Below are 128,776 nucleotides of genomic sequence, written 5' to 3'. Positions count from 1 at the left end.
ATCTTTATGTATAAGTTTTCTTACTAACATGCTTTTATTAGAAAAATAACTGTCTGGAAATGCTCTTTATCGAAAAGCTTTCTGAAAATCTTTTTTATGAAAAATGTTTCAAATTAAAAGTTTTTATTAAAAAGTTTTCTGACTGAAAAGCTTTTAATGAGAGAGCTAACTAAATCTGCATTTCACTTAAAACTTTTCTATAAAAAAGCTCTATTATAAAAAAGCTTTATATATTATATATAAAATATATTTTTAAAAAGTTTTCTATTTGAAGAATATTTAAAAATGATCATGTTATATTTTTAAAAACTTCTTTGTAAAAGCTTTCTATAATAAAGCTTTCTTAGTATCAAATATCTACTTCCATATCTATAATATCATTTGCCTTATTTTGAATTTTTGTCCCTTTTTCTAAAGTTATTGTTACCAAATCTTAAATTCTTATCTTTTAAACAAATCTAAACTTTATTTTAATTGATATCTTTTCTTTAGACAATTTATGCACGTCTAAATAGCAAAAGACTTTAACATGATTGTAATGAATTTGTTTCATAATCTAAATGTCTACTCATAAACTGAGAAAAAAAAGAATGACATTAACATTTCAATGTTTAAAATTATCACACAGGTAGAAAGACGGACAGACTGAAGAATACATTTACTCTAATAAAATTTATTTTACATAATAAAATATGCAAGATGTCTATCATTGAAAATAAAGACTTAAGACTAAAAAATTGAAAAGATTTTTGTTATTTTTTTTTGCTTTTGAAATCTAAGATGTTAAATGTGGCATGCTACATATTGTTTGTAACTATGTTGGTTGTGTAAATAGAGAGGCAGGAAAATACTAACAGATTGTGTGTGTGGCACTTGTTTTTTTGTGTGTATAGATTTTTGCATATTTTTTTCTACTTTTAAGCTAGATAACTAAATTATTCATGTTGTAAAGAAATATAGAGACACAAAAAAAAAAATCTTTAAAAAATTATGATTATGATAAAGTTGTCACAATCTGTTAGCACACCATAGATATTTAATGACACAATTTTTCATAAGTTTGTTCAGTTTTTTTGCGGGTCTTTTAAAGAATGAAATATATGACAGAAATGAATGTTGATTATTTTTTAGTGCAGACTTTGTAGTTTTTTTTTTTTCAAAATTCTATTATTAAAAATTGGTTTTAGTTTGTAATTAGTTTGTAGTTTAATTAAGGAAAAGGGTGAGGTTGCAAAGGGTAATCGACTGGGGTGGTCGGGACTTAGGTATTTTTAAACTAAATGTCAAAATAGAAGCGATGAGAAGCATGTTCAAAATGTCTCAATAAAGCCAAATGTTAAGATTACTTTCAAATCGATTAAAAGCTTTCTTAAACTTAGTTTGTTGCTTCATTCTTGAAATGGGTTTGATTTTACTGGTTTGTGATTTTTTCAAGTTTTTAGAAGCTTTTCCATAAAAAGCTTTTAGAAGCTTTTCCATAAAAAGCTTTTAAGAAGCTTTTCTATAAAAAGCGTTTTAGAAGCTTTTCTATAAAAAGCTTTTTAGAAGCTCTTCTATAAACAGCTTTTTAGAAGCTTTTCTATAAACAGCTTTTTAGTAGCTTTTCTATTAAAGCTTTTTAGAAGCTTTTCTATAAACAGCTTTTTAGTAGCTTTTCTATTAAAGCTTTTTAGAAGCTTTTCTATAAAAAACTTTAAAGAAGCTTTTCTATAAAAGCTATAAAGAGCTTCTTATAAAAGTGAACTTTTCAAGCTTTTTAGAAGCTTTTCTATTAAAATCTCTTAAGAAGCTTTTCTATAAAAAGAAAAATCTTTTAAGAAGCTTCTAATAATTAAAGTGACTTTTTCAAGCTATTCTATTAAAAGCGTTTAAGAAGCTTTTCTATATAAAAAACTTTTTCTATAGAAAGTTTTTAAATTTTTAGAAGCTTTTTTATAAACAGCATTTTCAGTTTTAAAAGGTTTTAAGAAGCAAAGCTTCAAGCTTTTCTATAAAAATGCTTTTTAAAGTATTTCACAAAAAATTAGAGCTTTAAAGCTCTCTTTAAAATCTTTTTTTTTAAGTTTTTTATAAAAGCTTTTTCTACCAAAAAGCTTTTCTACCAAAAAGCTTTTTAAAGCTTTTCTACCAAAAAAGCTTTTTAAAGCTTTTCTACAAAAAACTTTTTAACACTATTTTCTATGTTTTTTTGAAGCTTTTTTATTAAAACAATTTAAAGCTTTTCTATAAAAAGATTTTTCAAGCTTTTGTATAAAAAGCTTATTAAAACTTTTTAACAAAACAACTATTCTTTGGAAAACTTTCTAACTTTTAAGACAAACACGTGATACAAACTAAATAAAATACTAAAAAATGCAAAAGCTTTCTCTTGGATTTAATCAAAAATGTTTGATTTATTTGGAAAATGTAAAATTGGGTTATTGTTCGTTCCCATTTAGTTTAATTTCAGCTATAAATCATTTTCTGCAATATTTTTACTTTATTTTTAAACACACATCCATCTAATTTTTGTAACAAATTTAACACAAGCACACCCCTTATCAATTGATTTCTGCCGCCTCTAAACATTTAACATTTCTTATTATAAAATTTGTTTTTTTGTTCATTTGTTAATTTTCATTTAAATTAGTGTTTAACCAAATGTTTATAGTTTTGTTTTAAATTATAAACATTTTTATTTATTTATTACGTTAATATATAACGATTAACACTTATGTTAATCAATAAAACAATTTTGAATAAAAAATCTGCATAAATTTTATAAATTAATTTGAGACACAAAAAAAAATTTCAAAATTTTTGTTTAGTTGACAAGTTTGTTGTTTTTTTTTTCTTTAATTACAAGTTTTACATAAACATTTAAATACGTAAATCTGCATTATTTTTTTTTTTTTTACTGCAGGAATTTTTTATGAACTTGACTTTGTGTGCTGAGTTTAGGCATTTTTTTCTTACTTTTCTTTTATGTTTAAAAAATTATGTTAATTTTTTTAAAATTATACTTAAGACTGGTAGTCATTGGGTTAAGAGTTATTGAAATATTTTATTAAATAAATTTTAATTAACTATTTTTTCAAATTTATGTTTCTTTACAGGAAATGTATAAAAATCAAGTGGAATTAAAATAAGTGGTGAGTTATTTTTTTAGATTTTTATAATTTATATTTTTTAGATTTTTATAATTTACTTTTTACAAACTATACATAAACTTTTGGAGTTCATTATCTCGGGTTTTTAAAGCTTTTAAGCTAATTGTTGGGATCTAAGCACTATTAAGAGAATTTTTAAAATTTGTATAGTGATGTAAGATTTTGGCTGCTTTTTAATAACTTTTTAACTTGCAAAAGAGCTTTTGAGCTTTTTTATTTTCAAAAGAGCTTTAAGATTTTTATTTTTAAAACAGCTTTTGAGCTTTTTTTATTTTCAAGACAGCTTTTTTATTTTCAAAAAAGCTTTTGAGCTGTTTTTTATTTTATGTAAAGTTTATTAGGATTCTAAGTAATTTCAGTATTTTGAGGAGAAATTTTAAAGTTTTTTTAGATTTTTAGAAATTTCAAGGGATTGTTAGAAGTTTTAACTTTTCTACATTTATACAAGTAAAGCGTTACGACGAAAATATAGTATGTAATGCAAACCATTTGAAGAGCTTAAATAAATATTTTGAAAAAAGGTAGATTCTGTAAATTTGAAAACTTAAAAATAATTTTTGAGAGCTTTTAAAGCTAATTTAAGCTTTTGAAGAGCTTTTTTCAAAGCTTTCTAAAGATTCTAAAATGTTAAACAAATTAATGAAAAACATAGGATTTCCAAATGTTTTTGTTCAAAAAGCATTAAAAGACTGAAGCAAAAAGCTGTCTTAAAAGTTGTTCCTAGTAACTTAAAGCTAAGTAGTCAAGTGAAATTTTTTTCTGCTTTAAATTGTACAAGATTTTTTGAATAAATCTTATAGTTTTTTATTGTTAATTGTATAGTTACAGTTATAGCTTAAGACTCACTCTTTTAAGCTTTTGGAAGAAAGAGCTTTTAAGTGTTTTCTTTATAGATGTCAAACAGTTTATTGAACTTTTTAAATTGTATAATTTTTTAAGATTCAACATAAAATTTTTAGGCGGTAACTTTGTAAAGCGATTTGAAGGAGCTATTGTATATTTCTTAAGCTTTCAAAGCTTTCTTTGAAAATTGGAACCATTTTTTTTAATGAATTGCATAGTTTTGCTTTTAAACTTAAGTTTTGGTGATGTAAACCTGTTGAGAGTTTCCTAATAGTACGGAATATAAAAGAGCTTTAAAAGCTTTTCTTTAGATTTTTAATTTTTAAGGCGTTTGTATAGTAAAATCGAATGTTTTCTAAACAATTTTTATATGTTAGCCATTGATTTACTGATTCTACGATAAATTATGAAAATTTAAGATGATTTTTTTTTTTTTATTCCCAAACAAAGGACTTAAGACACGAACTAAGAATTTGAAAGACTGAAGAAACAAACATGATTCGAGAAAGCTTTTATGTTTCACTAGTATTTTCGGAAAATATTAGATATTTACTTGTGTTTTAGGAAAAATTTCAAAATTTTGCTGAAATTGTCATGTTTTTAAAACAAAAAGACTGAGGAAACAAGCATCATGTGTGAAAGCTCTTTAAAGATTTATTAACACTTGATTTTTTTTTTTGATAATTTTAAAGTTTTATTAGTATTTTTAAGAATTTTTTTTGAAATTTAAATGAATTTGATATTTTCTTATGTAAAAGACTTAAGACACAAACTTTGTGTTTTAGAACTAACAAAAGATTTAAGAAACGAACTTGCCTTATGAAAGCTTTTGCAACATATTGTTTATACTTGAATTTTGTATAAAGTTTTAAAGAAATTTTTTATAAATTAAAAGAATTTAAATTTTCACATACTAAAGACTTAAGACACAGACTTTACAAATTCTAAACAATTAAAAGACTTAAGAAACAAACACGATTTCAAAGATTAAGAGATTTTGTTAACACTTTTAATGTTTTCAAGAGATTTTAATGAGTTTAAAAGATTTTAAAGAAATTTTTTGATAATTTGTGAAAGATTGCAAAGATTTACTTTAGATTATAAACATTTAAAACTTTTCAAACAATTTTAAACTGTACAATGTCTCATTTAGAGTCACCAATTTTAAAACAATACTTTTCTTTATAACAAATCCTTAATTTGTTTATAATTTTAACACTTTTTTTACACCAAACACTTTTTCTGCAATTACTTTAGTTTCTTAGCTTAAATGTCCTTTTTATATAAATTATGTTTTATAAACTTTAATTTAATACCTTCATTGTTGTATATTCAATATTTAATGTTAAAAGGATCACACTGTATTTAACTAAATACAAATACTAAATTGTTCTTCTTGTGAAGATGGTTGAATGGGATTTGATACTGTAACAATTTTGTAGGCCAGTATTTATATTTGAACGTCAAACACTAAAAACAAAAACACAACACATCAACAAAAATACCCCCAAAACATTAAACTTAAACATCACAAGAGCAAACTATAGAAAAATGCTCTAAGAAAAAAACAACAACAACAATAAAAGCAAAACACCACGCAGCCACTAAGCATTAATAAGATGAAACCGTCAAACAAAATAAGCGCGCCAAATTCAAAATAGAGTTAGTTACCGAGAAAAAAAAAGAGAATCATTATTAAAACTGCAAACCTTCTCTTCCCTTGAACAACAACAAACAACAGCAGCAGCCACAAATAAATACAAGAATCTATTAAAAACCAAACTATAGCAAAAGTATCTTCAAACAAACCTCCTAAACATACTAACAAACTAACGTCAAAAAAAACCCTATTAAAAACAAATGCATCAACAGCAACGTTAAACTAAGATTTACTCCATCAAACTCCAAAACAAAAATCTCAATATACTTTTGATTTTTTTTACTTCTTCTTAAATGAGCATTAGTTGTATTCTTTTTTTATTGTTTTTTTTTTTCTTCTTATAAACACAAAATTTTTACTTTCATTAAGAAACCCAATCTGTTTAACAACAAAACACTACAAAGATTTTTGTAACAAAAAAACCAACAAAAAAAAAATCCAAATCAAATGAGCACTGAGGGAGTAATTTAAACATCACTGTAACATAAAACATGTGTATAAACATTAAATTCCTTTACTACCGTCTAAGCACTATGGGTCTTTTCAATTTTCTTTACATTAAGCTGACTAAACTGGAATTTTAATTTAATAAACATTCCATCACTATTTCATTACAAGTTGTCCCATTCGAAAAATTATCATTTATATAGTTATTACATGCTGAAGACCGGCTCTAAAGGGGGAGTGTTAAAATTATCATTGAAAAATTAAAAATTCATAGAAATTTCACACATATTTTATACTTGATCGACACTATTAGATAAACGTTAAAAAAAAAACTTTACTAAAAAATTTGTATTAAGCAATAAACTTTTATACGAATTAATCAACACAATAAACTGATCTATGCTTACGACTATAAAGTGATGTATAGTCAAGACTATAATCAGTTCTATAGTCCTAACTAGAGACTGATCTATAGTCAAGACTACAGACTAATCTTAGTCAAGACTATAGAATGATCTATAGTCAAGACTATAGACTGATCTGTAGTCCAGATAATAGACTGATCTTAGTCCAGACTATAGAATGATCTATGGCCCAGACTATAGACTGATTTGTTGTCAGACAGATCTGTAGTCCAGACTATAGACTGATCTGCAGTCCAGGCTATAAACTAATCAATAGTCCAGACTATAGATTGATCTTAGTCCAGACCAAAGATTGATCTTAGTCCAACCTATAGAATGATCTATAGTCCAGACTATAGAGTGATCTGTAGTCCAGACTATAGACTGATCTGTAATCCAGACTAAAGACAGATCTATAGTCCAGACTAAAGACAGATCTATAGTCCAGACTATTGACCGATCTATAGTCCAGATTATTGACAGGTCTATAGTCCAGATTATTGACTGATCTATAGCCCAGACTATAGGTTGATCTATAGTCTAGACTATAGTACACACTATAGACTCATCTATAGTACACACTAAAGACTCATCTATAGTACACACTAAAGACTCATCTATAGTCCAGACTATAGACTGATCTATAGTCGAGACTATAGACTGATCTATAGTCAAGACTATAGACTGATCTATAGTCAAGACTATAGACTGATCTGCAGTCAAGACTTTAGACTGATCGATAGTCAAGACTATAGACCGATCTATAGTCAAGATTTTAGACTGATCTATAGTCAAGACTATAGACCGATCTATAGTTAAGACTATAGACTGATCTATAGTCAAGATTATAGACTGATCTATAGTCAAGACTATAGACTGATCTATAGTCAAAACTATAGACTGATCTATAGTCAAGACTATGGACTGATCTATAGTCAAGACTATAGACTGATCTATAGTCGAGACTATAGACTGATCTATAGGCCAGACTATAGACTGATCTATAGGCCAGACTATAGACTGATCTATAGGCCAGACTATAGACTGATCTATAGGCCAGACTATAGACTGATCTATAGGCCAGACTATAGACTGATCTATAGGCCAGACTATAGACTGATCTATAGGCCAGACTAAAGACTGATCTATAATCCAAACTATAGACTGATCTATAGTCCAGACTATAGACTGATCTATAGTCAAGACTACAGACTGATCTATAGTTAGATTGATCTGTAGCTAGTGAAGTCTATAGACTGATCTATAGTCAAGACTATAGACTGATTTCAGTGAAAAACTTTCTGTCAAGACAGTTCTTCTATAGAAAAATTTCTGTTAACACAGTTTATTTATAGAAAAATTTCTGTCAACACAGTTTTTCTATGAAAAATTTCTGTCAAGATAGTCTTTATTTAGAAGAAAACAAATTGTCATATAATTTTCTTTCCTTATCATTATGTCTCTCGACCCATTGTTTTATTTACTTGTTACTATTGTTGTTAAACATTACATTACACTTCACAAACAACAAAACAATTACAATACCCCCAGTGTGCATAATATTATAATCAACTCTTTAGTTTTTTTGTAATTTTTTTCTTTGTACCTTTCAAAAAAAAAGCTGCAAAACCAAGAGTTCTTCAGTATCTTTACACATACAAATATTTTGTTGTTTAATGAAATTAATCATCGCCACTTGAGTTGATTTCATTTTAAACTCTTCTCTAAAACATTTAAGAAGAAACAAAAAAAACTCTGCTGCTTCTCGCTTGAGGAGCGGAATTGGTTCACAAACATTTTTGTTTTGAAAGAAACAAAAAAATTGTTTTTCTACATCCATTCACACTTTTAGTGATTGGCGTAGTAGTTGTCATGGCATCTTCTTCTCTTTTTGCAATTTACCGGAGATGTTTAGTACAAACGATGACGTAAAATTCACACAAATACAAATTTTCAACTTTAAATTGCTCTTGAAGTTAGGTTTTTTCGTTGTGAGATTGTTGTTTTTTTTACGATAAATTACTTTGGTTGTTATTGTTGTAGTTTTTATTTTCTGTGGCTTCTAACATGCTCTATTGTGGCAAGCATCTTCATTCATTTGTTAAATTTTAAACAACCAAAATCAAGCGGTTTATTTGCATTTTGTTTTTTTTTTTTTTTTTTGAGAAAAAGGGCTTTTAAAATAGTTTTTTTATTAAAAGGATTTTAAGGAATTTGTTTAAATTATCATAATGTGTTTTTTTTTGTTTGTTTTTTCTCTTCACGCCAACAAAATATAATAAATGTAAAGTTCGTGTCTTAAATCTTTTGTTTTCTTTAATGTTTTTTAATAAAATTTAACTGTGTTTTTGTTAAACATTTAACTTTTTTACGATTTTATAAAATTTAAATAATTTGTGAAAGACAACGTAAAATACAAAATTTATCAAAAGATTTTAAAAGTTATAGAAAAAATTTCTTGACAGAAATTTTTCTACAGAAAAACTACAGGGAAAGTGTCTTGACAAAAATTTTTCTATATAAAACTACCTTGACAGAAATTTTTCTATAGAAAAACTATTTTGACAGAAATGTTTCTATAGAAAAACTATTTGGGCAGAAATTGATCTATAGTCAAGACTCAAGAGTGATCTATAGTCAAGACAATATAGTGATCTATAATCAAGACTATGATCTATAATCAAGATGATTATAGTCTATAAACAAGACTATAGTCAAGACTCTAGACTGAACTATAGTCAAGACTATAGACTGATTTATAGTCAAGACGTATCGACTGATCTATAGTCAAGACTATAGACTCATCTGTAGTCAAGACTATAGACTCATCTGTAAAGACTATAGGCTCATCTGTAGTCAAGCCTATAGACTGATCTATAGTCAAGACTATAGACTGATCTATAGTCAAGACTATAGACTCATCTGTAGTCAAGACTATAGACTCATCTGTAAAGACTATAGACTCATCTGTAGTCAAGCCTATAGACTGATCTATAGTCAAGACTATAGACTGATCTATAGTCAAGACTATAGACTGATCTATAATCAAGACTATAGACTGATCTATAGTCAGGACTATAGACTAATCTATAGTCGAGACTATAGACTAATCTATAGTCGAGACTATAGACTAATCTATAGTCGAGACTATAGACTAATCTATAGTCGAGACTATAGACTTATCTATAGTCAAGCCTATAGACTGACTATAGACTCATCTATAGTCTATAGACTGATCTATAGTCAAGACTATAGACTGATCTATATTCAAGACTATAGACTGATCTATGATCAAGACTGACTGATCTATAGTCAAGATTATAGACTGATCTATAGTCAAGATTATAGATTGATCTATAGTCAATACTATAGACTGATCTATAGTCAAGACTATAGACTGATCTATAGTCTAAACTATAGACTGATCTATAGTCAAGACTATAGACTGATCTATAGTCAAGACTATAGACTGATCTATAATCAAGACTATAGACTGATCTATGATCAAGACTGACTGATCTATAGTCAAGACTATAGACTGATCTATAGTCAAGACTATAGACAGATCTATAGTCAAGGCTATAGACTGATCTATAGTCAAGGCTATAGACTGATCTATAGTCAAGACTATAGACTGATCTATAGTCTAAACTATAGACTGATCTATAGTCAAGACTATAGACTGATCTATAGTCAAAATTATAGACTGATCTATAGTCAAGATTATAGACTGATCTGATCTGACTATAGATCAGTCTATAGTTTTGACTATAGATCAGTCTATAATAGTCTTGACTATAGATCAGTCTATAGTCTTGACTATAGATCAGTCTATAGTCTTGGCTATAGATCAATCTATAGTCTTGGCTATAGATCAATCTATAGTCTTGGCTATAGATCAATCTATAGCCTTGGCTATAGATCAATCTATAGTCTTGGCTATAGATCAATCTATAGTCTTGATTCTTTTCAGATAGCTTTTAGAGCAGTCTATGGTCTTGACTATAGATTAGTCTATAGTCTTGACTATAGATCAATTTCTGCCCACGTAGTTTTTCAATAGAAAATTTTCTGTCCAGATTGTTTTTCTAAAAAAAATATCTTGACAAAAATTGTTTCTAAAAAAATCTTGACAGAAAATTTTTCAAAAAAAAAATTTTTTCTAAGAAAAAATCTTGACAGAAAATTTTTTCCTAAAAATATATTTTGACAGAAACTTTTTTTAAAAAAATATTTTGACAAAATTTTTTTTCTAAAAAAATATCTTGACAGATATTTTTTCAAAAAAATTATATTTTGACAGAAATTTTTTTCTAAAAATATATCTAGCAGCAAAAATGTTTTGACAAAAATTTTTTTCTGAAAAAATATCTTGACAGAAATTTTTATAGAAAAAATGTTTTGATAGAAATTTTTATAGAAAAAATGTTTTGATAGAAAATTTTCACTAAAAAAATGTCTTGACATAAATGTTTTAATTTATGTTTTTGGAAAAATATGTTTTTGCTAGAAAATTTAGTTTTTAAGTTTAAGTCCCAAATTAATTGAAGTTTATTTTTATTTGATTTTTGCGGAACTTCAAGCTTTAAACAATGATAAATGACCATCAGAAATATGCTGCACACAGAAATGTGATTAATTTCTTTCAGCTTTTTTTTTGCAATTAATTAATAACTTAAAAAATATGTTTGTGATTAATTAATCCCTTCCCTCCTTTTTAAATTTGTTTCTTTAACATTTTATTCAATTGTTAAAAAGTTTATTTATTAATATCTTCTGCAAAGCTTAGTCTGCATTCGTTAATGTATTAGCTTCCTCCCAGACCACCAACTGCTTCTAATTAGCTTACCTAGAAGTCGTTTTTAGTTGACACCTTATCATATTATTTAGAATCTTGTACTTTTTGCAACTCAAATTATCCTAAATTTATGACATTATTATAATAAATTGCTTTAATTAACAAAAAATTATTTCATAACGCTATTTTATGCTGCTTAATTGATTTATACTTTAATGTTTTACAATTACCACTAGAATAAATTAAATATTTTTAATATGCTAACAAATATTTTTAATGAATACATTTTAATTTATTTGTTTAAAAACAACAGTAGCACTACTTAAAAAAGCTACTAAATATTCCACAATCAAAAGAAATCAATTCAAATCAAATAGTTTTTAGAATTAATTATAATTCTGCCATAATTCATATGATGATTTGTTCAAATTTATTTAATCTGATTAAAATTTTGTTAAATTTTAAATTATTGCTTATGAGCTTCTTTGGTTTGAAATTAAAACAGCACATTAAAAATACAATAACACAATTTGACAAGTATTTATAAATGTCAAACTTTTTAAGCATAAAATTTAAATATTTTGTTAATAAAAATTGTATAATTATTTTAAATTATTTGAGAGCATTTGTTATTATAAAGTAGTAAAATTTAATGGAATCTTTTTAATTGAATAACTAGAACTTTTAAATTTTATTTAATTATGATTTTTGTATGCAGTTAATTATTACATTCTATTGATAATTAATTGTCAAATTAGACATTAGACTGTATAATAATCTTTAAAAGTTTAATAAAAGTTACGTAGTAACTTTGTATTAACCCTCGTACTACCAAACTTAAACAGCAAGATTTTCGTTTTTGTCTATTCTATAGCCTATAGAATAGATATAGTCTAGTCTATAGTCTGTACTATAGCCTAGTCTACAGTCTAGTCTATAGCCTAGTCTAGTCTAGTCTAGTCTAGTCTATAGTCTAGTCTATAGTCTAGTCTATAGTCTAGTCTATAGTCTAGTCTATAGTCTAGTCTATAGTCTAGTCTATAGTCTAGTCTATAGTCTAGTCTATAGTCTAGTCTATAGTCTAGTCTATAGTCTAGTCTATAGTCTAGTCTATAGTCTAGTCTATAGTCTAGTCTATAGTCTAGTCTATAGTCTAGTCTATAGTCTAGTCTATAGTCTAGTCTATAGTCTAGTCTATAGTCTAGTCTATAGTCTAGTCTATAGTCTAGTCTATAGTCTAGTCTATAGTCTAGTCTATAGTCTAGTCTATAGTCTGGTCTATAGTCTAGTCTATAGTCTAGTCTATAGTCTAGTCTATAGTCTAGTCTATAGTCTAGTCTATAGTCTAGTCTATAGTCTAGTCTATAGTCTAGTCTATAGTCTAGTCTATAGTCTAGTCTATAGTCTAGTCTATAGTCTAGTCTATAGTCTAGTCTATAGTCTAGTCTATAGTCTAGTCTATAGTCTAGTCTATAGTCTAGTCTATAGTCTAGTCTATAGTCTAGTCTATAGTCTAGTCTATAGTCTAGTCTATAGTCTAGTCTATAGTTAGTCTAGTTAGTCTATAGTCTAGTCTATAGTTCTAGTTTATAGTCTAGTCTATAGTCTAGTCTATAGTCTAGTCTTATAGTCTAGTCTATAGTCTAGTCTATAGTCTAGTCTATAGTCTAGTCTATAGTCTAGTCTATAGTCTAGTCTATAGTCTAGTCTATAGTCTAGGTCTATAGTCTAGTTATAGTCTCGTCTATAGCTCTAGTCTATAGTCTAGTCTATAGTCTAATCTATAGTCTAGTCTATAGTCTAGTCTATAGTCTAGTCTATAAGTCTAGTCTATAGTCTAGTCTATAGTCTAGTCTATAGTCTAGTCTATAGTCTAGTCTATAGTTAGTCTATAGTCTAGTTATAGTCTAGTCTATAGTCTAGTCTATAGTCTAGTCTATAGTCTAGTCTATAGTCTATCTATAGTCTAGTCTATAGTCTAATCTATAGTCTAGTCTATAGTCTAGTCTATAGTCTAGTCTATAGTCTAGTCTATAGTCTAGTCTATAGTCTATTCTATAGTCTAGTCTATAGTCAGTCTATAGTCTAGTCTATAGTCTAGTCTATAGTCTAGTCTATAGTTTAGTCTATAGTCTAGTCTATAGTCTAGTCTATAGTCTAGTCTATAGTCTAGTCTATAGTCTAGTCTATAGTCTAGTCTATAGTCTAGTCTATAGTCTAGTCTATAGTCTAGTCTATAGTCTAGTCTATAGTCTAGTCTATAGTCTAGTCTTTGGTTTAGTCTATAATCTAGTCTATAGTCTAGTCTATAGTCTAGTCTATAGTCTAGTCTATAGTCTAGTCTATAGTCTAGTCTATAGTCTAGTCTATAGTCTAGTCTATAGTCTAGTCTATAGTCTAGTCTATAGTCTAGTCTATAGTCTATTCTATAGTCTAGTCCATAGTCTAGTCTATAGTCTACCCTATAGTTTAGCCTATAGTCTAGCTTATAGTCTAGCCTATAGTCTAGTCTATAGTCTTAACCTATAGTCTATCCTATAGTCTAGTCTATACTCTAGTCTATAGTCTAACCTACAGTCTAACCTACATAGTCTATAGTCTAGTATATAGTCTAGCCTTCAGTCTAGTCTATAGTCTAGTCAATATCTTGACAGAATGAGGTGACAACATTTTTCTGTAGAAATTTTATTTCCAAATTAATTTGTTCCTTGTTGTTTTAAACTTTTAAAAAGTATTTCCAAAACTATTAAAAGTTTAAAGTTCTTTTTCTTTATTTATCAATATAAAATTTTGCAATTGTTTTCAATATATTCATTATAATAATGGTGAATGTTGTTTGAATGTTTTTATGTGATTTTAACAACCAAAAACTATTTAATTCAAATTGATTGCATATAGTAATTCGTCATAAGTTTGATGTATTTTTTTTTTCAATAATTTGAAAGTATTTGAATCTATAGTTAAAATTACATAAATATAAATATTTTATTTATGACATTTGTTTGTTAAGATAACTCACAAAATTCAAATATAAGTCAACACTAAGTCGTGCGGAAATTTATAAATGGGAATATAAACCAAAAGGTGTTTTGGGGTTTTAAAATTTTATCTAAAAAGAAAAAAATGGAAAGAAATCATTGGATTCACTGACCCACTGTGCAAATTAAGTCATGCAGGGTTCTATAATTATACAGTGGACGTCCAATAGTACGTATACTCTTTATTACGAATATCCAATAATACGAATGGCAAAATTGTTGCATTGTCTACTCTATAGTACGAATAAAGTCAAAATTTTTCTGTTCGATAGTACGAATAACGCATTTTTTATGGAAATTTTGGTTTTATTTACGTATGAATGAAGTTTTTATTATGTTTTTATTTTATTATTTCGGTATCATTCCTTAAGCTCAGTAATTTTGAAGTTTTTTTGTATTTATTACAAGTGTTTTGTATTTTTAAAAATCCTATACACACAATTTACTGCATTTATATTTACAAATCAACAATTATTTAGTGTTATTAATTTATTTTATTAGAGAAGAAGAAATTAAATTGGATGATAACGCCAATGAGGAAAGTATTTTATTAGTTCCCGACAATAACTCTGCTGAGAACAATAAATGATGGATTTTTTAATAAGTAAAATGATATTTATATACATATGTATGTATGAACTGTTAATTTTGAAAGTAGTGTGACTCCACATCCAAACAATGGGTTTAAGGATAACTATTCTAATTTTTAAGAGAAAATTATAAATTAAAGAATTGTGGTATATTCCACTCAAGTTTCTAATAAAAGTTTTATGTAATCTGAAGATTTTAATACATTTTAGAACACATATGTAAATTGCAAATTGTGGTACACATCTTTTTAAAAACATTAAAATTTAAAACCTCCTACATATATCTCATTTCAACTATTGGACTCACGATACTTTCAAAATTAACAATTCATATACGTAAATATGTCCCTTTTATGCCTGTTTATGTACAAGAAATTTATTTAAAATAATACACATTTATTATATTTTGTTCCGTTATGTAAGTTTTCATGAAAAATAAAAGAAAAATAAATAAAATCCAATATTTTATGTGTATTATTTGAATTTAAACATACAAAATGTGTTGTTCAATAATACGAATTTTTCGGTATTACGAAAGGGCCTGACACTATATAATTCGTACTAGTGGACGTCCACTGTAATTTGTTCCAGTTTTATGTATCATACTTCGAAACTATACTATTTTTTAATCGTTTAAGTACCTACGTGTGGTCCAGTAATTTTAATTTTTGAGAAAAAATATTAAATCTTCATAAAAGCAATAAAAACTTAATTACAAATCATTAGATCATGAGATTTTATAAAATAAAAATACTTCCTGAAATAAACAAAATTTATTGTTCAAAAATCATCTTTTAACTTCTAGCAACAATCATAACTTTTACTTTCAATTGATATCAATAATATTTTACAAACTTTAATCGAATTTTAACTTTTTTTCTTGAAGATTTTTTTTATAAATAATTTGTTACGGTAGCCTATTTATTTGTTTGTTAACATTAAAATTCGTTTAAATTATAAAATCTCTTTGAAATCAAAATTGCTCTAAAATATTTGATGTTATTAAATGATTTTTTAATTTCTACCCGCAATAACCACAATATTATTTTAAATGAATGGATCCATGTTTGTCGGTTAGCTAATAATAAATACAATAAATTTTTAATAGTAAAAAATATTTTCATTTATAACTGGAATGAATTTGTAGAAGTTATTGATGTTACCTTCATATTGAAACATTTAATAGAAGGTAAATCGAATTGTTAAAGTTTTAAAATAATGAGTTTTGATATTTTTATAATAGAAACTGTGTCAATGTGAGAGAAATATACATTTAAGAAAAAATGGGTTAGTAAATAATAAACTAGAAAAAAAATTTTAAATAATTGAAAGGAATATAACAATATGTGGCCTAATAACTAAAATATGTTAAGTCCAAAGGTTAAAACATTTTATTTTATTTACTAGACTATATACTAGGCTATAGACTAGATTATAGAATAGACTAGACTATAGACTAGACTATAGACTAGACTATAGACTAGACTATAGACTAGACTATAGACTAGACTATAGACTAGACTATAGACTAGACTATAGACTAGACTATAGACTAGACTATAGACTAGACTATAGACTAGACTATAGACTAGACTATAGACTAGACTATAGACTAGACTATAGACTAGACTATAGACTAGACTATAGACTAGACTATAGACTAGACTATAGACTAGACTATAGACTAGACTATAGACTAGACTATAGACTAGACTATAGACTAGACTATAGACTAGACTATAGACTAGACTATAGACTAGACTATAGACTAGACTATAGACTAGACTATAGACTAGACTATAGACTAGACTATAGACTAGACTATAGACTAGACTATAGACTAGACTATAGACTAGACTATAGACTAGACTATAGACTAGACTATAGACTAGACTATAGACTAGACTATAGACTAGACTATAGACTAGACTATAGACTAGACTATAGACTAGACTATAGACTAGACTATAGACTAGACTATAGACTAGACTATAGACTAGACTATAGACTAGACTATAGACTCTATAGACTAGACTATAGACTAGACTATAGACTAGACTATAGACTAGACTATAGACTAGACTATAGACTAGACTATAGACTAGACTATAGACTAGACTATAGACTAGACTATAGACTAGACTATAGACTAGACTATAGACTAGACTATAGACTAGACTATAGACTAGACTATATCTTAGACTATACACTAGACTATACACTAGACTATAGACTAGACTATAGACTAGACTATAGACTAGACTATACCTTAGACTATACACTAGACTATACACTAGACTATAGGTTAGACTACAGACTATAGACTAGACTATAGACAACACTTTGGACTACACTATAGGCTAGACTTAACAATACATTTCAAAATTTTTATTAAAACTCAACCATTTCATTAGTTACTAATATAAAATATTCATGATTTGAAATATGAGACTAAATGAAAACAAAAGACTTCAATAAAAACCTTTTTATTAGCAAAAAAGTCTAACTTAAGTATTGAATTTAAATTTGCTATTGTTTAAAAACAAAAATACACAAAAATTATCGAACAACATTAAACAAATTCTCATAATATTTAAAAAACAAAAAAAAAAAAATATCCCAAACTTAGGCCACCTGTTAGCTTCGACAATATGCGTGCAGCAAGTTGCAAAGTTTGGTTTCAGTTGTCTTCTAATTAAACGCAATAACAAATAAGCTTTTTGTAAAATTCTGCCAAAAAAACTATGGTGCGGCATTACATATATACAGTATAAATATAAAATTATGTTGCACAAGTTTTGTTTTTTTTTTTTGTTAAAAAAATAACAAAATTCAATTAAATTTTTTGTTGTTTATAGACTTTTAGAGAGCAACGTTTTGTTAGACATATTTACTATAAAATGACATTCTTTTGGCTGCTTTGTAGTTTTGAGTTATTTGTAAAGATTCTTCTTCATATGATATTCAAAAATCTCTGTTGTTGTGGTTGTATTTTGCTAGTCAGAATGTCTATTTAGAAATGATTGTTTTAAAAAATTTTAATTTTTATTTTTGCTTTTGCTTTTATTAACCTCCGGCTTTATGAAGCTTATAAACATTTTATACGCCTTTAAGGCCTTTACATATTTGTACTCTCAACTTGTATGTATTGCAGCAGCAGCAAAAGTAATTGTAATATTTTTGTTGTTGTTTTCGTATAGTTTTTTTTTTCTATTCTAAAAATGCATTTATGGCTACTGTTGTAAGTTACTTTTAAAAAACATAAATTATTTAGAAAATGAACCTAATTGGCAATTTTAAGGACAGATCTTGCACGTGACCAAATAATGGACTGAGTATGAACTATAGCGTAAACTAAAGCTTGGACTATTATGTGAAATACTGTCTGTTTAATTTTTTGTCGGGATAATAGTATGATCTATAGGCTGGACTATGGTCTGAAATGTAGTCTCACCTATAGTTTGTCTAGACTATAGTCAGCCCTATAGTTTACACAATAGTCTGGACTGCAGTATTGAATATAGTCTGGACTACGGTGTACTGTCTGCATTATAGCCTGAACTATAGTCTGCACTATAGTCTAGACTATAGTTCGCACTATAGTCTGGGATATAGTCTGAACTATAGTTTGCACTATAGTCTAGACTATAGTCTGCACTATAGTCTGGGATATAGTCTGTACTATAGTCTGGACTATAGTCTGTACTTTAGTCTGGACTATAGTCTGTACTATAGTCTGGAGTATAGTCTGGACTATAGTTTGGACTATAGTCTGGACTATAGTCTGGACTATAGTCTGGACTATAGTCTGGACTATAGTCTGGACTATAGTCTGGACTATAGTCTGGACTATAGTCTGGACTATAGTCTGGACTATAGTCTGGACTATAGTCTGGACTATAGTCTGGACTATAGTCTGGACTATATTCTGGACTATAGTCTGGACTATAGTCTGGACTATAGTCTGGACTATAGTCTGGACTATAGTTTGCACTATGGTCTGCACTATGGTCTGCACTATGGACTGCACTATATTCTGGACTATAGACTGCACTATATTCTGGACTATAGTCTGCACTATAGTCTGTACTATAGTCTGCACTATAGTCTGCACTATAGTCTGCACTATAGTTTTCACTATAGTCTGCAATTTCCACTTGGGATACATTCAAAAAATCACATGAATGAACAGTCATGTATGTATAGATTGGATTTTATATTCGTCTGAGTGACTTCTAGCATCCATCTTCATACAAATATATAAAAAGAGCATATTTTTGTTGTTAAGTTTATATATAAATAAATGTAAAACATTGTGCAATATTTTGTTTAGAAAAAAATAACAAAAAAATAATTTTATAAAGATGACTACTACTGCAGTAAACACTTCTTTGTTCGAGTGTGTAAATGTGCAATATTAAAATATATGCAGTATTATTTCTATAACAAAAGTGAAGACCAGCGAATAATTTTATAGAAAAAGTAGAGAGTTTAAAATCAAAGCTTTAGGAACCAAACACTAAACTTTTTTAACTTTTGATTTCTGCTTATGATTTTTTATACTAAACTTAATTTACCTTACTGTAGTTATTCTGAAAACTATTGATATGATAAAAAAAACATTTTAAATTTGTTGCTGGTATAACTATTATCTCTTCAAACATTCATACTACTTACACATATTTGTGGTGAATTGTAAGTTACTTTATTAAAAAATATTCATGTTTATGCGATGTTACTCCATTACATGTCATGGCTTGAATCATATTAAAATAAAAACTATGATAAAAATATTCGTGTTTCTGTGATGAGGCAGAACACACAATTTCCTGAAAAAACTATATTTGATTGTCGACAAATAGTATCTTCTTGCATTTTCTATTCTTCTGTGCACAATATCTATTTTAAAAATCACATGTGGCATGTAGGTCGATGCATGTTGGAATTAGTTTTGTTTTATTATCATTAAAGCGTTAAAGTAAACAATTTGTGAGGGCAAAATATAACTTAATTAAAATGCATTTTATGTGCAACATAACTAATACGAAAGGTTTAAAAAAAAAATAAGCTAAACTTAATAGAATGGGGGAGCATAATTTATTTGTCATTTTTATGATGAGCTATGAGTATGTGTAATGGATTATATTTTACACATGTTACAACAAATGACAATATAGTTTTGTTATAATTATGTTTATTAGCATTTTGATTGAAATTTTTAGGCAAGAACATGATAAAAAAAACTTTTAGCTTGAGAAATTTTACAAAAAATCAACAAATTTCTAACATTATATACTTTAGATCTCAAACTATAGTCTACGCTACAACTTTGACTATAATATAGAAAATAGTCTCATGTAGAATATAATATATGTAGATTGCAGTCTGGTCTCTTTAGTATATAGTATAATGTAGACTTTAGTTTGAACTATAGTTTGAACTACATTATAGGCTTAAGTCTGTACTGTAGTTTAGACTATAGCAGCACTATAATCCGGACTATAGAGTATAAACTGAAATATATTGTGGACTATAGATAGGCCTGTAGATTTTACTATAATTTATACTATAGTCTGAATTATAGTTTGGATTTTATGATGATTGGTTTATGGTTTGGCCTATAGTCCGAACTATAGCATAGATATAAAAGGACTATAATTTGGACTGTAGTGTGTAGTACTTATAGGCGTGAAGATATTATGATAGTTTATACTATTGTCGATACGTTAGTCTATAGTGTAGTCGATGGTTTAGACTAAAGAATGAACTATAGTCTGTTCTGTAGCCTAGTCTGTAGTCTAATCTGTATTCTGGTCTATTGTGCGGACTATAGTCAAGATTAATATCTAGTCTATAGTCTAGTCTATAGTCAAGTCTATAGACTAGTCTAGTCTATGGTCTAGTCTATAGTATAGTCTATAGTCTAGTCTATAGTCTAGTCTATAGTCTAGTCTAGTCTATAGTCTAGTCTATAGTCTAGCCTATAGTCTAGTCTATAGTGTAGTCTATAGTCTAGTCTATAGTCTAGTCTATAGTCTAGTCTATGTAGTCTATAGTCTAGTCTATAGTCTAGTCTATAGTCTAGTCTATTGTCTAGTCTATAGTCTAGTCTATAGTCTAGTCTATAGTCTAGTCTATAGTCTAGTCTATAGTCTAGTCTATAGTCTAGTCTATAGTCTAGTCTATAGTCTAGTCTATAGTCTAGTCTATAGTCTAGTCTATAGTCTAGTCTATAGTCTAGTCTATAGTCTAGTCTATAGTCTAGTCTATAGTCTAGTCTATAGTCTAGTCTATAGTCTAGTCTATAGTCTAGTCTATAGTCTAGTCTATAGTCTAGTCTATAGTCTAGTCTATAGTCTAGTCTATAGTCTAGTCTATAGTCTAGTCTATAGTCTAGTCTATAGTCTTAGTCTAGTCTATAGTCTAGTCTATAGTCTAGTCTATAGTCTAGTCTATAGTCTAGTCTATAGTCTAGTCTATAGTCTAGTCTATAGTCTAGTCTATAGTCTAGTCTATAGTCTAGTCTATAGTCTAGTCTATAGTCTAGTCTATAGTCTAGTCTATAGTCTAGTCTATAGTCTAGTCTATAGTCTAGTCTATAGTCTAGTCTATAGTCTAGTCTATAGTCTAGTCTATAGTCTAGTCTATAGTCTAGTCTATAGTCTAGTCTATAGTCTAGTCTATAGTCTAGTCTATAGTCTAGTCTATAGTCTAGTCTATAGTCTAGTCTATAGTCTAGTCTATAGTCTAGTCTATAGTCTAGTCTATAGTCTAGTCTATAGTCTAGTCTATAGTCTAGTCTATAGTCTAGTCTATAGTCTAGTCTATAGTCTAGTCTATAGTTTAGTCTATAGTCTAGTCTATAGTCTAGTCTATAGTCTAGTCTATAGTCTAGTCTATAGTCTAGTCTATAGTCTAGTCTATAGTCTAGTCTATAGTCTAGTCATAGTCTAGTCTATAGTCTAGTCTATAGTCTAGTCTATAGTCTAGTCTATAGTCTAGTCTATAGTCTAGTCTATAGTCTAGTCTATAGTCTAGTCTATCTAGTCTATAGTCTAGTCTATAGTCTAGTCTATAGTCTAGTCTATAGTCTAGTCTATAGTCTAGTCTATAGTCTAGTCTATAGTCTAGTCTATAGTCTAGTCTATAGTCTAGTCTATAGTCTAGTCTATAGTCTAGTCTATAGTCTAGTCTATAGTCTAGTCTATAGTCTAGTCTATAGTCTAGTCTATAGTCTAGTCTAGTCTAGTCTATAGTCTAGTCTATAGTCTAGTCTATAGTCTAGTCTATAGTCTAGTCTATAGTCTAGTCTATAGTCTAGTCTATAGTCTAGTCTGTAGTCTAGTCTGTAGTCTAGTCTATAGTCTAGTCTATAGTCTAGTCTATAGTCTAGTCTATAGTCTAGTCTATAGTCTAGTCTATAGTCTAGTCTATAGTCTATAGTCTAGTCTATAGTCTAGTCTATAGTCTATATGCTAGTCTATAGTAGTCTATAGTCTAGTCTATAGTCTAGTCTATAGTCTAGTCTATAGTCTAGTCGTCTAGTCTATAGTCTATCTTAGTCTAGTCTATTAGTCTAGTCTATAGTCTAGTCTATAGTCTAGTCTATAGTCTAGTCTATAGTCTAGTCTATAGTCTAGTCTATAGTCTAGTCTATAGTCTAGTCTATAGTCTAGTCTATAGTCTAGACTATAGTCTAGTCTATAGTCTAGTCTATAGTCTAGTCTATAGTCTAGTCTATAGTCTAGTCTATAGTCTAGTCTATAGTCTAGTCTATAGTCTAGTCTATAGTCTAGTCTATCGTCTAGTCTATAGTCTAGTCTATAGTCTAGTCTATAGTCTAGTCTGTAGTCTAGTCTAGTCATAGTCTAGTCTATAGTCTGGTTTATTGTCTAGTCTGTAGTATAGTCAAATAACAATTTTTATTTATTTTTTATTTCTTTCTAAAACCTCAAAAATATCATCATTTTTTAAATGTTAAGTATTTTGGTTTATTTCACATCTTCTGGCGTATTTCTTCTTTAATAACTCATCTAAAAGTTAACTTTAATTACTTAATTTCAAAAGCGCCAAACTACAAAACATATTTCCAAAATTGTGCCTTTTTTTTCTTAAAAGAATTCCTAACATATAAATCATACAACAACTACAAGAAATAAAATATGTATGTTACAACAACTTAAAAATGTAATCTTAAAGATAAAAATGTAATCTCTTTAGACATCAAACAAACTTGTCAATTGCAGAAACGCATCTTAGATTTTGGCTTTTTAAAACAACAAACGCAGTCAAAATTCCAATCAATTGTGTAAAATAAAGGCTTTTTAAAGAAAATGTGTTTTTTTTTTGCTGAAAATAAATGCCTTTAAACACTTTAACATTAAGTGAAGGTTAAGAAACACGAAAAAATTTTATTCATTATTCAAAAAGAGTGTATACTTTGGGAAATGTGTACAAAATACTTGTACTCGAACTATAAAAATAGTTCTATAATTTTAGTTTATTTCTTTAGCTGCCTGCTGCTGTCTTTAGCTAAATGATGATGTTGTAGTTTGCTATTTTAATGTTTAATATTTTTTATAGTTAACTGAATGAGTGAATAGTTGGTAATATGGATGAATTACAATTGATGTGTTGTGTACATTTTTTGCTAAACTAATAAAATTGTTTAAACATTTTTTAAACTTTAAGCCTTAATCTGTGTAAATCTATTTTTTTAAGATTTGTTTCATTTGCTATTCAACTAAGCCAACTTGTGCTTATAATATTTATGACATTTTTAATGTTTTTCAGTTTATAGAAATGATGATTTTTTTATAATTAGTCTAAAACGGATGATGTTAAAAAGCAAAAAAAAAAATGAAGCCACACTCGAGCCATTTTAACGAAACAAATTTTTAAGATTGCAATTAGAGATTGTCTGTTGAAATTATGAGCAAAAACTTAAAAAAATACGATCACCTTGCTCTTCATCTAAATTAGTTGTTCAATTTTTTTCTCAGTTATGTAAATAATGATCATATTTATTTATGTGTGGTACATTTTAATGATTGTTCTTGATGTAATCGTTAAAATTGAATGCAAGGTTACAACAGCAGAAATATAAAATTATGGCTATAAAATTAAAAACGTTTTTAAAATTTATGTTTAAAAAGTTTATGTCTTAGAAATCAACCTCATATTTTAAAAGTTTTGAGTTTAGAATTATATTAAGATTGAAATTCTATATTTTATTTTTAATAATTTAATTTTTTTTTTTGTTAAATCTTTGTCAAATTTATGAAATAATGAGATATCTTTTAAATTAACTTTTCTCTAGAATGTAAAGTTTTCAGATTAGAGCATAGATTAGTAAAAACTGGATTGTAGACAAGATCATAGACTAAATAATAGACTAAATATAAAGTAGGCTATAGATTAGACAATAGACTAGAATACTGACTATGATCTAGACTATAGATTAAACTATAAACTTGACTATAGGCTAGACTATAAGCTAAGTTATAGACTAAACTATAGACTATAGATTAGACTGTATACTATACACTAGACTATAGACTAGACAATAGACTAGACTATACTATAAACTAGACTATACTATAGACTAGACTATACTATAGACTACACTATATACAGGACTATAGACTAGACTATAAACTAGACTATAGACTAGACTATAGACTAGACTATAGACTAGACTATAAACTAGACTATAGACTAGACTATAGACTATAATATAGACTAGACTAGACTACAGACTAGAATATAGACTAGACTATAGACTAGACTATAGACTATAATATAGACTAGACTATAGACTAGACTATAGACTAGACTATAGACTAGACTATAGACTAGACTATAGACTAGACTATAGACTAGACTATAGACTAGACTATAGACTAGACTATAGACTAGACTATAGACTAGACTATAGACTAGACTATAGACTAGACTATAGACTAGACTATAGACTAGACTATAGACTAGACTATAGACTAGACTATAGACTAGACTATAGACTAGACTATAGACTAGACTATAGACTAGACTATAGACTAGACTATAGACTAGACTATAGACTAGACTATAGACTAGACTATAGACTAGACTATAGACTAGACTATAGACTAGACTATAGACTAGACTATAGACTAGACTATAGACTAGACTATAGACTAGACTATAGACTAGACTATAGACTAGACTATAGACTAGACTATAGACTAGACTATAGACTAGACTATAGACTAGACTATAGAATAGACTATAGACTAGACTATAGACTAGACTATAGACTAGACTATAGACTAGACTATAGACTAGACTATAGACTAGACTATAGACTAGACTATAGACTAGACTATAGACTAGACTATAGACTAGACTATAGACTAGACTATAGACTAGACTATAGACTAGACTATAGACTAGACTATAGACTAGACTATAGACTAGACTCTATAGACTAGACTATAGACTAGACTAGCTACTATAGACTAGACTATAGACTAGACTATAGACTAGACTATGATAGACTATAGACTAGACTATAGACTAGACTATAGACTAGACTATAGACTAGACTATAGACTAGACTAGACTATAGACTAGACTATAGAGACTAGACTATAGACTAGACTATAGACTAGACTAGACTATAGACTAGACTATAGACTAGACTATAGACTAGACTATAGACTAGACTATAGACTAGACTATAGACTAGACTAATAGAATAGACTATAGACTAGACTATAGACTAGACTATAGACTAGACTATAGACTAGACTATAGACTAGACTATGACTAGACTATAGAATAGACTCTATAGACTAGACTATAGACTAGACTATAGACTAGACTATAGACTAGACTATAGACTAGACTATAGACTAGGCTTAGCTAGACTATAGACCTAGACTAGAGACTAGACTAGAGACTAGACTAGAGACTAGACTATAAACTAGACTATGGACTAGGCTATATTTACCACTATTACCTTTATTTTGACACTCATTACTAAACTACTCCTAAGTAATGCACAATTTTTTTATAAGTCATTATTAATAACGTTATTAGCTTTTATTACCAAGCTAGTCTGCTGGTTTTTCTTAGAGCAAACTTTTTCGCAAAACAATTAAACTTTTAATTAAGTTTTAGCTTAATTTGTTTATTAATTTACAATATTTTAAAATGCATTTACGTTTTCAAAACTTAATGTTTTGTTTTACAAAATATATTATTTAAGTAGGTAATTTGTTTAACAACTTTAAAACCTAGATTTATTTTTCGTTAAAGTGTTAAACTTTCATAAATTTAGTTAATGATTATAGTTATTTGTAGTTTGTGTTGTATTTTTACAATAATTCAAAATCTACAAATATAAAAAAAACAAATAGCTGCAAAAATTAGTTTATAAATTTTATAATTATTTTTAATTATCGACAAACATAACAAAATTACCAATTAAAACTCACATAAATGCACTCTTTAAAAACCTTTAACTAAAAAACAATATTATTTTACATTCCTAAAATAAATAGCTAAAACATTATTATAAATATTTTTTGAAAATTTTTAAAAAATAACTTTGACATTAAAATGATTAATTGGAAATATAACAAAAATGTTATAATTAACAAGCTTTAATTTTGGCAAATCATCTGTGAAAGGTTTTTTTAATTTGACCAAAAAGAAAAACTAATTAAACAATTTTATTAAAATTTAATTTTTAATAAATTTAATCAGCCTTGAAATGTTTTGTTTAGATAGCAAAATATTTATTTGTTGCTTTTAAGAAGAATGTCGAGCATAAGCAAATGTTAAAAATTCGTGCGTCATAAAATAAAGTTCTTATGGTATGATTGACAGCTACTGAAACACAATTTTGGTCTAGTCTATGATCTATAGGCTTTTTAGTCTTTGGTCTAGTCTATAGTCTAGTCTATAGTCTAGTCTATAGTCTAGTCTATAGTCTAGTCTATAGTCTAGTCTATAGTCTAGTCTATAGTCTAGTCTATAGTCTAGTCTATAGTCTAGTCTATAGTCTAGTCTATAGTCTAGTCTACAGTCTAGTCTATAGTCTAGTCTATAGTCTAGTCTATAGTCTAGTCTACAGTCTAGTCTATAGTCTAGTCTATAGTCTAGTCTACAGTCTAGTCTATAGTCTAGTCTATAGTCTAGTCTATAGTCTAGTCTATAGTCTAGTCTATAGTCTAGTCTATAGTCTAGTCTATAGTCTAGTCTATAGTCTAGTCTATAGTCTAGTCTATAGTCTAGTCTATAGTCTAGTCTATAGTCTAGTCTATAGTCTAGTCTATAGTCCTAGTCTATAGTCTAGTCTATAGTCTAGTCTATATTCTAGTCTATAGTCTAGTCTATAGTCTAGTCTATAGTCTAGTCTATAGTCTAGTCTATAGTCTAGTCTATAGTCTAGTCTATAGTCTAGTCTATAGTCTAGTCTATAGTCTAGTCTATAGTCTAGTCTATAGTCTAGTCTATAGTCTAGTCTATAGTCTAGTCTATAGTCTAGTCTATAGTCTAATCTATAGTCTAATCTATAGTCTAGTCTATAGTCTAGTCTATAGTCTAGTCTATAGTCTAGTCTATAGTCTAGTCTATAGTCTAGTCTATAGTCTAGTCTAGTCTAGTCTATAGTCTAGTCTATAGTAGTCTAGTCGTCTATAGACTAGTCTATAGTCTAGTCTATAGTCTAGTCTATAGTCTAGTCTACAGTCTAGTCTATAGTCTAGTCTATAGCCTAGTCTATAGTCTAGTCTATAGTCTAGTCTATAGTCTAGTCTATAGTCTAGTCTATAGTCTAGTCTATAGTCTAGTCTATTGTCTAGTCTATAGTCTAGTCTATAGTCTAGTCTATAGTCTAGTCTATAGTCTAGTCTATAGCTAGTCTATAGTCTAGTCTATAGTCTAGTCTATAGTCTAGTCTATAGTCTAGTCTATAGTCTCTATAGTCTAGTCTATAGTCTAGTCTATAGTCTAGTCTATAGTCTAGTCTATAGTCTAGTCTAGTCTAGTCTATAGTCTAGTCTATAGTCTAGTCTATAGTCTAGTCTATAGTCTAGTCTATAGTCTAGTCTATAGTCTAGTCTATAGTCTAGTCTATAGTCTAGTCTATAGTCTAGTCTATAGTCTAGTCTATAGTCTAGTCTATAGTCTAGTCTATAGTCTAGTCTATAGTCTAGTCTATAGTCTAGTCTATATCTAGTCTATAGTCTAGTCTATAGTCTAGTCTATAGTCTAGTCTATAGTCTAGTCTATAGTCTAGTCTATAGTCTAGTCTATAGTCTAGTCTATAGTCTAGTCTATAGTCTAGTCTATAGTCTAGTCTATAGTCTAGTCTATAGTCTAGTCTATAGTCTAGTCTATAGTCTAGTCTATAGTCTAGTCTATAGTCTAGTCTATAGTCTAGTCTATAGTCTAGTCTAGTCTAGTCTATAGTCTAGTCTATAGTCTAGTCTATAGTCTAGTCTATAGTCTAGTCTATAGTCTAGTCTATAGTCTAGTCTACAGTCTAGTCTATAGTCTAGTTCAGTCTAGTCTATAGTCTAGTCTATAGTCTAGTCTTATAAGTCTAGTCTATCTATAGTCTAGTCTATAGTCTAGTCTATAGTCTAGTCTATAGTCTAGTCTATAGTCTAGTCTATAGTCTAGTCTAGTCTATAGTCTAGTTTAGTCTATAGTCTAGTTTAGTCTATCTAGTTTAGTCTATAGTCTAGTTTAGTCTATAGTCTAGTTTAGTCTATAGTCTAGTTTATAGTCTAGTCTATAGTCTAGTCTATAGTCTAGTCTAGTAGTCTAGTAGTCTATAGTCTAGTCTATAGTCTAGTCTATAGTCTAGTCTATAGTCTAGTCTATAGTCTAGTCTATAGTCGTCTATAGTCTAGTCTATAGTCTAGTCTATAGTCTAGTCTATAGTCTAGTCTATAGTCTAGTCTATAGTCTAGTCTATAGTCTAGTCTATAGTCTAGTCTATAGTCTAGTCTATAGTCTAGTCTATAGTCTAGTCTATAGTCTAGTCTATAGTCTAGTCTATAGTCTAGTCTAGTCTATAGTCTAGTCTAGTCTATAGTCTAGTCTATAGTCTAGTCTATAGTCTAGTCTATAGTCTAGTCTATAGTCTAGTCTATAGTCTAGTCTATAGTCTAGTCTATAGTCTAGTCTAGTCTAGTCTAGTCTAGTCTATAGTCTAGTCTAGTCTATAGTCTAGTTCTAGTCTATAGTCTAGTCTATAGTCTAGTCTATAGTCTAGTCTATAGTCTAGTCTATAGTCTAGTCTATAGTCTAGTCTATAGTCTAGTCATATTCTAGTCTATAGTCTAGTCTATAGTCTAGTCTATAGTCTAGTCTAGTCTATCTTCTAGTCTAGTCTAGTCTATAGTCTAGTCTATAGTCTATAGTCTAGTCTAGTCTATAGTCTAGTCTATAGTCTAGTCTATAGTCTAGTCTAGAGTCTAGTCTATAGTCTAGTCTATAGTCTAGTCTATAGTCTAGTCTATAGTCTAGTCTAGTCTATAGTCTAGTCTATAGTCTAGTCTATAGTCTAGTCTATAGTCTAGTCTTAGTCTAGTCTATAGTCTATCTATAGTCTAGTCTATGTCTAGTCTATAGTCTAGTCTATAGTCTAGTCTATAGTCTAGTCTATAGTCTAGTCTATAGTCTAGTCTATAGTCTAGTCTATCTAGTCTAGTCTATAGTCGTCTAGTCTATAGTCTAGTCTATAGTCTAGTCTATAGTCTAGTCTATAGTCTAGTCTATAGTCTAGTCTATAGTCTAGTCTATAGTCTAGTCTATAGTCTAGTCTATAGTCTAGTCTATAGTCTAGTCTATAGTCTAGTCTATAGTCTAGTCTATAGTCTAGTCTATAGTCTAGTCTATAGTCTAGTCTATAGTCTAGTCTATAGTCTAGTCTAGTCTAGTCTATAGTCTCGTCTATAGTCTCGTCTATAGTCTAGTCTATAGTCTAGTCTATAGTCCAATCTATAGTCTAGTCTATGGTCTAGTCCATGCTTATTCTATTGTTTAATCAGATTTAAATAAATGTTATTTAAAAAAATCATATTTTCTCAGTGTATATTAGACATTTCCTTAACTTGAAACCTTCTCAAAAGCCTACACTTTATTATTTATTACACTTGAGAAATCTTAGATTTTCTAAACTCAAGTATTTTCTTGTACTTATTAAAGAACTAAACAATTATTGTTAATATTTGAAAACATAACAGTGCAACTTGTTACCAAAGGTAGATTTAAACCGCCAAACAGTAGTACTTGCTGTATAGATAAATATTTTGAATGAATTTCAAGATTTAAATAAACATAAAACAAAAAGCGGAAATAAATATTAAATATGAAGAGAGAGCTTAATAAAAATCCTCTTTAAATTAATAAAAAAAAATATTCTAACAAAATAAAAACTTAATAAAAATTTATATTTTTAAATATTTTAAGCGAGAAAAAATTTTAATTATATATTAACTAAAAACTTAATAAGCGTTACTGATACGCAAACATCACAACTAACATTAGTATAATTTATTTTGAAAAAAACCAACAACCAGCATTTAATTACTTGACTACCTGTCTACCAGCAACCAAACACCTTGTTTAAGTTAAAGACAAATTTTCTTATATTTTTTTCGTTAAAATTTCAATTTTGGTGTTAATTCAATTAATTTTTCAGTGTTATCACTCATTATTATTAATCATTCCCAAAAATGTAAATTGTTGCGCTGTTTTAACAATTTGTTCAGGGTCATGTGGTGTTACGATTTTAATGATATATCATACGTTGATGATAATGAGGGATCATGATGATGATCATCATGCAAAAGCTATGTGGTATATATAGGGATTTTTATATAATTGTATTGCAGTTTGTAAAACAAATACAATTTAATGAATGTTATGATATTAGTGATTAACATACTTTGTTAAATGACAACTGTATACCTGATTGTTTACTTGGGGGTGGTGAAGTAGTGAGTGATTTAAATGTGATTATTAAGTAAAGAATATCCCAAAATTGCCGAATTATTCCCGACAAATTTTTCTTTTTTACAAAATATTTTGAAAATTTCAAATTTTGGAGTGAAATTCAAAAGTCTTGGAAAATTTCTTTTCAATCCTAATAAAGGGGGGAAATGGAATGATAGGTTTCTTTCTAAATGAAACTATTTTTATAATAATTGAATATTTTTTTTAAATATTTTTTTGTAAAATCAGTTATTCATCTATTAAAGTATCATTCATTGATTACCTTCAAACTCTTCACTTGTTTTTTTATCTCAATTTCAAAATATATAGTATTTTTTTCAATATTAGCATAATTTAAAATTTTATAAACACTTGAATTTTAAAGAATTGCAATTTAAGTTTTTGTTGTTGTTGTTTTCATTATTATTTTTAGCAAATGACTTTGAATGTTTTAAACGTGTATAATGTAAAGCAGAATAAAAAGCAACCAAAACCAAATTGTCACGATTAAAAAAGTTTTTAAAAAAATACAAGAAAAAAAAGTAAATTTGCAAATGATACTATAACATTTAAAAAACAACAAAAAGAAGTTACTTTATAAAAAAAAACAAAGATAGAGAATCTTTAAAAAACAAACTGAAACTGATCTTAATTTAAAACAAATGTTTGAACAGTTGGAACAGATCTTTACTTTTTTAAATTACAGGTTAATGATGATTTTTTTCTAAACTGCTCTGTTTTTAGTTAAATCTACTACAACACTGTACAAAAAATAGTAATTTATTAAATCAAATCAAATAATAATAGTAATAACTATTATTATAAATTAAAAACATTTCAAAAGTTAAACATTAATTTAAAACGTTACCAACAAAAAACAAAATGTAACAAAATATATGATGTGAAGATGAGTTGGTAAATTTTATGATAAAGTATAAATTTTATGTAAAAATTGAAATTTCAAAAAAAATCTAAGTTGTAAGATGAGCTGTAATCGCTCATGCCAATGTTTAAAGAGGTGGTGTATTCGTTTAAATGCAAATTTAATTAATTTATTTATAATTAATATTGTTAAGTCATGTATGGGGTTTTTATGAAGATTAATATAGAATATTTATTATATTTTTAAATTACATAGAATATTTTACAAACATCGAATCGAATTTTTAGTAAACAATCGCTTTAGCCCAGTTCTAGTTCAGTTTTTAGTTCACTTCTACTTCAGTTCTAGTTGACTTCTTCTTCAGTTCCAGTTCACTTCTAGTTCAGCTCTAGTTCGTTCTGGTCAGTATCTGGTTCAGTTCTAGTTCAGTTCTAGTTCAGTTCTAGTTCAGTTCTAGTTCAGTTCTAGTTCAGTTCTAGTTTCTAGTTCAGTTCTAGTTCAGTTCTAGTTCAGTTCTAGTTCAGTTCTAGTTCAGTTCTAGTTCAGTTCTAGTTCAGTTCTAGTTCAGTTCTAGTTCAGTTCTAGTTCAGTTCTAGTTCAGTTTAGTTCAGTTCTAGTTCAGTTCTAGTTCAGTTCTAGTTCAGTTTAGTTCAGTTCTAGTTCAGTTCTAGTTCAGTTCTAGTTCAGTTCTAGTTCAGTTCTAGTTCAGTTCTAGTTCAGTTCTAGTTCAGTTCTAGTTCAGTTCTAGTTCAGTTCTAGTTCAGTTCTAGTTCAGTTCTAGTTCAGTTCTAGTTCAGTTCTAGTTCAGTTCTAGTTCAGTTCTAGTTCAGTTCTAATTCAGTTCTAGTTCAGTTCTAGTTCAGTTCTAGTTCAGTTCTAGTTCAGTTCTAATTCAGTTCTAGTTCAGTTCTAGTTCAGTTCTAGTTCAGTTCTAGTTCAGTTCTAGTTTAGTTCTAGTTCAGTTCTAGTTCACTTCTAGTTCAGTTCTAGTTCAGTTCTAGTTTAGTTCTAGTTTAGTTCTAGTTCAGTTCTAGTTCAGTTCTAGTTCAGTTCTAGTTCAGTTCTAGTTCAGTTCTAGTTCAGTTCTAGTTCAATTCTAGTTCAGTTCTAGTTCAGTTCTAGTTCAGTTCTAGTTCAGTTCTAGTTCAGTTCTAGTTCAGTTCTAGTTCAGTTCTAGTTCAGTTTTAGTTCAGTTCTAGTTGAGTTCTAGTTCAGTTCTAGTTCAGTTCTAGTTCAGTTCTAGTTCAGTTCTAGTTCAGTTCTAGTTCACTTCTAGTTCACTTCTAGTTCAGTTCTAGTTCAGTTCTAGTTCAGTTCTAGTTCACTTCTAGTTCAGTTCTAGTTCACTTCTAGTTCAGTTCTAGTTCAGTTCTAGTTTAGTTCTAGTTTAGTTTTAGTTCAGTTCTAGTTCAGTTCTAGTTCAGTTCTAGTTCAGTTCTAGTTCAGCTCTAGTTTAGTTCTAGTTCAGTTCTAGTTCAGTTCTAGTTCAGTTCTAGTTCAGTTCTAGTTCAGTTCTAGTTCAATTCTAGTTCAGTTCTAGTTCACTTCTAGTTTAGTTCTAGTTTAGTTCTTGATTACTTGTGGTTCAGTTCTAGCAGGCTTTTTTCTTGGCCAATTTCGAAGAAAAATCTTGACAGGTTGCTTTGTGAACTACACTACGGTTTAAAAACAAAAAGTTTTTATTATTTACCGTAAATGTATGTTCCCCTGTTCCCTATTTATTTCTCTTTACATGATTGTATTTCTCTTTTTACATGATGTCACAATCCAACATCAACATGTTTATCTGAAAATCATCAGCAAAATTCATTTACAAATGTAATTAATTACCAATAAGTTTCAATTACAAAAAGTATTACAACACAAAGTACAACATGAGAAATTTTAGTTAAACAAACAATATGTTGGAAATTACATTGAATTACGCACATTATGTGGGTAACAATTTAAATAGGAGGTGCAATTTAAAAGTCAATAAAAATTAATTGTACATTAACTGTAGATACAACTCAAAACAAGTCATTAGAAAACTGCTTCAAAGTGATATACAGATGTTCTTAGATCTTTTATTAAGTTCTTATAGATTTATCGATTAGATTTCGTCATTGGCATTATTTATTCCAATTTTCTAATAAAAATAGTTTTTTTAGTTACTTTTCAATTATCCCTCGTTTTAAGCATCATATACTTGCCTACACTTTCCCATTTGTACTGAAAATACTCATTTTTTTAACCATATAAATTTTCATAAAAAATCCATTGATTTTCGGTTTCTATTTAAATTTTAAGTTTACATATTAGTCTCTGAATCCCCACCAACCAACAAAAAACCTTAAAATTGCATCATTCTTTGAAAATATTTGTAGAAAATTGGTTACAATAGTAAAATACTTAAAGGTGGTACACACGTACTACATGTATTACGAGAGTACTAAGTTTGAAAGAATTACAATAATACAGAGGAGGGCAAAAGGTAGCGACATTTGAAATGTGAACAGATATAGAAAAGAGTTGGCATGTATATAATTTTATAATTAAGAAATCTGTTTCATAATTTATTTTAATATTCCCGAAACCATAAGCTGTGTCTTTAAATATAAGAGGAGAGGCTTTAGCCAATACTTTTTTTTATTAAAATCAATAAATTTTAAATTCAACTCGTCAATGTAATTTGTTGACAATTCTTATAATAATTGAATAAACTCGCGATTTGACAGTTTTTTGCTTAGACCTATAAGTTTGAATGTCATTTAGTAAAATTTAAATGTCAATGTTATTCTCTTGAACTTTTAAAATTGTTTGACATTTTTCTTCAATAACAGCTGATATTTGATAGAAAATCAAATCCGAATGTCAGATAAATAATTAAGATTGAAGCTTAAAGTAAATAACGTAAACTGCAATTAAGTAAAAATTAAATTGGGGATAAAATTTGTAAACGAGACTACGACTGGAGTCAAAACTTTGCTATGCATTTTAAATAGCTAGAACTTAACTAGAATTGAACTAGAGCTAAAGTAGAACTGAACTAGAACTGCACTAGAATTGAACTGAACTGAAGTAAAACTGAACTGAACTAGACTTAAAACTAGAACTGAACTAGAACTGAACTCGAACTGAACTCGAACTGAGCTGAACTAGACCTGAACTAGAACTGAACTAGAACTGAACTAGAACTGAACTAGAACTGAACTAGAACTGAACTAAACTGAACTAGAACAGAACTAAACTGAACTAGAACTGAACCAGAACTGAACTAGAACTAGAACTGAACTGAACTAGAACTGAACTAGAACTGAACTAGAACTGAACTAGAACTGAACTAGAACTGAACTAGAACTGAACTAGAACTGAACTAGAACTGAACTGAACTAGAACTGAACTAGAACTGACTAGAACTGAACTAGAACTACTAGAACTGAACTAGAACTGACTAGAACTGAACTAGAACTGAACTAGAACTGAACTAGAACTGAACTGAAGACTGAACTGAACTAGAACTGAACTAGAACTGAACTAGAACTGAACTAGAACTGAACTAGAATGAACTAGAACTGAACTAGAACTGAACTAGAACTGAACTAGAACTGAACTAGAACTGAACTAGAACTGAACTAGAACTGAACTAGAACTGAACTAGAACTGAACTAGAACTGAACTAGAACTGAACTAGAACTGAACTAGAACTGAACTAGAACTGAACTAGAACTGAACTAGAACTGAACTAGAACTGAACTAGAACTGAACTAGAACTGAACTAGAACTGAACTAGAACTGAACTAGAACTGAACTAGAACTGAACTAGAACTGAACTAGAACTGAACTAGAACTGAACTAGAACTGAACTAGAACTGAACTAGAACTGAACTAGAACTGAACTAGAACTGAACTAGAACTGAACTAGAACTGAACTAGAACTGACTAGAACTGAACTAGAACTGAACTAGAACTGAACTAGACTGAACTAGAACTGAACTAGAACTGAACTAGAAACTGAACTAGAACTGAACTAGAACTGAACGAACGAACTGAACTAGAACTGAACTAGAACTGAACTAGAACTGAACTAGAACTAGAACTGAACTAGAACTGAACTAGAACTAAACTAGAACTGAACTAGAACTGAACTAGAACTGAACTAGAACTGAACTAGAACTGAACTAGAACTGAACTAGAACTGAACTAGAATTGAACTAGAATTGAACTAGAACTGAACTAGAACTGAACTAGAACTGAACTAGAACTGAACTAGAACTGAACTAGAACTGAACTAGAACTGAACTAGAACTGAACTAGAACTGAACTAGAACTGGAACTGAACTAGAACTGAACTAGAACTGATCTAGACTGAACTAGAACTGAACTAGAACTGAACTAGAACTGAACTAGAACTGAACTAGAACTGAACTAGAACTGAACTAGAACTGAACTAAAACTAAACAAGAACTAAACTAAACTAGAACGAAAGTGGAACTGAACTAGATAATTATGAAAAGCTTTACAAATCTATGCTATTTCTTTGCTCTCAACTGCACCACATCTAAATTAAGTTAACATATTAAATACAAACAGCTATTGAACGCTTTAAAAAAAGCCCCCAAAATCGGCTTTTATATTACAATAAACGGAAGCCTAAAATAATCATTAAATAGCAAAAAAAATCCAAACAAAAATTACTGCAGTTCATTAAGTAAATCCAAAAAAATCCCTAAAAAATTAAATGGAATTAAATAAGAAACATTCCAAACAAAAGAAACAATTGTCATTAGTTACAAGAAAAAAAAAAAGAAACTAAAAGTAAAATTTAAGTGTGACTATTTCTTATTAACTTTATTTTTTTGTTAAATAATTTACCAAATTTTTCTCCAACAAAAAACAAAAAGAAGATCTTCATCTCGAAAAGTATTGATTGCATTATTGGTTTTTAACTATTTTTTCGTTGGGTTGGAATGGCGGCGGCAACGGCAACAGCAAAAGTATTGAAATTGTTAAAATGTTGTTGGTATTCGAGTGAGTGGTTGGATGGTTGGTGCCTGATGCTGTGAGGATGGTACTGGCTGGTTGTGGTGGTGGCATGTTATTTGTAATAATATTTTTGGTATGATTTTGGAATGTTTATAATACATACATATATGTGATTACAATACATATGTACAAGTGAATGGTGGTAGTACCACCAACAAAATCAAACCTAAAACTTAAAATCTTATTTCAAAATCATTACGATTTTAAAGATGTTGTCTAGATTTTTTGCTCGATCATTATTATTGTATATTTTTGTAAATTATTTTACAAAATTATAGTGATGACAGCTTAGTTTCTTTTTATTTTTAATTTTTAAAAATATTGAAGGTCATTTGTTGTAAGTTAACATGTAAGTTTGTAGACAGTTTCTTCTTTGGAGTTTTTTTTTTCTTCGCTTTAATTATACAATTGAAATCGACTTTTTATAAATGTCTATTAACGGGTACTTTTTGATGAGCAATGGATGTCAAGTTACAACAATTATTTTTGTATTGAACGCTATTTCCGGGATTTTAAATATGTTGAAATGTAAATTTTTAATTATCATTTTTGAAGAGAATATTTTAAGAATCATGTGAAGTAAGAGTGATTTGAAACGATCTCTTTGTAATTTTAGTAATTAAACACTTGTAATTTATTCCCAAAATAACATTAGTTATAAACTGGGAAGATAAACTGGGAATGTCAAAGAAACTCTTCTATATAATCCAGATTATAATCTTTTCTATAGACTATTTTATTGTCCTGAGTTTTAGATCAGTTCAAGTGCAGCTTTAACACAGATCTAGTTCAGTTCTAGTTCAGTTCTAGTTCAGTTCTAGTTCAGTTCTAGTTCAGTTCTAGTGCAGTTCTAGTAGTTCTAGTTTCTAGTTCAGGTTCTAGTTCATTCTAGTTCAGTTCTAGTTCAGTTCTAGTTCAGTTCTAGTTCAGTTCTAGTTCATTTCTAGTTCAGTTCTAGTTCAGTTCTAGTTCAGTTTAGTTCAGTTCTAGTTCAGTTCTAGTTCAGTTCTAGTTCAGTTCTAGTTCAGTTCTAGTTCAGTTCTAGTTCAGTTCTAGTTCAGTTCTAGTTCAGTTCTAGTTCATTCTAGTTCAGTTCTAGTTCAGTTCTAGTTCAGTTCTAGTTTCAGTTCTAGTTCAGTTCTAGTTCAGTTCTAGTTCAGTTCTAGTTCAGTTCTAGTTAAGTTCTAGTTCAGTTAGTTCTAGTTCAGTTCTAGTTCAGTTCTAGTTCAGTTCCAGTTCAGTTCTAGTTCAGTTCTAGTTCAGTTTCTAGTTCAGTTCTAGTTCAGTTCTAGTTCAGTTCTAGTTAAGTTCTAGTTCAGTTCTAGTTCAGTTCTAGTTCAGTTCTAGTTAAGTTCTAGTTCAGTTCTAGTTCAGTTCTAGTTCAGTTCTAGTTCAGTTGTAGTTCAGTTGTAGTTCAGTTCTAGGTTCAGTTCTAGTTCAGTTCGAGTTCAGTTCTAGTTCAGTTCTAGTTCGGATATTGCTCTGATCTAGTTCCGTTTTAGTTCAATTCTTGTTAAGTTCTAGTGCATTTCTAGTCGATGTCCTTTAGTCCAAACCAATATTATCTGTCGTTAACCCAAACTTGTGTAGAGTGTCAAAAATTATTAACTATCGAATATAACATTAATATTTTTCTTAAATATTGATCGTGTATCATAAACCATTTATGATTTAATACATTTTTATAAATTTAACAAAAATTTTATTATTTATTCAGCTCCGGTAGCTGTTTGAACTTGTCATGTACAAAATTTGAAAAAAATGAATGTCGGTCGTATAAATGTACAATCGTAAATGTACATATGTATGATAAATAGCGTTGGTTGCAAGTGAATCCAAATGATTCACTGATGTAAATTCCCCCTGTCACCTAAAGAAAAAAAAAAGATCCATATCCGCTTGTTTGTACTCTGTCATACTAATAAATATTTGCACGTTATATTTTAGTAGTTTGTATTCTTAAACGAGAATGAATTTTGCTAAAAACATACAAATTATATATTTTTAGACTTAAATATAAAATGATAAAAAGATGTGCAAAAAATGAAATAAAATAAAATTGTAATAATAAAAAGTATCTACGATTATTTGATGGTTGTTTAGATGCGATGAGTAGAGAAGAAGTCAAGTGTTTTTTTTTTTGCAGTTGTGGTGGACCTTCTTCATTTTTATATTATCCGCTCTAGCTTCTTCTGCGGGCTGAGTGGCTGGCAGAAGTAGAAGTTTATTCATTCAATGATTTATTACAAGTCAAGTGTTTTTATGCACATACCAACCGAATGCGTGGTTGGTCATCATCATGGTCCAACCAACAGTCGAAGTTGAGTACTGGTCGAATTGTTTTTCTTTGATTTGTTTAAAACTATTTCAGTTTCAAAAGTTGTCTTTGTTTTTGGAGGTAGATGCCACAAAATGTTAAAAGGTTAATTGGCATGATTTGTTTTTTCATGGAACTTTTTGTTGGTTTTGCGATTTTTGTCGTTCGTGCCTTCTTTTTGCTGCTATAAAGATGAGCAGCGAGCGGTAATTGTTGTTTGTTTTTAGTTTTAGAGTCACTTTTGGCCATTTGGTGTGGATCGTTTGTTTGGCCGGTTGTTCATCTTCTTTAATATTTTATGTCCATATATGACGTCTATTAAGTGCGTGTTGTTTTTAGGAGTCTTTATTTCTTGTATTTTTTTATCGTTTCGTTTTTATTTAATATAGTTAAAGTGTTGTTACGTTTATTAATTAAAAAAATATTTATTTTTATTATATTTTTTTCTTAGTTTTGCTTAAACATAAAAATTAGTTGTATTTAGTTGATTTTGTAGTTTCTTTTTAAGTATGTTAATTAAATTTATGAGTATAAGTGTAGTTGTTTTAGTAAAAACGTTTACTTTACGCACGTTTCTTAACTAAATAAATGATTGTGTGAAAAATTAAATTTTAAGTGTTTAGAAGTCATGCCGTTGTAACGACAAGTTTCCTTGTCATTTGCTATGGGAAATGTGTCATTGCAAATAATTTTCAAGATTATTTTTTCCAAGTGCAATTCTTATATAGTTCGGTGATAGATGTACAGTTACAAGTTCATGTTTAAAAAGAAAAAATAGGAAATTAAGGGTATTTTCTTAACCCAAAAGTAGAGTATAGTCTCGATTATAAACAGACTATAGTTTCGGTTGTAGAACGGGCTTTATTCTGGACTGAATTAGAACTAAACTAGAACTGAACTAGGACAGAAATAGAACTCAACTAGAACTGAACTAAAGAAGAACAAGAAAATAACTAAAACAGAACTGGAACATAATTAGAACTGAACTATAAGATAGAACAGAACTAGAAAAGAACTAGAACAGAACTAGAACAGAACTAGAACAGAACTAGAACAGAACCAGAACAGAACTAGAACAGAACTAGAACAGAACTAGAACAGAACTAGAACAAAACTAAACAAAACTAGAACAAAACTAGAACAAAAACAGAACAAAAACAGAACAAAAACAGAACTAGAACAGAACTAGAACAGAACTAGAACAGAACTAGAACAAAACTAGAAACAAACTAGAACTGAACTAGAAACTGAACTAGAACTGAACTAGAACTTGAACTAGAACTGACTAGAACTGAACTAGAACTGACTAGAACTGAACTAGAACTGAACTAGAACTGAACTAGACTGAACTAGAACTGAACTATAACTGAACTAGAACTGAACTAGAAACTGAACTAGAACTGAACTAGAACTGAACTAGAACTGAACTAGAACTGAACTAGAACTGAACTAGAACTAACTGAACTAGAACTGAACTAGAACTGAACTAGAACTGAACTAGAACTGAACTAGAACTGAACTAGAACTGAACTAGAACTGAACTAGAACTGAACTAGAACTGAACTAGAACTGAACTAGAACTGAACTAGAACTGAACTAGAACTGAACTAGAACTGAACTAGAACTGAACTAGACAGAACTAACTAGAACTGAACTAGAACTGAACTAGAACTGAACTAGAACTGAACTAGAACTGAACTAGACTAACTAGAACTGAACTAGAACTGAACTAGAACTGAACTAGAACTGAACTAGAACTGAACTAGAACTGAACTAGAACTGAACTAGAACTGAACTAGAACTGAACTAGAAACTGAACTAGAACTGACTAGACTGAACTAGAACTGAACTAGAACTGAACTAGAACTGAACTAGAACTGAACTAGAACTGAACTAGAACTGAACTAGAACTGAACTAGAACTGAACTAGAACTAAACTAGAACTGAACTAGAACTGAACTAGAACTGAACTAGAACTGAACTAGAACTGAACTAGAACTGAACTAGAACTGAACTAGAACTGAACTAAAGAAGAACTAGAACATAACTAAAACAGAACTGAAACAGATTTAGAACTGAACTATAAGATAACTATAACAGAACTAGAACAGAACTAGAACCTGAACTAGACAGAACTAGAACAGAACTAGAACAAAACTAGAACAGAACTAGAACAGAACTAGAACAGAACTAGAACGGAACTAGAACAGAACTAGAACAGAACTAGAACAGAACTAGAACAGAACTAAAACAGAACTAGAACAGAACTAGAACAAAACTAGAACAGAACTAGAACAGAACTAGAACAGAACTAGAACAAAACTAGAACAGAACTAGAACAGAACTAGAACAGAACTAGAACAGAACTAGAACAGAACTAGAACATAACTAGAACAGAACTAGAACAGAACTAGAACAGAACTAGAACAGAACTAGAACAGAACTAGAACAGAACTAGAACAGAACTAAAACAGAACTAGAACAGAACCAGAACTGAACTAGATTTATAAGTGAACTAAAACAGAACTGGACTATATAACAATATGTAGTTTTAACTATATATAAAGCAGTCTACAGTCTGAACTACAGAACTTAGTCTGGACTGTTCAATAGCCTATGGTCCGGACTGTTCAATAGTCTATAGTCTGGACTATAGGATACAATATTAGAAAATGTGAAAATTAAATGTTTGTGTTTTATACTAAAAAAAAGTATGTTAACCTGAAAAAAAAATTCTCATTGACCCCGACGTGATTTGAACACGCAACCTTCTGATCTGGAGTCAGACGCGCTACCGTTGCGCCACGGAGTCATATATTTACCGTTTGTTAATGCCGTTATACGAGACACCACGCAATAAGCGCATGTCCATAACTATAAATAAATATACCTCGACATAAAGTGGTGAATTATCTAAAAAACTCAACATAAGAGGGGAAATTTTAACAATAAGTGGTCAGAGTAAATGTATGCACGCAATCACATACAAAATTTCGTTTCTTAACAAAATTGATAAAGTAATTATTATTTTTTTTTTTTTGGAATAATGAAAATAACATGATTTTTCTTGTTGTGCCGGTTGTTTTTAATATGTTTTGTTTATTTTTTTCTTTTTAAAGAAGTAATTTTATTATAAAGATTTTTTTGTTCAAAATATTATTGAATGCGGGGGGCGTGAACTATTAAAGCCATCATGTTCAAAAGATTTTAAAACAATTAAAAATGTTGACAGATTTTTTAAAAATTCCCATATAATGTACCCTTCTATTTTTGTTTAATAATAGATTTATTACCATTATAAAGGAGTTATCAATTTGTCCGATATTATTAAACCTTTCACCTGTCATAACTTTATTTATTTTATAAGATTTGGTCGTAAATCTAAAAGGCGAATGTCAAAATTGTTTTCTTTACATTTTATTGTAACATTTTTTTAAGTGTTTTATCTCTTTTACCCAAAATTTGCATTAATTTAATCATTTTTTTAACATGTTATTTTTAAATTCCTCAAAATATTTTAAATTCAATTGTTTTGACCTAAATTTTATTAATTGGTTTTTTATTAACGTGTGAGGTAGATTTTTTAATGGTTTTAATAAAATTATCTTGATTTTGTTCCTATTTTTTATAAGATAACTTTCGATTTTTTGGTTTACATTTGAAAGATTATCTTAAAAGGGTGACAAACTAAACAAGAAAATTAAGTTTTAAAATTGAATAGAAATTTAAAATTATGAGGAATCAACTTTTATATAAACCATTCCAATCATTCAATAATACCGCTAATTGTGTAATTTATTTGCCCGTTGAGTGCCCCTCCTGTTGTTGCAATTTGTTATCTGAATACAGTTTAATCACCTCTATTGAGTTGAGTTAAAATTACAGATTATGCTTCTGCATTTAAATTCGAAATTAATTAATAAAAAATTGATTAATAAAATGATACGTATGCGAGCACGTACCATAATAAGTATTAAAAACTTTTTAAAGTGCATAATGCCTACCGCCGTGAAATTGGATTTATTTATCAAAAACTAAAAATTTATTTAATTTTTAGTGAACTCTACAAAATGGTTGTTATGTTATGTGATTTACAAGGTTTGTAACTTGATATTTTAGGACAGTTTGTAGAATTGATTATCGATTTGTTTAAAGAATACACTAACGTCCCGACTATCGATCAGACAATAGTCTAGGCTATAGATTAGACAACAGTCATCACTATCGATCAGATTATAGTCTTCACTAGGGATCAGAACTGGCTGTTTTGTGGACTATATAATAGAACAGAATATAATTTGGTTGTTTGTATGTAGTCTCGATAGTTCCAGTTTGATCTGCTTCAGATCTAGTTTAGATCTAGTTCAGTTCTAGTCTAGATCTAGTTCAGTTCTAGTTTAATTCTAGTTCAGTTCTAGTTCAGTTCTAGTTCAGTTCTAGTTCAGTTCTAGTACAGTTCTAGTGCAGTTCTAGTTCAGTTCTAGTTCAGTTCTAGTTCAGTTCTAGTTCTAGTTCAGTTCTGGTTCAGTTCTAGTTCAGTTCTAGTTCAGTTCTAGTTCAGTTCTAGTTCAGTTCTAGTTCAGTTCTAGTTCAGTTCTAGTTCAGTTCTAGTTCAGTTCTAGTTCAGTTCTAGTTCAGTTCTAGTTCAGTTCTAGTTCAGTTCTAGTTCAGTTCTAGTTCAGTTCTAGTTCAGTTCTAGTTCAGTTCTAGTTCAGTTCTAGTTCAGTTCTAGTTCAGTTCTAGTTCAGTTCTAGTTCAGTTCTAGTTCAGTTCTAGTTCAGTTCTAGTTCAGTTCTAGTTCAGTTCAAGTTCAGTTCTAGTTCAGTTCTAGTTCAGTTCTAGTTCAGTTCTGATCAGTTCTAGTTCAGTTCTAGTTCAGTTCTAGTTCAGTTCTAGTTCAGTTAGTTCAGTTCTAGTTCAGTTCTAGTTCAGTTCTAGTTCAGTTCTAGTTCAGTTCTAGTTCAGTTCTAGTTCAGTTCTAGTTCAGTTCTGGTTCAGTTCTAGTTCAGTTCTAGTTCAGTTCTAGTTCAGTTCTAGTTCAGTTCTAGTTCAGTTCTAGTTCAGTTCTAGTTCAGTTCTAGTTCTCAGTTCTAGTTCAGTTCTAGTTCTAGTTCAGTTCTAGTTCAGTTCTAGTTCAGTTTCTAGTTCAGTTCTAGTTCAGTTCTAGTTCAGTTCTAGTTCAGTTCTAGTTCAGTTCTAGTTCAGTTCTAGTTCAGTTCTAGTTCAGTTCTAGTTCAGTTCTAGTTCAGTTCTAGTTAGTTCTAGTTCAGTTCTTGATCAGTTCTAGTTCAGTTCTAGTTCAGTTCTAGTTCAGTTAGTTCAGTTCTAGTTCAGTTCTAGTTCAGTTCTAGTTCAGTTCTAGTTCAGTTCTAGTTCATTCTAGTTCAGTTCTAGTTCAGTTCTAGTTCAGTTCTAGTTCAGTTCTAGTTCAGTTCTAGTTCAGTTCTGGTTCAGTTCTAGTTCAGTTCTGGTTCAGTTCTAGTTCAGTTCTAGTTCAGTTCTAGTTCAGTTCTAGTTCAGTTCTAGTTCAGTTCTAGTTCAGTTCTAGTTCAGTTCTAGTTCAGTTCTAGTTCAGTTCTGGTTCAGTTCTAGTTCAGTTCTAGTTCAGTTCTAGTTCAGTTCTAGTTCAGTTCTAGTTCAGTTCTAGTTCAGTTCTAGTTCAGTTCTAGTTCAGTTCTAGTTCAGTTCTAGTTCAGTTCTAGTTCAGTTCTAGTTCAGTTCTAGTTCAGTTCTAGTTCAGTTCTAGTTCAGTTCTAGTTCAGTTCTAGTTCAGTTCTAGTCATTTCTAGTTCAGTTCTGATCAGTTAGTCAGTTCTAGTTCTAGTTCTAGTTCCAGTTCTAGTTCGTTAGTTCAGTTCTAGTCAGTTCTAGTTCAGTTCTAGTTCAGTTCTAGTTCAGTTCTAGTTCAGTTCTGGTTCAGTTCTAGTTCAGTTTCTAGTTCAGTTCTAGTTTAGTTTTAGTTCAGTTCTAGTTCAGTTCTAGTTCAGTTCTAGTTCTGTTCTAGTTCAGTAATAGTTCAGTTCTAGTTCAGTTCTAATTCAGTTCTAGTTCAGTAATAGTTCAGTTCTAGTTCAGTTGTACTTTTTTACAGTTCTCTACAATTCGTCTTGACCGTCCCCTTAAACATCATACCTTATATCTACCATTGTCTATTTTTCCACACTTTAATCATCAGGGGCAGGCCTCTCATCAGATTTGTTTTTCTTTATTTCGTTCCAATAAAACCGATAATAAATCATCCATTTATTAAGGCATTTAACAGCAACATTAAACAAAATTTAAAACTTGTTAACATTTTTAACAAATTATGCCGAAAAAAAGAGGCGGCTTAAAATCAAATACAAATAAAATCAACTACAACAAAAAAAATGCAAATTATGTAGTAAATATTTTTTTCTTTTTTTACACCACAAAGCGTTACAAGTTTGTTTTTTCTCTCGCTTTGTGTTAAAACTATTTAGCCCTAAGGCTATAATAATTTTTATTGGCTGTTTTATGTTTTTCTTACCAATACAATAATTTTAAGCTAAAAGTTTTATTGGTTTTAAAGACTTTAAGAAATAAACTAGATCTTAAAAAGTAAAATCGAAAATTATAATTTGAACTAAAAATTTTGTGTTACCAAGAGTCAACAACAACATCATCATCTTCCTTTCTATTATGTGAGAGAGTACTTTTCAATTTTAACATGATTTTATTATTATATTATGATTATTGTTTTTTGCTTATAATTAGAGCACATAATATTTATGTTGTAATATATTTTTTGGTAAATTTTTACATATTTTTGTTTAAGGTTCACTGTTGCTAGAGATGTTTTATAAATGTAATAAATCTTAAATTTTGGTTAAAAAGATGTTTCCTACTTCTGCATTTTAAAATGAGCAACAGTGGTTACATGGTTTACTATTAGTGTCGACTGTAGGACATACTATAGTCTGAACTAGAACTAAAAACTGAAGTAAACTGAACTAGAACTGAACTAGAACTGAACTAGAACTGAACTAAAACTGAACTAGAACTGAACTAGAACTGAACTAGAACTGAACCAGAACTGAACTAGAACTGAACTAGAACTGAACTAAAACTGAACTAGAACTGAACTAGAACTGAACTAGATGAACTAGAACTGAACTAGAACTGAACTAGAACTGAACTAGAACTGAACTAGAACTGAACTAGAACTGAACTAGAACTGAACTAGAACTGAACTAGAACTGAACTAGAACTGAACTAGAACTGAACTAGAACTGAACTAGAACTGAACTAGAACTGAACTAGAACTGAACTAGAACTGAACTAGAACTGAACTAGAACTGAACTAGAACTGAACTAGAACTGAACTAGAACTGAACTAGAACTGAACTAGAACTGAACTAGAACTGAACTAGAACTGAACTAGAACTGAACTAGAACTGAACTAGAACTGAACTAGAACTGAACTAGAACTAGAACTGAACTAGAACTGAACTAGAACTGAACTAGAACTGAACTAGAACTGAACTAGAACTGAACTAGAACTGAACTAGAACTGAACTAGAACTGAACTAGAACTGAACTAGAACTGAACTAGAACTGAACTAGAACTGAACTAGAACTGAACTAGAACTGAACTAGAACTGAACTAGAACTGAACTAGAACTGAACTAGAACTGAACTAGAACTGAACTAGAACTGAACTAGAACTAAACTAGAACTGAACTAGAACTGAACTAGAACTGAACTAGAACTGAACTAGAACTGAACTAGAACTAGAACTGAACTAGAACTGAACCAGAACTGAACTAGAACTGACTATATTACAATCTATAGTCTGGACTATTAAAGAATCTGTAGTCTGGACTATAGAAGAATCTATAATCTGGAATATAGAACAATCTATAGTCTGGAATATAGAACAATCTATAGTCTGGAATATAGAACAATCTATAGTGTGCACTATAGAACAATCTATAGACTGGACTATAGAATAATCTATAGTCTGGACTATAGAAGAATCTATAGTCTGGACTATAGAAGAATCTATAGTCTGGACTATAGAAGAATCTATAGTCTGGACTATAGAAGAATCTATAGTCTGGACTATAGAACAATCTATAGTCTGGATTATAGAACAATCTATAGTCTGGACTATAGAACAGTCTATAGTCTGGACTATAGAACAGTCTATAGTATGGACAATAAAGCAATCTATAGTCTGCACTACAGAACAGTCTATTGTCTGTCTGTCTGTATGTCTGGACTATACAGAAAACAGTATATAGTCTGTCTGGACTACAGAACAGTCTATGGTCTGTCTGGACTATAGAACGGACTATATTCTGGACTATAGAAGGCAGTGTATTCTGGACTATAGACATACTAGTGACTTCATTTAAGTGAAGTTTAGGTCAATTGTGAAAAAAGTAAGATTATTTTTAGAATTCACAAAAATTACAAAATCTTGTAGTACATACTTACACATGTAACAAAACATTAGCTAAATTTTCATTCATTCATACAACATGTTGCTTGCACACTGTTCAACGAACAACAATTTGTCGCTGTCATTGGACGCATTTAACTCAATTTTTTTTTCAGTTGTTATTTTTAATAGTTTTTATGTCTCGAAAACTTGTAAAAAAAAGGATGATCACGATTTTTGACACATATTATTTGAAGCTTTTTTTAAAATTTACAAAAATGTTTTTGTTTACTAGAAGATGAAGCAGAAAAAAACGTACTAACGCAATATATTTGTAATTTGTTGTGTGGATTACAACATTTTTTTTTTTACTGTAAAATATAACTGACTTAAGTGGTTAACTAAATTTGCCAAAAAATAAAATATAAAGAAGTGTATGAATGGCTGTTACAATTTCAACATTTTGTGTGTGTAAGTCTTTAATGGGACTATCAATTAGAGAGACCAATTGCTACAACTGGGCAAATTTAAATGGAAATTTTACAAAATTTTTTAGAAACACTTTTACAAATGGTCACCTTACGTTAATAATAGTTATTATACCCTCATCTTTTACATGTTTTTAAATTTGCCAAAATATGAGCTGTAAAAAATCAAGCAGTAACCCACTAAAGAAAAAAACACCAATTTCTTGTGTAAATATTCCCACATTGATGACGTTTTCAAAAAACGCTTAAAGTCATCATCATCATCTTCATCTGCAGCTTAAATCATCATCTACTTATTTATAACTCAAATAAAAATCAGCCACAGCAAACCACCTGAAGTGTTTACAAATAAACTAAACTCTTGTAAAAATTAAATTTTTATAAACACAAACATCAAAAATTATAGACGAAAAACTAAAAACAAATTTACTACAACGCTTACACAAAAAAACCCATGTTTTCTAAGTACGTGCAACATCATTTTAGTTTAATGCAACATCATCATTTTGTTGCCGAAAAAAATCAAAAAAATAATTTTCCAGCATTTACAATTCCCCTCCTCTCCCCCCCCCAAAAAAAGTTTAAACAATACAACTATAAAAAAATATATATAAACCAAACCAATTATTTGAAAACTATTAACACCATTTTGCTTTCGTCTTCTCTACAGAATTTTTTTTTTATTTTTTTTTCTTGTAACGTTTTGTTTTAAGGAGTCCGTCTGTGGATCTTCTCCATATTGTATGATGGTAGAGTTTAAAATTTATGAATTTTACAGTGACCCCCTGGTTGGCTTTAAATAATAGTAATAAAATAAAATAATGATAATAATGATTGTTAATGTCGTAATGTATAACATCACGTAACAACTGTAAATTGATTATAATTTTTCTATATGCTTCGAGTACCCTACAGTCAGCTGCAAAGGGATAAGGAATTGATTTGAATATGGAATAATCTACAGTCAAGGCTATAGACTATTCTATAGTCAAGACTAATCTATAGTACAGACTATAGACTATAGTTCAAAACTAAGCTATAGTCCAAACTATAGACTATCCTATAGGCCAGACTATAGACTATGCTATAGTCCAGTCTAAAGTCTATGATATAGTAAAACTATAGACTATGCTATAGTCCAGACTATAGACTGTTCTATAGTCAAGACTATAAACTATTCTTCAGTCCAGACTATAGGCTATGCTATAGTCCAGACTATAGGCTATGCTATTGTCCAGACTATAGTCTATTCTATAGTCCAGACTATAGACTATTCTATAGTCCAGACTATAGACTATTTTATAGTTCAGACTATAGACTATTCTATATTCCAGACTAGACTGTGCTATAGTCCATACTATAGACTATTCTATAGTCCATATTATAACCTATGCTATAGTCCAAACTATAGACTATGCTATAGTCTAGACTATAGACTATGCTATAGTCTAGACTATAGACTATTCTATAGTCCAGACTATAGACTATTCTATAGTCCAGACTATAGACTATTTTATAGTCCAGACTATAGACTATTCTATAGTCCAGACTATAGAATATTCTATAGTCCAGACTATAGACTATTCTATAGTCCAGACTATAGAATATTCTATAGTCCAGACTATAGACTATTCTATAGTCCAGACTATACACTATTCTAAAGTCCAGACTATAGACTATTCTATAGTCCAGACTATAGACTATTCTATAGTCCAGACTGTGGGCTATTCTATAGTCCAGACTGTGGACTATTCTATAGTCCAGACTGTGGACTATTCTGTAGTCCAAACTTTAGACTATTCTATAGTCCAGACTATAGACTATTCTATAGTCCAGACTATAGACTATTCTATAGTCCAGACTATAGACTATTCTATAGTCCAGACTATAGACTATTCTATAGTCCAGACTATAGACTATTCTATAGTCCAGACTATAGACTATTCTATAGTCCAGACTATAGACTATTCTATAGTCCAGACTATAGACTATTCTATAGTCCAGACTATAGACTATTCTAGTCCAGACTATAGACTATTCTAGTCCAGACTATAGACTATTCTATAGTCCAGACTATAGACTATTCTATAGTCCAGACTATAGACTATTCTATAGTCCAGACTATAGACTATTCTATAGTCCAGACTATAGACTATTCTATAGTCCAGACTTTAGACTATTCTAGTCCAGACTATAGACTATTCTATAGTCCAGACTATAGACTATTCTATAGTCCAGACTATAGACTATTCTAGTCCAGACTATAGACTATTCTAGTCCAGACTATAGACTATTCTATAGTCCAGACTATAGACTATTCTATAGTCCAGACTATAGACTATTCTATAGTCCAAACTATAGACTATTCTATAGTCCAAACTATAGACTATTCTATAGTCCAAACTATAGACTATTCTATAGTCCAAACTATAGTCTAAACTATAGACTATCCTATAGTCCAGACTATAGACTTTTCTATAGTCCAGACTATAGACTATTCTATAGTCCAGACTATAGTTTCAGTCAGTAATATTGTAGCACACTCACTAATCGCTTCTGCTTTTATTGTTTTTTAACAAAATTTACATTTTAATTATTTTCTGTAATTTTTGTCAAAACATTAATGTCAAAATCATAACTTTAAAATTAGTTAATTAAACATTTTGTGGCATTTTAATGACTGCTATACCAATAGCTCTTTTAATGGTTTCTTTTTCAAAAGTCCTCATGACAATAATTTATTAATATTTAGTGTCAAAATAACAATGTGAGGTAAAATGCTTGACAATATTAAACATAATTTTATTTTCCAATTAGAATGTTATAACAGAAATCGAAAATATGAACATATTATGCAATTATTTATGTCCATAGAATTAGTGTTTTAATTGGTTACTAGGTGATAGAAGTTTAGTTAGTTAGACTACGTAATAAGCTTATCTGGTTGTTATTGATTGTCCTGTAGGAAGGTCCTCTTTCCAAAATAAATCCCTATTTTTTTTTGCCTGATTTTAAACTCTACCTGTTATAGGGTAACTGTTTAAATTAAACAAAAAATGAAAGGAAATCTATTGCCTTTAAAAATTCGAAATATTTTTTTTTTTCAACTCAAGCAAATTCCTTTACATTATTGCCAATCTATTGTCAAAAAAGCTGCTTAGCGCAAAATAAACTATAAATTTTTCATAAGATTCTCATGAACGCGTGCAGTTAAGAGTTATAAATTTGATTAATTAATCTTGTTACAAATTTTTAAAAATAATAATTAATAATAATAATCTGGACTGTGGAACGGACTAAAGTCTGTGCTGTGAAATAAGCTTTAGTATGGACTATAGAACAACTATAGTCTGCACTGTATAATGGACTATAGTCCGAAAGATAGAATAGTATATAGTCAGGACTATAGATCAGACTTTCTATAGGACAGACTATAGGCTGGACTAAAGAACAGACTATAGTCTGGACTATAGAACTGACTATAATCTGGACTATAGAACGGACTATAATCTGGACTATAGAATAGACTATAGTCTGGACTATAGAACAGACTATAGTCTGGACTATAGAACAGACTATAATCTGGACTATAGAACAAACTATAGTCTGGACTATAGAACAGACTATAGTCTGAACTATAGAACAGACTATAGTAGTCTGGACTATAGTACAGACTATAGTCTGTTTAATTTCAACACCTACTTACTCATAGACGTACTTAACTTATTTGCCACCACTCAAATAGTATGGACTATAGAACATACTATAGTCTGGACTATAGAACAGACTATAGTCTGGACTATAGAACAGACTATAGTCTGGACTATAGAACAGACTATAATCTGGACTATAGAACAAACTATAGTCTGGACTATAGAACAGACTATAGTCTGAACTATAGAACAGACTATAGTAGTCTGGACTATAGTACAGACTATAGTCTGTTTAATTTCAACACCTACTTACTCATAGACGTACTTAACTTATTTGCCACCACTCACTCTTTTATTTTGAACAAAAATTAAGATGTTTTCAAGTGGAAAACAGATTGTAAAACAACAGCAGTAGAAGCAACAAAATTAATTAACTTAGCAACATTTAATACAAATAAACTAAAAAACTAACAAGAACAACTATAAAAAATATAACAAAAAACAAAGTAGTAGAAATACTATAAATGGAAATGTAAATTATGTTAAAACTTGAAAAAGTGCAATTTAACAACTTAACACAAATGTTTTTTTTTTTTTATAAAATTTTCTTAAAAAAAAACAACTTTATAAAAATATAGTAAACAAGTTGATAGTACTAGTGCAACAAACTTAACAATGTCTGGAGGTGTAGGTGGATCTATATCGAAAAAAATTTAATTGAAATAAAAATTGTCTAAACAAAAATAACCCCTACAACTGGCCATACATTTCCATATGTGTTAGTAACAGTAACTAATTTCAAATAAATTTTTGACTTTGAACACTCTGATATAGTATTGTACCCTACTACATATAGACTTTGCTGAGTAATTATAAGTTGGATCATTAGATCGTTGTAAAAATATTTAATTTTTAGTTAACTTCAAACTTAATCCCTGTACTGTTTATCATAGTCGTTTCGATTCTACTACATAATTTACAAAGATTTATTTTAAAACTTTACTTGATCCATAAAAACCAACGAAACGTAAACGAAAGCTTAACTCATTCCTATGCAAATTGTTGTAACAACTCCTTCTAATGTTTTACTCTTTAACTTTATTCTAAGATAATTTGGCAGCATAATAAATTTTGAAGTAAAATGTTAAAAGAGTAGAAATAGAAAAACACAAACATGTTAATTTTAAATAGAATTGGAGCTGAAAATTGCAGGTTTTATGCTGAAAAACAAATTGTAACAAAAAATAGATATATAATCTTATTATGAATCTAATTAATCCAACACCCACTTGATAGTTAACAGCTATGTAAAAAAAGTAATAAGATCTAGCAGTTTTGACTATAGTCTCGACTATAAAAATATAGTATCGACTTTAGACTGCAGTCTTGACTATAGTCCAAAGTATATTCTTTAAAATAGGTCAGACTCTTTATTTTATTAAAAAAGGCTATAGTCCCGACTGGACTATAAAATAGACTATAGTATCGACTATAGATCTGAATACAGTTTCGACTTTAAACCAGACTTTTCAACCTTAGATCCGAATTTAATTTTGACTATAGAGGAAACTATTGAATAGACTGTAGTACAAACTGTAGTCTGTTCCAGTTCAAACTATATATTGTTCTATAGTCTGTTCTATATCCATTGTTCAGACTATAGTCTGTTGTTCAAACTACAATCTGTTGTATAGTTCAGACTAGAGTCTGTTCTATAGTTCAGACTACAGTCTATTCTATAGTTCAGACTACAGTCTGTTCTATAGTTCAGACTACAGTCTGTTCTATAGTTCAGACTACAGTCTGCTCTATAGTTCAGACTACAGTATGTTCTATAGTTCAGACTACAGTCTGTTTTATAGTTCAGACTACAATCTGTTGTATAGTACAGACTACAGTCTGTTCTATAGTTCAGACTACATTCTGTTCTATAGTTCAGACTACAGTCTGTTCTATAGTTCAGACTACAGTCTGTTCTATAGTTCAGACTACAGTCTGTTCTATAGTTCAGACTACAGTCTGTTCTATAGTTCAGACTACAGTCTGTTCTATAGTTCAGACTACAGTCTGTTCTATAGTTCAGACTACAGTCTGTTCTATAGTTCAGACTACTGTCTGTTCTATAGTTCAGACTACAGTCTGTTCTATAGTTCAGACTACAGTCTGTTCTATAGTTCAGACTGTAGTCGGTTCTATATTCCAGACTGTGGTCGGTTCTATAGTTCAGACTATAATCTGTTCAATAGCTGAGACTATAGTCTGTTCTATAGTACAAACTGTAGGTTCTATAGTTCAGATTGTAGTCGATTCTATATTCCATACTGTAGTCGGCTCTATAGTCCAGGCTGTAGAAGGTTTTATAGTACAGACTATAATCTGTTCAATAGTTCAGACTATATTCTATTCTTTAGAACAGAATGTAGGTTCTATAGTTCAGACTACAGTATGTTCTATAGTTCACACCACAGTCTGTTATAAAGTTCAGCCTATTCTATGCTTCAGACTATAGTCTGTTCTTTAGTTCAGACTATAGTCTGTTCTATTGTTTAGACTGTAGTCGGTTCTATAGTACAGACTGTAGTCAGCTCTTTAGTCTAGGCTGTAGTCTGTTCTAAAGTGCAGACTATAGACTTTTATATAGTTTGTTATGTAGTCCAGACTATAGTCCATTCTATAGTACAGACTATGTTCTACGCTATAGTCCAGACTATATTCTATCATCCATTCACCAGACTGTAATACAAACATTAGATTCGAGTATAAAGCATATAGTCGAGACTATTATCTATTCTATAGTCTATACCCATGACCTTAGTCTAGACTATATCATGTGTTTAGTCCAGACTATAGTTTAAACTGCATTATATTCTTAGTTTTAGTCCTATCTATTGTCTTGGCTACAGTCCCGATTATAGTGCTGACTTATGGTCTGTCTTTTGACTTTTTCACCGAATAACGGAAAAATTAGATTCTTCACAAAAAAATAGATTTTAACTAAAAATTAGATTTTTACTAAAAATTAAATTTTTTTACTAAAAATTAGATTTTTTACCAAAAATTTGATTTTTAACAAAAAATATATTTTTTCACAAAAAAATTTTTTAATTTACTAAAAATGGAAGTTTTCACTAAAAATAAAATTTTTTACTAAAAATACTATTTTTTTACTTAAAATTCGATTTTTCCGCTATAAATTCGATTTTTAGCTAAAAAATACGATATTTCACAAAAAAAAGCGATTTTCTCACAAAAATTTAAAATTTCACCAAAAATCGGATATATCATTAAAAATACGGTTTTCACTAAAAATACGATTTTACCTAAAAATACGTTTTTTCACTAATTCACGAATTTTCACTTAAAATAGATTTTTCACTAAAAATCTATATTCTATTATTCTATAAGCGAGGATTTAGCCTCTTCTGTAGTCGATATTATAGTTTAGACCAGACTATAGCCTGGATACAGTCTATTAAATAGTCGAGAAAATAGTCTGTTATACATATATTCGAATGATCTGATTGCTATTAAAAAGTATGATTTTTATGAATATTTAATAATTTTGTTATTGAAAATAAAGTTACAGGTTAAATTGCCCGTTTTTGAATTATAACTGTTAACTATTAGTTTCTTTAACAGGTCATATTGTAAAACTATGTTAAGTGATCGGTATTGTTTAGAAATCTTCTTTAAAAGTTATAAGCATACTTTTAGGAGGCCTCAATAATTTTCTTCAATTAATTAATAAACTGCAGATCTATAAACATTTGTGGTAGATCTGGTGTTGTCTGTTCAAGTGTATAATATTTCAGTAGATCTTGTTGATTAAGGGAAAAACGTTCTGCTCGAATACCTGTGAAAATGATCTGCTATGATTAACCTATTGAGCTGAGTTTTGATAAATACAAGCTTGACTATCTCAATTTTTGAAAATATTAAGCTTTCTAGACAATATATTTACCAAAAGAAAGGTATTTTCAAAGACCTTTACTTTTTTTATAAAAATCTTTTTTTATTTTATAAAATTTTCTTTTTCTTTTTTTCATTTCAATAAATACATTTTATGTTTTTTCTTGTGTAATTATTACATTTCTATTTAAGAACTACATATGGACGTTTTCAATATAATACAATATTAAGTATAATATAAATATTATAAAATACGTTAAGTAAGAAAAAAAATCGAGGGAATAAGAGAAGAGCCTGAAAAAATAGAATCCCACAACATACTTTAATACAAATCATCTAAATAAACGTTTTTATCAAGTCCATCATTGTTCAGCACCGAATTGTTTAATATTCAATAACTCACAAGAATAGTTAAAGAATTTTTCACATTTCTCACGATTCAAGGCAACAGGGTGAATGGGTCCTTTACGGCAATTACTCAAATAGGTGCCACCTTGACCTTCAACACGTGGTGAAATGGCAGCATAGACCGGGGTACGAGAACCTTGTTCGGGAGTTTTGAAGAACAGTTTCTTAAAGAAAGGCACTGAAGTGGTGGCGGAATGTTCGAAAAGATCAGTGTCCACTATACCAGGGTGTATAGCTATAACTTGTACATTGGCGTTTTCTTTATCCAATAAAGCTTGCAGATGACGGGTGGATAAGACCTGAGCCAATTTCGATTGACTATAGGCAGCACCGGGGTAATAGTATTTCCTGTAGACCATATTTGGATTGAAGTTTAATTATTTGCTTAGAGTTTGATTTGCTTAAGTAAGACTTACTCTCCATTAATATCATTGTAATTAATGCGTCCCAATAAATGAGCACAGGAGGAGACATTAACAATTCTGGCACGTTTATCTTCTTTGCCGGCCGCCTTTAACAAGGGCATTAATAGATGTTGCAAAAGAAAATGACCCAAATAGTTGATGGCAAAATGAGATTCAAATCCCTCGGGGGATAATTTATAAGGAGCAAACATAATGCCAGCTGTAAAAGGAAAATTCAAATCAGGTTTTAGTTTAGAACTGATGCTTTAGGGATCTTGTCTTCCTCACCATTATTTAGTAAAATATCCACTTTATTAAATTTGCTTTTCACCTTTTGAGCAAATTCTCTAACCGATTTCATATTGCCCACATCTAATTCTTCACAGATCAATTTGCCACCACTGGTTTCTAAATCGACTAAAGACTTAACCGCAGCTTCAGCACTTTTGGGATCACGTACACCTTCAAGTGAACAAAAGGGTTGAGTTTTGAATTAGTTAAATATTAAAGCATATTTTAAGGCAGTTATAAAAAAAATTAATTAATATTTTGATCATTAAAATTCTTAACACATTTTTTTGTTTTAAACGTGAATTATATTTAGAACAAAGACGGTTTTATAGTATTCTCTTGTCGGCTGAATTTAGGCCATAAAATTGTGTTAATTTTGTTTCACAAATGTATAAAATTAACATAAATAAAAGATTTAAATTTGTATTGTATGTTAGCGGTAACTTACCCATTACTACAGTCATATCACAGGCTAATAATTTTTCCACAATTCTTAAACCAATACCACGATTACCACCGGTAATGACAGCCACACAGCCGGGTTGTTTGTAAAGTTCTGGAACGGAAATAGTGTTAAATTTTAAGGTGAGAATAGTCTAAATTCCCTTAACAATAAACCATTAAACTGAAGTTGGCTTTATGTATCGGACTGAAGCGAACCCAGTCGTTCCCAAACAAAAGTTATCTCAATACTTAAAGCATCGGTTCTTGACGACTCGAACCATAATCGGATCAATCTGTTGGCTATCGCCAACTTCAGTTAAAGTTTCTATTGCTTTTCGAAAATAATTTCAATATTTCATTTTCAAACTTACCAACTCTATCTCTGGGTCTGTGTCTGAAATCCTCAATCAAACCAATAATGCCCAAATATTGATAACGGAATTCCATTTTCCATTCGTACCATGATTTGGGCACCTCTTTGGATGTTTTGGCAAACCAAAAGGCACTAAATAATAGTGCTAGGAAAGCAATAGAGAATATTGCAAAAAACATTATTTTCTACTAAAATTAGCGGGAAGGAATGAAGAGGAGAATATATAAAAACTGAAATTAGAAAAAAGAAAATTAGTATAAAATTATTTTGGTTAAAAGAATTTGTTTAAAATAACATTCATAAATAGTGATTTGAAACTAATAACTGATCAACAGATGAAATCTCCTGCTTTATAGGCATTATTTGAGAATGAAAGGCCTTTCACTGCAGGTATTGTCAAGGTATTTTTTTTAAATTAATACACAAATTTCAAATATTTCTTTTAGGTGTACTTCCCCCGAAAAATATGCGTTTTAACGATAAATTTTAATATTTATTTTTTTTTAGATTTCAATTTCTTTATTGTGGTTATCAACAGCTGTTGAAACAAGACGAGTTTTATAAACAATTAAGACTTCTTTGATAAAATGTTTTCTTTCTGAAATTTAAAATTAATGCTAATTTATTATGTCTAGTCTATAGTGTAGCTTATAGTCTAGTCTATAATCACCCCTATTCTGCATTTCGATTACGTTTCCGCATTCAGTTAAGCTACGATCGAAAATGTGTATTCCAACAAAAAACGGAATCGTAAGAAAAAGAAGAAGCAATTCCATTTTATTTCAATGCTTCACGATCGCGTGTATTCTGCATTACGATCGTAACTACGTTTTTGTAAGTTGTTATTTCAGTGACGGAGCTTCGAATCGAAAGAATACCAAAGTTCTGAAATAGGGGTGTATATATAGTACGTATACAGTAAAGTCAATAGTCTAGTTTATAGTCTAGCCTCCTGTATAGTCTATAGTATAACTATAGTCTATATTCTAGTCTATGGTCTAGAATATAATCTAATATATAGTCTAGTATATAGTCTAGTTCATAATCTAGTCTATGGTCTAGTCGATAGTCTAGTCTGTGGTGTAGACGATAGTCTAGTATACAGTTTAGTATATGTTCTAGTCTAATCTATATTCTAGTCTAGTCTAGTCTATAGTCCAGTCTAGTATTTAGTATAGTTCTATCTATTTTTTACAGTCTAGTCTATATTTAGTCTAGTCTATAGTCTAGTCTAGTCTAGTCTAGTCTAGTCTATAGTCTAGTCTATAGTCTAGTCTAGTCTAGTCTAGTCTAGTCTATAGTCTAGTCTATAGTCTAGTCTATAGTCTAGTCTATAGTCTAGTCTATAGTCTAGTCTATAGTCTAGTCTATAGTCTAGTCTATAGTCTAGTCTATAGTCTAGTCTATAGTCTAGTCTATAGTCTAGTCTATAGTCTAGTCTATAGTCTAGTCTATAGTCTAGTCTATAGTCTAGTCTATAGTCTAGTCTATAGTCTAGTCTATAGTCTAGTCTATAGTCTAGTCTATAGTCTAGTCTATAGTCTAGTCTATAGTCTAGTCTATAGTCTAGTCTATAGTCTAGTCTATAGTCTAGTCTATAGTCTAGTCTATAGTCTAGTCTATAGTCTAGTCTATAGTCTAGTCTATAGTCTAGTCTATAGTCTAGTCTATAGTCTAGTCTATAGTCTAGTCTATAGTCTAGTCTATAGTCTAGTCTATAGTCTAGTCTATAGTCTAGTCTATAGTCTAGTCTATAGTCTAGTCTATAGTCTAGTCTATAGTCTAGTCTATAGTCTAGTCTATAGTCTAGTCTATAGTCTAGTCTATAGTCTAGTCTATAGTCTAGTCTATAGTCTAGTCTATAGTCTAGTCTAGTCTATTGTCTAGTCTATTGGCTAATCTATAGTCTATTATCTAATCTATAGTATAGTCTATTGTCTAGCCTACATACCAGTCTATAGTCAAGTCTATGGTCTAGTCTAAGGTCTTGGTTAGACTATATTCTAGTCTATGGTCCAGTCTATAGTCTAGTCTATATTTTAGTCTATATTGTAGTCTATAGTTTAGTGTAAAGTATAGTCCATAGTCTAGTTTTTAGTCTAGCCTATAGTCAAGTCTACAGACTTATCTATAATCCATCCTCTAGTCTATAGTCTAGTATATAGCCCAATCTGTAGTATGTACTTTAGTCTAGTCTATAGTCTAGTCTAGTCTATAGTCTAGTCTATAGTCTAGTCTAGTCTATAGTCTAGTCTATAGTCTAGTCTATAGTCTAGTCTATAGTCTAGTCTATAGTCTAGTCTATAGTCTAGTCTATAGTCTAGTCTATAGTCTAGTCTATAGTCTAGTCTATAGTCTAGTCTATAGTCTAGTCTATAGTCTAGTCTATAGTCTAGTCTATAGTCTAGTCTTATAGTCTAGCTATAGCTCTAGTCTATAGTCTAGTCATAGTCGAGTCTAGTCTATAGTCTATTCTATGTCTAGTCTATAGTCTAGTGTATATCTCGTTATAGTCTAGTCTATAGTCTAGTTCTATAGTCTAACTCTAGTACTATCGTCTATGTCTATGCTATAGTCATAGTCTTAGTCTAGTCTATAGTCTAGTCTAGGTCTATAGTCTAGTCTCTAGTCTAGTCTAGTAGTCTAGTCTATAGTCTAGTCTATAGTCTAGTGTCTATAGGTCCTAGTCTATAGTCTAGTCTATAGGCTATCTTCGTATATCTGTCTAGTTCTAGTCTATAGTCTAGTCTCTATAGTCCTAGTCTATAGTCTAGTCTATAGTCTAGTCTATAGTCTAGTCTATAGTCTAGTCTATAGTCTAGTCTATAGTCTAGTCTATAGTCTAGTCTATAGTCTAGTCTATAGTCTAGTCTATAGTCTATAGGCTAGTCTATAGTCTAGTCTATAGTCTAGTCTATAGTCTAGTCTATAGTCTAGTCTATAGTCTAGTCTATAGTCTAGTCTATAGTCTAGTCTATAGTCTAGTCTATAGTCTAGTCTATAGTCTAGTCTATAGTCTAGTCTATAGTCTAGTCTATAGTCTAGTCTATAGTCTAGTCTATAGTCTAGTCTATAGTCTAGTCTATAGTCTAGTCTATAGTCTAGTCTATAGTCTAGTCTATAGTCTAGTCTATAGTCTAGTCTATAGTCTAGTCTATAGTCTAGTCTATTCTATAGTCTAGTCTATAGTTTAGTCTATCTTTGTCTATAGTCTAGTCTATAGGCTAGTCTATAGTCTAGTCTATAGTCTAGTCTATAGTCTAGTCTATAGTCTAGTCTAGTCTATAGTGTAGTCTATAGTCTAGTCTATAGTCTAGTCTATAGTCTAGTCTATAGTTTAGTCTATAGTCTATTCTATCTTTTGTCTATTCTATCTTTTGTCTATGTATAGTCTAGTCTATAGGCTAGTCTATAGTCTAGTCTATAGTCTAGTCTATAGTATAGTCTATAGTCTAGTCTTTAGTCTAGTCTATAGTTTAGTCTATAGTCTAGTCTATAGTCTATTCTATCTTTTGTCTATGTATAGTCTAGTCTATAGGCTAGTCTATAGTCTATTCTATCTTTTGTCTATGTATAGTCTAGTCTATAGTCTAGTCTATAGTCAAGTCTATAGTCTAGTTTATAGGTCTAGTCTATAGTCAAGTCTATAGTCTAGTCTATAGCCTAGTCTATAGTCTAGTCTATAGCCTAGTCTATAGTCTAGTCTATAGTCAAGTCTATAGTCTAGTCTATAGTCTAGTCTAGTCTAGTCTATAGTCTAGTCTATAGTCTAGTCTATAGTCTAGTCTATAGTCTAGTCTATAGTCTAGTCTATAGTCTAGTCTATAGTCTAGTCTATAGTCTAGTCTATAGTCTAGTCTATAGTCTAGTCTATAGTCTAGTCTATAGTCTAGTCTATAGTCTAGTCTATAGTCTAGTCTATAGTCTAGTCTATAGTCTAGTCTATAGTCTAGTCTATAGTCTAGTCTATAGTCTAGTCTATAGTCTAGTCTATAGTCTAGTCTATAGTCTAGTCTATAGTCTAGTCTATAGTCTAGTCTATAGTCTAGTCTATAGTCTAGTCTATAGTCTAGTCTATAGTCTAGTCTATAGTCTAGTCTATAGTCTAGTCTATAGTCTAGTCTATAGTCTAGTCTATAGTCTAGTCTATAGTCTAGTCTATAGTCTAGTCTATAGTCTAGTCTATAGTCTAGTCTATAGTCTAGTCTATAGTCTAGTCTATAGTGTAGTCTATAGTCTAGTCTATAGTCTAGTCTATAGTCTAGTCTATAGTCTAGTCTATAGTCTAGTCTATAGTTTAGTCTATAGTCTATTCTATCTTTTGTCTATTCTATCTTTTGTCTATGTATAGTCTAGTCTATAGGCTAGTCTATAGTCTAGTCTATAGTCTAGTCTATAGTATAGTCTATAGTCTAGTCTTTAGTCTAGTCTATAGTTTAGTCTATAGTCTAGTCTATAGTCTATTCTATCTTTTGTCTATGTATAGTCTAGTCTATAGGCTAGTCTATAGTCTATTCTATCTTTTGTCTATGTATAGTCTAGTCTATAGTCTAGTCTATAGTCAAGTCTATAGTCTAGTTTATAGTCTAGTCTATAGTCAAGTCTATAGTCTAGTCTATAGCCTAGTCTATAGTCTAGTCTATAGCCTAGTCTATAGTCTAGTCTATAGTCAAGTCTATAGTCTAGTCTATAGTCTAGTCTATAGTCTAGTCTATAGTCTAGTCTATAGTCTAGTCTATAGTCTAGTCTATAGTCTAGTCTATAGTCTAGTCTATAGTCTAGTCTATAGTCTAGTCTATAGTCTAGTCTATAGTCTAGTCTATAGTCTAGTCTATAGTCTAGTCTATAGTCTAGTCTATAGTCTAGTCTATAGTCTAGTCTTTAGTCTAGTCTATAGTCTAGTCTATAGTCTAGTCTACAGTTTATTCTATAGTCTAGTCTATAATCTAGTCTAGAGTCTAGTCTATAGTCCTGTCTATAGTCTTGTCTATAGTCTAGTCTAGTTTATAGTCTAGTCTAGTTTTTAGTCTAGTCTAGTCTATAGTCTAGTTTATAGTCTAGTCTATAGTCTAGTCTATCGCCTAGTCTTTGCCTAGTATATAATCTAGTCTTTAGTATAGTTTATAGTATAATCTATTTTATATAGTCTAGTCTGTAGTCTAGTCTATAGCCTAGTGTGGTCTATTGTCTAGTCTTCATACCAGTCTATAGTCTAGTCTTTGGTCAAGTCTGTGGTCTTATCTATTGTCCATTCTATAGTCTAGTCTAAAAGTCATATTGTTAGACTATATTCAAGTCTATGGTCTAGTCTAAGGTTTGGTGTATTGTCCAGTCTATAGTGCAGTCTAAAGTCTAGTGTATAGTCTAGTCTATGGTTTAGTCTATAGTCTCATCTGTAGTCTAGTGTTTAGTCTAGTCTTTTGTCTACTCTATTGTAAAGTGTCAAGTAGTCTAAAGTCTACTCTATAGTCTAGTATATAGCGTGTTCTGTAGTCTAGTCTATAGTCCAATCCATAGTATAATCTATGGTCTAGTCTGTATTCTAGTCTATACTCAAATCTACCGTCTTATCTATAGTCGAGTTATAGTCTAATCTATATTCTAGTCTATAGTCTATGGCCTAGTATCTAGAACAGTATATAGTCTAGTCTATGATATATTCTATGATCTAATCTGTAATCCAGTCTATAGTCTAGCTCAAAAGTATATACAGAAATTTAGTTATTTTATTACTTATTTATTTACTACATTGTTTTTGATTAAACCTTTTCTCTATGAAATTATTTTAAAAATTTTCCTTTTACATTAAAAACAATTTGTCATTTGTGTTAATTTATTCACATCAAAAGATAAATGCGTCATAATTCGATAAAAACTATAGGAACTTTAGAGAGAAGTACCCTGTAAAAGTTAAAGAGATTTAACTTTTTTTAACACATCTCTCATTGCTCTCACGTGTTCAAATAATTCCCTTTTAAACAATTAACTAAACCAAGTATTTTTTGCTAAAAATATGATTTTTTCAAAATTAATGTTTATTTATTTAACAAATAGTAAATCAATATTTAATTGTTTATGAAAAATCTCTTTGCTCTCTACTCAAGTATTTGGCGAATAAATAAATAACAAAATGGCAACAAAAATAACAATTTTACACTTTTTTTCTGTTAACTTGTCTATAGAGTTCAGTTTAGGTGCTTTTAGGTTTTTTTATTTGATATAAACAAATATTGAGTCTCCTCTTCTTTTTATAGTTTTTTTAGCTTTAATACTAAAATTAACAAAAATAAAAAATCTGCGTTGTTTTTTTCTTTTCATTGAAATAGAAATTTCGTTTCTACAAAGTCAGGGCCAAAAGCACATTTTAGGTGAAAACCAGTTTATATTTTATTTGTTAAAAAAAAACGTTTCTTTTGTTTAAAATTCATAAAATGTATTTTTCTTAGTTTCTTATTTGTTTTATAGTTTATTTCTTATAGTTTTAAAATTTTGGGCGCAAAAAATAAAAAAAGACATACAGACAGACAGACATGGTCAATAATTGACAACTAACTGTTGGTTAGCTGTTAACTACTTAAAAATAGCTGTAAATACAAAAATTATTATTTATTTGTTTTTTTTTTTCTTTAACTTTGAGTTATGCTTTTTTTACGACCTTCATTTAGTTTTTTTGTGGGTTACTTTTGTGCAGTACTTTTATGCCGAATCATAGTTTTCTTTTTTTTTTTCAATTCAATTCAAGTGCATTAATGCATTTACAGTTGTTTAGTCAAAAGTGTATTTATGTGTTTAAAATTTTTTGATTTTAGAAAATTTTATTAACTTAAAGCTTTTGAGAAAATGTTTTATTATTTAGCACGTTTTCAATTCATTTGTTTTTGTAGTTTTTTCACGTATTAGAAATTTTCCCTAAAGATATTTCCGAAATTTTATTTGAATTTTTTAAAACAGACATACTTATGTATGACCTATTTTGTTAAGGAACTTTAGAATTTTAGAACTAATTATTCTGAACTCTGGACTACAGTCTAGTCTATAGTCTGGACTAAAGTCTAATCTATAGTCTGGACTACAGTTTAGTCTATAGTATGAACTATAGTCTGGACTACAGTCTAGTCTATACTCTGGACTACAGTTTAGTCTATAGTCTTAACTATAGTCCATAGTCTAGAATCTGGACTATAGTTTAGTCTATAGTAAAAATTATTGTCTGGACTATTGTCCAGTCTATAGTCTAGTCTTTAGACTAGTCTAAAGTTTAGTCTATAGTCTTAACTATAGTCCAAAGTCTGGAATATAGTCAAGTCTAGAATCTGGACTATAGTTTAGTCTACAGTATGAACTATAGTATAACAGTCCAGTCTATATTCTGGACAATAGTCTAGTCTATAGTCTGGGCTACAGTTTAGTCTATAGTCTTAACTATAGTCCATAGTCTAGAGAATAGTCTAGTCTAGAATCTGGACTATAGTTTAGTCTATAGTATGAATTATAATCTGGACTATTGTCTAATCTATAGTCTGGACTATAGGCTAGTCTATAGCTTGGACTATAGATTGAATCTATGTATATTCTGGATAATTATTTAGTCTACAATCTAGACTCTAGTCTATAGTCTGTATATAGCTTATAGATTAATTTATAGTCAGAACAATAGTTTAGCTTATAGTCTAGACTCTAGACTATTTTTTAGTGAATAATCTGGACTATAGGTTAGTCTATAGTCCGAACAATAGTTTTGTCTATAATCTGGACTATTGGTTGGTCTATATTCTGGATTATAATTAGTCTATAGTCTGGACTATAGTTTGGTCTATAGTCTAAACTATAGTTTAGTCTATAATCTGCACAATAGTTTAGTCTATGGTCTAAACTAGAGGTTAGTTTACATTCTAGACTATGGTTTAGTCTATAATCTGGACTACAGGTTTGTATATAGTCTAAACAATAAATGACTTGGACTATAGGTTAGTCTATATTTTGGACTATAGCTAAGTCTATAGTCTGGACAATTTAGTCTGTGGTCTGGATATTAGTTAAGCCAATAGTCTGGCCCATAATCCAGTCTATAGTCTAGTCTTTAGACTAGTCTAAAGTCTAGTCTATAGTATAGACTATTTTGTAGTGTATAGTTTAGTCTGTGTTCTGGACATTAGTTTAGTCTATAGTCTGGCCCATAACCCTGTCTATAGTCTAGTCTATAGTCTAGTCTATAGTCTAGTCTAGAGTCTAGTCTATAGTCTAGTCTGTAGTCTAGTCTATAGTCTAAGGTATAGTCTAGTCTATAGTCTAGGCTATAGTATAGACTATTTTGTAGTGTATAGTTTAGTCTGTGTTCTGGACATTAGTTTAGTCTATAGTCTGGCCCATAACCCTGTCTATAGTCTAGTCTTTAGTCTAGTCTATAGTCTAGTCTATAGTCTAGTATATAGTCTAGTCTATAGTCTAGTCTATAGTCTAGTCTATAGTCTAGTCTATAGTCTAGTCTATAGTCTAGTCTATAGTCTAGTCTATAGTCTAGTCTATAGTCTAGTCTATGGTCTAAGCTATAGTCTAGTCTATAGTCAAGGCTATAGTCTAGTCTATAGTCTAGTCTATAGTATAGACTATTTTGTAGTGTATAGTTTAGTCTGTGTTCTGGACATTAGTTTAGTCTATAGTCTGGCCCATAACCCTGTCAATAGTCTTGTCTTTAGTCTAGTCTATAGTCTAGTTTATAGTCTAGTCTATAGTCTAGTCTATAGTCTAGTCTATTGTCTAGCCTATAGTCTAGTCTATAGTCTAGACTATTGTCTAGCCAATAGTCTAGTCTATAGTCTAGTCTACAGTTTAGTCTATAGTCTAGTCTCTAGTCTTGTCTTTAGTCTTGTCTTTAGTCTAGTCTATAGTTTAGTCTATAATTTAATTGTAATTTAACAGTTTTTATGTTAAATTAAATGAAAGAAAGTTTATTATTTAAACTAACCCTTTGGCAGGTAGTAATATTAACCCGTAATAAAAAAGCGACATAAATATTTTTTGTTTTTCGTAGCGGAAATTGCCCCTTAAATTAGTCATTTAACAGCTCGTTATTTCAAAGTGAGAAATGGTCAATTTCCTAAGACAGTAGTTTTTTATTACAGGGAAGACCTTTTATAGAAACTAAGACATATGTCAGAGAGATAAGAAAGTGCGGTGTAAATCTAAATATCTACGCAATGTTTTTTTTTTTTTTTTTTTTCAAAATTTCAAAGTCCAAATTATAGACTTCTTATCAAGAGGAAGAAGTAGCGGCAGGTACGTACACACTCTCTCTCGCAACAAGAACTAAAATTTTTCTCTTTAATCTTTTAAATTCTCAAAGTGCAAATTCTTAAAAGTATGAGTCAATTTATGTTTTTAACCTCAGATAACAACATAGATTAAACTTATAAATATAAGTTGGAAACAATATTTTTGTGCTTAAACTATATTTTTAGAAATATTCCAAATTTTATTAATTTTTATAAATTTTTTAAAAATATTAACTAAATTTCCAAATTAAACTTTTTTACAAAATTTCAATTTTTTACTGATTTTCGAGTCTAGTTGAGTTTTTGTTTATAGAATTTGTTCGAAAAAAACATTTTGAACATTTTCAAAAATTCGAACTTAATTTCGAAATAAAATTTTTTACTTAATTTTTTAAAAATCTTGATATTTTTTGGATTTTATAAGTCTATAAGTATTTGTTATTAAATTATGTTGGGAAACAAAAAATTTTTAACATTTTGGGAAATTTTCGAAAATTCGAACTTAATTTCGAAATTAAATTTTTAATGATTTTTAAAAGCCTAAGTAAGTTTTTGCTATTAAATTGTGTTTGAAAACTAAAATGTTAACATTTTGGAACATGTTCGAATATTCGAAATTAATATTTTTAAGTTTTAAATACAAATTTAAACACTTAAACCTCCTCTCTCTTAGTTAAATAAAGTAGAACTACAATAATAATAACAACAACAATGATACACACAACCTACATACTATAGTTTTGAGAACAACAACTACTAAATCATTCAGATTATTCATAATTTTACTTGCTTTGTTTAAGCTCTTCTGCGAGCCACTCAAAAAAAAAAAAAACTAAATTTAAATGTTCGAAAAAAAACTGCAGAAGAACGAATATTAATTGAATAACAAACTAACAACAACAATGTTAACAACATCATCATCATCGATAATAAATACTAAAAACCGATAACACTCTTAGAAGTAGAAGCAAACTTTCTTTTTTTTTAAAGGTTTTTGGATTTCTTTCATTTATTTTTGTATTCTTTACGTGATACCTTTATTAATGAAGTTCCAAATTGTTGTTGTTGTTTTTATTAAAAGAAGTTTTAAGAAATTCCTTAAATTCTTCTTTATATTTTGTATAAAACTTACCTTTAGTTGTTTTATTTTTAGCGCTCAAAAGGAAGTTTATTTTGTGATTGTGGGCGTCATTAAATCCGTGGTATTGTTTTGTTAACTCTTTTTTTCTCTTTATAAACAATTTGTTTTTATTATTTGGTTGTTGTTTTATTTGTTAATTATTATAAAAAAAGTTCGACACACAACTTAGAGCCGTAAGTGTGTTAGAAAGCTAAAAAAACAACTGTTCACTACACGATACGTTTAACAACTAAATTGCAGCTGATGTCGATTTACTAAATTATTAAAGATGTTACCATGTGTAGGGTTGCCATCGTTAACTTTGCCGAAAGTGGGGAAGACATTAAGAAAAATTTCAATAGACAATTTTTTAATAACGATCGATCTCAAAAAATTTGTATGACTGTAGACTAGACTATAGACTAAACTATAGACTAAACTATAGACTAAACTATAGACTAGACTATAGAATAGACTAGACTATAGAATAGACTAGACTATAGAATAGACTAGACTATAGAATAGACTATAGACTAGACTATAGACTAGACTATAGACTAGACTATAGACTAGACTATAGACTAGACTATAGACTAGACTATAGACTAGACTATAGACTAGACTATAGACTAGACTATAGACTAGACTATAAACTAGACTATAGACTAGACTATAGACTAGACTATACTAGACTAGACTAGACTATAGACTAGACTATAGACTAGACTATAGACTAGACTATAGACTAGACTATAGACTAGACTATAGACTAGACTATAGACTAGACTATAGACTAGACTATAGACTAGACTATAGACTAGACTATAGACTAGACTATAGACTAGACTATAGACTAGACTATAGACTAGACTATAGACTAGACTATAGACTAGACTATAGACTAGACTATAGACTAGACTATAGACTAGACTATAGACTAGACTATAGACTAGACTATAGACTAGACTATAGACTAGACTATAGACTAGACTATAGACTAGACTATAGACTAGACTATAGACTAGACTATAGACTAGACTATAGACTAGACTATAGACTAGACTATAGACTAGACTATAGACTAGACTATAGACCTAGACTATAGACTAGACTATAGACTAGACTATATACTAGCTATCGACTAGACTATAGACTAGACTATAGACTAGACTATAGACTAGACTATAATACTAGATATAGACTAACTATAGACTAGAACTATAGAACTAACCTATAGACAGACTATAGACTAGACTATAGACTAGACTATATACAGACTATAGACTAGACATAACTAGACTATAGACTAGCTATAGACTATACTATAGACTATACTATAGACTAGACTCTGACTAGACTATAAGATAGACTATAGACTAGACTATAGACCTAACTATAGACTAGATATAGACTAGACTATAGACTAGACTATGACTAGACTATAGACTAGACTATAGACTAGACTATGACTAATATAGACTAGACTAATAGACTAGACTTAGATAGTCTATAGACTAGACTATAGACTAGACTATAGATAGACGATAGACTAGACTATAGATAGACTAGACTAGACTAATAGACTAATACTAGACTATAGACAATAGACTAGACGAGACTATGACTAGACTAAGACTATAGACTAGACTATAGACTAGACTATAGACTAGACTATAGACTAGTCTATAGACTAGACTATAGACTAGACTATAGACTAGACTATAGACTAGACTATAGACTAGACTATAGACTAGACTATAGACTAGACTATAGACTAGACTATAGACTAGACTATAGACTAGACTATAGACTAGACTATAGACTAGACTATAGACTAGACTATAGACTAGACTATAGACTAGACTATAGACTAGACTATAGACTAGACTATAGACTAGACTATAGACTAGACTATAGACTAGACTATAGACTAGACTATAGACTAGACTATAGACTAGACTATAGACTAGACTATAGACTAGACTATAGACTAGACTATAGACTAGACTATAGACTAGACTATAGACTAGACTATAAACAGTACTATAGATTGCACTATAGATATCGAAAATTTTTTATATCGATATAAATAAAAATAAATAAGAATAAAAAAATTTATATGAAATACAATTCCCCATTTTCATAAAATTATACAATGATGGCAACCCTTAAGTTTGTTTTCAGTCAGTTGTGTAGCATTGGCAATTCTATCACATGTTTTTGTAATTATGCCGGTCAGCTGTTTCCTATTGTTGTTGTCAGTAAACTCAAAGCCGGTCAAACAAAATTTGTTAGCAACGGCGTCAACGAAAACAGAGTTGTATTTGAAAAAACCGTTAAATTTTAAAATGAAATGTTTATTATTAAAAGTTCGGAAAGTTAATAATAATAATCTTAAGATTATTATCTTCAAAATTTACTTTAGAAAATCGTATTAATATCTGGTATCTGAGGGTTAGTTGATTCCATAATTTAGGGACTTATAGCAGAAACTTGATAAACCAAAATATTAAAATATTTTAAAATTCAGAACTTAGAAAAAAATTTTAGTAGACAATTTTCGAATTATATAATAAATCTATTAATCATTTATTAAAAATATTTGACATATGTTATGTCTGCGATTCTCCTTAACACTTCATGGGTTAATTCTCATTTATTTCTTTTTGTAAGTGATAAAATATTTTTTGCTTTTTACTCTTTTATAAAGTGATAAAATTCTTTACATTGAAACACAATCTTCAACATTTCATTCATAATTCACAAACAATCCATAAGCTAAAGTAGAAATTTAGTTCTCTCTGAAACGTTCACAAGATCGGTTGTTTAAAAAAAAAAAAAAAAAAAAAAAAATATTCTTACAAATAAAAAAATCTATAAAAATGTGTCATTGGTTTTATCATCTTCTAGTTGGCATAGTTTTATTTTACATAAATGGTGTTAAAGCTGATTTCAAATATAATGTCAGTCTAGCACAAATGCATACCTGTCGCCATTATAGTATACCCAATAATCGGGGTTATAGTTATGCGGATTTTTTTCATATACCTCAATTAAATAATAATAAATTGGCCAAAACGGAACTGTTACATTTGAAATTTTATGTAATGACCGCTAGAGATGCTCATATTTTGTTAGCGGTTAATGAGCGTCCCAAATTAATGGATCGTGTATATGAAATTGGTGAAACATTAAACATTTTTTAAACATAATTCTTAAAACTAATGTTTCTCCGTTTTTTTTTTTTTAATATTTTTGTGATTAGTCATTGGTGCGGGTCGTAATCAATTTTCTACTATACGTACCAGCATGGGACGTCGTCGTGTGGCTACTAATCAGGAGCCAAATATTTTATCAATGCTTGATCCCACACCCATTGAAATTATACAAACGAAGGGTATAACCTTTAACTGTCAAAAACACATGCTTGTTATTTTTAAAATTACTGATAATTTCTTTATTTTTTTTTTTCGTATTACAGATGCCAGTTTATTGGTTTATATACCCGGCTATAAGGAAGAACCTTTATTAAATTTCACCGATGCCTCTCCATTAAATATCAACTATATAAGTTTTACTACTTATGATAATATACCTGCTAGTTGGTTTTTTGATTGCCAGTTTGATGGCTTTTCGAATGAATTGGAGGAAGTTGTCAGACCTTTAAGTCCTTATCAATATTTATTGGCGAATATTACCTCGAAAGCTGAAAATGCTTCATTTCCTCCTACATTAAACAGCATTGATTTTTCTTTTAATATTGCTTCGATACGTTATCAACATGATCATGGTTTTTTGCAATCCCGTTTGAATGTGATATTGGTAAGTGATTTTTAGCCTATTTTCATTTACATTATTTTCATGACTTCATTAATTAGTTCAAATATTTTTAAAGCAAAAGTTTTGAATCAGATTTTAAATACCGTAATTTATGTATGGATAATTGTTTATACCGCAAATTTAATAGAAAATCTAGTCTAAAATCTTTATTATATTAGGTTGTAATCAGGACTATAGTACAGTTTATACTATAGTCTATAATCTGAGCAATTGTCTTCTTTAAATTTTTGAATAAAATTTTGTCTGTATTCTGTACTATAGTGTAATCTATAGTCTGAACAAGAGTAGAGTTTAAAGTCTAGACCATAGTCTGGATCAAAGTTTAGAACAATGATTAATATTCTTTTTTATATTATATTTTATATTCTGGAGTATAATCCGGTTATAGTCTTGTTAATAGTCTAGTCTATAGTCTGGTCTGTAGTCTGGACTATTATTCTGGTCAAGTATTTTAAAGTAAAGGTTTAAAGTCTGAGAATAGTCTAGTCTATAGTCTAGTCTATAGTCTAGTCTATAGTCTAGTCTATAGTCTAGTCTATAGTCTAGTCTATAGTCTAGTCTATAGTCTAGTCTATAGTCTAGTCTATAGTCTAGTCTATAGTCTAGTCTATAGTCTAGTCTATAGTCTAGTCTATAGTCTAGTCTATAGTCTAGTCTATAGTCTAGTCTATAGTATAGTCTATAGTCTAGTCTATAGTCTAGTCTATAGTCTAGTCTATAGTCTAGTCTATAGTCTAGTCTATAGTCTAGTCTATAGTCTAGTCTATAGTCTAGTCTATAGTCTAGTCTATAGTCTAGTCTATAGTCTAGTCTATAGTCTAGTCTATAGTCTAGTCTATAGTCTAGTCTATAGTCTAGTCTATAGTCTAGTCTATAGTCTAGTCTATAGTCTAGTCTATAGTCTAGTCTATAGTCTAGTCTATAGTCTAGTCTATAGTCTAGTCTATAGTCTAGTCTATAGTCTAGTCTATAGTCTAGTCTATAGTCTAGTCTATAGTCTAGTCTATAGTCTAGTCTATAGTCTAGTCTATAGTCTAGTCTATAGTCTAGTCTATAGTCTAGTCTATAGTCTAGTCTATAGTCTAGTCTATAGTCTAGTCTATAGTCTAGTCTATAGTCTAGTCTATAGTCTAGTCTATAGTCTAGTCTATAGTCTAGTCTATAGTCTAGTCTATAGTCTAGTCTATAGTCTAGTCTATAGTCTAGTCTATAGTCTAGTCTATAGTCTAGTCTATAGTCTAGTCTATAGTCTAGTCTATAGTCTAGCCTATAGTCTAGTCTATAGTCTAGTCTATAGTCTAGTCTATAGTCTAGTCTATAGTCTAGCCTATAGTCTAGTCTATAGTCTAGTCTATAGTCTAGTCTATAGTCTAGTCTATAGTCTAGTCTATAGTCTAGGCTATAGTCTAGTCTATGGTCTTGTCTATAGTCTAGTCTATGGTCTTGTCTATAGTCTGGTCATAGTCTAGTCTGTAGTTTAATCTGGTCTATATATTCCGAGAAAGTTTATCATTGATCAAAAGTAGTCGTTTTCACAAATAAAGATAGAAACAACCTGAAGATTCTTTTGGGTATGAATGAGTTGCGGACCTAGTTCTATATAAGTTAATTTAATTGAGAGCTTTTTGCATTTTCATTCCATTTGTCAATCATCACCATCAAGTTGTTCTAACATTTAAATCCAGTTTCTTAAAGAAAAATATTTGCGCTTTTTAGAATTGGCAGGATCCTCGCATACAATGGAAACCTGAAAATTTCAGTTTTATTGATACCATACAATATAATGAATATGATATTTGGATGCCACATCTAATGGTCATAAAGTAAGTCTGCAAAATAATTGAAAAATATAAATAAAGTTATATAAAATGTTTGCCCCTAGTGCCGCCGGTAAAAGTCATCGTATTTTCGATTTCTATCATGAGGTAAGAATTGAAAGTAATGGTTCGATTACCTTAAACTTTCCCGATGCCATACTCACCACTTGGTGCGTAAATGCCGAAGAAAACTGGCCCAATGAACATTTAAAATGCGAAATTGAATTTGGTTTAGAATCAGGACCTTTGGAGAAATTACCTTTAATCTATAAAGATAAAATGCCTCATGATAATGTGGACTCACTAAGCGAATGGCATTTACATAGGATATCTGTGAATCCCATAGTTAAAGGTATGATAGCAAGGTTTACCGATAAAGATATTATACAGTCAATGGATGGAGATATTTCTATAATATTTGAAATATCAAGAAATAGTACATTTTATAAGAATGTTTTCTCTGTGCCGATATTGGGTGGGTAAACAGATTTCATATAGTATTCTAAAAGAAGTAATACGTTAATTATCTTTTTAATAGCTTGTCAAATTTTGATTATTTTATCCTTTTTACTGAGAGGTTATCGTCGTGGTGCTTTAATTTTGGTGGTTATTTTAATTTTAATGTTGGGTTTAATGTTTATCACTAAACATGCCCCTACGCCCTATGTGCCCAATATAAGTGAGTATTTTTATTTAGCCTTAGAGCAACTTTCTTAAGAAATTGCTAACTTTTTTTCTCGGTTTTTTCTAAAATCCAGTGATTGCTTATCAGCACATTTTACGCATAGCCACTTTCTGTTATATGCTGCATATTGCCTTAATGTGGTTGGAATTATATCCACCCAAGACTAAGCCCCATGATTGGTTAATGTCGGCCGTAAATTTCTCTCCCTTACGTTTGTTTTTGTGCATGAGATTAGCTGATGTAAGTACGATTTCGTTTATATCGTTTCTTCTTATAATTTTTCCCGCCTTTTGCAGTCGAATGATTTTATTGAGGTTCAACAACATCCCTGGAAGGAAATTGCCAAAACTTTAAATGCTTTATGTTTTGTAATAGTTAATATAATTTTAATTCTTACTGTGGTCATTTTGTTGCCCCACGCTTAAGTTTCAATTTTTTAACCTCAAATTTTATTTCGTTAATTAAATTGTATATAAATAAAGTCCAAATACTAAATTTAGTTAAATGTCTTTTAAATTGAGTCTAGCTAAGTCTGGACTATAGGTTATAGTCTAGACAATATTCTACAGTTTAGATTATAATCAGTTCTGGTCTGGACTACAGTCTAGTCCATATTCTGGACTATAGTCTAGTCTATAATCTCATCTATAGTCTGATCTATAGTCTGATCTATAGTCTGGACTATAGTCTCATCTATAGTCTAGTCTGTGATTTGGACTCTAGTCTATAGTCTGGACTATAACCTATAGTCCAAAGTATGGTCTAGTCTATAGTCTGGTCTGTAATCTAGTCTATAGTCTGGACTGTCGTATAGTCTATAGTTTGGATTACAGTCTAGTCTATATTCTGGAATATGGATATAGTCTGGACCATAGTCTAATAGTATAGTCTAATCTACAGTTTCGTCAATATTTACATCTACTTTTAAGTCTTTAATATGAACTATAGCCTAGTCTAGACCTAGTCTCTGCTATAGCCTAGTCTATAGCCTGTACTGAGACTAGTGTATAGGAAGGACTATAGTCTAGTCCATAATCTGGACTACAGTTTTGTCCATAGTCTGGAATATAGTTTACTCTATAGTCTGGGATAGAAACTAAACTGGACTATAGTTTCGTCTATAGTCTGGACTGTATATAGGCTGGACTATAGTCTACTCTTTAGTCTGGACTATAGCCTACTTTATAGTCTACTCTATAGTCTGGACTATAGTCTACTCTATAATCTGGACTATAGTCTGCTCTATAGTCTGGACTATAGTCTACTCTATAGTATGGACTATAGTCTCTATAGACTCTATAGTCTGAACTATAGTTTACTCTTTAATCGGAACTATAGTCTACTCTATAGTCTGGACTATAGTCTACCCTATCGTCTTGACTGTAGTCTAATCTATAGTCTGAACTATAGTTTACTCTATAGTCTGAACTACTTTATAGTCTGGACTATAGTTTACTTTATAGTCTGGACTATAGTTTACTCTATAGTCTGGACTATAGTCTTGTCTATAGTTTGATAAAGTCAGCACTATAGCTTTGTATATAGACAGGACTATTAAACTACAGCTTCGACTACAGTCCATAAATGGACTCGAATCTAGTCCATTTCAATAGTTTAGTTTTCATAATATACAAAGTTGTACACGAAAACTTGTTAATAGATACAATTGAAATTAACTAGATATTTTATGACTGTGTTAGTATCTGTTTAAGTTTGTTGAAGTTGAAGTGCAATTGATTTGATTTTTTCAATATGTTTTGTTGAGGTGATTGTAAGTTTTAATGTTTTTTTCTTTTGGTTTGTTAACGTTTTGTCCATGTAATCAATAATTGTATTAGAATCTGTTTGGAGTATATTGATCTTGATGTGTATAAAAGTGTCGCAAAATCTATGATAAATAACAGTTCAAACAAACGCATTTCAGAGAGCAGTCATCTGGCAAAACAAACTAGAGTTTCGTTGATCATAAGATTGATTAGTTGAAATAGACAAGAAAAAATCGTCCTTTTATTTTGGAAAATTTTGTAAATCACAAAAAAACTTATAAAAATGAAATTCTTGGTGAGATATTCTTGGGTGGTTTAAATGCTGTAAAGTTTTTGAAATTAGTGTTTATGGTGTTGTAGATCCTTTTGGTTTTGGTAGCTTCGGTGGCTGCTCATCCTGGTTACTTAGGTGGTGGTGGTTTAGGCCATGGTTATGGTGGCGGTATTGGCATTGGTATTGCTGCTGCTCCCGCTATTAGTTATGCAGCACCAGCTGTTAGTTATGCGGCTCCTGCGGTTAAGGCTGTAGCTGCAGCCCCTGCTATTTCATATGCTGCTCCTGCTATTGCTGCTGCTCCTGCTATATCGTATGCAGCACCTGCTATTTCTTATGCTGCCCCTGCTCCTGTTGCTGTTGCCGCTCCAGCTCCAGTTGCAGTAGCTGCCCCTGCTCCCGTAGCTGTTGCAGCCCCTGCCCCTACCTTAGTTAAATCTGTTACTCCTGCTGCTACCAGTTATTCTACCATCAGCACTGTTAGTATTTTCTTTCTTTCATACTTTAACATCTTTCTTAATATTTATTCCAAAACTTAGGTCATCAATCATCCTGCCACCATTAGAACTGTGACGGTAGCTGCTGCTCCTGCTGTTAAGGTAGCAGCGGCACCAGTGGCTGTTGCTGCCCCCGCTCCTGTTGCCGTGGCTGCGGCTCCTGCCATTTCTTATGCTGCTGCCGCTCCCGCCATTTCCTATGCAGCACCCGCTGTAGCTGCTGCTCCCGCCATTTCTTATGCTGCTCCCTCCATCTCTTATGCTGCTCCAGCCGTTTCAGCCGTCAAAGTAGCTGCTGCTCCCGCTATTTCCGTGGGTTATGGTTATGGTGGTGGTTATGGTCATCATTAATTTTCTCTTTTTTCGAGAAAATTCTTAAACCGGAAAGCCGCCGATCGCCCTGTGTATATATACAACCGCCAAGTTCATAAGGATTTACGACTTTAGTCATTCATTAAATATTCTCATCATAATTTTTAAGTCTTTAAATGGGCTGAAAACATCTATGCCCAAACATTTAGCAGAAAGAATCAAATTGTATTTATTAATTTTTAAGCACTAATTTTATTTGTTTCTTTTCAAAACTAACTGCCTCTTAATTTTCTTCTAAACATATGTATTATAGTTAAATGAATTAATCCCTCATTTTTATATATATTTTATAGGATGGCAAGGAAAAAAGTTGAAAATACTTTTATTGTGATTTTATATAAATTTAGGTTATAATTTTTGACCAAAAAAAGAAAAAAAACGCTTAAGCAAAATTTAAAGAATAATAAAAAGTTGCAACTTTTTTCATAAAAATAACTTTTAAAAACTTTTTAATTTATAATATTTAAAGTTTAGTCGTAGTCTCAACTATAGGGCAGTCTATAGTCTGGACTATAGATTAGTCTATAGTCTAGCCTATAGTTTAGTCTATAGTCTGGACTATAGTTTAGTCTATAGTCTAGACTATAGTTTAGTCTATAGTCTGGACTATAGTTTAGTCTATAGTCTGGACTATAGTTTAGTCTATAGTCTGGACTATAGTTTAGTCTATAGTCTAGACTGTAGTTTAGTTTATAGTCTGGACTATAGTTTAGTCTATAGTCTGGACTATAATTTAGTCTACAGTCTGGACTATAGATTAGTCTATAGTCTGGACTGTAGATAAGTCTAAAGTCTGGGTTATAGATTAGTCTATAGTCTGGACTATAGTTTAGTCTACGATGTAGACTATAGTTTAGTCTACAGTCTGGACTATAGTTTAGTCTACAGTCTGGACTATAGATTAGTCTATAGTCTGGACTGTAGATAAGTCTAAAGTCTGGGTTATAGATTAGTCTATAGTCTGGACTATAGTTTAGTCTACGATGTAGACTATAGTTTAGTCTACAGTCTGGACTATAGTTTAGTCTATAGTCTGGACCATAGATTAGTCTATAGTCTGGACTATAGTTTAGTTTACGATGTGGACTATAGTTTAGTCTACAGTCTGGACTATAGTTTAGTCTATAGTCTGGACCATAGATTAGTCTATAGTCTGGATTATAGTTTAGTTTATAGACTGGATTTTAATTTATTCTATAGTCTGGACAATAGGTTAGTCTATAGTCTGGACTGTAGTCTGAACTATACTTAGTTTATAGTATGGACTATATTTTAGCCTGTAGTCTGGGCTATACTTTAGTTTGTAGTCTCGGCTATAATTTAATCTACAGAATGGACAATAGTTTAGTCTATAGTCTGGACTATAGTTTAGTCCTTAGTCTCGAATATAATTTATTCTATAGTCTAATATATATTCTGAACTATAGTTTAGTATATAGTCTGGACTATAGTTTATAGTCTATTCTGAACTTTATAGTCTAGTCTGAACTATATTTTAGTATATACTCCGCACTATAGTTTACTTTATAGTCAGGACTATAGTTTAGTATGGACTATAGATTAGTTTATAGCCTGGACTATAGTTTAGTCTATAGTCTGGACTATAGTTTAGTCTATAGTCTGGACTATAGTTTAGTCTATAGTCTGAACTATAGTTTAGTATATAGTCGGGACTATAGTTTAGTCTGTAGTCTGGTCTATAGTTTATTCTGTAGTCTGGACTATAGTTTAGTCTTTACTGTGGACTATAGATTAGTCTATAGTCTGGACTATAGATTAGTCTATAGCCTGTACTATAGATTGGGCTCTAGTCTGGACTATAGATTAGTCTTTAGTCTGGACTATAGATTAGTCCTTAGTCTGGACTATAGATTAGTCTATATTTTGAACCATAGATTAGTCTATAATTTCGACTATTAACTAAACTATAGTCAAGACTATAGACTACAGTATAGAATATAGCATGAACTACATTTTAGCCTATAGTCTGGGCTATATTTAGTTTGTAGTCTCGGCTGGACTATAGTTTAGTCCTTAGTCCCGAAAATATGTGTATTTAGTCTTTAGTCTGGACTATAGTTTAGTACATAGTCTGGACTATATACTATAGTTTAGTCTATAGTCTGGACTATAGACTATAGTTTAGTCTATATTCTGGACTATAGTTGAGTCTTTAGTCAGGACTATAGTTTAGTCTATTCTCTGGAATATAGTTTCGATTATAGTTTAGTATATAGTTTAGTCAATAGTCTGGACTATAGTTTGGTTTATACTTTGGACTACTGTTTATTCTACAGTCTGGGCTTTAGTTGTGTCTATACTCTGGACTATAGTTTAGTCTATAGTCTGCACTACAGATTAGTTTATGGACTTAACTATAGTCAGGACTATAGTCTAGGCTCGAATATAGTCTGCAGTTTATTTCATAGTATGGGCTACCGTCTTTACACTCTAGTAAAGTCTTTAGCAAAATATATAATCTAGTCTATGATCTAGTTTTTAATCCGGACTATTATAACTTGGACTATTGTCTCGTATATAGCCTGAACTACAGAATAGTCAGTAGTCCAGAGTATATTCCAGTCTGTAGCCGAGATGTAATCTAGTCTACAATCAGGACCATAATCTAGACTGTTATCCAATTTTTATTCTGCTATAAATTAAAATCAAAAGTTTCTAAATTTGTTTTTTATGAAAAAAGTTGCAAACTTTTTATTTTATCTTTGTTTTTTTAATAAAATTTTGCTAAAGCGTTATTCTCTTTTTTGGTCAAAAATGTAATCTAAATTTATACATAAAATATGTATAATCACAACAAAAGTATTTTGAACTTTTTTCCTTGCCATCTTATAAAATATATATATGAATGAGGGATTAATTCATTCAACTAAAATACATATGTATAGACCATATATGTATGGTTAGAAGAAAATTGAGTGGCAGTTATTTTTAAAAAGGAAACAAATAAAATTAGTGCTTAAAAAATAATAAATACAAGTTGATTTGATTCTTTCTGCTAAATTTTGGGGCAAAGATGTTTTTCGTTTTTGCCCGTTTAAGACTTAAAATTAAGATGAGTATAATTAATTGAAATCCTTAATGATTTAACATCAAATGACTAAATTCGTAAAGCATTAGGGGTTGGGCTGTGGAGTATATATATTTATGTATGTAGGGAGCGATCGGCGGCTTCAATAAGTTTCCAGTTTTGAGGATTTTCTCGAAAAATGAGAAAATTAATGATGACCATAACCAAAACCACCACCATAACCAAAACCATGACCATAACCCAATGAAATGGCGGGAGCAGCAGCTACTTTGACGGCAGAAACGGCTGGAGCAGCATAAGAAAAGGAAGGAGCAGCATAAGAAATGGCGGGAGCAGCGGCAGCATAGGATACTGCGGGTGCTGAATAGGAAATGGAGGGTGCATAGGAAATGGCGGGAGCGGCAGCATAGGAGATGGCAGGAGCTGCAGCCACGGCAACAGGAGCAGGGGCAGCAACAGCCACTGGTGCCGCTGCTACCTTAACGGCAGGAGCAGCTGCTACAGCTACGGTTCTAATAATGGCTGGATGATTGACGACCTACGTTTTGGAATAAAGGTTAGGAACGAGTTTATGTTTGTAAAGAATATACTTACAGTACTGATGGTAGAATAACTGGTAGAAGCAGGGGTAACAGATTTAACTATGGTGGGGGCAGGGGCTGCAACAGCTACGGGAGCAGGGGCAGCTACGGCCACAGGAGCTGGAGCGGCAACAGCAACAGGAGCAGGGGCAGCATAAGAAATAGCAGGTGCAGAATAGGAGATAGCAGGAGCAGCGGCATACGAAATAGCAGGAGCAGCAGCATATGATATAGCAGGAGCCGCAGCTACAGCCTTAACCGCTGGTGCCGCATAACTTATAGCTGGAGCTGCATAACTTATAGAGGGAGCAGCAGCAATACCAATACCAAAACCACCGCCATAACCATGACCTAAACCACCACCACCTAAGTAACCAGGATGAGCAGCCACCGAAGCTACCAAAGCCAAAAGGATCTACAACACAATTTACACTAATTTTAGAAACTTTACACAGATTAGAAAAAGAAAGAGATTATCTCACCAAGAATTTCATTTTTATAAGTTTTTTTTTGTTGCTTTACAAATTTACAAAATAAAAAGGACGTTTGTTCAGTCTGACGATCACCGAAACTGTAGTTTGTTTTGTCAGATGACTGCGCTGTGAAATGCGTTTGTTTGAACTGTAATTTATCATAGATTTTGCGACACTTTTATACACATCAAGATCAATATACTACAAACTGATTCTACAATTATTGATTACATGGAAAAAATAGTAAACAAACAAACAAACAAACAAAAACATACGATCACTCTAATCAATCGCGCTTCAACTTCAACAAACTTAAACAACTATTTACACAGATCCAAACTCTATAACAAAAAATCTCTACAAAATTTCATTTGTATCTGTTAACAAGTTTGTTCGCTTGTTATAACTTAGTTTCTATGTGATGAAACCTATCTGAAAAAAAAAAAAAAAAAAAAAAAACAAAATCCATACAAAATGTTTGCATTCGCAACTAATTCTTGTTTTCTATTGTTGATTTCAGCAATTGGTAGGTAGGTCTTGCAGTAATCAATTTTTCAAAATCCAAATAAAGTTTTGACAAGTTTTTGTTTTAGGGCATGTCCGGTGGAAATGAAGTTGATCAACAACTGTTGATCGCCATATTTAAGGACAAAAGTATTCTACATTGTTTTACTTAAAATGAGAGAATAAATTAAGATTACTTAACAGTTAAAACTACAGTAAACTAAATAATCTTAATGATCGCAGTTTAAACTTTTCAGTTACTCGCATTTATGTTATAAAAGTAGAAGTGATCGCATATAGAATTTTTGTGAGAAAAATAATATACCTGGTCATATATCGATCGAGGGTGACTTTCGAAAGTTGTTAGTTTATAATTCGAATCAATTGTGGAACAAACTCTTAAGAATTCGAAAGAGTTACGAAATTTATCGTTACTAACACTTTGTTTTTATATGATCATTAAAGAGAGTCTGTAAGAAGGGGTAGTTGCAATAATACACCGATAACTATAAAATTTTATAGCGAAAAATGTGTTTCTTGTAAAGTCACTGTCACTGTTACTAACTATGCACCTACAGTGCTAGATCTAACACTATTTAAACTCATTTAGCACCCAAAAATGTCATCCAGCCTTTTTTAGTATTTTTGCATTTTTGTTATATAAAATTGGTTATATAAAATTGTTTATTTTAATTCTAATTTATTTACTGTAAAAATATTTATAAAATTTTGATTGATTAGATGTATAAGTTTTAAAATGTTTAAAACAAGACTATATAATCTAGTCTATAGACTAGGCTATAGTCTAGTCTATAGTCTAGTCTATAGTCTAATCTAGTCTATAGTCTAGTCTATAGTCTAGTCTATAGTCTAGTCTATAGTCTAGTCTATAGTCTAGTCTATAGTCTAGTCTATAGTCTAGTCTATAGTCTAGTCTATAGTCTAGTCTATAGTCTAGTCTATAGTCTAGTCTATAGTCTAGTCTATACTCTAGTCTATAGTCTAGTCTATAGTCTAGTCTATAGTCTAGTCTATAGTCTAGTCTAGTCTATAGTCTAGTCTATAGTCTAGTCTATAGTCTAATCTAGTCTATAGTCTAGTCTATAGTCTAGTCTATAGTCTAGTCTATAGTCTAGTCTATAGTCTAGTCTATAGTCTAGTCTATAGTCTAGTCTATAGTCTAGTCTATAGTCTAGTCTATAGTCTAGTCTATAGTCTAGTCTATAGTCTAGTCTATAGTCTAGTCTATAGTCTAGTCTATAGTCTAGTCTATAGTCTAGTCTATAGTCTAGTCTATAGTCTAGTCTATAGTCTAGTCTATAGTCTAGTCTATAGTCTAGTCTATAGTCTAGTCTATAGTCTAGTCTATAGTCTAGTCTATAGTCTAGTCTATAGTCTAGTCTATAGTCTAGTCTATAGTCTAGTCTATAGTCTAGTCTATAGTCTAGTCTATAGTCTAGTCTATAGTCTAGTCTATAGTCTAGTCTATAGTCTAGTCTAGTCTAGTCTATAGTCTAGTCTATAGTCTAGTCTATAGTCTAGTCTATAGTCTAGTCTAGTCTAGTCTATCTAGTCTATAGTCTAGTCTAGTCTAGTCTAGTCTAGTCTATAGTCTAGTCTATAGTCTAGTCTATAGTCTAGTCTATAGTCTAGTCTATAGTCTAGTCTATAGTCTAGTCTATAGTCTAGTCTATAGTCTAGTCTATAGTCTAGTCTATAGTCTAGTCTATAGTCTAGTCTATAGTCTAGTCTAGTCTATAGTCTAGTCTATAGTCTAGTCTAGTCTATAGTCTAGTCTATAGTCTAGTCTATAGTCTAGTCTATAGTCTAGTCTAGTCTATCTAGTCTATAGTCTAGTCTAGTCTATAGTCTAGTCTAGTCTAGTCTATAGTCTAGTCTACAGTCTAGTCTTATCTAGTCTATAGTCCTGTCTATAGTCTAGTCTATAGTTCTGTCTATAGTCTAGTCTATAGTCTAGTCTATAGTCTAGTCTATAGTCTAGTCTATAGTCTAGTCTATAGTCTAGTCTATAGTCTATAGTCCAGTCTATAGTCTAGTCTGTAGTCTAGTCTATAGTCTAGTCTATAGTCTAGTCTATAGTCTAGTCTATAGTCTAGTCTATAGTCTAGTCTATAGTCTAGTCTATAGTCTAGTCTATAGTCTAGTCTATAGTCTAGTCTATAGTCTAGTCTATAGTCTAGTCTATAGTCTAGTCTATAGTCTAGTCTATAGTCTAGTCTATAGTCTAGTCTATAGCCTAGTCTAGTCTAGTGTAGTCTAGTCTAGTCATAGTCTATAGTCTAGTCTAGTCTAGTCTAATCTAGTCTAGTCTAGTCTAGTCTATAGTCTAGTCTAGTCTAATCTAGTCTAGTCTATAGTCTAGTCTAGTCTATAGTCTAGTCTGTAGTCTAGTGTATATTCTAGTATATGGTCTGGTCTATAATCTAGTCTATAGTGTAGTCTATAGTCTAGTCTATAGTTTAGTTTATAGTCTATATTTTAGTCTGTAACCTGGTCTATAGTCTAGTCTAAAGCCTAGTCTATTGTATGGACAATATACTTGTCAACAGCATAAACTATAATATAGTCTATAGTGTGGACTATAGTCTAGTCTATCTATAGTCTAATCTATAGACCAACAAATCGATTTTTTAGAGCTTATGGGATTAAATAAAATTCAAAGGTTTTTTTTTTATGAAAAAAGTTCAGTTGCTTTTTATTTTTTTTTTTGTTATTAACATTAAGATTTATAAATGGTTTTCTAAACATACCAACAATATAATCAAAATTCAAGAGAGTTCGATTTTATATATATACATGAACTTTTTTCCTTGCCATAAATTTAAATAATTAAAAAAAGTTTGGAGCAAAGAAAAGGCGGTTAAATTGAAACATAATAAAGTTAGCGCTTAAAATGAGAATTACACTTCTTTGTATAGTTTTTCATTTTAAATATAAAAATATATTTTTGATTCTTTCTGCAAACGTTTTGGGGGATAATTGATCTTCTTAAGACCCCCGATTTGGTATTCTTAACATTAAGATGAATATTTTTAAAACATAAAACAAAGTTAATGACTAAAGTTCGTTAATCGTTATTGGCAAAATTAATACGGCGGCTTTCAATGTTTCATAAGTAGTAGATTTTGCTAAGGGCGATGATGGTTTCCGGACTAAAGAAACTTAATGGTGACCGCCATAGCCAAAACCATGACCATAACCAAAACCACCATGGCCATACCCTACCGATATGGCGGGTGCAGCAGCATACGAAATAGCAGGAGCAGCAGCATAGGAAATGGCAGGCGCAGCAGCGTAGGAGATGGCAGGCGCAGCAGCTACTTTTACAGCAGAAACGGCGGGTGCTGCATAGGAGATGGCAGGCGCAGCAGCGTAGGAGATGGCAGGCGCAGCAGCTACTTTTACAGCAGAAACGGCGGGTGCTGCATAGGAGATGGCAGGAGCTGCAGCTACTTTTACAGCAGAAACGGCGGGTGCTGCATAGGAGATGGCAGGAGCAGCAGCATAGGAAATTGCTGGAGCTGCAGCTACTTTAACGGCAGGAGCTGCAACTTCAATAGTTTTGGAACCTGGCGAATTGCTTTCAACCTAAGATTAAACATAAACAATATCAAAATAGAACCGAGCTTCAATTTAAAATGTTAAGAAACTCACATAGGTGGTATAACTAACAATAGGAGAGCCCACAGACTTGACAACAGCTGGTGCTGGGGCAGCATATGAAATAGCAGGAGCAGCAGCAACTGCCTTAACCACAGGAGCGGCAGCAGCATAAGTAACAGCTGGAGCTGCATAGCTTACAGCTGGAGCTGCATAGCTCACAGCAGGTGCTGCATAGCTGACGGCAGGGGCAGCATAGCTAATGCCACCGCCAAAACCATGACCTAAACCTCCCAAACCACCATAAATACCAGGATGGGCGGCAGTAGCAGCAATTAAGGCAAATAAAATCTATAACACATGTCGAGAATTATTATTACATCCACTTAATTATTCTTTCTAAAATTTTTAAGTTCTCACCAAAAATTTCATCTTTATTTTTTTATAATTTTTTTTTTAAATTCACAAAAATCAGGATATATTTCCTTTAATAATTACTAATAACACTTTAATATCTTATCAGCTTTTTTCAAATGACTGCACGTCTAGATGCGTTTAGTTCAACTGTAATTCATCAAAGATTTTGCGATACTTTTATACACTTTGGAAAATCTAATACAAAAAAATCTAAAATAAAAGCGAAAATAAATCAAACAAAAAAAAACTCACAGAATCTCTAAATATTGAGCAAAAACTTTACAGACAAACACTTAAATCTCTCACTACAACAAAAATACGCACAATCACCCCAAAAATATCTTTTCAACAGTCATCGATCGCATTATGATCAATGCATTACAACGTTCGATTTCGCATAGCCTAGCATCTCTTTTATAAAATACATATTTTCCTTTTCAATATTAGAATAGAGATAATGTCTCAAACTCAAAATGTGCTTCTTATAGTCATTTGGTGCTCTTGTGTTTTATGTTTGTTGGTTTGTTTCCTTTGTGAATTGTTTAGTGTCTGACAGAAGTCACCAACCAAACAAATTAAACCTAAACTAGCTCTAGAATGTTTGGTAAGCCAAGTTTTTGAAAGTATTTCTTAAAATAAGCAAAAGTAGTGCCTTTACGAGGAATACTTTGTGGGCGAAATCTAAATATCTGTCTCTATAGTATAGTCTAAAGTAGTCTGTAGTTTATTCTATAGTCTAGTCTATAGTTTAGTTTATAGTCTATTCTATAGTTTACTTTATAGTAAACTTAGTTTAGTATATAGCCTAGGTTGAAGTCTATTCTTTAGTCTCTTCTTTTCTATTCTATTGACTATCATATAGCCTTGTCTATAGTTTACTCTAGTCTAGTCTATTGTCTATTCTGTAGTCTTCTCTTTAGTGGTGTCTATAGTTTAGTCAATAGGGATATCTATAGTCTAGTATATAGGCTACTCTGTAGTCTACTCTCTAGTCTAGTTTATAATCTAATCTATAGGGTAGTCTATAGTCTAGTCCTTAGTTTAGCCCTTGGTCTTAACTATAGTCTGGTCTAGGCAATAGTTCAGTCTATAATCTAGTCTATAGTCTAGTCTATAGTCCAGTCTGTAGTATAGTCTATAGTCTAGTCTATAATTTAATCTTAAGTTTAGTCTATAGTTTAGCCTATAGATTAGTCTATAGTCAAGTGTATAATCTAATCTATAGTCTAATCTATAACCTATTCTATAGTCTAGTATATAGTCTGGTCTTTAGTCTAGTTTTTTGTCTACTCTATAGTTCAGTCTATAATTTAGTCTATAGTACAGTCAATAGTCTAGTCTATAGTCTAGTCTATAGTCTAGTCTATAGTCTAGTCTATAGTCTAGTCTATAGTCTAGTCTATAGTCTAGTCTATAGTCTAGTCTATAGTCTAGTCTATAGTCTAGTCTATAGTCTAGTCTATAGTCTAGTCTATAGTCTTGTCTATAGTCTAGTCTATAGTTCAGTCTATAGTACAGTCAATAGTCTAGTCTATAGTCTAGTCTATAGTCTAGTCTATAGTCTAGTCTATAGTCTAGTCTATAGTCTAGTCTATAGTCTAGTCTATAGTCTAGTCTATAGTCTAGTCTATAGTCTAGTCTATAGTCTAGTCTATAGTCTAGTCTATAGTCTAGTCTATAGTCTAGTCTATAGTCTCGTCCATAGTCTAGTCAATAGTCTAGTCTATAGTCTAGTCTATAGTCTAGTCTATAGTCTAGTCTATAATCTAGTCTATAATCTAGTTTATAGTCTAGTTTATAGTCTAGCCTATAGTCTAGTCTATAGTCCAGTCTATAGTCCAGTCTATAGTCTAGTCTATAGTCTAGTCTATAGTCTAGTTTATAGTCTAGTCTATAGTCTAGTCTATAGTCTAGTCTATAGTCTGGTTTATAGTCTAGTCTATAGTCTAGTCTATAGTTTAGTCTATAGTCTGGTCTATAGTCTAGTCTATAGTCTAGTCTATAGTCTAGTCTATAGTCTGGTCTATAGTCTGGTCTATAGTCTAGTCTATAGTCTAGTCTATAGTCTAGTCTATAGTCTAGTCTATAGTCTAGTCTATAGTCTCGTCTATAGTCTAGTCTATAGTCTAGTCTATAGTCTAGTCTATAGTCTAGTCTATAGTCTAGTCTATAGTCTAGTCTATAGTCTAGTCTATAGTCTAGTCTATAGTCTAGTCTATAGTCTAGTCTACAGTCTAGTCTATAGTCTAGTCTATAGTCTAGTCTATAGTCTAGTCTATAGTCTAGTCTATAGTCTAGTCTACAGTCTAGTCTATAGTCTAGTCTATAGTTCAGTCTATAATTTAGTCTATAGTCTAGTCTATAGTCTAGTCTATAGTCTAGTCTATAGTCTAGTCTATAGTTCAGTCTATAATTTAGTCTATAGTCTAGTCCATAGTCCAGTCAATTGTCTAGTCTATAGTCTAGTCTATAGTCTAGTCTATAGTCCAGTCTATAGTCCAGTCTATAGTCTAGTCTATAGTCTAGTCTATAGTCTAGTTTATAGTCTAGCCTATAGTCTAGTCTATAGTCCAGTCTATAGTCCAGTCTATAGTCTAGTCTATAGTCTAGTCTATATAGTCTATAGTCTAGTCTATAGTCTAGTCTATAGTCTAGTCTATAGTCTAGTCTATAGTCTAGTCTAGTCTAGTCTATAGTCTAGTCTATAGTCTAGTCTATAGTCTAGTCTATAGTCTAGTCTATAGTCTAGTCTATAGTCTAGTCTATAGTCTAGTCTATAGTCTAGTCTATAGTCTAGTCTATAGTCTAGTCTATAGTCTAGTCTATAGTCTAGTCTATAGTCTATCTATAGTCTAGTCTATAGTCTGTCTATAGTCTAGTCTATAGTCTAGTCTATAGTCTAGTCTCTAGTTCGTAGGTCTATAGTCTAGTCTATAGTCTAGTCTATAGTCTAGTCTATAGTCTAGCTATAGTCTAGTCTAGTAGTCTAGTCTATAGTCTAGTCTATAGTCTAGTCTATAGTCTAGTCTATAGTCTAGTTTATAGTCTAGTCTATAGTCTAGTCTATAGTCTAGTCTAAGTCTAGTCTATAGTCTAGTCTATTAGTCTAGTCTATTGTTAGTCTATGGTCTAGTCTAAGTCTAGTCTATAGTCTAGTCTATAGTCTTGTCTATAGTCTTGTCTATAGTCTAGTCTAGTTTATAGTCTAGTCTTAGTCTAGCCTATAGTCTAGTCTATAGTCTTTTCTATAGTCTTTTCTGTAGTCTTGTCTATACTCTTTTCTATAGTCTAGTCTATAGTCTATAATCTAGTCTATAGTCTATTAATCTAGTCTATAGTCAAGTCTATAGTCAAGTCTATAGTCAAGTCTATAGTCTAGTCTATAGTCTCGTCTATAATCTAGTCTATAGTCTTTTCTATACTATTTTCTATAGTTTAGACCATAGTCTAGTCTATAATATTGACTATGGTCTACTCTATTGTCCAGTCTTTTGTCTAGAGTATAGTCTAGTCTGTAGTCAAGACTATAGGCAAGTTAATAATCTATAGTTTAGTCTATAGTTTAGTCTATAGTTTAGTCTATATTTTAGTCTATAGTCTATTCTATAATCAAGTCTATAGTTTGCTCTACAGTTTATACAATAGTCTAGTCTTTTGTCTATTCTATAGTCATGTACTATATATAATTTACTCTAAAACTAGTCTATAGTTTAGTGTATTGTCTAATCTATAGTCTAGTCTGTACTGTAATCTAAAGTGTGGACTATAATCTGGTTTATAGTCTATAGTCATGTCTATAGTCTATTTTATAATTTAATCTATAGTCTAGTCTATAATCTATTCTATAGTCTTGTTTATAGTCTACTCAATAGTGTGGTATTTAGTCTAGTTTATAGTCTAGTCTATAGTCTAATTTCTGGATGCTTTCTCATTACATAAATTTCATGCGATTTTTTTTTATGAAAAAAGTTCGATTACTTTTTATTTTTTTATTTTTTTTTTTTGCTTTTTGATTTGTAAATTGTTTTCTAAAAATATGAACTAAATAATCACAATACAAGAGATTTCTGTTTCTGTGTTTTTTTGTGTTCAATTTGATGTACATGAACTTTTTTCCTTGCCATAAATTTATATAAAAAAGGATTAAACAACAATTTAATACCTAAAAAATGTTTGGAGCAAAAAAAGGCGGTTAAATTGAAACATAATAGAGTTAGCGCTTAAAATAATAATTATAATTTTTGTGTTTTTTTTTGTTTTTACATTTAAATATAAATATATTTTTGATTCTTTCTGCAAACATGCTGGGTTTTCCTTTGCGGGGATTTGATGTTGTTTAACACATGCGTTTGGTATCCTTAAAGTTAATATGAACAACGTAAAAAAAAAATTAATGACTAAGTTCGTTAATCGTTATTGTCAAAAATTATACGGCGGCTTTCAATGTTTCACAAGTAGTTGGTTTTGTTGAGGCTGATGGTTTTCGGTCTAAAGAAACTTAATGGTGACCACCATAGCCATAACCATGACCATAACCGTAACCACCATGACCATACCCTACCGAGATGGCGGGAGCAGCAGCATAGGAAATGGCAGGAGCAGCAGCATAGGAAATGGCGGGCGCAGCAGCTACTTTAACGGCAGGTGCTGCATAGGAAATAGCAGGAGCTGAGTAAGAGTAGGCAGGAGCAGCAGCATAGGAAATAGCTGGGGCAGCAGCTACTTTAACGGCGGGTGCTGCATAAGAAATGGCTGGAGCGGCATAGGCTACAGCTTTGACAGCTGGTGCATGGCTTACAACCTTTAGGTTAGAAATTCAAAAATCAAAACAGAGTTTAGCTTTAAGCAAAAACCTTTAAACAACTCACAGTGCTGAAAGTGGAATAACTGGTAGCAGGAGCGGCCACAGCCTTGACAATAGCTGGTGCTGGGGCAGCATAAGAAATGGCTGGGGCAGCATATGAAATAGCAGGAGCAGCAGCCACGGCCTTAACTACAGGAGCGGCAGCAGCATAAGTGACAGCTGGGGCAGCATAGCTAACAGCGGGGGCTGCATAGCTCACTGCTGGGGCTGAATAACTAATAGCGGGAGCTGAATAGCTGACTGCAGGGGCAGCATAGCTATAGCCACCGCCATAGCCATGACCATAACCACCCAAACCACCATAAATACCAGGATGGGCGGCAGTAGCAGCAATTAAGGCAAACAAAATCTATAACACATGTCGAGAATAATTATTACATCCACAGAATTATACTTTCGAAAATTTAAAATTTCTCACCAAAAATTTCATATTTATATTTTTTTATTAATTTTTCTTCAAATTTACAAAAATCAGGATATTTCCTTAAATAAATATTAGTAACACTTTAATAGTTTAACCGCTATTTCCCGATGACTGCACGTCTAAATGTGTTAAGTTGAACTGTAATTCATCATAGATTTTACGATACTTTTATACACATTGGAAAATCTAATGCAAAAAATTGCAATTGAAATTAAACAAAAGCGAACAAAATAAAACAAACAAAAAACACATATAAATCTCTGCACAGAATCTCTAACTAAATATTGGGGAAAAAACGCTACAATATAAACCACTAAACTCACTCACTAATAAATAAAAAACACGCATAATCACCCCAAAAAAATATCTATCCAACAGACTTCGATCGCATAAATTATGATCAATACATTAAAAACGTTCGATCTCTACAAAAATTCGCATCATTTTTCGCATAGCAATGCATCTCTTTTACAAAATTTTAAAGTAGAGAAAATGTGATTCTTATGGTCTGTCTTTTGCTGCTCTTGTATTTTAGTTTTGTTCGTTTGTTTCGTACGTATGTACGTACGTGTCTTGTCCAGAGTCTGACTGAAGTCACCAGTGAATCTAGTTTATGTTAGTTTTTTTTTAAGGGAAGGATAACTAAAATAGGTCGAGAATGTTTCGTAATGACAAATATGTGAAAGTACTTTCAGAAATAATTTTTTTCTTTCTTGGACTAGACTAGAGGCTAGGCTATAGACTAGACTATACACTAATATATAGTCTAGTCTATAGTCTAGGCTATAAACTAGTCTGAAGTCTAGTCTATAGTATAGTGTAGTCTATAGTCTAGTCCATAGTCTAGTCTATAGTCTAGTCCATAGTCTAGTCTATAGTCTAGTCCATAGTCTAGTCTATAGTCTAGTCCATAGTCTAGTCTATAGTCTAGTCCATAGTCTAGACTATAGTCCAGTCTATAGTCTAGTCTATACTCCAGTCTATAGTCTAATCTATAGTCTAGTCTATAGTCTAGTCTATAGTCTAGTCTATAGTCTAGTCTATAGTCTAGTCTATAGTCTAGTCTATAGTCTAGTCTATAGTCTAGTCTATAGTCTACTCTATGGTCTAGTCTATAGTCTACTCTATGGTCTAGTCTGTAGTGTAGCCTATAGTCTAGTCTATAGTCTTGTCTATAGTCTAGTCTATAGTCTAGTCTATAGTATAGTCTAGTATATAGCCTAGTCTAGCCTATAGTCTAGTCTATAGTATAGTCTACAGTCTAGTCTGTAGTCTAGTCTATAGTCTAGTCTATAGTCTAGTCTATAGTCTAGTCTATAGTCTAGTCTATAGTCTAGTCTATAGTCTAGTCTATAGTCTAGTCTATAGTCTAGTCTATAGTCTAGTCTATAGTCTAGTCTATAGTCTAGTCTATAGTCTAGTCTATAGTCTAGTCTATAGTCTAGTCTATAGTCTAGTCTATAGTCCAGTCTATAGTCTAGTCTATAGTCCAGTCTATAGTCTAGTCTATAGTCCAGTCTATAGTCTAGTCTATAGTCTACTGTATAGTCTAGTCTATAGTCTAAAGTCTAGTCTATAGTCTAGTCTGTAGTCTAGTCTATAATCTAGTCTAAAGTCTAGTCTATAGTTTAGTCTGTAGTCTAGTCTATAATCTAGTCTATAGTCTAGTCTATAGTCTAGTCTATAGTCTAGTCTATAGTCTAGTCTAGTCTATAGTCTAGTCTATAGTCTAGTTTATAGTCTAGTCTATAGTCTAGTCTATAGTCTAGTCTATAGTCTAGTCTATAGTCTAGTCTATAGTCTAGTCTATAGTCTAGTCTATAGTCTAGTCTATAGTCTAGTCTATAGTCTAGTCTATAGTCTAGTCTATAGTCTAGTCTATAGTCTAGTCTATAGTCTAGTCTATAGTCTAGTCTATAGTCTAGTCTATAGTCTAGTCTATAGTCTAGTCTATAGTCTAGTCTATAGTCTAGTCTATAGTCTAGTCTATAGTAGTCTAGTAGTCTATAGTCTAGTCTATAGTCTAGTCTATAGTCTAGTCTATAGTCTAGTCTATAGTCTAGTCTATAGTCTAGTCTATAGTCTAGTCTATAGTCTAGTCTAGTTATAGTCTAGTCTATAGTCTAGTCTATAGTCTAGTCTATAGTCTAGTCTATAGTCTAGTCTATAGTCTAGTCTATAGTCTAGTCTATAGTCTAGTCTATAGTCTAATCTAGTCTAGTCTAGTCTAGTCTAGACTAGTCTGTAGTCTAGTCTATAGTCTAGTCTACAGTCTAGTCAATGGTCTAGTCTTTATTGAAGACCATAGTCCATTTTATAGTTTAGTCTATATTCTAGTCTATAATATACTCTGTAGTCTAGTCGGAAGTGTAGCCTATAGATTAGGCTAGCCCATAGTCCAGCCTAGCGATTCTATAGTCTAGTCTATAGTCTGGTCTATAGTCTAGTCTATAGTCTAGTCTATAGTCTGGTCTATAGTCTAGTCTATAGTCTAGTCTATAGTCTAGTCTATAGTCTGGTCTATAGTCTAGTCTATAGTCTAGTCTATAGTCTAGTCTATAGTCTAGTCTATAGTCTACTCTATAGTCTAGTCTATAGTCTAGTCTATCGTCTAGTCTATAGTCTAGTCTCTAGTCTATCCTTTAGTCTATAATCTAGTCTATTGGACTAGGTCCATAATGTAGCCTTTCATCAAGTCCGTATTCCCTTCTATAGTCCATTCCATAGTGTAGTCTATAGTATAGTCTATAGTTTAATCTTTATTATAGTCTATAGTCTAGTGTTTAATCTAGTCTATAGTCTAGTCTACAGTCTAGTCTACAGTCTAGTCTATAGTCTAGTCTATAGTCTAGTCTATAGTCCATTATATATTCCATTCTATTGTGTAGTCTATATTCAAGTCAATAGTTCACTCTGTAGTCTATTGTATAGTTTAGTGTACAGTATAGTCTATCTGTAGTCAATCTATAGTCTAGTCTATAGTCAGTCTATAGACTAGTCTTCAGCGTAGTATATTATCCAGTTTATAGTTTTTTTGAGGTTTTCGTATTAAATAAAATTCCAGAGATTTTTTTATGAAAAAAGTTCAATTACTTTTTATTTTTTCTAAATTTTTTTTTTTAACTTTTTGATTTATAAATTGTTTTCTAAAAATATGAACTATATAATCACAATACAAGAGATATCTGTTTCTGTTCTTTTGGGGTTCAAATTTTAAACATGAACTTTCTTCCTTGCCATTAATTTAAATTAAAAAGGGATTAAACAACAATTTAAAACCTAGAACAAAGTCTGGAGCAAAGAAAAGGCGGTTAGATTGAAACATAAAAAAGTTAGCGCTTAAAATAATAATTATAAATTTTATAAATATATTTTTGATTCTTTCTGTAAACGTGCTGGTGTAAGCTTTGGGCGGTAATTGATGTTTTTGAAACCCACGATTTGGTATTCTTAAAATTACTAATGAATATTTTAACAACATAAAACAAAGTTAATGACTAAAGTTCGTTAATCGTTATTGGCAAAATTAATACGGCGGCTTTCAATGTTTCATAAGTAGTAGATTTTGCTGAGGGCGATGATGGTTACCGGACTAAAGAAACTTAATGGTGACCGCCATAGCCAAAACCATGACCATAACCAAAACCACCATGGCCATACCCTACCGAGATGGCGGGTGCAGCAGCATAGGAAATGGCAGGAGCAGCAGCATAGGAAATGGCGGGAGCGGCAGCTACCTTAACAGCAGAAACGGCAGGTGCTGCATAGGAGATGGCAGGGGCCGAGTATGAAATGGCAGGAGCAGCAGCATAGGAAATGGCGGGAGCAGCAGCTACTTTAACGGCGGGAGCTGCATAGGAAATGGCAGGAGCGGCATAGGAAACAGCGGGAGCTGCTACAGCTACAGCTTTAACAGCTGGTTGGTTAACAACCTTTAAGTGAAGAAAAAGTTTAAGAAATTAGCTTTAAATTTCGAAGTTATTGAACTCACAGTGGTAAAGGAGTTATAACTGGTAGCAGATGAGGGACCCACAGTCTTGACAATGGCGGGAGCTGGGGCAGCAGCAACAGCCTTAACCACAGGAGCGGCAGCAGCATAAGTAACAGCTGGAGCAGCATAGCTAACAGCTGGGGCAGCAGCAGCATAAGTAACAGCTGGGGCTGCATAGCTTACAGCGGGTGCGGCATAGCTTACAGCGGGAGCTGCATAACTAACAGAAGGGGCAGCATAACTAAAGCCACCACCATAACCATGACCTAAACCTCCCAAACCACCATAAATACCGGGATGGGCGGCAGTAGCAGCAATTAAGGCAAACAAGATCTATAACACATATCGGGAATTACGATTACATGCACATAATTGTACTTTCTAAAAACTTTAAATTTCTCACCAAAAATTTCATATTTAGTTTTTTGTTTTTTATAAAATTTTCTTAAAATTCACAAAAAAAATTAGGATATTTCCTTTAATAAGTATTGAGTAACACTTTTAATTGATGTTTTCAGAAGACTGCGTTTAGTTGAACTGTAATTCATCAAAGATTTTGCGATACTTTTATACACATAGAGAATCTAATGCCAAAAACAGACTTTAAAACACAAACTACAATTGAAATTAAACGAAAAAACTCACAAAAATCTCTGCACAGAATCTTTAAATATGGGAGAATAAACACGCTATAAAAGAAATCACTAAAACTTTACTCACTTAAATAAAAACCACTTACAATCACCCCAAAAATCTAAAATCTTAACAGAAATCGATCAGTATGATCATAACATAACGATCTTTATAAAAATTCACTTTATTTACAAGAGTCATAGTTTCATTTTCAATACTTAGTAGAATAGAGAAAATGTTTCTTAAACTTAAAATGTGATTCTTGTGATCTTTAAGTGATCTTGTTGTGTTTTAGGTTTGTCGCGTTTGTGTCTTGTCTAAAGTGTCTGTCTGTCTGAAGTCACCAGCCAAATAAAGTGAATCTAGTTTATGTTATTTTCTAAGGGAAGGATAACTCATATAGCTCGATCATGTTTTGTTAAGTACAAATGTGTTAAAGTAATTTTAAAAGTACCGCTAGGTTCTCATTTTGAGAGTTCATACTTCTCCCAAGATCAGTTTAAACAGGGATCTTTTATAACTATCATCGTCTAGGTTATAGTCTAGTTAGACTATTGGTTATAATTTAGTCAAACTATAGGCAGTAGGCTGATCAGAATACAAAATATAGTCGAGATACACTACAGACTATAATCTAGTCAGATTTTAGATTATAGTCTGACTATATTCTAGTTAAAATATTAACTACAGTCTAGTCAGAATATTGGCTATAGTCAAGTCAGATAATAGACTCTAGACCACTCTTACTGTATACTATAGATTACTCAGACTTTAAACTTTAAGTCTTGTCTTTCTCTTGAACTATAGTTGGCTATCCTTCCCCCCGCCTAGTACTATAGTTTTATGTCATTTTACTTTTAAAAGTGTAAGTGATGCAATGAGGCGTAGTTTTTATGTTTTTTTTTTTCTCTAAAGTGGCTCTACAAATGTCGTTCAGTTAAACTACCTTGTATAGAATCTAATCATATAAAACTTATAAGAAAACAATTCAAAATCTAATAACAACAAAAACAAAAAACCCAAAACATGATCGAAGATTTGTAACACCGGAATCACCATAACTGTATTATGACGTTAGACTATGAATGATTTTTTGTCTCACAAAATTGGGTGGTAGACAACAAAATAATTCAAAATTAAAAAACCGAACGTCTAAAATATTGAAAATATTTAAGACATTTCGACTGTCTCTTTAAGTTGATCTAAACTGGACTTATTAAAAATACAGAAAAATCATATTTGAAATGTCTAAGCGTTTCAATAGTTTATATGGTGTTTTATAAAGAAAAATTAATTTGATTTTCATTTACTTATTTGGTTTTTAAGTAAAAATTCTTTTTTAACCAACATGTTACATTTTTTATTTAATTCAAATAGTTTCGATTTAAAGCAAATTGTTATAGTTTTACTTTTGTGGACTGTGGTATATTGATTTGTTATCTTGAAAATTTGAAAATTTTAACTCAAAATAACTACACGTTATTATTTTATATATAGAGAATTGTGGTTTGTTTGTTTCTGTTTCAAATATTACAAATTTGGTAAAATATGTTTTTTTTCTGTTCATGTTTTGCTAAAAAATTCTTTTAGTTTGTTTGGGGGTAATTAGTTTTTACATGTAGTTTTCGTCGCCATTGTCGTTGAGGCCTGGTTAAGAAATAAATATTTTTCTAAGTAGACTAATTTGTGCTATTCCATCATTTTATGTTATAGTTTAGTGGGATTTTGCGCAATAAACTTTTGAAAAAAAAAAAAAAATAAATAAAAAATTTAAAAGTTTTTGAAGTTTGTTAGTCAATCCCTGGGGAATTTAGAGTGGCTTGTGCATAAATATGTTTCGACTGACTCTTACATATTTCCACACTTTGTCACCATTTATGGTTATGAAAATAATTTGACACCTGTATGGTTTTTATTAGTAAAAATATCATTTTTATATTAATTATAAAACTTCAGTTTTATAAAGACAAATAATAAGGGTGGTCTGGGGTGGTGTATTGAGATTTAGAAAAACTTTATACTATAGTAGCTATTTTCTTAAAATATCTCAACTATATTTCACACCTTCTATAGACTATAGTCTAGTATATACTCTAGTGTATAGTCTAGTCTATAGTTTAGTCTATAGTCTTGTCTATAGTCTAGTCGATAGTCTAATCTATAGTCTAGTCTATAGTATAGTCTACTACTACTCTAGTCTATAGTATAGTATATAATCTAGTCTATAGACTATAAGTCTAGTCTATAATCAAGTATTATGTCTCGACTGTAATCTAGTCTATAGTCTAGTCTAGCGTGGCTTAGACTATGGTCTATTCTATAGTCTAGTCTATAATAAAATATATAGTCTCGTCTGTAATCTAGTCTGTAGTCTAGTCTGTAGCCTAGTCTATAGTCTAGGCTATAGTCTAGTCTATAGTCTAGTCTATAGTCTAGTCTATAGTCTAGTCTATAGTCTAGTCTATAGTCTAGTCTATAGTCTAGTCTATAGTCTAGTCTATAGTCTAGTCTATAGTCTAGTCTATAGTCTAGTCTAGTCTAGTCTATAGTCTAGTCTACAGTCTAGTCTATAGTATAGTCTGTAGTCAAGTCTATAGTCTAGTCTTTAGTGTAGTCTATAGTCCAGTCTATACTCTAGTCTATAGTCTAGTCTTTAGTGTAGTCTATAGTCCAGTCTATACCCTAGTCTATAGTGTAGTACATAGTCCAGTCTATAGTCTAGTGTATAATGAAGTATATAGTCTCGACTGTAGTCTAGTCTATAATCTAGTCTAGTATGGCTCGGACTATGGTCTATAATATAGTCTACAATATAGTCCATAATTTAATCTATTTCATTGTCTAGTCCACAGTCTTGCCTATAGTCTGGTCTATAGTCTAGCCTATATTCTACTCTATAGTCTAGTCTATAAACTAGTCTATAGTCTAGTCTATAATGAAGTATATAGTCTCGTTTGTAATCTAGTCTATAGTCTAGTCTATAGTCTATTCTATAATCTAGTCTAGTCTATAGTCTAGTCTATAGTCTAGTCTATAGTCTAGTCTATAGTCTAGTCTATAGTCTAGTCTATAGTCTAGTCTATAGTCTAGTCTATAGTCTAGTCTATAGTCTAGTCTATAGTCCTAGTCTATAGTCTAGTCTATAGTCTAGTCTATAGTCTAGTCTCATAGTCTAGTCTATATAGTCTAGTCTATAGTCTATTCTATAGTCTAGTCTATAGTCTAGTGTATAGTCTAGTCTATAGTCTAAGTCTATAGTCTAGTCTATAGTCTAGTCTATAGTCTAGTCTATTGTCTAGTCTATGTCTAGTCTATAGTCTAGTCTATAGTCTAGTCTATAGTCTAGTCTATAGTCTAGTCTATAGTCTAGTCTATAGTCTAGTCTATAGTCTAGTCTATAGTCTATTCTATAGTCTAGCTATAGTCTATGTGTATAGTCTAGTCTATGTCTAGTCTATGTTAGTCTATAGTCTAGTCTATAGTCTAGTCTATAGTCTAGTCTATAGTCTAGTCTATTAGTCTAGTCTATAGTCTAGTCTATAGTCTAGTCTATAGTCTAGTCTATAGTCTAGTCTATAGTCTAGTCTATAGTCTAGTCTATAGTCTAGTCTATAGTCTAGTCTATAGTCTAGTCTATAGTCTAGTCTATAGTCTAGTCTATAGTCTAGTCTATAGTCTAGTCTATAGTCTAGTCTATAGTCTAGTCTATAGTCTAGTCTATAGTCTAGTCTATAGTCTAGTCTATAGTCTAGTCTATAGTCTAGTCTATAGTCTAGTCTATAGTCTAGTCTATAGTCTAGTCTATAGTCTAGTCTATAGTCTAGTCTATAGTCTAGTCTATAGTAGTCTATAGTCTAGTCTATAGTCTAGTCTATAGTCTAGTCTATAGTCTAGTCTATAGTCTAGTCTATAGTCTAGTCTATAGTCTAGTCTATAGTCTAGTGTATAGTCTAGTCTATAGTCTAGTCTATAGTCTAGTCTATAGTCTAGTCTATAGTCTAGTCTATAGTCTAGTCTATCTATAGTCTAGTCTAGTCTATAGTCTAGTCTATAGTCTAGTCTATAGTCTAGTCTATAGTCTAGTCTATAGTCTAGTCTAGTCTAGTATATAGTCTAGTCTATAGTCTAGTCTATAGTCTATTCTATAGTCTAGTCTATAGTCCATTCTAGTTTAAAGTCTAGTTTATAGACCAGTTTAAAATCTAGTCTATAGTCTGATTAGACTATCGACCGAATTCTACTCATACTATAGACTTTAGTCGCTTCAAACTGCCGATTATGGAACAGTCACACTCTCGACTATAGTTTATTAGGATTACCGACTATGGCTTATTCATACTATAGATTACAGGCTACTCAGACTATTGACTGTATTCTACTTAGACAATCTTTTATAGTCTACGCAGACAATAAACTACAATCTACTGCAATATGGCTTAGACTATGGTCTACTTGGACCACACATTCTATAAGTAACTTAATTTTTCCATAACCTGGTCACCTCTGTTCTTATATTCCAACCCGTACAATAAATTATTAATTTATTTTTTTTTCTTCGAAAAACATTTAACAGAATAATTTTTAAATTTTCAATCATATAAACAATCAAACAATAAATTACTAACTATACTCTAAATACCACTACAATAACAATTACAAAGAAACAAACAAAAAAAACTAAATGTTGTTAATAATTGTATAAAATTTATTAACAAATTGCCAATAAACACTTAATTGCGGATAATCATCATCATCCTAATAAACCGAAAAAAAAAAAACAAACTAAACTTGACAGGTTGTTATAACAGCAACAACAACTAAAATAAACTTGTTAATAATTTATGGAAAGGACGTCCGTTTAACATGTTACACTCGGCTCGATTGCCAACAACATGAAATGGAAAACAAAACAACAACCAACAACGACGACACAATGAAATCACAAATGTTGGCCAACAAAAATTCTCTTGCCAAAATTATTTCTAATTAAGTTGTATAAAATCTACAAAATTAGACATAATTAACAACTTTGGTTGATCTATTACCGTTTAGCTTTATTTTTGTTAAATCAAGGTGATCCAAATAAAGTTACATTTCACTTTGTTTTTGTTGCACTTTAATTGTTGTAACTAAAAAATAAATAATCTAAACAACATTTTAGACGATGACAACGAAGTTTTTGTTTTGTGTAAATTCTGAAAATGTAAATATTTAGTTGTGATGATCGCCAAGGAAGGTGATCTTAGCAACATATGTACATACATATTTAGTTAAGACCTTATTTACTGTATTGTATGTTCATATCGGAATGGATTAGTGGTTTGTGCTTGATTAAATGTTTTGCGTAATAACAAATTTGTTATTTGATTTGCACTAGTTTTCAAATTATTTATCGGATGTAGATCTACAAGGTTAGTGAGTGAAAAAATCAAATAGTTGTTAAAAAAGTGTTATTTAATTAAAGGACATTTTAATGTAGAGTCTACTAGTCTATTATCTAATCAGATTTTAGACTATGGTCTATTCAGACTATTGACTGTGGTCTGTTTACAATATCGTCTATAGTCCACTCAGACTATTGTCTATAGTCTGTTCAGATTATCGACTATATTCTGCACAGACTATCGGCTGTAGTCTGTTCAGGCTATCGACTATAGTCTGTTCAGACTATCAACTATAGTCTGCTCAGAATTTGTTCAGTCTACAGTCGTCTTAGACTATCGACTATAGTCTGTCTAGTGAATCGTCTATAGTCCGCTCAGACTATAGAATATATTGTTTTCAGACTATCGATATAGTGTCCTCAAGATATCGACTATATGTTTATATAACACTCCGACTATAGATTATACCAATCGGACTATCGTTTATAGTCTGTTCAGTCAATCGACAATAGTCTGCTCAGACTAATAGAATGTATTTTGTTCAGACTATCGATTTTAATGTCCTCAAACTATCGACTATAATCAGTTTATATAATGCTCCGACTATAGATTATCAACTATAGTCTGTGGTCAGTGCAGTCTATCGACTATAATCTGTTCAGTCTGTCAACTATAGTCCACTCAGACTATATCGATTATAGTCTCCTCCTGCTATCGACTATATTCTGTTCAGCCTTTCGACTACAGTGTAATCAGTCTATCGACTGTAGTCTTTACCGACTATAGTCTATTAAGACTATCGACTACGGTCTGTTCAGTCTATCGATTATAGACTTCTTAGACTAACGACTATAGTCTTCTCAGACTATCGAATGTCTGTCCAGTCAATCGACTATAATCTGCTTAGACTTTAGGATATATTTTGTTCAGATTATAGATTATAGTCTCCTCACGATTTTCAGTATTTTCAGTCTATCGACTACAGTCTGCACAGACTATAGTTTGTCCAGTCAATAGACGATCAAACTATAGAATATATTTTGTTCAGATTATAGACTATAGTCTCCTCAAGCTATCGACTATACGCCGCTCGGCCTATCGACTATAGTCTGTTCGACAATAGTCTACATTCTGCTTATTTAATACCCCGACTATAGTTTATATACCGCCTGGACTATTAACTATAGTCTATGCACCCTATCGACTGTATAGTTGATTCAGTGAATCAACTATAGTCTGCTCAGACTATATCAATTACTCCTCATGCTGTCGACTATATTCTGCTCAGACTCAGACCACTTCAGATTATCGACATTCTGATTAGACTATATTCTACAGAGACTATCGACTATAATTTACTCATAATATCAACTATAGTCTTTGTAGACTATAAACTATAATCTAGTCAGACTATCGGCATTTTTTACTGAAGAAAAATATTTAAAATATTAAAAAAATTCAAAATTAATTTTGGGATTTACGCAACTTCGAAGACATTCCTATTTTTTATATAATTGTCATCACATGTCATGTTTTTTCCAACACTCACACAACATGACATTTGTTAAAAACTCCAAAAAAAACATTATAAAACTGAAAACTTCTTAAATTCTCAAGCACCTGGTCAACCAGTTTGCAACATAAATTTCTTGAGAACAAATAATTACAAAAAATTATTTAAGTTTTATGTTAACAAAAATTTATGATAATTTGTTTTAAAATTGTAATATGTATATAGATGACATGTAAGTGAGAGACCAAAAAAAAAAAAAAAAAACAACAAAATGATAAATATAAAATTTTTTTTAATATTGAATCTCACGCTCGATTTTTGTTTCGAGTAATTAAGCCTTTAACCCTGAAACGACAGTTAGTTTTGTGAGGAATTTGAAAAATGTTTTGTACTGGAAAAAAAAATAATTCATACTCTCATATAGAGGTGCAAAATGAACATAAAACATACCAACAAACATCTGACTAAACAATTTCGCAATTAAAGTTTTTAATTAGAGACACCTTAAAGATAAATGTGAACAGAATACAATGAACAAGCAAACAGTAGCAGCAGACATCAATAAATTGTACGAAAAAACTAAACGACAGAAATAAATTAAAAAAAAAAAAATAAATAAGTAAAATTAAAACAAACATTAAAATAAAAATTACTTTGTAAAATACGTATGAAATATTTATGTACAAAACAACTTATCACTGGCAGAGTGGTTTGTAGTATGTTTCCAATGGACACTTGACTCACTTTAGTTAGTCACCACCACTACACCACACTTTGTGTTTTGTATCGTAGTATGGAGGGATTTTTACACACATTTACACAAAACCGAATATTTAGATGAAATTATAGAGTTATTTTAAAATATGTATGTATTTTTATTTAGATATTTATTTAAACAGGCTGTGTGCCACCATCATTGTGCATTTTGTTAATATTCAATGTACATCTAGGTCTTGAAAATCTGGGTAATGATTTAATAGCTAAGTGGACTATAGTCAATAGTCTGAGAATCGATAATCTAAGTAGACTGTAGTCGATAGTTTGAGCTGACTATAGTCGATAGTCTGAGCAGAATATAGTCGGTAGTTTGACCTGACTATAGTCGATATTATGAGTTAGGGTTCTATAGTTGAAACGAAAAGTCGACTTTTCAACTTTTTGCATTTAGTTAAAAGTCGACTTTTTGCATTTTATAAAAATTCGATTTTTCGACTTTTTTCATTTAATTAAAAGTCGACTTTTAGTATTTTATAAATAGTCGACTTTTCGGCTATTTTTTGACTTTTTTCGAGTTTTTCCGACTATTTTAGAGTTTTTGACTTTTTTTTACTTTTTTAAAATTTTCGATTATTTTTAACTTTTTTCTACTATTTTCGAGGTTTCGGCTTTTTCCGAGTTTTTTTCGACATTTTTCGACTTTTCCACTTTTTTTCGACTTTTTCCGACTTTTCGATTTTTTTCGACTTTTTGACTATTTTCGACTTCTTTTGACTTTTTTTTTTGGCTATTTTTTGGTTTTTTTTCGAGTTTTTCCGACTATTTTAGAGTTTTTGACTTTTCACTTTTTTATTTTTGACTTTTTCTACTATTTTAGAGTTTTCGACTTTTTCCGACTTCTCGACTTTTTTCGACTTTTCGACTTTTTCCGACTTTTCGATTTTTTTCGACTTTTTGACTTTTTTCGAGTTTTTCCGAATATTTTAGAGTTTTTGACTTTTTTCCACTATTTTAAAATTTTCAGCTATTTTTGACTTTTTTCTACTATTTTCGAGTTTTCGACTTTTTCCGACTTTTACCGACTTTTTTCGACTTTTTTTGACTTTCTTCGACTTTTCGACTTATCGACTTTTTTCGACTTTCCGACTTTACAAAGTCGACTTTTTTCATAGACGATAGTCGAGTTATCGACTTTTTTGGAACAAAATAGTCGACTTTGGCTTTTCGACAAAAAGTCGATTGTTCGATTATTCGCAAGTCGATTTATAGAACCCTAGTATGAGCTAGTTATAGTCAATAGTCTGAGCAGATTATAGGCGATAGTTTTAGCATAATATCGTGGTTAGTCTGAGCAAAATATAAACCATGGTTCGAGTTGAATATATTTTGCACACTATAGTCATTAGTCTGAACACACTTTAATCGAGAGTCCGAACAAAACGTAGTCGATAGTCTAAGCAGACTACTGTCGAGAGTCTGATCAGACTATAGTCAATAGCCAGAGCCTACTAGTCTGAGCAGACTATAGTTGCAAGGCTGAGCAGACTATAGTCGATAGCCTGAGCAGACTATAGTTGATCGGTTGAATAGGCTATAGTCCATAATCTGAGCAGACTTTAACCAACAGTTTGAGTAGAATATAGTCTATAGTCTATGCAGTCTTTAGTCAATAGTTTACATTTAATATAGTCGAAAATCTGACCAGACTATAGTCGATAGCCCGAGCATACTATAGTCGATAGTCTGAGCAGACTAGAGGTGATAGGCTGAGCAGAATTTGAACTTCTTTTTGAATAGAATATAATCGATAGTCTAAGCGGTATTTAGTCGATAGTTTACATACAATATAGTCGATAGTCCGAGCAGACTATTATCGTTAGTCTGAGCAGATAATAGTTGATAGTCTTAGGTAACTATAGTCGATGGTCTGAGCAGACTACAGTTCATAGTATGAGCAGATTTTAGTCGATGGTTTACATATAATAGAGTCAATAGCTAGCTGACTTTCCAAGCAGATAATAGTTGACAGTCGGAGATGACTATAGTCTATAGTCTGAGGAGACTATAGTCTATAGTCTGAGCAGACTATAGTCTATAGTCTGAGCAGACTATAGTCCATAGTCCGACCAGACTATGGCCGATAGCCTAAGCAGACTATAGCCTACAGCCTAAAGGAAACTTTAGTCGTTAGTATGATTTGAATATAGTCAACAGTCTGAGCAGATTTTAGTCAATAGTCCAACGAGACCTTTCCCTATTTTTATCGTTTAAACCGGCCTCAGTGTACTTCATTAATACAATGTTTACTACATTTAGTATGTGTATTGCATAGTCAACACATCCATCATTAAAACATTATGCCTTTGCAACGCCCCAAATTATACATAGATGGGCTCCTACCCAGTATATTCATTTATGGTAAACTAGACCAGTTGTTTAAATTGTAATTGCCATTTGTTAAATAAAAATTTTCAGACAATTTCGTTAATATTTCTGAGCTGCAGTATTTTACTATACGAATAGATATTGATGGCAAGATTGACGAATGGATGAATAGACAGATTGATAGATAGCCATTTATATAGAAATATAGAAAAATATATATAAAAGTGAGGTAATAACTTTTAATGAGTTAGTTCGAGGAATTGATTATTAAATTGGGCAAAATATCGAGAAAAACTAAAAATAAAAATTTTTCTTTTACGTTTCTTGTATGGTTTTGGATTTTAAAGGAAATATTCATTAAATAAATAACGGAATGTTGTTATAACAAATTGTAATTACAATTGTAATGGTAAATTAATAATAATGTCTTTACTATTAAATAAAAAAAGAGACATACTATTTGCTAAAAGTGGCAAGATGAGTTTTGCGTTTGGTACTACTACAACAATATAGCAGTTTGTTAAACAACAGTTAACTTATTTAACAATAAATTTTGTACAATACCATTTATTACCGTTGTTGTAGTGTGTTTGTTTAAATAACTCTCCACTGACCAATATCTGGAAATATGAAGTAATCAATTTTGTTCTTATTATTATTGTTTGCTGTTGCTGCAATTGGTTGCAGGCAGCTATTACTCTATGACATTTTCATTGGTTTAATTAATGTAGCAATTGTATAGCAATACCGTTTAATACACCATAAATGACCTGAAACATCCTTTCAAGGCAAACCACTCTATCCATGTCGAACACAATTGCAGTTTACTTTTTTTTTTTTGACTGCATTTACCCGCTAATGCCTCTGGCCTCAAAAAGATGTGCTCGCGGCAGATTTATTGTAAATGTAAAACACTATCATAAATCTAATATTTATATTTAACATAGAAAACAAAAAAAAAGAATTTAACGAAATTCGAACAACTGAAAATTGAACTGGCAAATGAAATCAATTGAAAAAAAAAACTACAAAAATTAAAACTAGTTTTTGTTGTTATTTATTTAATAATAGTTTTTCATACGTGACTCTCATACAAATGGAGGTATTTAGTGATAATGCTATTTTCCTAATGTGGAAAATTAAACACATAGTTTTGGGGGCTAAACTAAATTCACGATCATTTTGTTTAGTTTGGTTAAAGTATAGTATATTTTTGGGGGTTTGAAAAATTTTAAATATAGATTTTTAAATTGTTTATTTTAGTTTTTAGCTGGCAGAGCAATAAATGAATGATTTAATGAAATCAAAAACATAAAAAAGACTTGGAAGGCGGTAGTCTATTATTGAGAAGGCTATAGTATATGAACTACATAGTCTATAGCCTATGGACTGAGACTATAGCTAATAGTCTATAGCCTATAGTCTATTAACAGAGTTGACTATAGCCTATGGACTTAGTAGTAGGCTGAGAAGACTATAGATTGAGTAGACTATGGATTGAGTAGACTATAGTCTATGGACTGAGTAGACTATAGTCTATGTACTGAGTAGACTATATTCTATAGTCTATGGAATGAGTAGTCTATTAACTGGGAGAGCTATAGTATATGAACTATATAGACTATAGCCTATGGACTGAGACTATAGCTAATAGTCTATAGCCTATAGTCTATTAACAGAGTTGACTATGGCCTATGGACTTAGTAGTAGGCTGAGAAGACTATAGTCTATGTATTGAGTAGACTCTATCGTCTATGGATTGAGTAGACTATAGTCTATGGACTGAGTAGACTATAGTCTATGTACTGAGTAGACTATAGTCTATGTACTGAGTAGACTATAGTCTATGTACTGAGTAGACTATATTCTATAGTCTATGGAATGAGTAGACTTTAGTTTATGGACTAAGAAGACATATTGTACTTCAAATTGAGTTGACTATAGTCTTTAATCAGACCTTAAAGTCTGTCGACTAAGCAGACTATTATCTTTGAACTGAATAGATTGTTTTATACTAACTTTGAGAGTCTGAGCAAAATATAATCCATTGTCTGACCAAACTATAGTCAATAGTCTGAGTAGAATATAGTCGACAGTCCGAAAATAATGTGGTCAATCGTTTGAACAAACAATAGACGACAGTCGGAGTAAAATATAGTAGACAGTCTGAGCAGAATATAGTCGATAACCCGACTAAGTAAACCCGGCAGAAAGTTGTCAAAAGTTTGATTAGAATATATAGTAGATAATTCAAGCAGAATAGTGTCAATAGTCTAAGCTAAATTTATATGATAGTGTGAGCAAACTATAGTTAATGATTTCAGTCGTATATAGTCGACAGTCCGAGCAAATGTTTGAGCAAATTGTACTCAATAGCCTGAGTACAATATAGTCCATAGTTAAAGCAGAATAGTGCTAATAGTCTGAGAAAAATATAGTCGATAGTTTGATCAAATTATAGTCAATAGTCCGAGTAGAATGTAGTCGTTACTACGAACAGAGTATAGTCAATAGAATAAGAAAAATATAATCGATAGTCAAAATATAATATATTAGATAGTTTTAGCAGAATAGTGTTGATAATGTGAGCAAATTATAGTCAATAGTCTGAGTAGAATATAATCTATAGTTAAAGCAGATAGTCTTAGCAAAATCTAGTCGATAGTCTGAGCAAATTATAGTCAAGGGTTTGCGTAGAATATTGTTGACAGTTCGAGTAAAATATAGTCCATAGTCCGAACAGACTATAGTCGATAGTTTCATCAAAATATAATCGATAGTCGAAACACACTATAGTCGATAGTCTAAGCAACATATTGTCATTAGTTTGAGAAAAATACAGTCAATAGTCTGAGCATACTATAGTCAAGAGTCTGAGTTTTATATAGAGCTGACTATAGACTATAAAATGAGTAGATTATAGTCAATAATCCAAACAGAATTTAGTCGATAAACTAAGCAGATTATTGTCAATAGTCTGAGCAAACGGTCTCAGTAGAATATAGTCGCTAGTCCGAGCAGAATATAGTTGAAAAATTGATCAGACTGATGTCTGAACTGATATAACCTCTGAAATAAGATGGAGCCTATTGAATGACTAGACTATAGTCTAATAACTGTGAAGACTACAGTCTATAAACTGACTACACTATAACCTATTGACTGTGTAGACTTTTTCTAGGGATTGAATATAATGACTATTACTTTTATTTTGTCCACTAACTTTCATTACCCACTGTCACGCCAACAACTTCCCTCTTTATAACTTACGTCAAAGTCAATAATAATAAACAATGTTATCACAGTTTTGTTGTGCGGACCATTTACAAAAAAAAAAAAAACGTTCTGGCTCTTCTGTAATAATAATAAAAAATATTCCCTTTAAAAATAGACTAAAGTTTTTTAATTATGAATAATATTCAATGAATTTTTATTTATTACAAATTATGCAAACAGTGAGTAAATTATTTAAATATTTCAAAAATTTAAATATGAACAATAAGCAAAAATAAAACAATTGTTTTAAAATTAAGCAAAAAAGGGGGAATTACCTTAAAATAAATACGTATAAAGACAAATCGTTTTTTAAACACTTTACAACTTTTTTCAAAAAAAGTTTTTAAAACTTTTATAGCTTTAATTTGCTCCTTATCTTTTTTTGTTCTTTTTTTTTTCTTGGTACTTTTTTCCAACTTCTTAAGTAAGTTTTTTTTATTTTAAAGTTTTTTTTTTCTTAAATACTTATTTGTTTTTTAATGTATTTTGTAATGAAATTTAAATATTTACTTTTCAGTAAGACTTACCAGAAGATTGTTTGTTTTTCTTTTAAACAAAAAGAAATTTATCTTGTTTTTTTTATATTTTTGTTCATATTTTTCATATTTATATTTCCCCCTGGAGCAGCCTTTCACAAAGAAAAGCGAGTGCGTTGAATACAGCAACACTCGCTTGGATTTGTTTTTGTTGTGTTGTATTATTTAAAGAAAGTTTATGGTTGTGTGGTGAGAGCGGCAAGAAGAAAACAAAAATACGTCCACTGATGTGTGGTTAGTTGGATGAAAGCAAATTTTTATTTATATACGCTCCATTAGGAAGGGGAAAATATTGATTTTGTCATTTTATGTTCAAACATACTTGGAATCCTTAGGATACTTTTTTTTAATATATCACAGCAGAATATTGGCTATAGTTAGTAAACTGTAGCCTAAAATTCTAACCTAATCTATAGCCTATAGTCTGAATAAAGTCTATGTAGGATATACTGTTACTAGACTTTAGTCTAGTCTGTAGTGTAGTCTATAGTGTAGTCTATAGTGTAGTCTATAGTCTAGCCTATAGTCTAGTCTATAGTCTAGTCTATAGTGTAGTCTATAGTCTAGTCTATAGTTTAGTCTCTATTGTTGTCTATAGTGTAGTCTATAATCTAGTCTATAGTGTAGTTTATAGTTTAGTCTATAATGTAGTCTATAGTGTAGTCTATAGTCTAGTCTATAGTCTAGTCTATAGTCTAGTCTATAGTCGAGTCTATAGTCGAGTCTATAGTCTAGTCTATAGTCTAGTCTATAGTCTAGTCTATAGTCTAGTCTATAGTCTAGTCTATAGTCGAGTCTATAGTCTAGTCTATAGTCTAGTCTATAGTCTAGTCTATAGTCTAGTCTATAGTCTAGTCTATAGTCTAGTCTATAGTCTAGTCTATAGTCTAGTCTATAGTCTAGTCTATAGTCTAGTCTATAGTCTAGTCTATAGTCTAGTCTATAGTCTAGTCTATAGTCTAGTCTATAGTCTAGTCTATAGTCTAGTCTATAGTCTAGTCTATAGTCTAGTGTATAGTCTAGTCTATAGTCTAGTCTATAGTCTAGTCTATAGTCTAGTCTATAGTCTAGTCTATAGTCTAGTCTATAGTCTAGTCTATAGTCTAGTCTATAGTCTAGTCTATAATCTAGTCTATAGTCTAGTCTATAGTCTAGTCTATAGTCTAGTCTATAGTCTAGTCTATAGTCTAGTCTATAGTCTAGTCTATAGTCTAGTCTATAGTCTAGTCTATAGTCTAGTCTATAGTCTAGTCTATAGTTTAGTCTCTATTGTTGTCTATAGTGTAGTCTATAATCTAGTCTATAGTGTAGTTTATAGTTTAGTCTATAATGTAGTCTATAGTGTAGTCTATAGTCTAGTCTATAGTCTAGTCTATAGTCTAGTCTATAGTCTAGTCTATAGTCTAGTCTATAGTCTAGTCTATAGTCTAGTCTATAGTCTAGTCTATAGTCTAGTCTATAGTCTAGTCTATAGTCTAGTCTATAGTCTAGTCTATAGTCTAGTCTATAGTCTAGCCTATAGTCTAGTCCATAGTCTAGTCTATAGTGTAGTCTATAGTCTAGTCTATAGTTTAGTCTCTATTGTTGTCTATAGTGTAGTCTATAGTCTAGTCTATAGTGTAGTTTATAGTTTAGTCTATAATGTAGTCTATAGTGTAGTCTATAGTCTAGTCTATAGTCTAGTCTATAGTCTAGTCTATAGTCTAGTCTATAGTCTAGTCTATAGTCTAGCCTATAGTCTAGTCCATAGTCTAGTCTATAGTGTAGTCTATAGTCTAGTCTATAGTCTAGTCTATAGTCTAGTCTATAGTCTAGTCTATAGTCTAGTTATAGCCTAGTCTATAGTCTAGTCTATAGTCTAGTCTATTCTATAGAATAGTCTATAGTCTAGTCTATAGTGTAGTCTATAGTGTAGTCTATATTCTAGTCTATATTTATAGTATAGTCTAGGCAGCTTATAGTCTAGTCTATCTAATCAGTCTAGTTTATAGTCTAGTCTACAATCAAGTCATAGTCTAGCCTATAGTCTAGTCTATAGTCAAGTCTATAGTCTAGTCTATTAGTCTAGTCTATAGTCTAGTCTATAGTCTAGTCTATAGTCTAGTCTATAGTCTTGTCTATAGTCTAGTCTGTAGTCTAGTCTATAGTCTAGTCTGTAGTCTAGTCTATAGTCTAGTCTATAGTTCTAGTCATATAGAGTCTAGTCTATAGTCTAGTCTATAGTCTAGTCTATAGTCTAGTCTATAGTCTAGTCTATAGTCTAGTCTATAGTCTAGTCTATAGTCTAGTCTATAGTCTAGTCTATAGTCTAGTCTATAGTCTAGTCTATAGTCTAGTCTATAGTCTAGTCTATAGTCTAGTCTATAGTCTAGTCTATAGTCTAGTCTATAGTCTAGTCTATAGTCTAGTCTATAGTCTAGTCTATAGTCTAGTCTATAGTCTAGTCTATAGTCTAGTCTATAGTCTAGTCTATAGTCTAGTCTATAGTCTAGTCTATAGTCTAGTCTATAGTCTAGTCTATAGTCTAGTCTATAGTCTAGTCTATAGTCTAGTCTATAGTCTAGTCTATAGTCTAGTCTATAGTCTATTCTATAGTCTAGTCTATAGTCTAGTCTATAGTCTGGTCTATAGTCTAGTCTATAGTCTACTCTATAGTCTACTCTATAGTCTACTCTATAGTCTCTATAGTCTAGTCTATAGTCTAGTCAATAGTCTATTCTATAGTGTAGTCTATAGTCTAGTCTATAGTCTATTCTATAGTGTAGTCTATAGTCTAGTCTATAGTTTATTCTATAGTGTAGTCTATAGTCTAGTCTATAATGTATTCTATAGTCTAGTCTATAGTCTATTCTATAGAATAGTCTATAGTCTATTCTATAGAATAGTCTATAGTCTATTCTATAGAATAGTCTATAGTCTAGTCTATAGAGAAGTCTATATTCTATTCTATATTTATAGTATAGTCTAGTGCAGCTTATAGTCTAGTCTATATAATCAGTCTAGTTTATAGTCTAGTCTAGTCTATGATCAAGTCTATTGTAGTCTATAGTCTAGTCTATAGTCTATTCTATAGTGTAGTCTATAGTCTAGTCTATAGTCTAGTCTATAGTCTAGTCTATAGTCTAGTCTATAGTCTAGTCTATAGTCTAGTCTATAGTCTAGTCTATAGTCTAGTCTATAGTCTAGTCTAGTCTATAGTGTAGTCTATAGTCTAGTCTATAGTCTATTCTATAGTGTAGTCTATAGTCTAGTCTATAATGTAGTCTATAGTGTAGTCTATAGTCTAGTCTATAATGTAGTCTATAGTGTAGTCTATAGACGAGTCTATAGTTTAGTCTATAGTCTAGTCTATAGTCTAGTCTATAGTCCAGTCTATAGTCTAGTCTATACTCTAGTCTATATTCTAGTCTATAGTCTAGTCTATAGTCTAGTCTATAGTCTACTCAATAGTCTAGTCTTGATCAAGTCCACTATATACAATTTTCGGTACACACTATAACCCAATGTCTCTTTAGACTATTCATAAGTCAATAATAACTTATTTTAACAGTTAAATGAGTTTTAAAACTATTTAAAAAATTATCATTATTTTTTAGATATTGCCAAAAAAAGTGATGTAATTTTCCTTTAAAACTGACAATTTGTCAAAGTAGCTCAAGTAATGAGTTTTTAAAAGCTTGCATTGGTTGGCTAATTTAAATCTGTTTCTTTTTTTGTCTGTTGCAAAGAAAAAATGTCATGTATTCTTTAGACAAAAAAAAATATTTAAAGCTATTTATACTTTTGTATGCAAATTATTACATTAACAATAAAAATCAATAACATGCTTAAACATGTCTACAATTTTAACACTTCTATTTAAGATCCATAAAGACATAACAGACAAAAGAAAAGGCGGGTCTTTTATGTGCCAGATTTTTGTTTAAGCTTTGACTAGAATAAAAAAACCAACAACTTCATTCATTCAGTCTTCATCAAAGTCATTGCAAGTTATTGACTTTATTGATGGTATCGAATGAAAAAAGAACAAATGCTTAAATGGATTTTTTTCTGTGTTTTTCTAAACTTGGCTAAGTGTGCAACAGCGACAAAAAACATCAACTAGTTAATAGTTTTATTTGTGTAACTTAAGCCAATAATGTTATTTTAGCTATTTGCCGTTTAACTATAGTTTATGAATTATTATCATTATTACTACTGCCGGTTTGCGCTGCTGCTTAAGAGAAAGAGAGCCGCTATTTAAACTTATGCCTCATATTTTTGAAAAACATTTTTTAAATATTTACCTCTATTTGTATGTTTACCACAGTTAGTACTAAGCTCACTACTTACTGCACTGTGGGTATTTTTTACCTTTTATTTCTAGTTTAAATATACACAGGTGTGCTTGCAACATCGTTGCTGTTGTACGTATAAACAATACAATGCAACACAGTTATATGTATTTAACAACTCTTTCTATAGTTTTTCTATTTGTTAATGTTTATTTTTTTTCTATGCTACGTACATATTTATCAATAATATTTTTTAACAGCAACTACTTGAAAAATTAAACAAAAATAGAGTTAAAGTATTTGTTAAAGAACAACAATGTTGAACAAAAAACAAAAAGTGTGTTGCAAAAAAGTAATAATAGAATTTGAAATTAAAATAGAATAGAATAGAAATATATATGAGAAACAGAGTATATCGGCAAAAGATGTAAAGTTTTAGTCTAGTCTATAGTCTAGTCTATAGTCTAGTCTATAGTCTAGTCTATAGTCTAGTCTATAGTCTAGTCTATAGTCTAGTCTATAGTCTAGTCTATAGTCTAGTCTACAGTCAAGTCTATAGTCTAGTCTATAGTCTAGTCTATAGTCTAGTCTATAGTCTAGTCTATAGTCTAGTCTATAGTCTAGTCTATAGTCTAGTCTATAGTCTAGTCTATAGTCTAGTCTATAGTCTAGTCTATAGTCTAGTCTATAGTCTAGTCTATAGTCTAGTCTATAGTCTAGTCTATAGTCTAGTCTATAGTCTAGTCTATAGTCTAGTCTATAGTCTAGTCTATAGTCTAGTCTATAGTCTAGTATATAGTCTAGTATATAGTCTAGTCTCTAGTCTAGTCTATAGTCTAGTCTATAGTCTAGTCTATAGGCTAGTCTATAGGCTAGTCTATAGGCTAGTCTATAGGCTAGTCTATAGGCTAGTCTATAGGCTAGTCTATAGGCTAGTCTATAGGATAGTCTATAGGCTAGTCTATAGTCTAGCCTATAGTCTAGTCTATAAGCTAGTCTATAGTCTAGTCTATAGTCTAGTCTATAGTCTAGTCTATAGTCTAGTCTATAGTCTAGTCTATAGTCTAGTCTATAGTCTAGTCTATAGTCTAGTCTATAGTCTAGTCTATAGTCTAGTCTATAGTCTAGTCTAGCCTGTAGTCTAGTTTATAGTGGTTATATAGTCTAGTCTATAGTCTAGTCTATAGGCTAGTCTATAGTCTAGTCTACAGTCTAGTCTATAGTCTAGTCTACAGTCTAGACTACAGTCTAGTCTATAGTCTAGTCTATAGCCTAGTTTATTGTCTAGTCTATAGTCTTGTCTATAGTGGTTATATAGTCTAGTTTATAGTCTAGTCTATAGTCTAGTCTATAGTCTAGTCTATAGTCTAGTCCATAGTCTAGTCTATAGTCTAGTCTATAGTCCAGTCTATAGTCTAGTCTATAGTCCAGTCTATAGTCTAGTCTATAGTCTAGTCTATAGTCTAGTCTATAGTCTAGGCTATAGTCTAGTCTATAGTCTAGTCTATAGTCTAGTCTATAGTCTAGTCTATAGTCTAGTCTATAGTCTAGTCTATAGTCTAGTCTATAGTCTAGTCTATAGTCTAGTCTATAGTCTAGTCTATAGTCTAGTCTATAGTCTAGTCTATAGTCTAGTCTAGTCTATAGTCTAGTCTGTAGTCTAGCCTGTAGTCTAGTTTATAGTGGTTATATAGTCTAGTCTATAGTCTAGTCTATAGGCTAGTCTATAGTCCAGTCTATAGTCTAGTCTATAGTCCAGTCTATAGTCTAGTCTATAGTCTAGTCTATAGTCTAGTCTATAGTCTAGTCTATAGTCTAGTCTATAGTCTAGTCTATAGTCTAGTCTATAGTCTAGTCTATAGTCTAGTCTATAGTCTAGTCTATAGTCTAGTCTATAGTCTAGTCTATAGTCTAGTCTATAGTCTAGTCTATAGTCTAGTCTATAGTCTATTGTCTATAGTGTAGTCTATAGTATAGTCTATAGTCTAGTCTATAGTCTAGTCTATAGTCTAGTCTATAGTCTAGTCTATAGTCTAGTCTATAGTCTAGTCTATAGTCCAGTCTATAGTCTAGTCTATAGTCTAGTCTATAGTCTAGGCTATAGTCTAGTCTATAGTCTAGTCTATAGTCTAGTCTATAGTCCAGTCTATAGTCTAGTCTATAGTCTAGTCTATAGTCTAGTCTATAGTCTAGGCTATAGTCTAGTCTATAGTCTAGTCTATAGTCTAGTCTATAGTCTAGTCTATAGTCTAGTCTATAGTCTAGTCTATAGTCTAGTCTATAGTCTAGTCTATAGTCTAGTCTATAGTCTAGTCTATAGTCTAGTCTATAGTCTAGTCTATAGTCTAGTCTATAGTCTAGTCTATAGTCTAGTCTATAGTCTAGTCTATAGTCTAGTCTATAGCCTAGTCTATAGTCTAGTCTATAGTCTAGTCTATAGTCTAGTCTATAATCTTGTCTATAGTGTAGTCTATAATCTTGTCTATAGTGTAGTCTATAGTATAGTCTATAGTCTAGTCTATAGTCTAGTCTATAGTCTAGTCTATAGTCTAGTCTATAGTCTAGTCTATAGTCTAGTCTATAGTCTAGTCTATAGTCTAGTCTATAGTCTAGTCTATAGTCCAGTCTATAGTCTAGTCTATAGTCTAGTCTATAGTCTAGTCTATAGTCTAGTCTATAGTCCAGTCTATAGTCTAGTCTATAGTCTAGTCTATAGTCTAGTCTATAGTCTAGGCTATAGTCTAGTCTATAGTCTAGTCTATAGTCTAGTCTATAGTCTAGTCTATAGTCTAGTCTATAGTCTAGTCTATAGTCTAGTCTATAGTCTAGTCTATAGTCTAGTCTATAGTCTAGTCTATAGTCTAGTCTACAGTCTAGTCTATAGTCTAGTCTATAGTCTAGTCTATAGTCTAGTCTATAGCCTAGTCTATAGTCTAGTCTATAGTCTAGTCTATAGTCTAGTCTATAATCTTGTCTATAGTGTAGTCTATAATCTTGTCTATAGTGTAGTCTATAGTATAGTCTATAGTCTAGTCTATAGTCTAGTCTATAGTCTAGTCTATAGTCTAGTCTATAGTCTAGTCTATAGTCTAGTCTATAGTCCAGTCTATAGTCTAGTCTATAGTCTAGTCTATAGTCTAGTCTATAGTCTAGTCTATAGTCCAGTCTATAGTCTAGTCTATAGTCCAGTCTATAGTCTAGTCTATAGTCTAGTCTATAGTCTAGGCTATAGTCTAGTCTATAGTCTAGTCTATAGTCTAGTCTATAGTCTAGTCTATAGTCTAGTCTATAGTCTAGTCTATAGTCTAGTCTAGTCTATAGTCTAGTCTGTAGTCTAGCCTGTAGTCTAGTTTATAGTGGTTATATAGTCTAGTCTATAGTCTAGTCTATAGGCTAGTCTATAGTCCAGTCTATAGTCTAGTCTATAGTCCAGTCTATAGTCTAGTCTATAGTCTAGTCTATAGTCTAGTCTATAGTCTAGTCTATAGTCTAGTCTATAGTCCAGTCTATAGTCTAGTCTATAGTCTAGTCTATAGTCTAGTCTATAGTCTAGTCTATAGTCTAGTCTATAGTCTAGTCTATAGTCTAGTCTATAGTCTAGTCTATAGTCTAGTCTATAGTCTAGTCTATAGTCTAGTCTATAGTCTAGTCTATAGTCTAGTCTATAGTCTAGTCTATAGTCTAGTCTATAATCTTGTCTATAGTGTAGTCTATTGTATAGTCTATAGTGTAGTCTATAGTGTAGCCTATAGTCTAGTCTATTGTCTAGTCTAAAGTCTAGTCTAAAGTCTAGTCTATAGTCTAGTCTATTGTCTAGTCTAGTCTATAGTCTAGTCTATAATCTTGTCTATAGTGTAGTCTATAGTGTAGCCTATAGTCTAGTCTAGTCTATTGTCTAATCTATAGTCTGGTCTATAGTGTAGTCTATAGTCTAGTCTATTGTCTAGTCTATAGTCTAGTCTATAGTCGAGGCTATAGTCTAGTCTATAGTCTAGTCTATAGTCTAGTCTATAATCTTGTCTATAGTGTAGTCTATAGTGTAGCGTATAGTCTAGTCTATTGTCTAGTCTATAGTGTAGTCTATAGTCTAGTCTATTGTCTAGTCTATAGTCTAGTCTAAAGTCTAGTCTAAAGTCTAGTCTATAGTCTAGTCTATAGTCTAGTCTATAGTCTAGTCTATAGTCTAGTCTATAGTCTAGTCTAGTCTATAATCTTGTCTATAGTGTAGTCTATAGTGTAGCCTATAGTCTAGTCTATTGTCTAGTCTATAGTCTGGTCTATAGTGTAGTCTATAGTCTAGTCTATTGTCTAGTCTAGTCTATAGTCTAGTCTATAGTCTAGTCTATTGTCTAGTCTATAGTCTAGTCTAATGTCTAGTCAATAGTCTAGTCTCCAGTTTAGTGTATAGTCTAGTCTCTTGTCTATTATGTAGTATACAGTCTAGTCTCTAGTCTAGTCTCTAGTCTAAAGTCCAGTCGATAGTTTAGTCTATAGCATAATCTATAGTCTAGTCTATAGCCTCGTCTATAGTCTAGTATGAAGTCTGTCTATAGTTTAGTCGATGATTCAGTCTTTAGTCTAGCCTGTGATCAAATTTTTATCTGGAATCTCTTATATATTCTAGCCTATAATCTAGTTTTAAGTACAGTCCATAATATAATCTATTCTATAGTCTAGTCCAGTCGATAGTATAGTCTATGATCTAGTCTTTAGTCTATTCTGTAATCAAGGTTTTATCTGTAGTCTATTATATATTCAAGTCTATATTCATGTCTATAGTCAAGCCATAGTCTAGTCCATATTCCTGATTAGACTATTAAATGTAAGTTATCACAAAGTCAGCTACTTTTTGCAATTTAAAGGCGTTCTCAGCAATTACACTTCTTTTCTCTTCACCCGTTCTTTTTCCTGGTAATACAAATTAAACCTATTTTATATGCTTAAAACGTTTATATATTAAATGGTACGCAAGTTTTTTTTTCTATTTGCAACTTGCAACAACATTTTGTCTAGAAATTATTTTTAAGGTTAAAAGCAAAAAAAAAGTTTGCAAGACAATTTATTTAAGTCTTTTCTTTTTTTATAAAATTAACAGTTAATTGGAAAATTTTCCTAACAAACGTGTCCAAAATATGGGTAGTTTAAGCTATTTTTAAATAAAAAGTCCAAAATATTTATTTTATTTAAATAGCAGTACATTATAGAACAAAACTATTTGTAAAAGTATGTTATGTATAAAACATTTAATTTTAAGAGTTTTATAAAACATTTTATAAAAAGAGTTTTAGAGCACTTATAAGGGCAGTATTTGCACATAAACCTATAGTGTTAACTGCTGTCCATATTACACAATTGAATAGTCGAAACTATAGTTCAGATTACGGTATATTTGGTCTAGATTATAGTGATAGCTATAATTGATGCTATAGTCTGGACTTTTATATAGGTTTTGGTACAAAGTATAGTCCAGATTTATAGTCTTGTCTAAAGTCTAGACTGTAGTATTGATTATACTGCACTAAGAACTCATAATGTGCGTAGGCTTTCACATGTGACTACTTTAACTTCCTCTTTAAAAAAGACAAATTAACATTTCAATCAGTTAATTAAAAAAGAGATTTAATACATTTTTGAAAAAGTCTAAACAAAAACTATTTATTATTCTCTAATTTTCAAGGTCGTTATAAGAAATTACCTTAAAGGGCAGGGTACATCTTAATAAATTAAAAACATGTCAGCAATAGAAGCTAAATACAGCGTTCAATAACCATTTAAGTATGTTTTATTAGCCATACTCTAGACTACTAAAAATTGCTATTATTAAAAACTATAAATTATCCAAAAAATAAATTTGAATGTATAAATTAAATTTATTTTAACTAACTATAACAAAACTTCTTACTAAATTTGGTAAGAAACCCATAATAGAGGCTTAAATATGTATTTTTCTACTATTTAATATTGTTAATAATTTTGTGGTTATTTTATTAACATTTTGAAAGTTTTATATAATTTGTTAATTGGCTTAAAGTTAAACATGTGAGCTTTATTGAACAAATATTTTTTTCAAATGTATCTTAAACAGTAGAATATTTGTTTTTAATAATTTATATAATTAATTAATTTGCATTTTTATCGAAATATCTTGTAATACTAGCTAAAGCAACATTTTTTTTGTTTTGTAAAAAAAAATTTAGTTTTTTAAGCTTAAAAAGGAATTCTTTTGGTTCAGCGTCTATTTTTTTTTTTTTTTTTTTGAAACCAGTTTTACTTTCAATATGTTTTTTCAAACTTTTTTTGGTAAAATATTATTTTTTTAAATTGTTTATACATAGTTTTGGTGTTTTTCATATTTTTATTTGGATTTTGTATGTGATTGTAAAATTTAGTCAAGCGATAAGTGGAACTAATGACAACTATACAACTACTACCACGGCTGCTAAATACGGAATTTTTTTTGCTAAAGGAGGGTTACCAGATCTGGTAAATTTAATTAAATTTAATAATCTAGTCTATAGTCTAGTCTATAGTCTAGTCTATAGTCTAGTCTATAGTCTAGTCTATAGTCTAGTCTATAGTCTAGTCTATAGTCTAGTCTATAGTCTAGTCTATAGTCTAGCCTATAGTCTAGTCTATAGTCTAGTCTATAGTCTAGTCTATAGTCTGGTCTATAGTCTAGTCTAGTCTATAGTCTAGTCTATAGTCTAGTCTATAGTCTAGTCTATAATCTAGTCTATAGTCTAGTCTATAGTCTAGTCTATAGTCTAGTCTATAGTCTAGTCTATAGTCTAGTCTATAGTCTAGTCTATAGTCTAGTCTATAGTCTAGTCTATAGTCTAGTCTATAGTCTAGTCTATAGTCTAGTCTATAGTCTAGTCTATAGTCTAGTCTATAGTCTAGTCTATAGTCTAGTCTATAGTCTAGTCTATAGTCTAGTCTATAGTCTAGTCTATAGTCTAGTCTATAGTCTAGTCTATAGTCTAGTCTATAGTCTAGTCTATAGTCTAGTCTATAGTCTAGTCTATAGTCTAGTCTATAGTCTAGTCTATAGTCTAGTCTATAGTCTAGTCTATAGTCTAGTCTATAGTCTAGTCTATAGTCTAGTCTATAGTCTAGTCTATAGTCTAGTCTATAGTCTAGTCTATAGTCTAGTCTATAGTCTAGTCTATAGTCTAGTCTATAGTCTAGTCTAGTCTATAGTCTAGTCTATAGTCTAGTCTATAGTCTAGTCTATAGTCTAGTCTATAGTCTAGTCTATAGTCTAGTCTATAGTCTAGTCTATAGTCTAGTCTATAGTCTAGTCTATAGTCTAGTCTATAGTCTAGTCTATAGTCTAGTCTATAGTCTAGTCTATAGTCTAGTCTATAGTCTAGTCTATAGTCTAGTCTATAGTCTAGTCTATAGTCTAGTCTATAGTCTAGTCTAGTCTATAGTCTAGTCTATGTCTATCTAAGTCTAGTCTATAGTCTAGTCCATAGTCTAGTCTATAGTCTAGCCTATAGTCTAGTCTATAGTCTAGTCTATAGTCTAGTCTATAGTCTGGTCTATAGTCTAGTCTATAGTCTAGTCTATAGTCTAGTCTATAATCTAGTCTATAGTCTAGTCTATAGTCTAGTCTATAGTCTAGTCTATAGTCTAGTCTATAGTCTAGTCTATAGTCTAGTCTATAGTCTAGTCTATAGTCTAGTCTATAGTCTAGTCTATAGTCTAGTCTATAGTCTAGTCTATAGTCTAGCCTATAGTCTAGTCTATAGTCTAGTCTATAGTCTAGTCTATAGTCTAGTCTATAGTCGAGTCTACAGTCTAGTCTATAGTCGAGTCTATAGTCGAGTCTATAGTCGAGTCTATAGTCGAGTCTATAGTCGAGTCTATTGTCTAGTCTATAGTCTAGTCGATTGTCTAGTCTATAGTCTAGTCTATTGTCTAGTCTATAGTCTAGTCTATTGTCTAGTCTATAGTCTAGTCTATTGTCTAGTCTATTGTCTAGTCTATAGTCTAGTCTAGTGCTTTAGTCTAGTCTATTGACTAATCTATATTCCATTCTTAATTCCAGCCAATAGTCCATATTATACTCTAGTTTCTAGGCTGGTCCCTAGAATCCCAAATTTTGATCTTCTATCGTAGTTGTTTCTTTACGGCAACTCTGCTCTGTAAATCCATGTAATGTCTCCCCATTTTTCTTTACATTTTCTAGTGATATTTTTTCGCTTTAAAGCTGAAAATTTTTATGTGGTAATATTTAACAAGATTTTGTTTTTCATTTTGGGTAACCAATAATTAAAATTTTGATATGGTTGTTAGGAAAATTTAACCAAAAACAAAAAATCCATTAAACAATTTTACTTTGCAGTTCTCATTTGAAAACCAAAAATGTTTATGAATATATTAAAAAAATTGCCGGAATGGACTAATCTAATCTGAAGACATAATAGTTTTTATGAAGAAATACAAGTTGTTTTAATCTTAATATAAGTATTAAGTAATTTGTTAAATTTTGGCTGAAATTCTCTATTTAGCAGCAATTTAAGGCGGAAAATTGATACTTTTGCATATGACATTTTTCATAATTCAAACCCAAAACTTAAAATTTCCCACGAATAAAGTTTTTTGCCTAATGACCCTTTATTTAAGAAAATTGATACAAAATTCAACATTTCAACCTGTCATCTTGACATGATGTTTGTGAAATTCAATATTTTTGCGTTCTTTTTTGTTTAACGGTTAATATTAGCTGCATCCGCTACTAAAAAACACAGTACTAGTAGAAGTTGTAGGCTTGAGAAGTATGTTAGCAGTTGCCCATCGGTAACCTAATTTATTCGATGAACTTTGGCTAAAATCATTAAATTTCAATTAACCTCAAATCATGAAAGTTCTCATCGAAAAAAGAAATGCTAACAAAGAGAGAATATCACTTTTAATTTCAATTTCCTCAATGTTAATTAAAGCAAAGACTAGACTATAATCTGAACTTTAGACTATAGTCATCACTATGGAATATAGTCTTGACTATGGACTATAGTCTGGACTATAGACTAGACTATAGACTAGACTATAGACTAGACTAGACTATAGACTAGACTATAGACTAGACTATAGACTAGACTATAGACTAGACTATAGACTAGACTATAGACTAGACTATAGACTAGACTATAGACTAGACTATAGGCTAGACTATAGACTAGACTATAGACTAGACTATAGACTGGACTATAGACTAGACTATAGACTAGACTATAGACTAGACTATAGACTAGACTATAGACTAGACTATAGACTAGACTATAGACTAGACTATAGACTAGACTATAGACCAGACTATAGACCAGACTATAGACTAGACCATAGACTAGACTATAGACCAGACTATAGACAAGACTATAGACTAGACTATAGTCTGGGCTATAGACTGGACTATAGTCTGCACTATGGACAAGACTATAGTCTGAACTATATACTAGAATACAGTATGGACTATAGGTTCGACTACAGTCTGGTCTATACACTAGACTATAGACTAGACTATAGACTAGACTATAGACTAGACTATAGACTAGACTATAGACTAGACTATTGACTAAACTATAGACTAGACTATAGACTAGCCTATAGACTAGACTATAGAATAGACTATAGACTAGACTAGTCTATAGACTAGACTATAGACTAGACTAGTCTATAGACTAGACTATAGACTAGACTAGACTATAGACTAGACTAGTCTATAGACTAGACTATAGACTAGACTAGTCTATAGACTAGACTATAGACTAGACTATAGACTAGACTATAGACTAGACTATAGACTAGACTATAGACTAGACTATAGACTAGACTATAGACTAGGCTATAGACTAGACTATAGACTAGACTATAGACTAGACTATAGACTAGACTATAGACTCGACTATAGACTCGACTATAGACTAGACTATAGACTAGACTATAGACTCGACTATAGACTAGACTGTAGACTAGACTATAGACTAGACCAGACTATAGACTAGACTATAGACTAGACCAGACTAGACCAGACTATAGACTAGACTATAGACTAGACTATATACTAGACCAGACTATAGACTAGACTATAGACTAGACCAGACTATAGACTAGACTATAGACTAGACTAGACTATAGACTAGACTAGACTATAAACTAGACTATAGACTAGACTATAGTCTGGGCTATAGACTGGCCTATAGTCTGTACTATAGACAAGACTATAGTCTGAACTATATACTAGAATACAGTATGGACTATAGGCTAGACTATAGTCTGGTCTATACACTAGACTATAGACTAGACTATAGACTAGACTATAGACTAGACTATAGACTAGACTATAGACTAGACTATAGACTAGACTATAGACTAGACTATAGACTAGACTATAGACTAGACTATAGACTAGACTATAGACTAGACTATAGACTAGACTATATAGACTAGACTATAGACTAGACTATAGACTAGACTATAGACTAGACTATAGACTAGACTAGTAGACTAGACTATAGACTAGACTATAGACTAGACTATAGACTAGACTATAGACTAGACTATAGACTAGACTATAGACTAGACTATAGACTAGACTATAGACTAGACTATAGACTAGACTATAGACTAGACTATAGACTAGACTATAGACTAGACTATAGACTAGACTATAGACTAGACTATAGACTAGACTATAGACTAGACTATAGACTAGACTATAGACTAGACTATAGACTAGACTATAGACTAGACTATAGACTAGACTATAGACTAGACTATAGACTAGACTATAGACTAGACTATAGACTAGACTATAGACTAGACTATAGACTAGACTATAGACTAGACTAGACTAGACTATAGACTAGACTAGAACTAGACTAGACTAGACTATAGACTAGACTATAGACTAGACTAGACTAGACTAGACTAGACTATAGACTAGACTATAGACTAGACTAGACTAGACTATAGACTAGACTATAGACTAGACTATAGACTAGACTATAGACTAGACTATAGACTAGACTAGACTATAGACTAGACTATAGACTGGACTATAGTCTGCACTATAGACAAGACTATAGTCTGAACTATATACTAGAATACAGTATGGACTATAGGCTAGACTATAGTCTGGTCTATACACTAGACTATAAACTAGACTATTGACTAGACTATAGACTCGACTATAGACTCGACTGTAGACTAGACTATAGACTCGACTATAGACTAGACTATAGACTAGACTATAGACTCGACTATAGACTAGACTATAGACTAGACTATAGACTAGACTATAGACTAGACTATAGACTAGACTATAGACTAGACTATAGACTAGACTATAGACTAGACTATAGACTAGACTATAGACTAGACTAGACTAGACTATCGACTAGACCAGACTATAGACTATACTATAGACTATACTATAGACTAGACTATAGACTAGACTATAGACTAGACTATAGACTAGACTATAGACTAGACTATAGACTAGTCTATAGACTAGACTATAGACTAGACTATAGACTAGACTATAGACTAGACTATAGACTAGACTATAGACTAGGCTATAGACTAGACTATAGACTAGACTATAGACTAGACTATAGACTAGACTATAGACTAGACTATAGACTAGACTATAGTCTAGTCCATAGACTAGGCTATACTCTAGATTAAGACTAAACTATATAGTCTATATTCTGGACTGTACTTCACTAAGAATCCAATTTAAAAAAAAACAATCCAATTTTTCTATCATATCTCAATTGTTCACTAAAAATCAGAATTTTCAATAAAAATTCAATAACTCACTAAAAATGTTATTTTTAACAATATATGGGTTTTTTTGTTTTAAATATATGCATAATTTAAACAATTTAACATTATCAACCCACATGTCCCATACCATTTAGTCCCCAGTTCGAAAAAGGGATCATCACATGTCCCCACAAAAAAAAAATTAATTAAATGTCAACTTTCACAGAAATAATTGAAAACAAATATTGTTGTAACGTATTTAAATTGAAACACACACATACATAAACAAAAGCATTACTTACCTTTTTTCACAGGTCACATCCTTTTATGTCCTTTTTGTGTTTTTTCCACTTATCTTAACTGTGGCTTTCAGGTTGTACATTCACCATTTTTTGGGTCAACTTGTTGCTATAAATACAACCTTCAACTTTGGCCTTTAAGGTTGTATGTAGAGAGGAATTTGTTTTACCAATTTATTTTATTTTTCGCCATATTAAACAATATTATTAAAGAATATAAAAATAACTAAATGTATGAGTTGTTAAGTGACCGTACGACGGACATAACGACCAAACGGTTGCTTGGTTTGATTGTAGGCTAGAGGTTGTTGTTATAAATGTTTTTATCACTTTATTATCACTTCAACTTGAATGCACTCATTGCTATAACAATATCTTTCTCACTCTTTCTTATACATCATACTAACAGCCTCCACTCGCACTTTGCAACATTTTTAATATTGTTAAATAAATTTTTATAATATTATAAATTTTTTCAACTTAATTTTTTATTTGTGAAGGCGTTTAGTCAGTCGTTTAGTCAATTAATTCACCATAGTGAACAGTTCATAAAAAAAATTACACACTCTCACTCATTCATTCATTCACTCAGTCTTACAGATGACAACAAGTGGGAGATGGATGTCTTTTAAAACATTAAAAATAAAATTATGAAAAATATACCACCTCATACTTGTACTAACAATGTTGCTGGAAAACAAAGAAACAGCAACAAATATGATGTGGGGGGAATTTATGTTCATCAGACACTGTTGGATACTTTTTGTACGTTTTAGTTGTTTTGTTTTTATTTAGCTATTTATCAACTCACCTGTTGTTATCAAACATGTCTGATGGAGACGAGTAGATGTTGGATCAAGACCCTACTGACACACACTGTGCGAACTTCAACAGGAAAAGTGGTAGACTAGACTCGACTATAGTCTAGACTAAACTATATACTAAACTGTAGAGTAGACTATAGACTAGACTATAAACTAGACTAGACTATAGACTAGGACTATAGACTAGACTATAGACTAGACTATAGACTAGACTATAGACTAGACTATAGACTAGACCATAGACTAGACTATAGACTAGACCATAGACTAGACTATAGACTAGACTATAGACTAGACTATAGACTAGACTATAGACTAGACTATAGACTAGACTATAGACTAGACTATTGACTAGACTATAGACTAGACTATAGACTAGACTAGATTATAGATTTGACTATAGACTAGACTATAGACTATAATATAGACTTGACTATAGACTAGACTATAGACTACAATATAGACTTGACTATAGACTAGACTATAGACCAGAATATAGACTATACTATAGACTATTCTATAGACTTGACTATTGATTGGCTATAGACTAGACTATAGACTAGACTATAGACTAGACTATAGACTAGGACTATAGACTAGACTATAGACTAGACTATAGACTTGACTATAGACTAGACTATAGACTAGACTATAGCCTTGACTATAGACTAGACTATAGACTAGACTATAGACTTGACTATAGACTAGACTATAGACTAGACTATAGACTTGACTATAGACTAGACTATAGACTAGACTATAGACTTGACTATAGACTAGACTATAGACTAGACTATAGACTTGACTATAGACTAGACTATAGACTAGACTATAGACTAGACTATAGACTAGACTATAGACTGTATTAGACTGTAGACTAGATTAGACTATAGACTAGACTAATAGACTAGACTATAGACTAGACTATAGACTAGACTATAGACTAGACTATAGACTAGACTATAGACTAGACTATAGACTAGACTATAGACTAGACTATAGACTAGACTATAGACTAGACTATAGACTAGACTATAGACTAGACTATAGACTAGACTAAGACTAGACTAGACTATAGACTAGACTATAGACTAGACTATAGACTAGACTATAGACTAGACTATAGACTAGACTATAGACTAGACTATAGACTAGCCTATAGACTAGACTATAGACTAGACTATAGACTAGACTATAGACTAGACTATAGACTAGACTATAGACTAGACTAGACTTTAGACTAGCCTATAGACTAGCCTATAGACTAGACTATAGACTAGACTATAGACTAGACTATAGACTAGACTATAGACTAGACTATAGACTAGACTATAGACTAGACTATAGACTAGACTATAGACTAGACTATAGACTAGACTATAGACTAGACTATAGACTAGACTATAGACTAGACTAGATTATAGATTTGACTATAGACTAGACTATAGACAGCAGAATATAGACTATACTATAGACTATTCTATAGACTTGACTATTGATTGGCTATAGACTAGACTATAGACTAGAATATAGACTAGACTATTGACTAGACTATAGACTAGACTATAGACTAGACTATAGACTAGACTATAGACTAGACTATAGACTAGACTATAGACTAGACTATAGACTAGACTATAGACTAGACTATAGACTAGACTATAGACTAGACTATAGACTAGACTATAGACTAGACTATAGACTAGACTATAGACTAGACTATAGACTAGACTATAGACTAGACTATAGACTAGACTATAGACTAGACTATAGACTAGACTATAGACTAGACTATAGACTAGACTATAGACTAGACTATAGACTAGACTATAGACTAGACTATAGACTAGACTATAGACTAGACTATAGACTAGACTATAGACTAGACTATAGACTAGACCATAGACTAGACTATAGACTAGACTATAGACTAGACTATAGACTAGACTAGACTAGACTAGACTATTGACTAGACTATTGACTAGACTAGACTATAGACTAGACTATAGACTAGACTATAGACTAGACTATTGACTAGACTATTGACTAGACTAGACTATTGACTAGAC

At 30.8% G+C, this 128,776-nt stretch overlaps 5 protein-coding genes and 1 non-coding gene across 6 annotated transcripts; 2 read left to right on the top strand and 4 right to left on the bottom strand.

Annotated features, from left to right (window-relative positions):
* Positions 1–41,890: 41,890 nt before the first annotated feature.
* Positions 41,891–41,962, bottom strand: Trnaw-cca. The gene has a single exon. It is a non-coding gene; the product is annotated as a tRNA-Trp (tRNA).
* Positions 41,963–55,754: 13,792 nt separating this feature from the next.
* Positions 55,755–68,165, bottom strand: LOC119611085 (retinol dehydrogenase 12). The gene is made up of 6 exons (XM_037966541.1): positions 67,929–68,165; positions 57,523–57,754; positions 57,156–57,263; positions 56,705–56,878; positions 56,429–56,636; positions 55,755–56,360 (listed from the first exon to the last, which is right to left on the bottom strand). The coding sequence occupies exons 2-6, from the start codon at positions 57,701–57,703 to the stop codon at positions 55,967–55,969; spliced, it is 1,065 nt and encodes a 354-aa protein (XP_037822469.1). The 5' UTR covers positions 57,704–57,754; positions 67,929–68,165; the 3' UTR covers positions 55,755–55,966.
* Positions 68,166–70,734: 2,569 nt separating this feature from the next.
* Positions 70,735–74,748, top strand: LOC119611084 (neuronal acetylcholine receptor subunit beta-4). Its single transcript, XM_037966540.1, has 8 exons — positions 70,735–71,099; positions 71,182–71,313; positions 71,398–71,738; positions 73,473–73,579; positions 73,639–74,048; positions 74,112–74,252; positions 74,332–74,498; positions 74,555–74,748. Exons 1-8 carry the CDS (start codon positions 70,799–70,801, stop codon positions 74,681–74,683), a joined length of 1,728 nt encoding a protein of 575 aa, XP_037822468.1. The 5' UTR covers positions 70,735–70,798; the 3' UTR covers positions 74,684–74,748.
* A 1,302-nt stretch (positions 74,749–76,050) lies between these two features.
* Positions 76,051–77,594, top strand: LOC119611087 (cuticle protein 16.5-like). Its single transcript, XM_037966544.1, has 3 exons — positions 76,051–76,319; positions 76,385–76,777; positions 76,838–77,594. The coding sequence occupies exons 1-3, from the start codon at positions 76,308–76,310 to the stop codon at positions 77,144–77,146; spliced, it is 714 nt and encodes a 237-aa protein (XP_037822472.1). The 5' UTR covers positions 76,051–76,307; the 3' UTR covers positions 77,147–77,594.
* Positions 77,595–79,852: 2,258 nt separating this feature from the next.
* Positions 79,853–81,422, bottom strand: LOC119611086 (cuticle protein 16.5). The gene is made up of 3 exons (XM_037966543.1): positions 81,280–81,422; positions 80,811–81,212; positions 79,853–80,754 (listed from the first exon to the last, which is right to left on the bottom strand). The coding sequence occupies exons 1-3, from the start codon at positions 81,289–81,291 to the stop codon at positions 80,404–80,406; spliced, it is 765 nt and encodes a 254-aa protein (XP_037822471.1). The 5' UTR covers positions 81,292–81,422; the 3' UTR covers positions 79,853–80,403.
* Positions 81,423–84,569: 3,147 nt separating this feature from the next.
* Positions 84,570–95,893, bottom strand: LOC119611083 (ice-structuring glycoprotein-like). The gene is made up of 8 exons (XM_037966539.1): positions 95,495–95,893; positions 95,092–95,424; positions 94,714–95,032; positions 94,539–94,549; positions 90,681–91,025; positions 90,317–90,613; positions 85,450–85,746; positions 84,570–85,383 (listed from the first exon to the last, which is right to left on the bottom strand). Exons 1-8 carry the CDS (start codon positions 95,504–95,506, stop codon positions 84,958–84,960), a joined length of 2,040 nt encoding a protein of 679 aa, XP_037822467.1. The 5' UTR covers positions 95,507–95,893; the 3' UTR covers positions 84,570–84,957.
* Positions 95,894–128,776: the final 32,883 nt, after the last annotated feature.

This window comes from Lucilia sericata, unplaced genomic scaffold, assembly GCF_015586225.1.
Source record: "Lucilia sericata isolate MDLA Ls3-8-SP2 unplaced genomic scaffold, ASM1558622v1 Contig001357F_arrow, whole genome shotgun sequence".
NCBI lineage: Eukaryota > Metazoa > Arthropoda > Insecta > Diptera > Calliphoridae > Lucilia > Lucilia sericata.
Note: the sequence above shows the minus strand (reverse complement) of the source record. Positions and strands in the feature narration are given on the sequence as shown.

What these genes read in the sequence shown, in the direction of transcription:
- LOC119611085 (XM_037966541.1), bottom strand. Translation starts at nt 57,703, where the DNA reads ATGTTTTTTGCAATATTCTCTATTGCTTTCCTAGCACTATTATTTAGT. An exon ending in TGATATGACTGTAGTAATGG is followed by an intron (nt 56,879 to 57,155) that starts GTAAGTTACCGC and finishes GTTCACTTGAAG; the next exon opens with GTGTACGTGATCCCAAAAGT. An exon ending in GGATATTTTACTAAATAATG is followed by an intron (nt 56,637 to 56,704) that starts GTGAGGAAGACA and finishes TTCCTTTTACAG; the next exon opens with CTGGCATTATGTTTGCTCCT.
- LOC119611086 (XM_037966543.1), bottom strand. An exon ending in GTTATTCTACCATCAGTACT is followed by an intron (nt 80,755 to 80,810) that starts GTAAGTATATTC and finishes TCCAAAACGTAG; the next exon opens with GTCGTCAATCATCCAGCCAT.
- LOC119611084 (XM_037966540.1), top strand. Translation starts at nt 70,799, where the DNA reads ATGTGTCATTGGTTTTATCATCTTCTAGTTGGCATAGTTTTATTTTAC. An exon ending in TTTCTCTGTGCCGATATTGG is followed by an intron (nt 74,049 to 74,111) that starts GTGGGTAAACAG and finishes TCTTTTTAATAG; the next exon opens with CTTGTCAAATTTTGATTATT. An exon ending in TGTGCATGAGATTAGCTGAT is followed by an intron (nt 74,499 to 74,554) that starts GTAAGTACGATT and finishes CGCCTTTTGCAG; the next exon opens with TCGAATGATTTTATTGAGGT.
- LOC119611087 (XM_037966544.1), top strand. An exon ending in GTTATTCTACCATCAGCACT is followed by an intron (nt 76,778 to 76,837) that starts GTTAGTATTTTC and finishes TCCAAAACTTAG; the next exon opens with GTCATCAATCATCCTGCCAC.
- LOC119611083 (XM_037966539.1), bottom strand. An exon ending in GTTATTCCACTTTCAGCACT is followed by an intron (nt 90,614 to 90,680) that starts GTGAGTTGTTTA and finishes TCTAACCTAAAG; the next exon opens with GTTGTAAGCCATGCACCAGC. An exon ending in GTTATGGCTATGGTGGTCAC is followed by an intron (nt 85,747 to 90,316) that starts CATTAAGTTTCT and finishes CATGTGTTATAG; the next exon opens with ATTTTATTTGCCTTAATTGC.